Source organism: Coturnix japonica, chromosome 12 (assembly GCF_054131305.1).
Source record: "Coturnix japonica strain WE chromosome 12, WE-NBRP24, whole genome shotgun sequence".
Taxonomy (NCBI): Eukaryota; Metazoa; Chordata; class Aves; order Galliformes; family Phasianidae; genus Coturnix; species Coturnix japonica.
The window spans coordinates 19927631-20046736 of NC_140674.1; the positions used below are offsets into that span (position 1 = coordinate 19927631).

General features: G+C 37.0%; 1 long non-coding RNA gene across 2 annotated transcripts; it reads left to right on the forward strand.

The window, feature by feature from the left end:
• The first annotated feature begins 1306 nt into the window (after positions 1–1306).
• LOC146758878 (uncharacterized) lies at positions 1307–55484 on the forward strand. Of its 2 annotated transcripts, XR_014933603.1 has the most exons (8): positions 1307–1751; positions 2592–2730; positions 8250–8355; positions 24378–24450; positions 29382–29463; positions 31613–31731; positions 45453–45672; positions 54157–55484. It is a non-coding gene; the product is annotated as an uncharacterized LOC146758878 (long non-coding RNA). The 2 variants fall into 2 exon arrangements; XR_014933604.1 differs by lacking the exons at positions 1307–1751; positions 2592–2730 and adding an exon at positions 2423–2534.
• Positions 55485–119106: the final 63622 nt, after the last annotated feature.

A 119106-nucleotide genomic window follows, 5' to 3' on the forward strand; every position in this document is an offset into this window, starting at 1 on the left:
CTAATGCTGTGCTGCAAGACATTGCAAATAATGGAATTATTCTCAGAATACAAATAGTTTTGACCTCAGAGTTTAGAATACAACAAAGAGCAGTACACTGACATAATTATCTTCTTGTCCTGCATTTGCTGTTTGTTGGCTAGTTTTCTGTGGGTGGTTCAGATAAAAGGCTCCAAAACCTGAGGAAGGCAAAAGGACAAAGGATACAGCAAAGGTGAAGGTATGAGTCACTAGCTTATTGAATTTGCAGCGTTGTTGTATTGGAGAGAGCCTTAAAATTTAAGTTACATGTGGATGAATCTTAATTAATCATAGGTTCGCAAAGAGCAGGCTGGACAGAATGTGGGAAACAGTGCTGGATCCTGTTGATATGATGCAACAGATGCATTTATGTTATGAAAATTCATTTAAAAATAATTCCTATGAATAGAAAATCAGGAGTTTCTAAACTTTCATTTTGAAAATATACCAGAAGTTCTTTCAGCTGTGATAATAGCTTCATCTAGTTAAAATAGGGTAAAATACTGCTTGTGTTTAAACCAGGGCTTTGAGGAGCTATCTACAAGGCAACTAATTGAAATGCATTGTCACTGTCCTCCCATTGCATTACTTTCTTAATCTCACCAGTACTGCTTTTACTTACTTATTCCCTAGACATGAGAAGCCATCTAGTCTATGGCTGCATGTCCAGTTGTGTTTAGATTATGGTAAGTGCTTACAACATCTTACAGAAGGGATGGTTGTTAATATTCTTTCATGGCCACTACAGCTTGACATCTGCATAGAATTTATAAGCAAAAGGCAAATGTAATTAAGATAAGCACTACACCAGTTTTGTTGGTAAACAAGTAGCTCACAGCTTCCAAATAACTTGTGCAGAAATTCAGACAAAACCTTGCAGTTAGATTAAGAGGAAATAAAAGAGCAATAAATGATTACAAACTTATTTTCTCCATAGGGTGAAGGAGTGGTCAAGGAATTTAGTCTCAGTAATGGGATCATGAAATTAAAACATTTTTTCCATGGTCTAATTCTATTATCTTTTGCTTAGCTGAATGCACCTTCATTTTGGGATCAAGTTTCTTTAGGACCAAATAGTATGATAAAGCTCACGAGGAATCAATTTTTTCTTGTGCTTTTAGGTATGCTTCTAGCAAGACACAGGTTACCTTGAAATCTTTTCCACAGCGTTAGATCTGTGCCAGGCCAAATCCTAAAACAGGGATGTGTTCTCTGCTGCTGTCTTAATAGCCCGAGTCTTATGTGCTGCAATTTCTTATAATTATTTTTTTAAATTCATTTTTAGAGGAAAAGAGTCATGGCAAATAAAGTGTACTGTGACCTCAAGAAGTCAACAAGCTCTGTTTTGATGTTAGAATGGAGATGAAAATAGAATATAAATAAAAGAAGAAACAAATCCAAAGATTACTGAAATTCAACGGTGCTTCGGATGATCACTCTTCAGTGAAGAAAAGGACTTTTCACTCTCGACATAGGGCAATGCCTTTGAAATCAATGATCTAAATGAAGCATAGACTGGGGACATCTACTGTTCTCATCACAGCTGCTGCCACATCATGGAGAGTATTGCTAACACAATGAAAGAAAAATTAAGCTGCCCATCTGTGCAATGTAGGCTGTTTTGTCTGCTCACAGTTGATTAGTGAGAGAAAATGGACTTGTGCTAATGTTAGGACACAGTTCTGGAAGACAGAAGACCCACATTCGAGTCCCTCCTCTTGCTGATTAAGGTAAGAGGTGTTATTGTTTTTTCAGTATATCGCATTGTTTCATCCAAGGTCATGTTCCATAATCCTGTGAGTTAGAGAAACCTCGCTAAATCTTGAAGCAACGTATGTGAATCACTTTACTGATCTTAGTGCAAAAATGTGACTGAGTTGAGCCTCAGACATGAGAAAGACTTGTACCTGCTACCCTTCAGCCTCAAGGGATTTCTCCCTGCTCTAACTTTTCTTCAGCTGCTGCCATTGCTGGTTTGGACAGAGATTGCATTTATTACATTTGCTTCTGTTAGGAACAAGAGGTGGGACTGTTCTTCCTCAAATACAGCTTTTATCTAGTTACTACTGCTAGTTTGCTGCTTTATGCTTCTAAAACCTCAATTTTACTTGCCTTGGGACAATAAATGAAATATAGTTTTATAAAATTAGAAAAGCGTAAGTTTCTTAAAGTCCCCTTGGCAGAGTTGATTCTAGTTGTTAAAGTTTTTGGTTAAATCTCTACTGAGGTCACTTTTTCTATAATAAAAAATGGAGCAGCTGGTTAATGAGGAAAAAAAAGAAAAACAACCTGAGACTGGTAAGGAATGTGTTCTCTGAAATCAATAGCAGACAATTAGCAGCAGTTAGTGGTCAGTTTTACATTTGAAAGCATTCCTTTGGACAGAGCCAGAAGCTGTTTGCTTTTGAATGGGAAGGCCAAGTAATGTTTTCTGTCTGAAGACTTGACCTGGGAGCAAGCCTTTACAGCTTGATGCAAGAAGTTAGGAGGCGGTTTGGTTGTATCCTGCAAAGGTAAGATTCAAACTGGAGTCTCAAACTGCTTCCTCTTTGCTTGTTTAAATTTGCAAGGCCAGGAAGACAGGAACAGAAGAGTTCCTGCTGAGATCCCGAGAACATGTGCGTTCATTGTTGTCACCATCACACCTTGGGCTACCCGCCTTTACCAAGGATCAGCAGCCACGACTTCGAGACACTGCTGGACCGGGAGGTGAGCCGCTTTGCTTTGCTGTGTTTGTATCTCTGCAGGTCGGTCTGTCTGTCTCTCTTTTCCCCTTTTTGTCTTTTCTCTTTACGTTCTTTTAATCTTTCACTCTTTGCAGTAGCCATTGCTTAATATTATCGTAGAACTTTTAGCATAGTAATATCTCCTGAAATAAAGCACTCTTACCTATAACGCGTGTTAATTGTTATTAGCGAATTAGCCGATTTTACTTCCAAGCAGTGTATTAATTGTTAGAAAGCTCTCAGTAAATTGATCCGTGTTATTCCTTTGAGTCTTGGCTGACTTCATTGCAGCAGCAACCCCTGCTGAGTACGGGGGATGCGACTCAGGAGATGGAAAATGATTCACTTTCCTCGAAACCCACTGAATAGGAAAAGACAGAATTGAAGAAATTAGGATGAAAATGAATGTAATTTTTTGAATGTGAAAATGACTGTCCGAGGTAAAGGCAGGTTTTGCCAGCACAAATCAGGTTAAAGCAAGTCTTTTGCAGTTGACTGTTAATCGTTCGGAACTTGTTCTTTAAGTGGTCAAGAATCATTTTCTCTGGATTATGTGATTAAAGAGATCAAAGGGGTTCGTTAGTGCTTCGAATAAGTGCTAGCAACTTCTGTTATCCTGCAAGCGAAAAGAACCAGTCTTCAGTAATCTCGTACCCTTAAAAGAGTTACCCCAAAAGTGTCCTGTCCACCTTAATTAATCACATATTCAAGTCATTTTTTTTTTCCACTAGCAAGTATAAGGGAAAAGGGAAACACTCTGCTCTCAGCTATGCCGGTGATGACTTCTTGAAATCAGTGGGGTTATTCATCTCTAACTAAGGGCAGAATTTGGGTAGTGAAGAACATGGAACTTCTTGACACTTGGAAGTGTTTTATTTTGCTTCTGTTAATTCCTTGGGCGTAAAAGACTGGCCTTTTACCTCTTCATTTTTCTAAACCACTCCAATTGTGTTTCCTGACTTAGATTCATTTTACTGCTTTAACTGGTAGACATGGAAGGAAATGGCTGCTGCGGTAGGAAGCTGAGAATGAATGACCCCTTTTTGGCTGCAGCATCAGAGGGGTCTCCAGTAGCCATGTGCCACGTGAGCACTCATCTCAGCTTTGGGAGCACTCTAGGGATGCACTTTTTTTTCTCTCTCCAACCTCTGGCTATAGCCTCAAATGCAGCTCTACCATTGTCATGAGTGAAATGAGCATTTTTCTCTGTTGCAGTTTTGTTTACAACTGCCAGATTGCTGTTATCACCCTTTCAGCTGGGATTATTCTAATACTGGAAGAACTTCTTAGAATTATGTTCTCCGTGGTAATTCATCTTGGATCACAAAGGGTTTTTTGAAGCTTTTGCAGGAAAAAGAAATGAAAATCACTGCACAGCTTACATCACATTTTTAGAAGATCTTAGAGCTAGCATTACAATAGAAGCAAGAAGCAATTGATCTTTGATTCCCACGTTATATACAATGTTAGGAGGTGCATCAGTGTCTGGCTTACATTTAGGGAATGCAAATTCATGAACTGATTCCTTTTATGCTGGCTCTTCCCTTTCAAAGGAGTTCAGGTGATATCTCTTCACTCTTCTTTCTGTGTCCTTCAGGCAGTATTTATTTATTGGCCATTATTTTGAATACAAGCAGAAAAAAAATGACAAGTTAATCAGTTGTTTTTTCACTCTAACAAATAGGTCTGAATAGTCTTAGTGCTGTCACAGCCTGATCTTTGCATTGCTAAAATAGTCAAATGAAACAATCAGGAGAGGAAGGCAGACACCTGCAAAGCCTAAGTACAAGAAGAAATCTGACCTCTAATGGAAGTACATGACAGATATCCTAATCTGGAAGAAAAATTAGAGAAGTTGAATGTGAATAGAGTGAAGGACATTTCTTAAATGTGGTTTGAGTGTAAGACTGAATGGAAAGACTGAATAAAGAATTGAATTACAGTGGCTACAATTAGAAGTACAAGCTGTGATCTGCTTTGTTCATGGAACACCAGTCAAAATGCAGCAGCAGAGTTGTCAGTAACAAAGTTCATAGTGCAGTTTCTCAGCTGGTTTTCTAGCACAGGGTGTTACAAAGAGAACATTTTGTAAATATATCCTAAGCTTATTAATCTTATGCAAGCTTGATTACATATTTTAATTGCACTATAATCATTATATGTATCTGCTCAGCATAATTTTATTTTTTAATTAAATTCAAATTTTGGTGTTAGAGAAGAATTCTGATGTCATATTTACAGTTCATTAGATTCATAATTAAAATGTGTAGCCTGAACAGAGAATTAGTGAATATTTAATTTGGAAAAGCTTTTTATTTCATTGATTCTATGACTGTCTGAACTGGGTTTCTGCAAATGAATTGCACATTTAACATTTACAAGTCTCACCTCAACAGAAGGATTTCATTCTACTACTGCGTGTTGGTGGATTTAAGAGTAATGCATAACACATTTTAAAGCTCCCTATACAGATACGATTCTGTCTCAGTCTCACTGATTTTTAAACCAGCTCTAGGCAGAAATAGGGATAGTTGTCTTTAAGGTGGATGACAGTAAAGGCAGGGATAACCTGGCCTCTCAGGAGTGGAAGATGAAGAAGAGAAGGATGTATTTTGCACTGACAAATGATGGTTATTTTCCATTTCTGTGCCACTTAGTGCAGTTGAGAAGCAGGGAGGGCATGTCATACCATGAAGTATAAGAGGGTGATGTGTCTGCCAGGACTCACAATGGACAAAAGTCTGTGTTATATCTCTTCTTCTTTTGTCCAAAGAAATATTGTGTAGAATAGCTTGTATTTATGGTACACTTAACAGTGATATAATCTGGATGTTTAGTGGATGATTTTAAACCTATTTACTTACCATATCCTTTAAAGCCATAGCATCTTCATATCAGCTTATGTTGGCTATTGATAGTATGTACATGCATATTTAGTTTGCCTATGTATGTACACATATATAGGCATATATGTATACTTATATCCAGGTATATATTTATATATATGTATATACATGATGCAGCTGGTGAAAATATGGCCAACTCAATATTCTGTTACCTAAACTACAATCTTGTTTTATGGGAACACTCATTAACATAATGTCTATATAGCAGGAAGACATCAAAATTATTTATCTCTTCTGGAAAGGAGAGAGAATATGGATTTCAGCATTACTACGTGACATTTTCATTGATGCTTATAAAATACTGTTATTAATAACAATCCCGTTCATGAATTTTTATGCTTTCCTACATGCATGATGAATTAATAATCAATTAATAAGTTAAAATATATGATAGTTTTATTTTCAGGTAGAATTATATTCACTTGAATTAAAAGACAAGCAGTTTTCAAAACAGTGCAGCCTGGTCTGGTAGTTGGCGGCCCTGCCCATGGCAGGGGGGGGGAGGTTGAAACTAGATAATCATTATGATCCTTTTCGACCCAGGCCATTCTGTGAATCTGTGATTCTAACTTCTCTTTTATCTATTAATTCCAACTGAAGTTATGTGTTCTTTGCAGCCTCAAAGTTACAGCTCTTATATATCCTTTATTTTTAAGACAGGTGATAAGGAGAAAGTGAAATGATAACGAGGTAGCATAGCAAGCAACTGTATCACTTTCACTATATGTGTATCACTATATTACTAAATTACTTGTATCTGTCTTGCATGCCTTTTAACATTTCAGCTTGGTTTATCTACTGAGAAATTAGAATATTCTTAGTGTTATCAGTTTGTGTGTTTCAGCTTATTTCAGTTTAACTCTTAGTACTGAAGTGTTTGTATTCTCTAACATTCACAGCGCCAGTGAATTTTTCAGTATAGGTTTTGGTACAGAAAATGCAACAAACACTTACTACTTATCTCACTTGTTAAATGTTTTAGAATCATAGAATGACTTGGGTTTTAGAGACTTCAAGACCATCATGTAGCGTTGTCAGCTGCTGGACTGAGTACTGGATCAGGCTGCCCAGGGTCGCATCCAACCTGGACTTGAACACCTCCAGGGATGGATGGGGCATCCACAATCTCTCTGGGCTGCTGATCCAGCCTCTCACCACCACTAGTATGTGTTCTCTAAACTATTACAGACTAACAAATCAGTTGTACAGAATGGATGCTTAATGTGGTATAAGTTAAGTACAAGGCATCTAAGCTAGTTCTAATTACAGTTTGAGACTTGGTCCATGCAGCGCCTATGTCTTGTCTTTCTCAACTCCTTTGGTAAAATATGTCACCTGCCTCTAAGAAATAATGTTTTAGTCCTGAGAACACTGGGAAAGCCATGTTCTAAACATCATTTCTAAAATCCAGTGCAAGCAAATATCTATGACTGCTGTCTTCCAGCTTCATCCACTTCTTGTCGGAACACTGAATTTGATTAGTTTTCTTAATGTTTCCATGTACACTGTTCTCTCTGGTTCTTAATAGTCAACTGGCAACTTTGAGAAAATGATTAGCAATGAAAGACAAAGACCAGCTTACAGAAATCTGTCCTCAGACTCAGGAAATGTAATTGACGCTATAAATAGAAAATTAAAGTGTGCTGTGGAAGTGGGAAGCAATGGAATCATTTTCAGTATAGAGGCATTTGTTATTTCTGTAAGACAGGTCCTATTTTTGTTGCACTGAAATTAATGTAATAAAAATGTCACTACCAAGGACTTTAATTAGAGAAAGATTAAATCCCTAAATATTGATTGACATCTATAATGGAAATAATACTGGGACTATAACTTGAAGCACAAACACTGGTATAAGGAAAAATGTATGCTGCTGTTGCTGTCATCAGTTTAAAATCAATGATACTTCTCTGCAGAGCTCTGCCTAGCCTTTCTCATTTTTCTCTGGAAACTCATAAATATTTAATTTAGTTTCTATATTACCTGAGAATTTAAAATATATCAGATCGTATCAAAAGCATTATCTTTATATCAGCTAATGCAAGAGGACTCAGAACAGAAGATACAGTACTGGTTTGGCTCTGATTGAAATAATAAATTAAAATTTAAGGTAAGACTTCAGGGTTTCTCACCTTATTTAGTATCCATATCTAATAGAAATAAATCCAGAGTGGTCAGCCAGTTCAGTACAGAGAATTCAGTGTGTCGCAGAGAGTCTGGCAGTTGTTTTATTTGTTCTGTTGGCACATCATGGAGCTGGATGGTAAGCCAGGACCAAACCCTGTATCCACTGTGCTGACAATGTATCTGGCAACTTGAAGGCTTGTCAGCAGCCTTGCTACCAACATTGGTGGCTTCAGTGACCTCGCTCTCTGACAACTGTTCTGCAGTGCTCCGAGAGGGTGGCAGATCATACTGTCCTTTACTGGAAAATGGAACTAGACTTTTTTAAGATCCTGGTTTAATACACTGCGTGTTCTGTTTTATGAATTTGAAGTCTGCAGCAAATGCATTTTTATAAACCTAAAATCCTAAATTTAATCTAGCTACAAACAGGAGAGCGTGAGATAAAAGAGCTATTTTTCTTTTCCTGCAGGTGTTTGAGCTAGTTAGGAACCAAAACACATGCTTCCTACAGTGAGAAAAATCAAAGAGTCTATATGAAAGCAACGAGCACTACCTCTGCAAGTAAAATAAACAAGGTAACTTTTGATAGCTTTTATTTATAGTAAGAAGCTAAAGTTACTGTAGTTGCAATTATGCGGATGCAGTGGCTTTCTAAAGATGAAATAATATCTGGATTACATATTGATCTGTTTATTTTGGTTCATAATGCACTTTCAGCCTTTTTGCTTAGTTTAGTGCACTGGATAAAAAAAGGGAAAAATACTGCAAACTGTAGACTTCTAATCTGGTCAACTTTATAGCTATAACAGTTTTCTTTATAATGCAGTGTCTTCAGTTCTTGAAAACGGTTTCCTAAAATAAGTCCTATTATCCCAAACAGGACCTTTGCTGTAGTAGAATTAGCTACTCTGATCCAAAGAAATCACAAGCAGTGACATTCATGGGAACACATTAAAATTCCATTCGTCTACTAAAAGCTGAACTTTGTTCTTGGTTCAGTTGTGAGGGCTGCTTCAGCAGGTGGGCTGAGTGGTAGGGAGGAGATTAGACCTGAATGTGCAGTTACTAGAATGTTATGCTTCCTGGTTTCAGGAGAAAAACAGCATTACTCCACACTTCTGCTCTGAGTTCACAGCCCTGGGCAAACATCATAATCATGTACTTCAGTACTCCATGTTTTGCTGGCAATACCACCTCCCTCACTTGTCCATAAACCACCACCAATAATTAAGAATTGCAATTTTCTTTCTCATGTTTGTGGCTCCCCCTCAATTTGTCAGGTATGCACAGACTCAGTACTTGTTCTGTTCCATGGTAAAAGGTATTTGTTTGAAAATTCACCATTTCCAGTCACCTGTGGGTTTCCTGTATATGAAATAATGTAAGCTGGGCATTCATAAAAATGAGATCTTACGTGGGTGAAAAGAGGATGAAGCCATAGAGGAGAAATGGCTGAGCTTTTCTGGGACATTCTACCTACAGTTCCGATAATAGGCAGCTGAAGGAGCAGAAATGCTGATAATATTGACTGAGGCATGAAAAATCCATGGGATTCTGCACTTTCCATTACCTTCTCACTATGCTTGCTGGCTCCACAAAATGCTGGATCTTAATTTCAGATATGAATTTCAATAACATGAAAAACATTGTAGAAGTAAATACACTCATCTTCTAGAATGCTGGACTTGAAAAGAGAACGTTCCTTTTCCTGCTTCTTGCATAGTATTTGCTTTGAATATAATTTAGGTTTACAAAATGCCAAATCAATGTGTAATTTATATTCATTATTGATAAAACAGTGAATGTTCAAATTAAGTACTCAAATTAAGTTCTAAATTTAGTATTGCCTGTCATACATGAACATCTTGAGAAATGAGGAAAGAGTCATTAGTTTCTTTGGGAGCAAATGAAATTTAATTTTATTTTTGAAAGAAAGAATAACAGTACTTTTCAAACCTGTGTTGCTTAGCATTAGACAGACATATCACTACCAGATGTGAGTTGTTTAAGACTTGTGCTGAAGTAAAAGCAATATTCTAATTATCATCATATCACTGCAATTGTGTGGTGACACTATGCTATTGTATTCTCATCAGGCATGACCTTATGTTCTGCAAGGTCTCTCCAAATGTTGACTAAATTGGTCACTTATTGATCATACCTTCATGCTAATGCAGTGTAACATTTCACATGCAATTGAGTTGCTTATTAATTCAGAGGAAAGGTGACAGATTGATTCCCACGGAAACATATGTTAAGTAACCAGAAGCAAAGATAAAATCAAACAAACAAACAAAAAAAAACAACCAGAAAAGGTATTGAACTTTATATTTATATAAGGTTTATCTTTTATTTATATTTCTCTGAACACAAGAGCTTATTATAGCTGCATCAGTACTTAAAGATACATTAAAAAATAGTATATGACGTGGCCTTAGCTAAGTAGAAGTGGTCACAATATAAAACACAAAAAATGCATAGCTAGATGAAAACAATGTCATGTTTTTATCATCATTATTCTGTAATGACAATGGATGTGTTGAACTACGAAACACTAGGATAGCCTCAGTTCTATCCCTCTGTCAACATTAACAGAATGTGACATAGTAGGCTTCCTATTATTTGGTATAGTGAAGATTTGTCCTATGGGCAAAATATGTTGAAGATCCTGATGGTAAACAAATAGAAATGGTTTAGTATGCAGCACACAGTGTCTTAGATAAATTGTCTTCTTGTTTATTTGGAAAATGTTTTTGAGTGTTGCTTGAGTAAAATTACTTCAATATCTGTTTTTCAAACATCTAGTTTAATTGAACACTAGAGATATAGGGACCCAAGTTCTGATTTATCGTGTCATTAACTAGAAAGAGATGTATAAACTTATATACCTAGTATATGTGGTTATTTTGAAATGAATTATTTATTTTATCTTGAGACAAGGTTTTAAGTACCAGCTCGCGAGTACACACAACATAATTATACGCACTTTCAAAACAATATGCCGTAAAGTGAAGTTGTTTACACTATTGCCACACAGTTAGAAACTGTGCTTCCAAACCGATAAATATGTGTGCAGTGTTACTTCACTGGAGCTGGGATTAGGGACAAAGCAGTCTAGATAGATGGGATGAGTAACAAGTGCTGAGTTCAGAGACCTACATGGAATACTCAGTTCCTGAATGATGAGACCTGCTGTAGTTTTTCCCAGCTCTGTTGTCCTGATATTACTGGGTTCATACTAATGGGTGGCCATTTTGAAGCTTTGTTCTTCACCATCCTTGAAATGCTCTGACAGTGAGTTAGCTTCATAAGCAATTCACTGTGTCTGCTTTTTATTTTTATTTTTTTATTTTTAATTTTGGTTGAGTTTAAAGGCGTTAAATTATATTTGCTACGATTACATGTTGAACAATTATAAATGTCCAGCTTTCCCTCCTGATCATCTTTATTCTCCCTTTTTGACCAAAAATTGTTCAAGATATCACTAAAATTTGCCCCACATTAAAAAAAAAAAAAGTTTTTCTTTTTAAACTGTGAATTTAACAGGGTGAAACAGATGGACTTAATATTTCGATTTGTACTAAAATTTTGTGATATAAATTCAACAGACTACCTACCAGTAATTAGAGATATAGTTAGCTCCAACTAATTATTTTTCTCAGAATTAATCAGATTGAAAATGAACTGTGAAATCAAAAGTAAGAATGCATATGTTCATGGTTTTAAAATTAAAATTGGAATCTTACATTAGTTATTTTCTGACCGTTGAATTCACATCTCTTCACTTTGTTGGAGTCCATTTTAAATTGCTTCTACATTTGTTGTAACACGATCCCTCAGATCATGGTTATAAGATGGGCTTAAGATTATTGATGGTCTATGACTGAATCTGAAGTTGGTTGATGTTAAGGGTCTAGTCTAATTAGTGCATATAAGATTCATGTGAAATTTACAATTGGTTTCACAGTAAGTGTTCACCAGCCTCAGAGTGTATATCTTTGTCTCTTGCTCTTCACCATTTGCAAATGAAAATTCACTGTTATGTCTAATATGAACTTTTTAAACTCGAAACTGTGATTGCCTTTTAAATCTGCCTCTAGTCATAATGTGTGTATGACAGCTGTGATTTGGAGTATTTTATGCAAGCTCCATGTGGGGTACTTAAAAGGATGGAAATAGTAGATGAGCCTTTATTACTAGTGAGAAATATGGCAGTTCTCTACATTCTTCTTTATTATCAGCTTCAGCTTTACCTGGCCTTTGCCATGAAGGTGCTTTCCCTGCAACTTATCTGGGTTTGAAAATGTGACCATAAATGACCAACTTGAATAATTTACCCTAAAAACTTAAACTTGGACGTTCTTCTTTCTTAAAGATGAAAATTTGTCTTTTCTCTTAAAAAAACAGAGTAATATTTGGTAAACTGGCTATCTTGGCACATGCAACTCTTGTCCAGATAGCAGGAAGGCAAGTGGCAAGTAGCACAGAAGTTACAGAGGTGGATTACGATACCTTTTGACTACTAAGATTATTTTACTAATAAATGTATTAAAAAATGAGAGGTTAGAAGTTATTTGGTTAGAATGGAGAACCCTGGAGAAGACTATTCTTTTGACAAACAGTGTTAACATAGTTACATTTTCTGGTGGTTGGAGCCTTGTTTGGCTCCTGAAATGCAAGAAGAAAATGAAAACTTTTGATCCTGCATTTTTCATGAAAAAATACCTTTACTTAAAAGATCTTTCACTTGAAACATACCTTTACTTTTACTCATTTCCGCTGGTGTACAAATCTGCTTTTTATTGTGAGTGAAACAGCAGCCATATATCTGGCAGAAAAAAAGGAAGTGTATTGGGGATGTGTCCGTATGTGAAAAATGTTGATGAATGGAGCAATTAATGAGCAAGTGGCTCACCATTATTCAGTCCATTTTATGACAATTGAAGTTATGACGCCTCTTGAAGTGCTTTATTTTTCTTTATTTGTGAATCATTTTGCATGCCTGAATGCCCAGGAAGGATTTCTCAGATGTACGTTGCTCTGCACTGAGAGCTGTGGGTGCCATTTTGTCACAAAAGTGACATGTGGGAATGTGCTTCTCTCATTGACCTTCTTTTGGTTCAGACAGGGAACTGGAATCGAAACAGACACAGGAAATGTAGTATCTGTGGGTTCAATTCCTGAATAAAATGGCTGGGAAACTTTTTGATTCTGTAAGTATCAAACAAGGCCTTTAGCTTTTGCAAACAGGGCAGTATTCAGTCCTGCTGAGGTAAAAACAAATGATGTGGTAATGGTACACAATAAAAAAAAAGAGAAAGTTCTCATAGTTCTGAGTAAAAAGTTATATAACCTTCACATTATTTTCTTTCAACACTTGGAGCCAAATCTATAAAGTTTCTCCTCTGGTATTAGCAGGATTATATGAAATATATATATATTTTCAGATGGTTATTCTTTTATTAAACAATACATTCTGTTCTCTTTCAATTCTATCCTGTTCAGGATCTACAGAAACCAGGCTGATCAGTATGGTCTTTTTATGCTGTTGATAGCTGCCACTCCCAGTAATGGAAGGAATGTTGGAATGTTGGTGCAATCTGTTCTGCTGAAAGGCAGATGAAAGTTATTGATCTCAGATGAGTGCCAAAAATTGTCAGACTCTGGTGAACTGGGAGAGGTGATGCCCATAGGCTACACAATTGTTTCTATCTGATTTATATGAAAATTTATGCTGGATATTCATCTGCCTGGGGTAAAAAGACTTGCAGCACTTTGACGCATCCTCCTCTCAGATAACTCACTTAGTCGCTGAAGTAGCTGTCCTGGTAAATTTTAGCTGTCACCATGCTGTTATGCTTTTTGTTTGTGGACAGCACATACATTAACCTGTATATTAATGGTCATAGCATGTAGACTGAAATTGCCTTTTGATAGTTGTAGTTAAACTCCTTTATTTCCTTCATTTTATAAATATCTGTGCTGATTCATTAACTGAAAGAAAGAAGTCAGGGTTTTAAACTTAGTCAGGGCCTGATTAAGGTTTTCATTCTAAATATACATTTGCATTTGTGCTAAGACCCATAAAACTTTAGGGCTTGCAATCGAACCAACTGATGTGTATGACAAAGTATTTCTATTTGTTTATTTCCTGCAGGTGCACACACATGTACATGCACACATGTGCACACAAACATATGTACCAGGACTGCTCTAAATGTAATGCCTCCTATTTTATGATGTTGGCCCATGACAACATCATAATGGTGGTGGTATGGCTGCAGAAGTTGAACCTTCCTGATAATACTCTATTGCATTGGCAGCAGGAAGGCAATATCTATTAATTTTAAATGTATTTTCCAACACTTACAGTGGCTCTGCAGATTGAAAACTTCAAAGAAAACAAGTTTTGTTTTTATTTCTTTTCTGATTGAGATACTATTTGGAGGCCGAGTCCAAATTTAATTATGCAGTTTTACTACTAAAAAACAATTAGGGCAGATTCATGAAGCAATTACATCAGTTGCCCTGTGGCTCCTTTTAGATTTAGTAAATGCTTTCATTTTTTATCTGCTGCTTGAGCTGTAATGAAGCAGATGGATTTCAGTTGCTCTGAACCAGTGGTTAATTTTCGTTTTTTTTTTTTTCCCTCTTACTTTTACTAAACTAAGCAGTGAGGGCTATAAGTAGTTGTGTATATTGCTATATCTTTCAAAGGAAATGGATGTTTGGTTACTGCAACTTGTAATTACAAGTTTCCAGGCTATATATAAGCAGCTTCAGCTTAAGTAACATCCATTAACAAACAAATCCATTAACGGTAACAAATCTTCAGTATTTCATACAAATCTTCTATTTGTAGTTATTTTCTGCTATTGGATTGATTTGGTCAAATTATTTGTTCAGATTATGATGGTTGTCAAAATCAGTAAAATAGTAAAAGTAGGATTAGGTCTAATTGATATTTCTACACAAAAAAATTGCGTAAGGGCAATCGTGTTTTTTCTTGTCATCCATTTGACTGAGTTATTTTGAATGGAATGTAATCTTAATGACAGCAAAGAAGCCAAATTATAAACAGTGCTGTTTGCATCCCCTTGTCCTTGGCCATTGAAATAGTGATATATGCCAGTGTCCTTCCGAGGTATGTAGCAAAAGGGACTGTTTTCTTCCTTTCATTCAGTTGAATGGTTAACAATAAACAGTGTTTTGGGTGAATCTTGGTACTACACATGGAGTTTAAGGATTGTCACTGATGAAGTATTTTCAAGGTTGTTCTTGCTCTGTTAAAATTACAAAAATTTGGTTCAAATATGTTTCTATATACATGTGTATATATATATACACATGTATATATATATTTGTTTTCTGGAGTTGCTATTAATTAAAAGAGTTGTGGGATGTCATTTACTAAACACTGGATTCTCCTTTACTATTTTTTGTTTGTACACAAACAGAGATGAAAGACAGTAAAGGGACTAACATTTTCCTGCCAGCTTGTTACCAAAGTATGTGCAATTTCTATTTCCCACTGCGCTATTTGATGATCAAGCTTTCCTTGTTTGAATTTCATCTTTATGATTATAAATTATCTAGTCATAGCCAGTCATCTGCATGAGAAAATTATCTTCCATCAAGTATGATTTTATTGCATGTTTTCATACTGTAACAACCTATTATTATATGGGTAATAATAATATGGATAAATAGATACAGTAACCTCAATTTTAGCCTAGAATTTACCCAAGAAATGAACTAACTAATATATATAGTATATATATAATGTATAATTTTTTTTTTAAAGCTCCAGCTGTTATGAAAATTACCAACTTAACGTTCTCATAAGCTGAAAGGCAAAATACAAATGAAGTTAAAATATAAAAGAAGTTCATGTATGAATACACAGCCATTGCATTACTATGAACATAAGCCAAAATTTGTGATATAAATAGCAAAGCTGAAAGTGGTTTTTAAGTGGAGAGAAATGCAATGAATAAATTCATTATTCAAGCACTAAAATGACAATTTAAGTTACAGGTTTTCCAAAGAGTTTTTCCTTGAACTAAAGAGTGTTCTCACATTTCTCTCTGCCAAAAGAAACTCTGAGTAACACCATGAGCGAGAGCATCTAAACTTATTCAGATGTTGCTACAATCATTCTAATGTATTTAAGTTGATAGTACTTCTATGCACGTGTCATGTAGGGACATGGGACTATTTAAATACAGCGGGCTCTTACACTTGCTGCTTGTAAATGTGCACCAAAATGTTTTCCTCAGTCAAGCCTTAATCCCTACAATCCTGTTCCACTGAGCGTCAAGCTGAAAGTGGAAATATCAGTGTAAAAAAGTTGGAAAATGTTTGCTTTGCAGCTCCGTATATGCTTTTTTAACCTTTAAAAAACTCTTGAAGAACTAATAAAGATTACTAGCTGGGGAAAGAAGGCATTTTATTGCTTTTTCTCCTTGGTTGTTTATTTTTGTCTTGCAGGAAGGGAGGATGCCTTAATCTTATTGCTGTGGTACTTGCCTAGATATATACTTTTCCTCTCCATCCCCCCCACCCTCCCACCCTCTCACTCGCAAAACAAATAAGTAAATAAATAAGTCTTTAATCCATTCACATGTCCCACTATGTGTGAAAGGGATTTTCTGTCCGGTTAGTCAGACTCTTCAAGCATCAGTTTTTTAAAAGATGTTTAGTACAGACCGACTAGTCCTTAACTCATTGCTTTTTCTTCCTCTTATGTGTTTGTGAGCTTCTTTTGGCTGTCTTTTAAAGTGATCAGTTTGCTAATGCATTGGAGATGAATACTAGTGTTGCCTTTTCTCTCAAGTGAAGTTGTTTCTTTTTACGTTGTCCATAAGAAATGGAATCACAAGTGTATGACTGTAAAAATGCTTTCTGCTTAATGCAAAGGGACTGAGAGAAATGGGATAGCATAGGCTGTGGATTTTGCAATAATTGAACATGAATTTACACAGAAACAAACATTCTGTGAGCTAACTACTTGCTTATAAAGTGCAGCTATATCTGCATTCTCTTACTGAGTCAGGTAAAAGCAGAGTTTTCACTTTCTGTGCATTGTGATGAAGTGAATTAAGTGTTATGGACAAAGAATAAAAATGAAATAATATATGGCAAAACAGCTGACATAAAAGGGAGATGGAATATTCTATGCCTGATGCTATAGTCTTCTCTGATTTTATTCCTACTGTGAGAGTGGACTGGGGAGGTGCATACTAATAATACAATGAATACTAAATTAATGTGCTAGCTGTGTGTGATCCTTTGAGTGGTCTTTTAAAGGCATTGGAAATGCCTTGTCCTGAGTTTCCCATCCCAGTGAGCAATATGTATGGTGAGGAAAACCTAGCTTAATTGTTGTCATTTATATTTTCTGGTTTCTTTAACTAATTAGCTTTACAAATCACATCAAAATCAGGTAATGACTTTGCTTAAGGTAGCAAAAGTGTTAATTCACCAGAGTAGGAACAGGACACTATTTGTTCATTTGTTCACATTTTATGTGCTTGGATGTTTTTTACACACAGATTAATGATGATTTTTGGAGATGACAGAATTATCTTTTCCCTTATTATCTCTATTATAATAACACTAATACTAAATAAAACTGCATGAGAAAAGACCTTAACAACAAGGGAAAGAAAGAGGAATGGAAGAGAAGAGAAAGGGAAGGAAAGGGAATACCTAACAGATAACAATTACTCATGGATCAGCCATTTTGTTGTTACCCTGAAGATATTGGAGGAGCCATGAAAATACTGATATACACTGAACCTGGAAAGTTTATCACTTGATTCTTGACTAATCTCAAAATGAAAAAGGTACCTCTTGAAGCTTTTTATTTCATTAATTTATTATATATAAGTTATATAATATATATTTATTAATATTTTAATAATAATATTTTGATAATTATTTGAATTTGAACAATCATTCCTGTGTATTTTACATAATCTCCTTTCTTCTGACTTCCCTGATGAAGTAATAATATTTCAGTGGTATTGTGTCCATACTTATTGAAGTACTCCAATCAAGTATGTGAAATGATACATGAGTGCTCAAGGTTTTGTAGTGCTTCAGATTTTCATTAAAACTTTGACTGTCCAATGAACTAATGTTTAATATTCTATCTTCATTATATGTCCAACTTCTAATTACTTTTCAGATCAAAAATGTGACATTGTGCTCAATTTCTGGATTCATCTACTCCCATCAGAGGTCACTCCTTTGAATTTGCTGTCATTTTATGATGTATGCATATTGTAGGTTTCTCTCCATCATTTGAACATTGATCACTTTTTCCACTCTCTTTACAATGGGTATGCCGATATCAATTAGTCTTGAACTGCATGTTATTTTGTGACCTTTCAAAAGGCCACACTGCATGATTTATTTGCTTCTGCTGTGTGTGTCTTTGGATACTGTTTTGTTGTGGTAGGTTTGGTAATTTTTTTTCCCCAAGTGAAAACTCATCAAAAAATATTAGCCTTCTTGCTCCAGTGGAAACTGATAAATGTATTCAACAGATGTTGAGCTTGTTAATGTTTTTTTGTTTGTTTGTTTAGTGCAGAATGCACCAGATCTTGTTATTCAAACTAAAGAAAAACTTCTTTAGTTGTAATAAATAGAAGGCTTTTTCACTTACTGGGATGTGGACCAGATCAAAGTAGTCCAGCTTCAGACAGGTGCCACACTGACAGCCAAGTGTCACTGAAGTAAAATGAAATGCATCCAGGCTAATGAAATCCTTGCCTTCTGGTTATGACTGTGACAGCTGTATTTCTGAGGTTACTGACGTCAAACTATTTTGAACTGAGCTAAGACGATGAGTAATTTAATGTAGCTTTCCAGACCTCTATCAAAATAGGTAAAGATGAAAATATTGCTTCCTATTTCATTTCTGTGAACTATCCAAAACCTGAAAATTTTACATCATTGTTTATGAGTAAAATAATTAGACACTCAACCTACTTTATAACTAATTATCCACTTTTCTAATGTCCAAACAGGTAAGCTGTAGGCTCCTTTCTCTCTGGCCAGGCAATGATGAAGAGAGTCCTTCTCCATTTCTCTCACTCATCATTGCTAATAGCTAGGCCAAATTTGCAACTGAAGAGTTAGTGAATGAGCCCATGTAAATAATTGTGGAATACAGTAATGGGGGAAGATGAACAAAACTATCATTCTGTTAGTTACATTATGGAAAAGTTAGAAATGTTATCATCTTCATAGGCAATTGAAATTTATGTGCACTGTGCCCTTTTAAAATACATCAGGTTACTTCAATTAAGTAGGCCGTTATATGGCAGTTACTCTGCCATCTCTACTCACATGTGTACGGTTGAGACAAATACGAGGTAATGCAACCTAAAGTTGATGGTCTTAAACTAAAATGAATTATTTCAGGTTTTTGTGAATCATGAACACAGATGGACAAAATGAACCGATCTAACAGTGTAGGTTAGTGAGTTTTTCTTGGAATACATTTCCAAGAAAGCAAAGTTCTAATGGCAGAATCCTAGAGATTTTTCTGCAGAAAGAAATTATGAAGTTTTGGATTCAGTTCATTTTCAATAAGCCCTGCTTTCAACATTCTCTAGCACTCAAGAGTACTGGTCAGAATTTAGAGCAGTGTTGAACGTGCTGAGCAAAAGATAAGTCTTTGTATCATAAAGTGTATGCAAGAATTTTGTAGTTGAAATGATATCATCTAAGACACCCTGATTTAAAGAACTCCTGTTTATCTCAGATGTACCTGTCATTAAGTGTCAATTTCCACCTTGGAAAGAAATGACATGTATAGGTGGGTAATAGGCATTTGTAGAATGCAACAAAGTATTTTCTGAGCTTTAATTTACCTACATGCACTTATTCATTCAGTCAGACAATTCAGGGCTTTGCTAATAAGTGGAATGCAGTTTGCAAAAGAAAATGTATTACAGCTGAAATAGATTTTTCAATGTCTACTTTGTAAATTAAATGAGATTGCAAACAGAAGATTAGAGTAGATGTTTGAAAATGCAGATATTGCTTTAGACTACATAATCTAGAAAGCATTTCTATGAGGCTTTTAAGCATAAAATATGACCAACACTTGGAAAGATGAATTAACAGTTAACAACATTCAGGACTTTCTGTGACAGACTTCTTAAGCATGTAATAAAAGATACAGTATAATATTCTCATTACTGTACAAGTACTGATGGAGGATTTACTCTAAAAGTGTGGTAGGATTATAATAGCTCTTGTTCCATGCTCTTCTCCCCATGAGTGGAAGTTTTAGACCAGGGGCTTTGCAGTGTGTTTCTTTGTACTGATAACATATTGTGGGTATAGCATATATTTTCCAATTAAATTATTTTTAAGCATTTCTAAGAACTAAATTTGTGCTGTAGCTACCTGTTACTCCGTTGGCTATGCACAGCTTTCTCAAGTCACAGATTCTAGGTCTTTTTATTTAAATTTTTTACTTATTCAGAAATTTCATAAAGAAAATTTGACAATGAATTCTTTTCCTGATAAGCCCATAATGGTATCTGGGAGCATAATGAGTACCCCACCTTCCTGGGCATGCGTACTGTGGTGAAAGTCAGAACTCAGTTTTCAATTGCAGTGACTTGCCAATGGCTTAAGAGATGAGAACTGTTAAAGGAAACTTTTCATGCAGATGTATAAAGGCTGCAAATACTATAGAAAATAGAGGTTCTGAACCATCACATCTATTCCCAGAGCAAAAGCAAAACTTTTTCATCTAAAAATAAAACTGAATATGGAAATATAGAGTAACCATAAGGGCTTATCTTCTATTAATTCTCTTTGGTCTTTTTTCCTGTGTTTCCATTCCTCAGCAGTAAACTAGGCCTTTTCCCCCTTGTCCAACTTTCACCAACAGTTGGACTTCTACTGAAGTTACAGTTGTCGGGTGTCTCTGTGGGTAATTAGAGATGTCAATGGAAATAGAGGGAGATAGTGGGACAGGTAAGGGAGATCTCTGTTCTTTCTATCCATTAAAGATGAGGGCTGTTTTATTTCACCGGAATGCATGGCAAGTTTGCTCTAAATGCTCAAGTTATACAGGTCACAATTGGATTATAACTTAATCTTATATAAATGTGGTTCCTCTTAAAAGGTCATAGTTGTAAAACTGAACATTGTTATGGTCCTGGCTCAAGAGAGGCACCAGTAATCTGCAAGCTAATCTCGGTTGCCTCCTCAGAAAATAAGGGACATAAGGTCCTGATCCAAGGAAAGGAGCATGTATTAGCTGTGAGGTGTTTTTTTCTTCCTCCCAAGTTAAGAAGTCTTTTCCTCTCTCATTTCTGTTTGACAAGTACAATGTTTAGGAGTCCACAACTTACACACCTTTGCAGGAAGATCTCATCTGCTGATCAGTAACATCATTCTAATATACCACTGTAACCTCAGCCTCTAGGTTATCATGAATCACAAGTGTGAGAATATAGTCAAAGCCCTTTGTTATCTACAGGAATTTATCTTACAATTTTGGGTCATTTCTTCTTTTAGTGTTTTAGTCCATTTCATTTAACTGCAGCAAACCTTTGCACTTTTGGCAGTGTACCTGGTGTATAACAAAAGATAAGAAAGGGGAAAACAAAATAAAATAGTTTCCTGACACTTCAATATGGATAAACTTTTAAAACTTCTGAACTATTACTGTCATTTTATAACCAGAAGAGTTGTCACCTTTCTGAGACCAGTGGTACAAACAATACAGCTTTGTGCTTCTATAGTGTTTGACATTTTATGTGCAGTAAATATTGACTTCAAGACTCCCTTGACAGAACACGAAAATTCATTTTGTGAATTGTATTGGCAGTCTAAGTAGGTTCATTCTTTTTCACTTGAATCACCTGCTCTAATTTATTAACTCTATCTCCAAGGTTTTAAATATTTACCTCTAAGTTTGAGATATATTTCCAGCACAACATGTATTTTGATGTTAGAGAGACATAAGATGAAGGTTACTCTTCAATCAAATTATTCTAAAATGTCCTATAACATCTGTATGAAAAATAGGTATCCTCATAAAATTGTACCCAGACCATAAAATGGATGGATCATCTTTAAACAGGCTCCAAAGTGACATATTCCCATGGTGTTGACTTCATTTTGCCATGAATTTCAATCCCCAGAAGTCTATCTTTTGAGATTGAAGTAAATTCAGTGAATTTTAGAGATATGTTTCAATTCATTTCATTGCTGAAATAGAAACATTATTTAATAATAATAATAAAAAAACAAAACTTATTTGCCTCAGATTTTGATGACAAACAGGACAAGGCAATCTCCAGAAATATTATTTAATGACTCATGATTTGATTGAAAACACAGCGAGATACGTATACTCTTGCATATGCCAATGGATCATGAGAACTAAGGAATGCTAACTTTTTACTTATAGCCACTAGTAACGTAAATGTAATCATATAAATTGCCTCATACGGTATGCAGCATATTTCCACTTGCGTGGGAGTTTACTGTTTGCTGTACAGTTACCAGGAATCAAAACAAACAATTGTCTGAGCATCAGTGCAGAAATAAAAGCTTACTTTGCCAAAGGCAGCTTGATGTTCAAAATAGAAGTAACTGATCTTAGAGAGAATGAAAAACTTATTTATTTGTTTATTTGCATACTTAGAAGTATAGCACTGCAGTCCTGCCAAGATAAATACCTCAAACCTCAGAATTAAACAGTGTTCCAGCTCAGACCAGAAAATCAGCAAGTGCTTATAGTTTACAAATAAATGTGATGCAACTTTTGGAGTTAGATTCAAAGTATCCATCAGTAGAAGTGAAGTATCTATCAGTAGAAATGGCATCTATACCAAAGCCATTGGAATAATGTTGCTACAGGACAAGATCAGTAAGATCAAGAACAGAATTTGCTGCTTTACCTTTGAGTCCCTGATAGCTTGGCAAATATTAGAAGAGAATTTCAGTGATGCCAGGGAAATTTAATCTTTTTCTTTTATCTTACTGTGTGGCTAGGAAACATTTGCAGTATAACTAAAGAGTAATGCCATCTATTACAGAGTTATAAAATATTCCAGTGTTAACTGAGAAGCACAATAGTTTAAAAGCTATCATTAAAGCCAAGAACTGAAAACACTGCTACATTCTGAATTAATTTCAACTTTTACTGACTTTCATCCAGAATTTAATTTTTGTTGCTTTAGCAAAACAGAAAATCACTCTGACAGCTATATAATCTCACTGTAAGATCAAAGACCTAGTTTTCATAGGTAAAAAAAGGCAATCTATTTGGAGGACAGTCACAATTTTTACTCTACAGCAAAGTATAGTGTTATATGTTGATAATGTTCTCTAAATAAAGGGACTGAATGCTAATTTTCATGTTATATATCAAACTGAGAAATAATGGGCTGGCTGTGAGGAAATGAATGCTTATATAACGTTAGTTTCACTAACTTAAAAAAAAGTCACCAGTTAATTAATCCGTAGATTTGTAGTAGTGAATATAGGTTAAAGAGAAGATTGTAGGAGAGAATATATCTTACATAAAGAGATTTATCACTAATATTGGAAGTATCTTTTTGAAAGCAAAGTGGTTACTGGAGAAGTCAGATTTGTTACAAACTACTCAACAGTAATTTGAAGAGCTATGCCCTTCCCCAGATTACATGGTACTGAACTGGTTTAAGTGGGACTGTATTAAAGAAAAAGGATTTATATCTAAAATACATATATAAAAATATAAATAATAATAAAAAGTATAATATATAAAAATATATAAATTAGATAACAGATTTCCCAGAAGTATCAACTAATCCTAGAACATAACATTAACAAAAAGTACAAAAAGCACTTATTTCTTTTCTTTTTAGTAAGAATCTCTACCTTTTAACTATTCAACACTTGTGCATATCTCTGTCATTAGCCACACAGTAACTTTCCAAAGGAGATTTTTACTTGCTGAATATCCCCACAAGGAATCTGAGTTCACTTATGTTATGTCTGGCTGTATGAAGACAACAATATTCACTTACTGTCTCACTTTTAATTTGTATTATATTTTACTTATGATGTCATTTTCGATATGAAGCTTCTAATAGTTGAATTCTCTAAAGCACTTAGAGATTTTTACAGTTTTCCCTGGGGGGTTCATTGCTTTCTCCTACAAATTTGATTTTTTGCTTTGTCTTGTTTCTTCCTGGAAAAGCAAGTTCTGTAAATCCAAAGAGCTTGGAACGTTTTCTCCTGCTATGTGTCTGAATTTACTAATTCTTCAGCTCTTAGAAATATTTGGACTAGTGTGATCATGCTTAAGCCATCGCTTAAAGACATCTCAAATGTATGACTGAAGTCTGAATAATTTCTTACAGATTTAGCAGTAGTATACTATATAGTAAGTTAGATGGCATCAACAGCCATTAGAAAACCTAACAGGCAGCCAGTTTGAAATATGTAAATTTTTTCTTGTATTGATTTTTGAATGCTGCAGTTTGTATGCAGTTGGTGTTGGTTATATTGTGCTTCTATCTAATCTCCTTTAAACAGATCACTTAACTTTTCTAACTTGCCTTCACAGCACACAAATCGCCCTAGAAAAACCTGTGAAAGGGAAAGACTGCCTGTTTGTTTCTGTTTACTGCTTCACCTTGGTATGTAAGTTACATTTTGTGTGTGCTGTGTAATGTTGTAACAGTAGCTGTAGTGGGTCACGCTGAGATGAGAGTATCTGAATCTGGTTGATAAAGCAGTTTCTCTTATCACTTCAGTTTTCTTGAGTATCCCACAGGGGAATTTAAATGCACATGAATCAAATGCAAATAGCAAAAAATACAAGTGGGGCATCCTAAGCCGTTCTATTGCTATTCTACAGGAGAATTACTATTTCTCTCATTAGAATGCGAGTTATTCTAGACTCCTTATCTTCTCATTTACTAATGGTTGTGCTTTTTAGTAAGCAAGACACCATCAGCTTTCTTTCATCTTGGTAGGAAAGTGCAAAAAACCAACTTGTTAGAAATGGCGAACAGATCAAATCTTCCAGAAGCCAAATAAATGGAAGGCCTGGAAACACTTTGAAACTCTTGAAAGAATGGGAAATATAAGACCAATAAAAGAAAACAAATAATATAGAGTACGATTCACTCATGTGAAAATTGAAAAAGCAGATAGTTTGAAGCATGTCTCTATTAAAAAATTACATCCAATAACCACTAAAATATTAAAATTGTTCTGCTGTCTATATTTGGGTTGAGGGGTAATTATTATAGGAATTGTCTTGTGTGAGCATTGGCCATAAAGACTTACAAATTAGAATATGGAAGAGTTTTAAACTTAACATCTTACATTACTTTCATCACATTTAATAAAATATGATCCTCTTCCATGGTGTTTCATCAGTATGCATAACATAATTACCATCATCATCTAGGCACATCTAGTGAAATGAGAAGTTTTATAATCTGCAGTTGATGAGTGACAATTTTTGTATCTTCTCTTTTCAATGAGTTTCACAGTTCCCAAGTCCTGGGAAAAATATTTTAACACCTTAGGAATAAAAAAAAGTACATCAGAACTTCATCTGGTGAAAACTGTGGTGTGTACATTAAAGTATGCACAACTAAGCCAAATGAGAGTTAATCTACTGCAGATACATGTTTACATACTCAATTTTTTGGTTAGTGATCAGATGATTGAACTAGATTGTCTCTGAAGGTCCCTTCCAGCTATGCTATGCTGTATTATACTAATATATGCTATATTATTCACAAAAGACACAGTAGTTTAGATTACAGAATTATCTTTAAAAAATATAGAGAACTTATAATTGTATAATAAGTGAATGTACCAGGGACAATATAAGAATGATTTTAGGTTGCCAGCAATACAGCTTCACTTATTTGTGATGCTCCATGATAGCTAGCTCCACTTTATACTCCAAAGTCGCTCCTAAACAGTATAATGATCTTCTCTAGTTTGTCTGCCTTGAATAAGTTACTTGGTTAGTTATTTTAGGTTGAAAGATGACAATGGCTCTTCATTTGAATTCTGATAACCCTAATTTATTTGAATGTAGATGCCTTATGTTTTATTTGTGTTTATTTCCAACTTGATACTTGATATGCTTTTAACCTATAATATCTGCCTCTTTGCTAGCTGTTCAGCTGGCCTTTTCAAACATATGGCTATTTTTTTAGGTCATTATGATGTGTCCTGTTTCATGTCTTGAGCTGGTATCATTACAAGTGATTTTCATTGTGGCTTGTCATTGGGGTGATAACATGAATGGATAGAATTTTAACTTGCAGTGTCATTTAGAAAGCACCATTTCATTAAGTCACATTTTAGTGGGGTTGATATTTTTACTTTTTTTTTTTTGTCTGGATATCCCTAAGCAAGCTGCAAGTAAAGTGAATTTATCAGAGTGACTGAAACTTGTTGTTTACCTCTGGAAGAGGAGATGAGAAACTGAACCAATATGCAGCATCATTTGCTATGAAGAATTCAAGTTAGTAGGAGTTTTGAATAAACATGAACAGCAGGGTAGTGTCCTTAGAGGTTATTTCTGTTTCAGATGAATCTTCTTGTGCTGCATTACCACCTGCACTGTCCCTTGTTTGACAAATTAAAAAGAAACATCACAAATATTTTAATAAATATCACAGAATGCTGCCAGAGTTTTATAGAATAAGGCAGCACTACAGATATTTTAAATTTGGAATATTGGATGACTTCAAAATGTTTCAGTATCTGGGCTTGTTGAACATCATGATCCATTCTCCTAAACCAAAATCAATAAATGAAACATAAAGTGAAATAAATATCACCAACATCAAAATCTGTACTGTGTTTTCTGGAGGAAGGTTCTGAGAGCAAGCTACGTGCTAGAATGTTCATTCTTCCTTGCAGATCTACAGAGGAAGTGCTCAAGTTGAGCAAGAATAGAAAGAAAGTTTAATGAGCATAACATTGTTCAGTGCTACATGTTTTAACTTCCTGCATTTCCTTCTGTAATACTATTAGAATCTGTTTAACAGGGACGATTCAGTGTTCCATTCAGAGATAAAGACACTTGGATCTCAGTCATATTCATACTTTCTAAACATGTTATTCACAAAACAATTCTGTATAATTTACTTTTATAGCAGAAAAATAGTTCTGCACTTTTTTCTTTTCTAGCAAGGACATGCCAATTAAATTTTTGTCTTTAGGATGTATATCCATTAGTGGGCAACACATTCTCTGCTGCTGAATTATAATTGAAAGTTCAAGCCAAGCAGTAGGAAATGCATGAGAAACTCTTTTCTAACTCTGCCTTGTACATTGTCTTTTCTACAGAACATCATTCTTCGTATGGTCTCATCCTTATTTCTTGTTACACGTATGTGTTTTCGGGAACATGTATTTGTCCTTCCTGTAGAATCGTACCAAATGCTTCTCTAAATTGTTGACATTTGTTTTCTTGGAACAGCTTGCCTTTGTTTAATGTACAGTTTCCTCTGTTACCTAAACACTGTCCAAGTATTGTTGAATTTACTGTTTTTTCATGGCTCTCCTTTGTGTTGCAGTCCGTCCCCATCCCCCCCCCCACCCTTCAGAATAAGACAGCAAGATGTCTCTGTTTCACATTTTGTTGTGCTCTCAGTTGGACACCACACTGAGACTGTTCATTTATTGTTTATTTCTTTTTTTCTAATATGGAAGAAGCTTAAATAACAACATTGTTTACTTTCTGTCTATCCTCTTTGGAAAAATAGAAATCAAGTCAGTGGTACAGCAGAATCAACAGACTATCCATGGTGAGCATCATTGCGCACACCACAGGATATTGGAGTAGTTAATAAATATATGCATTATTAAAATAGCTATAATGATTGTATTTGATAGTTTGCCCTATTGACTGGGGGGAAAAAATGAGTTTCTAATTTAACAGAACTTCAGTTTCCCATCTGTTTCATTTCACTGAATGGTAGATCCCTTATTTAAGGAAGCTAAAAAACAATACCTGTGATTATTTCCATCATATGGATAGTTATCTAAGGACAATGAATTCCAGTGAGGAACTACTGTTTCATGGATTACCAAACAGCAAACAAGTGGATGATGATTCTCTGCTAAGGTATTTGAATTTTCACCACGGCCATTGAATACTGATGCATAATGTAGAGTGCTCAGAAACATTTCCCAGGGCTTGGTATTAAGTTTTCTGTGCCCTTAGGAACGTGTGTGTTTGATGTAAGCACTAGAAGTCTTTGATTATTTTCAAAATAGGAGCTGGAAATATTTTCCAATTAAGAAATGTGTCACAGTTTTGAATTCTTTGATTAGAATACATCTTTTGACAATGAACAAGGTGGTGGCTTCTGGCTTGCAGAGGAAGATGATGTTTTGCTGTAAAAAGGTAACCGTGGAGATGTCAGTAGATGTTACTTGTTGAACATGAATATGCAAATTCAGAGTTCAAAAACAAAAGAGATATTGTGCCTTGGGAATATTTCCTTTGTTGTTTTCTTTCCTCTTTTCTTTTGGGGAGACAGAGTTGTTAGGAGACTAGGAATGTTAATTACTATGATAAGCATATAAAAACATTCTGAGTAACGCCTATTGTATGAGGGGTACTTTCTTGAGTTTATTAGCTGGTGAACATTCTGCTGTTTAACAGAACTTCTATTCAAATATTGAAGAGATGAGAATTAGGGTTTTTGTTTTTTTTGTTATTATGCTGCTGTTTTAGGACTTTCTTTTCCCCTTATTCTAAAGAAGGGAATGAAGAAAAAGCAAAATAGTTTATGTAGCAAAGGGATGGAAAAGAAAACGTAATACATAACAATTAACTGTAAGCAAGAGTGGTATTTGGCTTTATGGTGAGTCATAAGGAAATCACAAAGGTATTCAGTGTAAAATAATTTTCATGAGAAAATATTAGTAGGAGCACAAATTGATTACATAGAAAATCTATTGTCATTTAGCACTTATTTTACAATTAAAGCTAAACTCTGTTCTACAGCATAGAGACTTGCTAATGTACTTGGAATGTGCTGTTTCCTAGAATAGGAAAGCCCTCTGGTTGGGAAGCCAAAGTGGAGCCTCTAGGTCAAAAACCATTTATTCTACTGCATGTCTTGTAAGGTTGCTGGTTTTTGTTTATTTGGTTGCTTTGTTGGTTTTGTTGTGTTTTATTTTCCATTGCTTCTTCTCCCTTATGTTTTCAAATTCAACTATTCATTCTCTGTAAAAAATAAAATAAAATAAAAATATATTATAATAATAATATTAAACTGCAATATAACCAAGTCTTAAAAAAATTAGGAGTTCAGGCAAAAGGTATTAGTGTGGTGACTGTACTCAATCCCAGTGGTCTGGGTCTGCCTAGAGGTAGCTAGTGAGAATTTCCCTGACATGTACACTAACTAGCAAACATTTTCCTTTCAATTTTATCTCTGTGCCCACTATACACCTCCAGCTTTATCCTATTTGTTACACAACATTTGCTAGAGATAAATACAGTGCAGGTAGGCCTTGCATTTGCTTTTGATGATACCTTTTAGAACTGACCTTCAGTTCTCCTGTAATCTCATTGCAGGGTCTTATTTGGGCAGAAGTTACCAAACTGTACTAAATTATACTGAGCTGTGGTGGTCTGGAGATAACAACAAACTAAACGAGTAAGTGCATCCTGCTTCCTGGCAGCTTTCTAACAAAATCTCTCCACCTGGACTAGAGGGATTTGAATTTGCAGTTGTGCAAATCCATTCTGCTGGACTGAGCTGTTGAACTGTAGCTGTTATTTAGTAGACCGAAGGTACTCATAGCCATGAAACATACTAAAATTTTAATTGCAGGTAAGATTAACTTATTTTTATATTCTAGGAAATGTAATATGAAGTTATAGTTTGAAGAATGCATATGTTCTTTCTAGCATCAGAAGAACAGAAGGCAAGATGGCACAGTGTAGCCCATTGAGGCTTCCAGGTCTTTATAGGTAGAAAAATGCAATTATAATAACATGGTAAAGTTTAACTTGAACAGCTATTTGATATTAAGCTGTGATCAGAGCACATTTATGGTTGAAAACATTATTCTAAAGGTGAATTTTTGCAGACTGAAAGGAACTTTAGTACTGTTCATAGCAGAATTTTCTTCAGAAATAAAAGACCTTGGGCCAATTCTGTCTGTTACATTCAAACAGATATTTCAGAGCTTATACCAGATTCAGAATCCAAAATTGTCAGTTGGGATTTTGGGTGAATTCTACTGTACAGAGGTATGGAATGAAATCATGAGGTCATTATCATTTAGATCAGAATTTAATGGATACTAATTTGGAATAAAGAGGTTTGTCCCATGCTTTTTATAGTTTAGCCAGAGCACTTCGAGTGTCATCAGAATTTTAATCTCCCACAAATCAAAAGGAAGCCTTTAAGAAGCCAGTATGTGTTGAGCTAGTAAAGCAGTCAACCTGTTTTACTCTGTGCTGGAGAACACCTTCACTACAGATTCATTTTAGATGTTCACTTTCAGCATCACTTATTGTCCTGAATTAGCACATTGTTTCTTAACAATAAATGTGTGTAAAAATATGTCATTTTTAAAACGATATTAAAAAATGAAAAGATCAGTCAGTTGTACTGAACTGCACATGAATGCTGTTCAAAGGAAAAAAAAAAATAAAGAAGAAGAAACATAGCGCTACACAAGCTCTCATTCAGCCTTGACAGAAAGATTAGGTAGGGCTGTGGTCGCAACTGAAGCTTAATAGCTAGCTGGTGGGATTTCTGCTAAGGAAGAAAAAGAGAAATTTCAGAGGAAGGGAAAGTATTTTCTCTTACCCTGATATTCATGAGGCAAAGTAGTCTATAATTAGAAGGTGACGGGTCACTTGATATGAAACTTTTGTTCAGCCTGCTGCAATCTGAAAGGAAGCAGGCTCTGGCTGAAACAGCTCTTACCATGGCGTCTGCATCTGTCTTGCACAATATTTTTCATATTTAAGCGCCTGACTTCATGATTAGTTGAACGTCAGAGAAACATAAAGAATAATATTTTCTATGAAAAGACTTTTTTGAATTAATTGAATCATTTGCAACCCCTTCATGTGTCAGAGGTAATGAGAAAGGTCTCATTTACTCTAGGCCCAGTATTACTTTATGAAACATTATTTTTCAAAGCAATTGTACCTTTGCATGCTACAATCTACTCCTTATATTGCAAAAATAATTCTCTCCTTTAGGCTGGCTTTATATTAAATTTTGAATTTGTTAGTTAATCACATCAAAGCACCCATGGCATCTATGGGTATAACTCAGTTCCATGCCATTGGTAAATCTGCCCTGCTGATGTGAGTTATGCCAAACTGCTGTGCTCTGCTCTGGAAGTAACATGCATGGCAGAGACAATCTGCAGCTGGTCTGTTTGAACTCACCTCTCCTTTGAGAATAAATAATGGCATTACTTAAGAAGCCATTCATGCATCCATCAAATTAGCATTATTGAGCAGAAGTGTTATGTCTTATAAGTCATTAATTATTAACAAGCTCTTTGCTGATTCATAGTAAAAGACAAGCCTCTCTGTGAAGCTCCCAATTACAGCAGACAGGCAGGGCAGGAGTTTGAAAAGTATAGATGGCCTAATCATATAGGTTGTCCCCGGCGGCATATTCAAAGGCATCTATGACTAAAAAGCTGAAATTGCAGAGTTTTCAAAGCAGCTAAACCTAACTTTTAGAAATCGTGACTTTGTTTTCTAATGAAAGCCTTGATGTATTTAAATTTTGGTAATAAAGTCCTCATTACATCTGTTTTTCCTTCTCATAGCAAACAAAAGGACCACCAGTGTGATGATTGAGCCTCTTGATGCATCTGCTCCATGTGAATTAACATACTAGATCATTCTTTGGATCTGATACAGGAGGCATTTTCTGAGCACCGATAAGGTAAGCACAAAAACAGTGGGGAAATTGTGCTGCCTTCTTGGTGCATGAAAACAATAATCAGGAGTTTAAACTATTTTAAATATATTTTTGTATTTGATTTCAAGGCCTGCGTTAAACATACCTTCTTTCTGCAATAGGATTTTAGTGGCTTGATCTTGAGTATTCAGCAGTAAATCTCTCTCAGTCATTCCTGTTGAAATTATGGCATTTAACATGTGTATGTATTTTAAAAAGAGTCTATTCCGTATTTCCCAAATCAATACTTTCTAATCAGAGTTATAATTATTATTCTGAATCCAGTGATACTTCCTTTTGGTTATAATGCAAAACCTGAGATAACTTCAACTGGAAAACTACAAGAGAGAGAACCTGAGAAAAAGACTTCACTACTGTGAAATCACCAAATGAAACTGGGTTTGGATTTTACATTCGTAACTGTTTGAGATTTTAAGAGAAAGGGGAACTCGTGCGTACATGAAGTTCATCAGTGAAAAATTCACCACCATGCACAATATCAGCTGATTAGCCAAACTTCCTTTAATTTCCTGGCCCTATATGTTCAGGTGAATTTATGCGATGCTAGTCAGGACTTTGGATTCTCAAGACAGTTTCTTCAAACACGAGGCATTGTGTTTACCTATCTTGTTAATGAGATTAGATTTCTTCCCTTCATTTTCACCATTAATCAGCCTTGATTTCTTCATGGCCAACTTGCAGTGTGGCGGCTTTCAGTGTTGGTAAGCAAAGTAACAAATGAAATAAATAAAATAATCCCTAGGCTGCCGCTCTGTATTATTTCAGTATCCCCTTGGATAAGCCTTCTGTCTCATTAATAGACTTTGCAGAGCTGCTAGACTCTTTAAATTCATTGCAGAGCACTCATCTCTGTTCATCTGGAAGTGCTTGTTTTAGTTATTTTGCCTGATAATGTGCATCAGTTGATGATTGTCTTTAGCTTTCAAAGATTGCATATTACTTTATACTTACATCTGATTTACAGGGACATATCAACATTCAGGAGCTTGTGGATTAAATGAAATAGTGTTTGCCTGTTTGTGACTCCAATCCCAGTGAATTAATAGCTGAGGGTGAATTATAGCAGTTGAGCCCTGGGAAGGTTGCATATTTCACAGACTTTTCCCCATGGGTCCTCAAGCTTTCCAGATAAACTGGGAGATAGATGCTGTTAATTTTTTCCAAATTCTGTAAGCAGATCTCACTGTGCTCGTACTGCAATCCAGAAAGTGGATTTCAAGTCAGCAATGTCTAAGTAAAATGCATCTATCTAGTTGTGTAACTGGCTACATGCAGCTGATAGATTGGAAATTCGGATGTATGGAAGAAAAATAACCTGACTAAATAGACAAGAAGGAAAATGGTGCATTCTTCCTACTTTCTTCTAAGAAGATAAGTTAGTTTAAAGCTAGTTTGTAGTTGTTGCTATACTTTCAAGGGAACTATTGGAAATGTATTAAACTTGTTCTTAGGTGAGGTTAGCCTATGGGTATGAATCCAACTGGAGCATCTGCCCAGAGAAATGGGCACACATGTGTTGATCCACAGCCACTGAGGACCACAGCTTAGTGATGGTAAATATTTATGCAGTGGGCTTTAATGAGTAATTAATGCCTTCTAGGAAATGTGCTACATTTGAAATGGTAGGAAATGGACCAGTATTTGCTGGAGCAGGGAACTGCATGTACTGTCTGACATTTTGGGTGTTTTTCCATTGCAAAACTGAATTCCACTGGATAATGGAGAATTCAGGAGAGTAAGAGAGAAAAAACATATTCCTAAGACTAGAGTGTTGGCATCTATACAGAGTCTGTATTTCCCCCAGACTTACAACACAGACCAAATTTCACTGGCTGCTTCACAGAGCATTACTTGCCTATGGGCTCCTTTTAATGCTAGGGAGAGATGTGTTCACATCATGCTCAATCCCGTAATGCCAGAGACTGTCTGGCCTGCAGAGCATTTGAATTCTAGGATGCACTTTGTGGTCTTAGAGCTCTGCATTTTATTATTATTTTCTTTTTTTTTTTTATGTTTTCTTCCCCAGAACTGAGCTCCTGGGCTTATTCTGACATGAGTTATCACTCAGAGGTCTGTGGGAATGCCTTAGGACCCCACAGCTCAGGTGTAGCTGGCAGCCCAGCAGATCTCTCTGGGACTGTCATCATAGTGTTCCTCTTGGCAGCCACATAATCTGTACCACACTGCACAGATTTGTGCCTTTCATGTCACGTTGTCATGTGTCCTCTGAGTGCTACTCATGCAGGAACACAAGTGGCTGGCCAGTGTACGCTGCTGCTACACATGGATCTCTCTGCCAGATTGGGTTTAAAATATTAATCTACAGCCTTGTGATAGGCTTCCTAGGTGATAGTCACAGCTTGCAAGGGCTTATTTGGGATATTTGCTTCCAAAGCTGGCATCTTTAGAGATTGGAAAGAAAAATATCTTTATTCAGACTCCCCTTTCCCCCCTTTCTCTGTCTTTCCCTCTTTTTCCTTTCTTTCTGTCTTTTTGAGACTGCTGGTAGGTATATTGGGAAACAAACTGGAGAGGAAACTTGTCTTCAGCTTGATATTTCCACTCAAGTTCCCAGAGCGCTGTGCAACTAACAGAATTTACCTCCTTTTTTTTTTTTTTTTTTTTTTTCTTTTTAAATGAAATTATTTTCAAGTAAGGTCAAAACAAATGAATATGGAAATAAATGAGCTTTTTAATTACAGAGAACACCATGACTTTGGTATGAAATACCTCGGAATGTTTGAATTCATGATGTTCAATTATAAGATAAACGGTTTTGCACTTAAAGTGTCGCTCCTAAAGTCAGCACTCACAAATTAGTAAGTTAGGGCATGAACTACCTGAGTGCACCAGACACTCTCTCCTCTGTCCCAAGAAAAAAATTACCCCTGCAAGGCAAGTTTTGACCTGCAGGGCACAATGGAGACAGAAGTATTCATTTAGACAATCGCTATAGAGTAGCTGATGAACTGTAAGTTCTAGAGACATTATAAAGCAGGCAGCTTCACAGGAAATTTTCTCATTTGCTTTCTGGAAATCTCACCGGGTTGTCTCCTACCACCACATTTCAAACATCACCGGCATATAATAACAGATTCGGTGCTTTTAAGAGCAAAGTGGCTCTCCATCACAGGAATGATGCACAAGCAGAGAGCAAAGGCAGATAGTGCAAAGGTTTCCTAGCTCTTAACATCTCCACTATGGTCCCCTTTGAAGAGAACTCCAGTATATGAGGAGGGAAGGAGCAAGGAGTAGGCTGCAAGGAGAGCTTCAGGACATGTCTGACAGTGCACCCACTGACTGGTCTCATCTGCACTTGCCATTTTCTTGCTAATACTCCAGTACTCTATGAAAAAGAATGGAGAACCCATCCAGTTTTACTTCTGTTTTCCTTTTTATCAGCAAAACTCCAAGTAGCAAAGAGGGTTCAACAGTTGCATGCAGCCAACATTACAACCAAACCAGTAGTTCTTGCAGTGCTTTTATAATTGTCCTTGTGCTTGCTTTTCACAGCACCACATGGATCCCTGAGGCTTCTGCCAAGAATCCGGGGTCTTGGTTAAGTGTAATGTGTGTTCTCAGTTGAGGTTAGCTTGCAGTGCATCTTATGTAATTATAAGCCAAATATTTTTATTTTTTTATTGTTATTAGAGATGCTTCGGGCCAAGCAGCATGTTCTTGTGAAAATTTAGCAGCTACCAAAGGAATGACTAAAATGCCAGCAGTCAAAAGCCTTAAAAAACTAAATAAGACAAAACATTAGTAGCTGCCCTTTCTCATGCGTCTCAGCTACTTTAGCAGATGTAATATTATTAGCTTTTTCTGTTCACACTAAATTAAATATGCAATCAAGTAGGGGTAAGAGGCAGATTTACAGAAGTTGAAAATAGCGTGTAAAAGCTTGTTCACAACAGCAATTAGCAACTGCTGAAACCTGAGGCAGGCGAAGTGCCTTCTAAGCAGGAAAAACTCAGTTCTAGAACTGAATTTGGAGCAGGTGGTTTCTGGCAGTGTTTGGAACAGCTCACAGTCGAATAACTGGAAAGGAGCTTTCCTGATATTTCAAGTGGTAGGAATCTGTGTTGCATAAAGGATTTATGACTGGCAGGTTTTAGAAACAGTTGAGTGCAAACTGGTTCAGCATGGCAAGGCCTTCTCAGTGCCACAGTTCCAGCTGGCTGTAAACTGCTTAAATCAGTTATGTGACTGCCTGCTCTGGCAATAGCATTTTGTTTTGTCTTTCCTCTCGGTTTGGCAGATATTTCTGATTCAACCAGACTTTCTTCTGTTGATAGGTTTACCAGCTTAGTTCCAACTAGTTAAACCTGTGCCATCAGGTTTCTTGCGACTGATAAGAATAACATTTGGTCTACAGGAGTTTGAATTAGAGGATGGTGATGAAAATCTCTCTGAACTCCAAGTTTCTGTTTAGAAATCTTAGGCTGTCGTATGGGTTATCTTTGAGTAAATCTTAAGGAATTCCCCAAACGTGGCATCTTTTCCCCGTAGACCAATTAAATAAATAAAATAGAAATAACTCTATCAAGTTAAAACAAAAATGGTAAGTTATTACACTGGACTTTTTTTTGTGCCCCTTTATTTTGGAGACAAATTGATGGAGCAGTAGACTGATGTGATAAATCAGTCCACTTACATTTGGCAGAATAAAATTAGCATTGCTGTTACTTCATAATGGGTCCTGGCTGATCCATTACAAATTTGTTAATATTGAATTTTAAACAAAATGGTGAATTGCTGATCAATGCAGTTAAAGAAGCAACTTAGATCAATGCAGTTAAAGAAGCAACTTAACCCCACCATTATTTGCTTTTTAAATGCTGTCTTAGTCTTCCATATCAAGAAGTTACTTTAAATAATATTACAGGGCTTAGGTTTGTGAACCCAAAGGAAACTTTAGCAGAGAATTTTGCTTTTTCCTTCTTCCAACCTCTCTTCTGTTAGAAAAATATCTGTGATGACAGAAGTAGAGAAAAACATCAAATTGGACTCATCCTGCCCATAGGCTGGGATGACTGAGAGGCCCCTTGTCCTCTGGATAACTTACTGAACATCCCTCTCACAAACCTGCACTATCTAGAAGAGAAATCGTATTTTAATAATACAGTGATGTTTCATTTTGGTGACCAGCATCTTTTTGTAGAATAAGAGGATAGAGGAGAGAGGATAGAGAGGATTCTCAACTGCAAGTAAATATTTGTAAAACACTGCTTTCCAAACAACTTTATTTCAGCGGTTGTTTGCACAACTCTTGTGTTAAAAGTAAAATAAATAAATAATTAAAAAGTACATTGCAGCTTGCTAAATTTACAGTGAACTGAAATCGATTCCTAAATCAAACTAAATTTATCAAGAGACAACTTCTCAGAAGTGTGCGTAATATTTCTTTTCACCTAATATATTCTCTTTAATATGGGTAGGATAATAATTATTAATCATGTCTCCAATGAATCCCTGGAATGAAGCACTTCTCCAAAGCGAACACGATGTGTTCAGTCTCTTGGAAGAAATGAGGAATAGGACTAAACAAGCTTTTAGTTCATGCTGTGCAGTTTCATTAATGTAAGTGGGAGTCTCAGAGATGTTCACTGACAACTGTTGCAGTGTGCTCTTGGGAAATACTGGCACTCCTCAGAGAAGAGATGTGAAAATCCTCTGCTTGAGCAACTTTCCACAAGCACTGGGTTATTCCACAAGCCTTCTGAAATGAGTTGAGGCATTCAACACACATGTGAAAGTAGACATGCAGCCATCCTTTGTCAAATATTCTTGAACTTAATCCAGCAAGCAGGCTTACCAGAATAAGGTATTGCTCAGTAGGAGTAGGGATGAAAAGATTTGGTTTTAGTATAATAGAAGTATTTTTGTCATTGTATCTGCAGTGACATGGAGGAAAGTCCATTGCTGCTAAGGAGCACGGCCATTTCACTGTGAAGAACCTTGGCATTTAATCAGTTTGATGTACTTCCAACCTTTTTGTATAGATATATTTTTCCCTGTAATTTCACTATAGGGTTTTTTTTTTGTTTTTTTTTTTTTTTTTGTTGTTGTTGTTTGTTTTTTTCTCTCTTCAAACATTTGTCAGTGGATTTTAATGGTTTGCTTTGTGAATTTATGGATCTTCAAAATAGCCAAGTGCTAATTTCTTCACTGTCTATATGCTCTCCTTCAGTTCATGCCTATCTGTATTTGAATAATCCATATTTGGCTCCTTTAGAATTACAGTCATTTAAGTTTTATGCTGGTGTTTCTAGTTAAAAAGATATAGATGACATATATATTTACAAAAACTTTAACAAGCTTCTTAGTAGACAGTAGAAAAACAATACTTCTGTATTGCTTTGCTATGCTTGTGTAGCTGAGATCTTGATTTATGCATTCTTGAAGGTTGTACAGAAGCATTCGCTAATTCTCATCACTGCTTTTGTAAATCTGCTGATATTTTTTAGTCTGAAGTACTGAAGGCATCCTGATCCCTACGTTTATCTTAGAGAAAAATAGAAGTATGTGTGTCCCTTTGAAAAACCAGCTCTGGTGAAACACTGCAGCTGACAGTGAGTTGATAACGGTCCCAGAATTCGGATTTGCAATTTCCACATTACTTTGACAGTCTCTCACTTCATAACTTGTCCCATAATAGGACTCTCACTTCATCTTCTCAGTAGGGCTAATGTCTGGCAACTGTTGTATAAAAAAGAGCCATCCCATCCCTTTAGTCAGACAACTTAATAAGAGAGGATTAGAATGGCCATTAAACCACAACAGATGACCACCCAGCATTTTTCAAGGGAAAACAGTTTGTTCTCTATCAGGAATGGATGAACCAGATGGAACAATATATCAAATATTAATTTCTTAATGTATACAACAAAAGGATTTACAGATTTGACAACCTTTTCCTCTAATTGCAAATAGAGAACTAAATGCTTGTTTAATTTGAATTCATTCATTTGTCATAATTTCTACCTTTTCTACAGGAGTATAAAATATCTGTATAACCAGTTAAAACAGTACCATGCTAACAAATCTATCCCTTTGGGTAGCTCCCCAGTAGAGGCTACCTCTCTATTAAATAAGCACTAAATTACTCCTGAAAAGTCAAATATATGTTTCAGTAAGATGAAAACGTGTATATAAGGAGAGATGTTTCTTTAAAATTTTAGCTCTGGCTTCAGAACTTCCCTCCCTGCTCTCAGAGCCATGCTTGGCACTTGCTGTGCTTTTTCACTACAGGAAATCCTGACTTTCAGCATCTCAAATATTGGTCAATTAAAAGGATTCTTTAGTAGAGAGACTTTGGAATTATACAGCCTGAGACTGGGTTATTAGGTAGGAGGCTTTTGCACACACCTTTGTCATCTGATTTTTGAGCAGTACCAGTTTTGTATTTATTATTTTACTCAGCATTTTTTATTCTATGCTGTCTGCTCAAGTTTTAGGTAGCATGTGCTTGGGAAAGCAGGGTGGATTTGCTTTTCCAGGAAATTGCTGGTTTGCTTTTCTTTGACTTTTTCCAACCATTGCTGTCTGCACACTGAGGTCACACAGGTCTCTAACATTGCGTCAAGGAGGAATTGGCTGACATGATCTGAGAAAAGCATATTATAATTTCACCTCTGTTATGCAACACGAGTGGGAGCCCTGCTGAGGCAGGAGGGTTTGATTGGCATTTATTCCTTCAGCCTGAAGGGTCAGATCTGCAGGATTTGCCTGTTTTATTTTTGGACTTTTGCTATTGGTTCTACGTAAGAAGTGGAAGAGGACACAGAAAATATGAATTACTGAGAGGATGATATTCTAGGTTTGCAATGTTTTTCTGAGGTTCTGAAAGCTATTTTAGGAATGCTTAAGAAGTAATGATACTGCATATAGCAAATGGGCCATTCTCTTTTGTTGAATGTGTTGGCTGAAGGCCTGTTAGATGTGGATGAGACAGGCTAAGGCTTGTAGAAAGGGACATGTATTATTCCAGATCGGGATGATAATTCTTTCAATTGCTAAGCTTTTTTTCACGTTATTAGTGATATCCAATGTTACTGAACTGCAGTGAATTTATGCTAAAAATTTTATAAATTGTCAAGTGAGAATGTGTTATACCGTATGATGATGTTTTCAAGTAGTGTTTCAGATGAGTCTCTAAAATAACATCCTATTGTTCAGAAAGTCATCAAAATCAGGGCCCTCGTGATCATTATCAGCAAATTATTTGCATTTCTTTTACTGCAGAATCAGGAAAGGGAAGAAAGGTCACAGAAGATGAAAGGGAAAAAGCAGAACTGTTGGGCAAACCTTCTAAAACAAAGACACAAGTGTATTTATGGTTATAATTTTGCACAGATCAGTAGGTGCTCTAACACCATGCTTCTTGATCACAACATAAATCACACTTTAATTTTAAACTTTGCAATTCATCAATAGTTTCCATATCAAAAATAATTCAGCACTGACACTATTGGTTTACAGGGAAGTGAAACAAGAATGGGGGAGACTTAGTAATGGATTAGTTGGCCTGTCAACAGAGACAGAAAGATTCATGTTGTCTTCTCTATGTTTCTATCACATGCATAGAGCTATAAATAACAGTAACAGCTAATCAGATGTGGGAAAGATATATGCCTATAGTGAGAACCAGTTTTTTGTACTGTCTGAGCTTTAAAAATTTAGCCAGTAAAAGCGAGGCCATTTTACTACCTTTTTTTTTTTTTTTTTTTCCCTTGGTATATCCACATCTACTTAAAGTACTTTCTATTAAGCCTTGCTTTCTTTGGTCATGGTGTAGTAGTTATATTTTTAATACGTGTCTCTGCAACTCCGGAGCAGGTTTTTTTTTAGGATAAAAATATTTTATTCAGCCAAATGAGGTGTTTTGCAGTATTTGGTTTCCACTGAGCATAGAGGTAGTATAGTTTGGTTTATATTCCTGCTGCATGTAAAAAATACATGATCGTTTGCCTAGCTGTTGTGTCCCTTCTTTCATCCTAAACCTGGCTAAGATTCCTTTAGATTACATCTATCAGGGGCACAAATGTCCTTGAATGATCTGCTTGAGATGAAAAGCCCTAAATGGGCATTTATGGGTTTTATTCTTACTTGCGCTTGTTCATTCTGTTGACTGAATACTTTCCATCACACTGAATCTCTATATGAAACTATTAAATCAATGTTGATAATAGTATTAATTTCCCATATGCTAAACTTTATAACCAGAATATTGGCATGTACATTCTATTAAGTTTACAATTTGTGGTACCATGTCAATATGCCAGAATGAAAAACACAATGACAAATCACTTCTATGTTGATACAACTGTGAGCAACTCTACTTCTGTCTCCTACTTCCTCACAGTCTTTATAATACTTACTGAGTACATGCTAAAATTGCTTAGTAGTACAATAACATGCATTTTAGATAAGAGTTAAAGGCATTTAGGAAAAATATACATGATTGGAAATGGAAACGATGGTGGATAGAATGATGCTCTGACCATAGCATTCTCCCATATTCTCAATATGCCTTACAACTGCTGGCTGACATCTGAAAGAGAGGTGAAATTATGTGTACAGATCACAGTCTTTGTGAAAAAGAAATGGCTGCTTGGGCATGTAGAGGCTGTCTTAATAGCCAACAAATATAACTGAAGAGGACTTTCAGAAAGGTCCCGAACTTTGCTTTTTCACAAATTACTGCCTTCTTGGAACTTGGCCAAAATTAGTAGTAGAGAGAGGAGGAATGTGTTTTATTCTTTCTTTGGAGAAGCGCTGCATATTCTCCTCTCCACACAGTAACTGTACATCGCTTTTCTCCAACATGTTTTAGAAAAAAAGGCATTAGAGACTAAGAGAGAGAATATGATGTTTCAAAAAGATTAGTCTCAAGCTAGCTGATTATGTTGTAGGAAGATTTCACTTTAGGCTCAGAAAAGCAGTGAGGCTGGTATATGAAATCTGGGCCATGGAAATCTAAGTTCACAGTTTCCTACAGTACTTGATATGAGCAGTATAGATTGTAGGAAGTCAAGGACAGTCTAAGCCATATCACATATCTAGGTGTCACAGTACCTAATGTGATAGATCTCGGCTAGGATCTACAGGTACAGTGCAGGCAATAATACAGCTCAGTACCAGAACTCCTACTTTACAGTACTCTTTTATGTAAAAGGAGGCCAAAAATAACCCTGTACATTTTGGGTATTAATGGATTACTATAGGTACTGCAGTGACTCCAGTGCTCACCACTTCATATTGTTCAGTAGCAAGATTACCCACTCCTACAGTTCTTGCTTTTATAAAAGCTGCTGAAATCATCTCCGCTTCAAAAGACCAGACCATAAATACCAGTGCATTAGATAAAGCCAATGCATCATTTCCTGTCATGCCCTTTAGCATTTGCAGGTTTGCCTGGATATAGTTTAGATGGCAATTTCAGGCTTGTAGTGCTAAAGCAGGAGTGTAGATCTTGCCAAGGCACTGGAAAGAAGGAAGAAGTTGCTGAAAGTACAAGATGATTTCTATTGGTCTTGTCTTGGTTCCATTATTTGTCTTCAACTTATAGTTTTTTAACTGTTTCTCTTTATTCATTGAGTCACTGTTGCTATCTGAAAGGGTAATATTTTCTTCTTGAGATCTCGAGAGCACAGCATTAACATTTTTCTTTCCTAGCCATGGGTCAGGTTTACCATTTACTTCTCTGTTGTGGTGCTTCTCTCCATAGGCACCCCTCTAAGGGAGGCTCAGTCTTGCCTTTTAGTTGGGTAATTCTTCTGCGTTTCTGATGGTCTACCCATTACCATATCCAGAAGCCCACAGGCTCTGAGCCAAATCTCTTTTGGCCCTACTGATGGCAGGTAACTGGTGTTACTAAGACAAGCCAATAATCTATCAACTTACTTTATGATGACCAGTGTAACCACAACATGGTCTCCCAGCAGCCTGGCAAGCAGCAGTAAGAAGGGGAGCAAACTATTTTACATGGATAATCTCTGTTCAGCATAACTGTGCTGTTTTGGAGGAAAGTGAGGGAGCACTGCAGTTCCTGGACCTATGTGCCAGCTATACTTAGCAGGGAGATCACTCTGAACACCAAATAGTATCCTCTAAACAATGACAGCAGATATTAACCTATGATAAGGAAAGCATCGAGGCATTATTCTTTATCATGTTTTGTTAGTGATTGTTGTAGAAAGAGTTTTGTGTTAATGCAATGGAAAAATCTGCTTCCATGTTCCTAGGTGTGTTATCAGCTATCACTGCCCTTGCTTGTAAAACATTAAATCACTTGTGAAAGGTGGGAGATTAATCAGAGGTGTTTTAGTCTCCATTTCTTGAAGCATAAGCAGCATGATGTGCAAGGGTGAACAGAAGCAAGAAATGAGCTGTTTTCTTTTGCTCGAGCTTTTTTGCTACATCTGTCACTCCCTTCAGCAGAGTCAATGATGGTTCAGACCCTGGCACATTCAAATAAGTAACAGGCCACATGTACATCAGTTTGCCTCCTAGAAATTGGCTTCCAACTTGTGCCAGCTCCAACAGTTTTAATGAGTTCACACAGGAAATCACCCCAAAGCCCATTGGCAGCAGCAATGAAGGTCCCCAACAATGTGCCAGCATCCCACACTGCCCTGCATGTGCTGGTGTGCTATGAGAGCCCACACAGAAGCATTAGTACAATCTCTTTCACTGTTTGCTCTGTGACATGCATTTTTTGGGATCTTGAATGAACACGTTTATGTTCAAAGCTCTCCTTGGGCTAAGGAAGAATAGGTTTTAACTCCTGCAAGTGGCAAGTTTCTTGTGTTCTATTTATGAGGTTTCTGGCTGTTCCAAACCTGCTGACAGAATCCTACCCATCACTCTACACTCTTGTGCTGTGAATTTTTAATTTCACTTAGAGTAGTTCTGGTGCAGATGTGCTTGCAGGTGAGGGGAGTCTGCTTTCAATCAGAACAATCAGTGCAGAGCCCCAAAGCTGAGAAGGAACTCTTAAGACCTGTTTGAAGCTATGCAGGATCCCTCAGTCCCATTAATTTGCAGGAGGTTTCAGCAATGTTGCCAGCTCTCTCGTTTCAGTACTCATCATGTGGTACTGTGTATGTCCTAGGACTGATGTTTCTACAAAGCTCTGCAGCAGCAGTGGAACTTATGTCTTATTTCAGGGGAAGGTGGATCTTTAGCAGTACTTTTATCATCAGCTGCTGTCATAGCAGGGAGCCTTTTTCAGGCTCTTTAAAGGTGGTAAGACATTTTCTCTGCCTCTCTCTGCCAGCCACCTTTAGCATTCTGTCTTCCCAGGTCCTTCCATGCCAGGCAATCACTGCCATTAAGACAAAGCAAAAAAAAAAAAAAAAAAAAAAGATTATTTCTTTGCAAAGGGCAGCTGTCTTTTACAAAGGATAAAAAATGTTGCCAGATGAGCCTAGGAACGTTATTAATCAACCTGTGGAGGCATCTTTCTTCTTCTTTCCCTTTGTGGGGAGAATCTTTAGAGGGAACCAAGCAAGGCAGAGGAAGAAATACAAATGTCTGCAATCACCAGCAGGGAGTTACTTCTCATTATGTCAGTCTTCCTGATTTTGGTGGAAGTTTTTAGAGCAAACTTATGCTTTTGGTTTAAGTTTATACCAGCTGTGGGCTTTGAGTACTTATGGTTTTGGTTGTTTAAAGAAAGTCTCCTATTTTTTTGAGGGGTTCCACTTAGCACCAGGATAACAGTATTCACATTTAAGTGCCTGTTTGCTTCTGGCCAGATCCTCCATTGAAGAGCATCTCCACCATCACAAGTATCTAGAAATGGCAGTTTTCAATGAAAAAATGAATATCAGTTTCAACAGTGTGTTCTTCACAAAGACCTACTTAGCTTTTGAGAACTATAGAGAAATGCATATCAACATACCAAAATATTTTACAAACTCTGTAAATTAAGGAGCTAACTTAGGCACAAACTCAGATTGGTCACCCATATTCCCAAGGCAAAAACTGCTTTTATTCTCCTGTGTGGTGGTTGTTTGGTCCTATGCATGTGTCCTCAGAAGGCATATCACTCTGATGCTTTTCAGTGTGAACAGAAAATGCTCTCACTAGCATGGATGGGATTTTCAATTTCTTTGTACAATGTTAATGATCACTCCCACTGCTGATAGGAAATAATGAAGGGTAGAAGAGTCTTTCTGCATCTATAAAACAGAAATGTAATTATTCAAAGAAAAAACAGAAGCATTTGTGCATAGAACAGAGTGTTAATTTCTACTAGAGCCATTATTGAATTGTCCCCGTGATGACACTAAAACAAATTAAAAATGTTATGCTTTCTGTTTTATTTTCATGTTGTTTAAAAATGTAACCAGTATCCTCGAAGATTCTGTTTCTGCATTGTAGTTTCTGTGACTGTATCACACTTGGAAGTGAAGCTGGTTGTCATTACTGCATGGGAAGGGACTCACTAACATCATTATTATTGGGGACAATGATTAATAAATGCAATATCAGAATGCATTTCACTACCTGCAGAGCTTATAAGTGTTACAGTAGTTCCTGAAACTGCTTTCCTGTATTGTGTATAGATGGTTAATGAGGGAATCATAGATTAATTTTAAGCTATGTGAGAGGAAATATCAGACACACAAATTTCCATTGAAACCTATATTTCCTTTTTGTTTTTCTTCCCTAATAAGGGTGACAGAGAATGCAAAGAGCTGGAGCATCCTTGTGCTTCCTGTGGCCCTGCTGCCCTCAGACCCTTCTGAGGGGCTGCTCCCTCTGGGCCTTGGTAACCAGAGAGCAAAGCAAAATCTAGAAGAAAAGCAAAATCTGTAAGGAATGAATCTGATTTTCAGCCAGATGGCTGCCGCTGGACACGCAATCCTTGTCTGCCCCATCCTCCCTTCTGATCAGGTAAATTAACCTCTGAGGAGCTGATCTAAACAAACAAATTGTTTTTGAACTGGGAAAGCAAACAGGAGACACGCTACTGGCATGGGATGGGAAGAGAGAGGGTTTTTGGAAAGATCTGGGGAGTTGGGAAGGTTGGATGAAGTCCACGGGTTTGTGATTGAAGGTGGATAAATGCAAGACATTCCTCTCAAGGGGCAGAGAAGAATAACAAGCAGAAATAAAATACAGGAGAGCAGGACGGAGAGCAGCAATGCAGAAAGGAATCTGAGAGAGACAGCAGGTAACAAATTGAATATAAGTGAAATGTGAGGCTATTAGGGGAAAATGCCACAGCTATTTTGGAGTGTGTTCCTCATGAGGAGAGAAAAGCGATAATTCACATTCCCAGAGCCTTTCTGTGATTATAACCAGACTATTGTGTTCATTGGGGGTGAACCACAAGGAATTAATGACGCTGATAAACTGGAGGTGTCCAAGTGAGAGGTACCGACATGCTTTCTCTGTTAACGGGGTCCTTGGAAGTTGCTGTAGTTTACTAGTGATCTATGATGGCCAGAAGAGACTGAAAGGGATTTTGCGATGCCAGGGAGACTTTTGAGAGGGAAGATTCATTTAGCATCTGGACAGGTGTATGATAAAGGCCTTTTACATTGCTGTGCTGTGGCAGTAATTGACTCTTAAATTTGAGAGGTTATAGAACAACTGTCCTCCTTGCTGATGAAGAAGTATGTGACTGGAAGAATCACCAGAAATTCAAGAAAGAGATGAATATTTGTGCAAATACGTGGCATTTTCTCTTCTGCCCCCAAATTCACACCTTCTGAAAGGTCATGGCTGTCATATTTGGTGAAGTAATGAAAACACCTTTGTGTTTTCCAGAAGTTTAAAACAAATATTTCATTTTCAACGTGCATTATATCTGGCTTTGCTCACACGTACGAAGCCATTCCAGTGAAGGAAGTGCAAGATAATTTACGTGGTTCTCTGATGTGTATCACAGATTGTTCAGACAGTAAGGTAGGTACAATCTGTAGAACCTGCACCATTTCCTGACACTTTAGATTACTTTTTTAGTGTAATTAATAATTTCAAATCTCAAGGATTTTAAAAGATTTCATGATTAGTTAATTTATGTCAACAAAGGGTTAATTGGTGCAGAGACCGAGTAATGGCTGAGGCAGGTTTAACAAGTGCCCTATAGTCTCTGGCTTAAACTTTACAAATCATGGAATCATAGAATACCCTGAGCTGGAAGGGACTCAGATGATCATTGATTCCAACTCCTGGAGCTGTAGAAGTATTTGCTATTTAGTTCAGTAAGAAATACATTAAAAACTTTCTTGCTCTCAGTTATGCAATTAGAAAAGGAATCTCAAATCCTTTAAATGATACCATAATAATTTAAAATTGAACTAGAAATGGCCAACTCTTCTTACTTTTTTGTGTTACTTCTCTGTATTTTTGAGACTGACTTCCCTGCTGTTTGCTCTTTAGTCTGCACCTCTCCTCTGAATAATATACTTCCAAAAGAAAAGAAAAAAATAGTCCTAAGAAAAAGACCAGCACAAGGTGAAGGGCTCTAAATTGAGTGGTCACATTAGAAATGACACGTTAGCCAAGCCACAATCATTTTCTGATTAAGAAATGTAATTTCTAAAAGACATTGTACTGATAAGAACAGTTAGTGACTCCACTTTGTTCAGATATCTCAATATATTTCTGGCTTCAGTTTCATAATTATACTAGAAAATGCAATAACATTCTGTTCTATGATAGATTATACTGTTATGGGTTATAAATTCAATGTTCTCAAGTGGCATTCATTTTTACATCCCTTTGAAAAGGAAGAGGTTGATGAAGTTACAATACCCAAGGTAGTTTTTTCAGTTTTTAGTCCTTGAGGCAAAATGTTTTTAGAATTACCTTTGTAGATACTTCCTAAAGTCATCTCTCAGATTTGTTTTTGATTTGAATCATACTTTTATTACAAGGAAATAAGTAAATACCTTAATATTACACTTACAACTCTACTCTTCAAAGCATTTCTTGCAGGCTTCAGGAATTTGATAGGGGATGTCTAAAGTTTTACAGATTTTCATTGAAGCTGCACTGTAATATCACATTTTTATTTCTTTTTTTTTTAGTTCGGGTTGTAGGTGAGACAGCATTTTTTACCAGAGCAGTTAACTTGTTATTCTAAAGAACTATAATAAGATTAATTATTACAAGAGATTAGGGGCATTTGTGAATTATATGCATATGGGAGAAGGAAGAAAACTTTCTGTTTTTTTCTGTTCCTTTGACTAACACTTAACAGCACAATTTGCCCATTTGCCCTTGAAGACTCAGTCCGAGAGTCCTTTGAATTATTCCCTAGTAATTGTTCCTACTCCAGGTGCCCCAGACAGTTCCCAGACGTGCAATGCAGGGCCTTTGTCCCCAGAAGGGTACAGCAGTACTCAGCTGTTCCTGCTGTTGTTGCTGTGAGAAGATAAGGACAGTAATATCCTAAACAGGGATGCTTAGATCACTCTGTAAAATCTCTGGCAAAAGTAGAATAAGTTTGCCTGAACTGAACTGCAGATTGCTTCCACCACTCTCTGGTGCTTAAAGCACGCTTGGATAGCTTGAACGTTATACAGCAAAGATCTTTCCACTGGTCTTTTGTTATCTCTTTCTCCACAGCTTCCATTGGCTTTGATAGGCATTAAATCAGCCTTTTGCTTTTCTCCTTTGTGTGCAGGTTAGGGTGAAGATGTTGAGCAGGTGCTGATGGAACACCGCAGCCACTGCCTTCAACACTATCGTTGACTTGGTGTCTTCCCAATAGCTTCTTACTCATACACTTCCTTTTAAACACCTAATGTTAAATAAAAGTAAATGATGCAGAGCACTGAGCTGTCCCTATTTTAGGAGACAGTTTTTCACCCAGAGGGTGGTGATGCACTGGAACAGGTTGCCATAAGGAAGCTGTGGGTGCCCTATCCCTGGAGGCATTCAAGGCCAGATGGGATGTGGCTCTGGTCAGCCTAGTCTGGTGGCTGACAACCCTGCACATAGCAGGGGGGTTGAAACTAAATGATCTTTGAGGTCCTTTTCAACCCAGGCCATTCTATGTTTCTTTTGAAAGAAATTTCTGGATAGTTTTTGTTCATTGTTCTTCTATTCTGCCTCTGAAAATTAGTTGATGTTTAAAAATCAGCCAGCTATAATCTTACCTCAAATCCCATATAACAGAATCAGGCACATGCAGTGCACAACTGCTAAATCATAAAACAATCAGGAATAACAACTTCTGTAGGTAAAAATAGCGTTGCTTTACATGACGCTTCACCTTAATTGTTTGACGTTTCTGATTGACCACTTAATATACCTCAGTACGTTTAACCCAAATTTTCCTTGTTAGGAATAGGTGCCAGCATGCACAAAGCAAGCAGGATATCTCATGAAATACACCCTCTATAAAAAACAGGAGGGGTGCACATTGAAACCAGGATTTATAGTTTTCCAGCCATCTACTGAGAGCAGAGAACTATGAGCAGAATGTAAAACCATTAAAGTGAATGGCTCCTGCACTTAAGGGCCTTGTAAACACACATACTTTGTAGGTGTTATGAGTTCTATAGAGACCATTACCAACTGAGAGAAGGCAGTAAGCTTTTTTATTTATTTATTTTCTGAAATTAGATTGTTTTTAATTATTTTTTTTACTGTAAATTATACAGAAAGAAAAGTATTTTTTGTCAGTAAGGTTATGCTTTCATTTTTTTCCCAAGATATCAGTAATATTTTTGTTTCCTTATTTCCTTTTATGCTGAATTACAAATTAAATGCAGTTCTTATAGGAATATTTTTCTCAGCAAGTCAGTTACCAGTTTGCTGCAGGAGTTTGTTTCTCCCCCCCTCTCCCCCCCCCTTCCCATGCAAGTTCTTTTCATTCTGTACTCCTTTCAAAGTTAATGAACTTGAATTTGAGCACAGTAACCCAGATCATTTACAGTTTTAACTCATAACATTTATGACATGATTAATTAAGGAAAAAAAGTAGCAGCAATATCCTTACTCTTCACTGCGGAGTTTGGGAGCACTGCACATATTCCATATGAAACTGCTGAGGTCTCCTGCTGCCATTTTGCATCTGTCCTGATGATGCTGGGTAAATGTCTATGTCTTGGAAATGCTTTATAACAGACTGCATTGTAATTTTGGAAGGATTGCCAGCCACAGTCACAGTCTATAATGATGTGCTGCTCTAAAGACTCCTAGTCAGTGTTCTGAGTTGTCAAACCACCTTCTAACATGGCATTACTGATGGCTGGTTTAGAAATCTGAAAGTTGAAAATTTTTTTTTAAGAGGGAAATATGTATTAAAAATGTAAAATATCTGTAAGATTAGCATTTTATTTTAACCTTTTCTCATTCTTCTTCAAAAATTTGGAATAGCTGACAGTCCTTACGTATTTTTTTTTCAGTTCTGAGGTGCCTTTTAGAAAATGCAAATCTATTTAAAATATACATATGCTTCTGAATAGTCCTTGGCCACAGAGCATGCTCCCATCCTTTTTACAAGCCTTTCCCTGTATCAAATAATATTCAGCCCCAGGCAGACACTGAAATATGTGTGAGGAATTGGACTTGTCGTGTCCAATTTGTGCTACAATTGAGAGACAAAAGCTACCTGGGCATAGCACCCATTAGGCCGGGTTGTAGATGGATTCTGCTGGAAGCAGGCTTTAACAGAGCACAAGATTCAACATTAAGTATTGTTTCCACATCTCTTTAACTTGAATTTTTACTCCAAGTAATCGACATAAAACCCACATGGCTATTTTTCTTCTATGGCTTGACTGACAGGCTAACATTAAGGTAGGATTGTTATTTATACTATAAGATGAGCTAGACATTACCGGCCATTGGAAAGCAAGGTAGACTGGAAAATGAAAAAGTAATATTATGGAAACTGAAGCACAATGTATTATGGTATCTGTTAAAAAGAAAATGTGGGAAATGACTGAAACTGTGCTTAGTATGTATTATCAAGAAACAAACTTCATGCACTTTGAGTATTGCTTGCACAAAATAGGCGGTAAAATGAAATATGAAGAACCATAGACCCATCAGCCTTCTGTCTAAGGCTCTGCTTTCATCAAAGTAAAAAGCACAGTGTATTAATGATGTTTAGTCGACCAAAGGAACTGGTGGGCTTTTATTCAGGTTCTCCCATCACTTTTATGTGATCACTGAAATACTGTTTTCAGAAGTTTGAAAGAGACATATCTTGGCAAGCCCTGGAAATAGCTTTTCTGCTAAGCTGTGCAGTGATTTATATGAATTAGTAGCACTTTGGCTTCTCTGTGAAATTAAATGCTCCTGGTCCCTAGATATCGAGGTAACTTTTATTCTTAATTTTCTTCTGATAGGTGTAGTGAGTACATTTAAAAGTGGAACAGTCATCGGAATTTTTCACAGAAATTGCAGTTACAGATTTTTCTCTGCTTCTGTTCCTGTTCTGTTTGCTCTTATAATAAATGCTGACTATTTCTCCATCAATTAAGTAGTTACATCTACTTTAAGATGAATTATGCCATTTATTTAAGCAAATGAGTAGAAAGTGACCATCTGCAGCCCTATTTCTCCACACAAGTGTTCTAAGAATCTGGTAAGAAGAGAACTTGTAACAGACACGTGTTTAATAACAACCCATAGTAAGGTTTATTATCATGTATGGATATATTTTTTAATAATTTAATCTGTATCTCTGTACTGTATTGCAGAGATGTAGGGACTTGTTGCAAGCTTTTGTTCGGGCTTGAATTAGAAGCTATATTGCTGAATCGCTTAGGAGGTGAAAGCTGAATGTTGTGTGGATGGGAGATACATCAGGGTGTTTTAACATCAGCTTATCTCTGACTCTCACTCACTGGCATATTCATACCTTTGTGACTGTACAAGAAAACCACAAGGTGCACTTTTGTCATGTCAGTTTGGCACAGACTTAATCTGAGACAAAGCAATTGGAAAGTAGCGTCCTACTTCAAATATTTCCTGGTGCTATTATTTCACTGTCAGCATCCAAAAGCAAATTGTGAATCATCATAATGAGCCAAATCTGATGTTTTGCATTATTCCTATTTTCCAAAATCATGTTAAAAAGAGAGGGCAGAAACATATACTTATTTATAGGCATGCTTCTCTATCTAGGAAGGGCACCTATGGGGGTTGAGACCAGAGCTTTCATTAACACCTTGAATAGTGGAAGCAGATTTGGAGTTCATAGATGTTTCTTGTAGGCTTCTGTGTATAATTCTAAAAGCCGGATGAATTTATACCTGCTGTTTGTTTTATTTTTAATATTCTTTTTATGTAGATTAAGTATGTATATATATACATATCTGGAAAAGAATAACCTTTACCTAAACCTAACCAAGATTTTAATCTGAAATCAAAATTAGTAATAAAAACTAGTAAAATTTGATTATAAAATGTAGGGCTTGTAGAAAGTGTATGTCAGTGGGGTTTGCCATCTGGGTTCAAGGCAAGATCAGCTTTCCTAACACATTTCTGACAAATGTTTATCAAACCTCTGTCGCTAAGTGCTACCTCTGGGATCTCTGTGCATTACAAAGGAGAGAACACTCCTCCTGTACTTGCTGTATATGCTGTGCAGCAAACAGCTGGAATGATTAGCATAGCAACAGTCTCACATCTCCACAAACCTCTTGTTAATTCACAGAGCTGATCTTTGTGAGCTATACAAGATGCTTAGAACTGTGGGATGCACTGTAATGCTCCTAAACATAAACTTCAAAATGCATTCTGTGCCAGTCAGCACTGTCTACTCAAATAAAGAAGGAAAGCAATGCTGGGTGACTGATGTGACCAGAAGCAAGCTTCGTTCCTTCTGCATCTAAAAGCAGAAACTCCTTGCACTTTTACTCAGTGAGGGTAGAGACCATCCCAGATTAGATGATTCAGTAGTTTAGAAATCATAGGTCTTAGAAGTACACAGTTAATTGGAGAACATTTTGTGGGCAAAAAATGTTGCCATCTTTATGAAGAAGAATCACTGCCTATTTCACACACCAGCAGGACTATGGCATTGATAAGTCACTGTGAAACTTCAGGGGAGTAGCTTAGAGATGGATTAAAGCTCCTCTAAATGCATCACCTTCTGTAGTGTACCTTGGTATCTTGGAATGCAGCTAGAAATGTTCTCTTTGAAGCCTTCATGAAAATGGCAGGTTTCAAATAATCTGTAATTAGCTAAAATGTCATGGGCTGACAAATGTTTATTCTACAGTTCTTGAAGCAAAGGGCAGACATCTCCACCCAATGTGAATAAACAGATTTACTCAAGAAAGGAATTCTGTCTATGATTCAGTGATCTGCAACATCGGCTTTAATTACTGTATTCTCTTATGAAAAGGTTTTAATTTTTTCTGCATGTAACAATATCCTCATCATTGAGGGAACACCTTTTTATTTTGTTTTCCTGTAGAAATGAGTGAGTGCATTAGCTGTGATGCATTAGCAATTACAAACACTTCTGCCACTGATATGAACACTCAAATGTTGTGACTGATGTGTTCTGTAAACACTACAGAAATGTATTGCTTCACAGAGAAGTTAGAAAAGCATGGTTTAATTTGTAGTAGAGCAAAGGACAGTTATAATGTGTTTTGCTGTTGTTTGGTTGGTTGTTTAACTCCATGGATACAAATATTAGAGATATGAATGGAGGGAATGGCCTTAAGTTGCACCAGGAGAGATTCAGGTTGGATATTAAGAAAAACGTCTTTTCTGAAAGACTGGTCAGGCATTGGAATGGGCTACCCAGGGACTGCTGGAGTCACCAACCTGGAGCTGTTCCAGAACCATGGAGATATGGTGCCGAGGGGATATGATGTAGTGGGGAAATATTGGTGGTAGATGGATGGTTGGAGTGGATGATGGTGGAGGTCTTTGTCAACCTTGGTGATTCTATAATTTTCCTGAAGTTGTTACATTATATGAAGAACCAATAACTCATCATCTTCACAGAGGAACAACAACAGAAAAGAAATGCTAACCTCTGAATACCACACCCAGTTATTGAAATGAGTGGAATCAGAATTGTTAGGGTTGGAAAAGACTTCCAAATGTCCATATGCTCTACTGTCTTATGTGTGCTTGCTGTCAAGGTGCCCTGTGGACTAAGCAGTGACTTTTTCACCTATTATCAATAACACAGTGAAATCTCTGGCCCTAAGCTCACAGGTTATTGGAATTCCATGAATCTGATTTCATAGGTATTAAATGCTTGTTTCCCATTTGCACACTCCTGAATTGATACAAAACCTGGGGAAATCTGTATGTTCCTAGTGACTTTGAAATCAGGTCTTTGTAATTTGTGTGTGGTGATGAGATTCCTGGTAAGAACTTGAAACAAGATTCCTTGTGTCAAATGTTACAGAAAAATAAAACTTTATGTCCATCTGTCAACAGCTCTCCATGGGAATACACTGCTGGAAGATCAGCTGAGGCCTTCCTCTCAAAAAGGCACATTTCTCCCCCCCAACAGTGAGTTACATTCATTATTCTGAACATTTTTGGACAGACTGAAGGATCAAAGCATAAATTTGCATAAGTACTCATTTATGCTTTTCATTCTGTTCATAGTTTTCTTAGATAAATTTTTGGCTTGCATGCATAGCTATGAAAATGAAAGCCAAGATGAATGTTTGAATTCAAATAGATGCAGTTTGCTTTATGTGCCATGTGACCATTGGTATATGAATATTTGCAAAATACCAGTGATAACACTCATTTTGCAGTCCTTCAAGATCTGTTTTTCTCTCTCTCTCTTTTTGTAAATTTATCATTCTTGTTTGTTTGTTTTTAATGACTGAGAGGTGCTGTTTTTCATCTATCTGAAACCCCATGGGCACTTCTAGTGCTGCAGAAGCATCGAACATCCTTCAGTGCCTTAGGTGCAGCACTAACTTGGAGGCTATACCACTATCTAGTGAGCCATTGCTAATATTTTACCCAGGCTTTGGTAGCTCTGGGAGGTTTCATTGCAGAAATTGTTCTTTTTGTGAGGTACATTGAGATCACAGCACTGAGTAACATAAATAACTCCATGTCAGGTAAGCACCCAGCACCCTCCTGACCCATGACTATTTGGACACTGAGGAAGTGTACAATTTATATAGTTTATAATAGTATATCAGCTCTGTTTCTGCAAACAAATATGTATTGAACTCACATTCTGTGTCTGCTCAATTTGCTGAATTTCAGACTAGAGTAAGGAATCTGTTATAAAATACCTGAAATAGCTGTCTGGTAAATAGCATAATTTGTTACATTGCGGATAGAGGAAAGGGAGGTTTTCGGTGAAGGGCTATATCAATAAGTGCTTTGGTTTCAATCACAAGTGTATCACTTTTTTATTTCTTCACATAAGGTGATAATGAAGAATGATGACCTCATGTCTAGACCTAAGCTTTTAACTTTGTTGCAGCTCTGGGGGCTTTAATGTTTTTCAAAAAGCAATCAATCAAGTGCCAAAACCTGTCTGGCTAATTACCTCTGAGACTTTCTAAAACTCTCCATTCTTTCCTCATAGAAATGTAGTACTTATAAATTGCTTTGTTGAAGCACAAACGAGGTTATGGCCTATTCCCCTCTCCCCACCTTTCTTTGCTTCTGCTTTACACTTATGGAAGTGCTGATATGTGAATCTAAGCGCTTGACGGTGTTTCTGACTAACTGAGATAGCCATCCCTTCTTTCCTCCTGTACATATCTGAGCAAATTAAAAAAAGAAAAAAAGTTTTGGCAGTTTCATGCCATAACAGTTTCAAAACTATTTAATTTCTGAGTATCTCAGGAAAGGAACCAAAGGAAGAGTAACTAACGAACTCCCAATCCTCGTCCAAAGGCCTTGTTTCACGGTAGGTTTTGGGAGTTGAATAGCAGCAATGATCTGAATAAATTTGAATTACATACTAGTCTGGAAGTCAGCAGTATTTCAAAGAGTACATAGAATCAAAATAATAATTTTTAAAAATATAGTCTTGAAGGGACTTCTAGAGGGTGTACCACTCAACTTGATGTTTGAAGTAAGGGGAACTTCAGTGCTACATGAAGGAACTCAGAGTATTTTCAGCTGAGATTTGAAAATCTCCAGATAAATATTTTTTACCAGTTCTTTGGGCAACCTTCTATGACATTTAATCACTGTCACATTGATGAGTTTTTCCCTTCTGTCCTTTTTTACCTACTTGATAGCCATCTGTAATTCAGCTGGTGTTGGACTTTCTGGGCTAAGATCTCAGATGTCCATCTGTTTTAATTTTTTTCTTTTTTCCTAATACCTTCAAGCACTTCTGTATATAAGAGATGAAATATTTGTAAAAGCACAACTTCATCAAAATGAAAGAATATAGTAATAAAGATCAGCTCTAGGATTTAACCCTCTTTACTGTCTAGGGTTAAGCTGCACTTAGCTCATTTTGGGAGCTTGTAGCTTTTCTGTAAATGACTGTTTTTCCATTGGAACAGACAAATGATAAAGCTATCTTTAGTGGGAAGTTTGATGGGTAGAAGGGAAGGTGATATTCCTGATGGAAAGCTGACTGTGACTGACAACCTCGAGTCCCAGACTAATAACTCATTAGGATTACATTACTTTCTTCTGTTCCATACTTAGAGACTGTGTATGAAGAATACATATTTACATATGTACATTCAGAGAGTAAGGGCATATATTTATGGAGTCACTAGTGAAACTGCTCTCTACAGCTAAGTGACATAATTACATGTGAGTTAATTATATGCACAATGTAAAATGTTTATATACCAGAAAGACTTTATATAAAAGGGGACAACATAAAATATAATCTCCATAGAAGATTTAATGTGACATGAGAGCATTAAGAATTTTGGGGGAAAGAGTGCTCTACTTAAAAAGCCATTATACTGAAGCTATTAGACTTTTGATGGTCTTGGAATCAGAAGAACACTTTGAAATGTCAGGATTTCTTATATACATTCTCTAGCAAGAAATACATTTTTAATACAGAGACTGTCCTCTTTATCCTGCTTATGAGTTTTAACTATGCAGCCATTTGTCAAATTACTGGGTTGTACAACTGTCCCTACTTTTTTTTTAAGTGTAAACTTATTTTCTCTGCTAGATTCATAAAGGTGATTTTTGTTATACTTTTTCATGGATTAAACATTAAAAGAGTTTTAGGATAATTTAGATTTGAAAGAAGCTAGAAGCCATCTTGTCCAAATGCTTTCTTCAAATAAATATCATATATTTTCACCTAAATCAAAGTAATTGGGGGAGAATTCCGAATTCTGTATTATTTTTTCCCACAACATTGCTTGACAATGAACATTTCTGAAATGTGAACAGGAAGCAGTAAGAAATAATGCTCCAGTATTTATTTTGCGTTAATACATTTAATAGATGTAATACTTTTATCACAGTGAAACAAAATGATGGAAATTTGAAGTGTGTCATTGCTTTGAATGCAATAAAGTAAGCACACAGTATGTAATCATGTGAGCTAGGGATTTTTTTTCTGGGTAAACTGAAGTATAACTCCAATATTCTTAGAACATCAACAAAATGAGGAAATGATTGCAACTGGCATTTATAATAAGCACTAGTTATGGTTGATGTATGAGATAATTATAATGCTTTGCAGGAAAATCTAATAAATCCCAGAACAGTTACTTTGTAAAATCTATTTTTATGGAAATTAGGGTATGAATATTGCATCTATTATAGTGAGAGGACTGTACAGGCAATTCTGACAGCCTCAATCAAAGGTGGTGTCCACTCTTGAGAGGTAATTGTTTCTGAAGTTTTGCATACTCAAAATAACAGGTGTTCCATATTCTGAAATGAATGCTTTAATATTCAAATATGAAAATCTTCATAATCTGGACAGTTTTATGAACTTCTAGAAGAGATGTGTGCCTACTTTGAAACAGAGGCAAAAAGACTGAATAAATTTGGGTAGGTGTGGTTTAATATTTTGGGAATCAATAATGTACCAAGAACACTGGCTTGAGTTAAACTTCTGGCATCCCAAACCTCACCAAGTCTTTGGATACATGTATTTATAATGAGCCATATCATAATTTTAATAGAACACTTAAACTGAACAATATACATAATCATTTTTAGAAAAGGTTAGTAAACTGGAATTACTTCTAATTTACATTGTCCAAAGATGGGAAGCAGAGTCTTGGTGTTTCATTTGCAGTTCTTTATAGATTTGAAAAGCAAAAGAGGGAATATCCCCATAGAGCTGACAGATGACTGTGAGAATAACCTGTCATTCCTAATCTTGGTTTTAAAGTGTTTCTTGAATGCTTCAGGTTCTTGCTATCTGGGAATGCTTGTCAAGTTTTCATATCTAAAAGATGATAGAAAGCTATTAATATGACTTTATGCTTGCCTGCATTCCCCAAGGACGAGCTTTCAGCATTAGATATCTAAGATACGCATCTATAATCCATTTTGCGTCAACTAGAACTGCATTGGACATTTGCAAGGGTTGCAACGAGTAGGTAACTTAATGCAGATGTGTAATTTTAAGTACTGTAGCAAATGGTTCTAGAAAAAATATCCCAGTTCTTATAAAGTCACATAAACATATTCTTAACCTTGAACATAAAGTTGCGCAGGAAGCAGCACAACTAACAAGCTGTAGATCTTGTGGTCAGAGTTGATTTGGAAACTATGAAACAGATCATACCAGTTGGCAAAGTCTTGGTCTCAAGAACTGTCAATAACGTGCCAGTTCTATCTCTGTCATCAGTGTTAGGGCTTTTTAAAGTAGAACAAAGATGAGTAGAAAGTACCTTTCAAGAATCAATACTGGTGAATGGATCAACTTCTTTTCCAGTCTCAAAGCTATTATGTTAGTAGATGCACCACTAAAAACAAGTTTTGCCTACACATTCAAATAATTTTTCTTTGATTCCTATTGCAATTTAAGCTAAAATTTGAGCAATTTAAGCTCAAATTGCACCATACTTTCATCTTGTTAAAAATGTTTCATTTCAGTCATCACACTCTAAACATTTTTATTCATACAATTGATTCGGGTATCCTTGTCTCTCTGACATTATAGCATTTTTTATTCTATCAGAACAAAAAAGAACATCTTAAAACATTCTGCGTAACTTTAATAAAGCTTTGCATAAGATCCTCAGTTTTTGATTCAGAAAAGTAGTATTAATTCCCCTTGAGTCAGTTCTCTAATCCTTTTGTTAGAGTTTGTCTTCTATACCTGCTTCTTTGAGGAAAGCCATTTCCCTACAGAATAAGAAGTTTCCAAAGGAGAAATGATATGAATCTTTGAGGAGCCAAGTGACTATCACATGAATAGAAGATAATGGCATATATTTTATCTGGATCGAGAAGCATCTGCCAAGTACATCTCAGAGGAGCTGTCTGTTAAGAGGAGTTTAGAATAGATTGTTTATCCCATTAAATATCAGCAGAAACTCTACTCCTGCATTGATTTCTTCCATCTATACTCTCAGCTGGAAAAGCACAAAGAGATTTTAGAGAGAAATGAGAAAATATTATGGAGTAATGCCACAACTGGAGTCAAAATTAGGTGGTTAAAGTATGAAATTGCTTGCTGTTCTGTTTCTTCTTTTTTTCCTACTTGGTGTTATTAATTAGAGAGAAGGATTAGGATTTGGATACAAAGCCTATTGCTTCTACTGGGAATTCCTTTATCAGCAGGGTTGAAATCCATCCCACAAATTCAGCTTTATCCAAGAAGGCAAACGAAGGCCTAGAGGGATCTGGGTTGTTTTTTTGTTTGTTTGGTTGGTTTATTTTGTTTTCATTTGTTTTTCAGTTAATAGCATAGATTCTAAATTCCTGGAAAACTTGAGCATCTATTAAGCCAACATGTGAAATGAATGTCTCTAATCCCCTTGGTAAACCAAGGCCGTAGTAAGGACAGGTCAGTACTCTGATAGTAGATACTCCTAAGGGCTTGTGAATAGAAATTAGAGTCGGGTCATTCCAAAGACCAATATCCTTGTACTAGCAATATGTGTATGTAGAAAATATAGATGAGAGCATGGTAAAAGAAACTAGGCTTCTTCCATTTTAATTTTTTCATTAGATTTTTAATTTATTTCAAGTCAGAGGATTTAATTTTTTTTTTTTTTTCTTCAAGCCCCTTTCAGAAAGTTCACAATGCCACTGCAGAATTAGAACAGTCTGGTGAATGCTATAGCACGCATATCTCTAAGATATTATTTTAGCCTGAACAGCTTTTAAAACTTAATCATCTAACCAGCATGCACTCCTAATTGATCTGTCCCTCTAGGACTGCTGCATTTTCTTGACCTTTTAATAACTGATGGCTTTAGAGAATAGATTTTTCAGATAGCTACTAAAAAGTCAAACGAAAAACTGAGATGTACTGCAAGCTCTGAAGAAGATGTGCAGCAAGTCATGGCCTTGTGGAGCTCTAATTTCCTTGTGCCTCACGTGTGCTGTACTAACACTTCGAAGAATAAAAGTTGGACAGAGATGGCAGCTGAATTTTGTTTAGCGTACAAAAATTGTTTGAAAGATACCGTCTACTGCTCCTTTTATATATTGGTCCAATGTCCTAAGACATCTAGATAGAAAAATTGCCACAGAATTTCTTCTGTGAATTTTACTTCACTGCCTTCAGTTTCATTGACACTGCAAAGCTTTTCTGACAGTAGATATTGTATGAAAGAGGCAGATTTATCAATTATTTGGCTTGAAAAAAAAACCGCAACAGGAACAACTTATTAAATTGATGAGGAGGCTTAAAAAGGAAGTTTCAGAACTTATTTCACAAGTTTTAAAAGGCAAATTTTTCCAAACCCATGTGTATAAAAGGCCTTAGGCATTAAAGAAATGGCAGTGGTTACACCAAAGTTGAGTTTTATTTTCTGTTAGATCAAATAGTATCACTAATTATTTCACTTGAAAACTATTTTCTTTTGATGAGGATTTTCAGAACAAAAGTTTTCTTAAGTATAATAGTTTGTATACATAATACATCTTAGAAGGAGCGGCAGATCACAAAGTGATGAAGGCAACTTAAGCTTCATCAGCTCATTATGCAGGAACAGAGAGGGAGATGCCAAGATATGAAACAGAATGAGAAATTACACCAGAAGAACACTGGCCTATATTTCACTTTTACAATACATAATTACTTTCTAGTACATCTGTGTGTTCTATGGTGTCCACTTTGATAATCTTCCCTCTTTAAAAACATGAAATCTCGTCTTCCTTCCATTGAAGTCCAGGGCAAAGCTCCTGGACTCCAAAGTTTCAGGGGGGGCAGAATGGAGCCCACCTCTTCCCCAAGATGAATGCAGTGAGAGCATTTGCCATATTGTGTGTTTTAGAAGTTCAAAAGCATTATTTGGAGGGTAGACTATTCACATTTTGTCAAGTGAACAGTTTTCAAAAGAGTTCAGGCATGAATTATGTAACAGAGGAAACTGTCTATGGAATGTTAATTTTGAATCATGAATGTGTTTTTTATTCTTTTTAAAGATGGCTTGATGTTTGTGTCTTTGTAAGAACTAATTTTTACATCTGTTTTCCCTTCTGACCTGACTGACCAAATGGCCTGCTACGGATTTGAAGCATTTTTTAGTCACCAAAAGTTAGGAATTATGCCTTTTCAAATACGCATGTTGATCATGAGGAAATACATATAGTTTTTGATTTTGATGCCAAGTTCTTGTGGGAAGCTTTATGGAAGTCTGTGCATTTATTTGCATCTTTGGAAATGAAACTTCCTGCATATGACTATTCAAATTCAATCTGTGCATACAATCTTTTTCCTCTCCAATTTCTGTACATCTGGGTGTTCTGTCTATGGACATGTTGAGAAATGGGCACCTAATACACAGCGTTAGGCATTTTGGTATTTTTAGAGCAGATTATAAATAGATGTGTAATTAAAAATGGAAATTATATAGTCAAAAAGTACACACATCTTTTTGCGTTCTTCCGTTCTATCTCTGGTCACCAATAAATATGTGACTAACCATACAGTAATAGTAGTAAATGTAAAAACTTTTTAAATGGAAAAATATTCTTCTGTTTAGACTTTTTCAGCTCCACTGAGAGGGGCTTGGGAGCAAATTAAGACAGAATATCACCTACAGTCTCTGTGGGAGATTGCTTCCCACACTGTCATGTGTGCTTGTGTAGTCAGAAGAAATTATAAGCGCTGAAAATACAAATCATTGTGTCAAAAGAACTGGGCAATTTTGAATAATAATAAACAAATCATTAAGAGTCAAGTTAAATATTAGACCACTAAGCATAGTTGCTGTTGACACCATATTCAGCCCCAGCAGTAGGAGCCTCTTGTATTGGATTTCATTGCTGTGTTTTGCTAATAACTTTTATGAAAATGGTGTTTTCAAAGAGCTGCAAATTTCACTACATGCAGTCTATCTAGGACTCTTACCAATGTATTGTATCCTACCTTTTTAAAGTCTAATTATCTCATTTGCCTTTTCAGAATATTCTAGCTGTGTGTTTTCTTTTAGATTCCTTTCTTTTCCCTGTTAAATTTTGACATAGATTGGTAGATGTGGCAAGGACTAGGAACAGTGATACTGGTCATGGTGAAGAATCTCTTCAGCACCGTATTGTTCTTTTCTTCTTTTGTCTCTTCTATAATGCATGGCATAATTTTTATCTATGGATCTTTGTCTTAGTGTTTGTACACTTCAATAAAACAAAGACTTTCAGCTTCCTGGGTTTTGGAGGCTGACTGTGCAAATCATCCTGTAAATCCCTGCTGAGTTGTTTGGAGTTGGAAGAAGCACATTGTACATAGTGTTCCTCAGTGCTTTCAATCTCCTCTTTCATGACAGCTGCAAAGGAGGGAAAAACTTTTGTGAATGTGGCAGTGAAGAGTGGAGAGTCACAGAACTGCAGAGCTGGTAAGAGATTGGAAAGGACTGGGCTTTCTCACTCAGGGCAGCTTGTACTGTGCTTTGAACTTCCAGGCAAAGGGAGTACAGATTTGTACAGGGAGAGAAGAATAAAAATGCATTTGCAAAGAAAAGGATTTCTGTGTTATTTCAGCTCACCACTGACTGGGATAATTCATGCTTCTGTAAAAAATGAGTGATACATGAAGTTGTTTATCAGTGGTGATATTGGCTCAGTCTGTAGGTGAAAGTTGTTTTCATAGTAAGAATTGCCACTAGGAGGCAAAAGTGAGGTCTGTTCTTCACATAGGTACCACCATGAACAGGTGGTTATTGTCTGATGTCATACAGTGAGAATGAATACTTTTATTGAAAACAGTGGTGTTATTAATTATGCCACCTCTGGATTACAGTATCAGAGCTTTGTGAGCTTGGCCACAGCATAAAACAGTTTAAACAAGGGCAAGTGGATTCTGATGCAGACATAAGGAGAGAAAATAGTTTCTCACATCCTCCTTCAAAACCGAAGAACTCTTTGTTTTTCCTTTACTACTAAAGGCTTATATTCCTGAATGAAATATTTATATTTTTCCAGATATCTCTCAGTTTAACAATGCAAAAATGGTTTGTGCCTCCAGAGGGCTTTTGTTCAGAAAGAAAGAGATATATATTTTTTCATTTTTAAATTGACTCTGCTGCTTTATTCACTTTATTCCTTTTCCCTGCTAAGCTTTATCTCATTAAATAAATTAAAGCTTTCTTTTGATTAGGAGAAAGCAATGGGATATCTGAATTGTCAGACTATGGGGGAAAAAAGTTTGCTGTTGAGAAGTTACATGATTCTGATCAGATGTATTCTTTAACTGACTTCCTTGATGTCAGCTATGTGGTCAAAAGTGAAATAAGGATTTTTTTATTTTTATTTTTTAATAAACAGGAATGTAAATATTAATGTTTCATTCTGTGAGAAAATCTGTGAATGAAAGATGTGCTGTGGTGAAAATATAAAAACGGTGGTGTTAGATGGGAAGATATGAAGGTCCAAGACATCCCTTGCTTCTCTGCAGCCTGGAGTGGATATTTGAATCCTAGAATCATTCAGGTAGAAAAAGACTGCTCAGATCATTTGCTCAGGTCCATGGAGCATCCAGGGAGCAAAATGCCCTTTGCCGGCATCTCTCTGAACCCTTTGTAATAGATTACTTCCAGTTGTGTTTTACTTACAGAAACATTTTGTAAGATAAATATTTGGCTTCCTAAAAAGTTGGAAGGATTTTTTTTGTTTGTTTTGTTTTGTTTTTTTCCTTGGGAATCCTTCATCTGTGGGACATATGGACTGATTTCATTGGAAGTGAAGAAAAATTGCGATGTAGTTCAGTTAACTTCAACATACTGACAGTGTGAAGAGTTATAAGCTCCAACCAGTAGGCATAAGTTTTCTAGATTATTAGTAAAAGATGTTATTTTCCTAATGTGAGCATCTGGCTCCTCCAAAGGAAAGTGTCAGATGAAGAAAATGATGGAAGGGGGTGAGTGTAGTCATTGTCACTTAACCACACAGCAGGTGCTCAGGCGCTGTCATGTTGTTCTTGGTTTTCACTCCTACGACCAGATTTTGTCGTATATATTTGGGGTGTTTCCCTTAGCCATGCCTGATGGTTAGAAGTATGTTTTTGATAGGAACAGCTTGTAAGGAAAAAAGAGCAGCCTAAGTGATCTTTGAAAATGTATGTGGGCCTTTGAGATAACAGCTGTAGTGTCAGCAATACAAACTGGGGATGGAGAACTTAATGGAAAAGAAGGGAAAAGGCCGCTGCACTCCTGTGACAGATGTCAAACATATCAATGACAGGTGAAAGCAAAAGCCTGTCTGATAACAGGAATGAGACAAGGCTGAGCAGATTACCTGCAAATCGTTATTTCCTATATCTTGATGGCAGTGTTATTTTCACAAAGAAGGATTAGATGTAACTCTGAAGGAGAGGAAAAGTCAGGCAGATTCCCCATTGGCAACTGGAAGCTAATCAACAGGCAGCCAGCAGCACACAGCATTTGTTAATAGCAATCGTGTTGGTGTGACACCGAGCTAAATTTATTGTAATTGAGTTAGAAATATTTTATTGTGAAGAATCTTAAAAATGCCTCTGTGTGACAGAAAACAAGTATAATTGAGGGAAGAGGAAGCTTGAAAACCCTTTGCAGTTTCAGAGAGAAACTAGAGAGAATGCTTTGGCAATTTGGTCTTTGTTGTGATAAAGATCTGAAACAGAACTACCATTTTGAATATTTCCTTGGTTTACCCAGCTTTTTCAAAGCCCTCAACACCTGGCTGAAATAAAAGGAGACATTACAAGGTATGCAAAGCCTTTTCTCAACCAGCTTTACCTATTTGGTTCACTACTCGAATATCTATGGAATCAGAACAAGCAAGGTGTTTTTCCTATTCCATTCTTCACAAACGTGATAACCCTGTTCACATAGGCCCAATGCAATCTTACAGACAAAGAAACCTTGAAAAAAAAGCTTCGTAAGGCTCGATGTGTATTGCAAATTCCGTGGATGCCAAACTGTAATAATAAAATATGGAATAACATTAAATCTAGAATTAATGTGGGTATTTTCATGCAAATTTTCTGCAGATTAGCTCTACTAATTTTAATAATGTTTAATAGCAACAATTTCAGGTGAAACAAAATGATGTTGTTATCTCTACTGTATGCAAAAATTCTTTTAAAATTTCTGATTGTAATTATGTATTAGCTCAGAATGCCTTCAGATTCCCCCATAGCAGAACACTTGGTTTGATCCTTTTCTTCCTAGTGTATTATTTTTTTGATATAATATCTGAGAGAATGAGATAGAAAAAGTGTAATGGGACTACTTAAATACCCACAGTGAAAAGATTGAGTATAAAACTGTATAAATGAAAGGAAAGATATTTACTACTGTCAGTATATTCTTGCTTTTCTTTTACCTTCAAGTAAAGGTTTCAAGCACAAAGATAGAAGTGCACAACTTAGATGTGTTTCTGCAAAATTCAGTATAACATTTTAAGAGACAACCGTAGTTAAGTACAACATAAAACTTCTTCAGTTTTTTTACCTTTGATCAACTGTATCGATTCTCTCATTGTGCACCAAGCATGAAAAGAATGAATTTGATTTTAAATTCTGATGCATGAAAATGATCAATGACTGACTTGACTGTCTCAATGAACTCACTGTAAAGTAAGCATCTCCTCAGATAACAATTTTATCATATTTAGGAAGGAGCTCATCTTCTTGAAGTAGCAGAAAAAAAGTGTCTGTATTTCATTATTGAGATTTGAGTAGCAAATTGTTTTAACTAGATAACCAGTAATTACAAGTCATTACATGAGCCCAAGAGTTTAACATTACTGTTAAATCACATGTAGATTGTACCCATTAAACAGCATTATGACTCAGTTTTATCATTGTTTCATCCATTATCCTTCAAGAATAGTAGTCACCAAAAAGAGGAAAGAAACACAAAATAAGTTAAAATCATTCATACTTTTTTTATATCTTCCAGTCACAATTTACATTGTACTTTTCAATAGAAAGATCCTTCAAATTGTTTGAAAAATGATAGAACTTGTCTGCTTTCAACATATATTCTGAAAATAGCCTAAGTGGGTACAGTTGGTTTGGTCCCCTACATAAGTCTATTTTATTTCAGTATTTTAAGTAAAATACATTTGGGAAAGAATTTGGTATTTTTATGATTGCAAACTTATAAAAAGTTTTAAACAATGCATATATATATACAGCAAATGAAGGAAGTAGCTTAGTTGGTCAGGCTTATGGGACATGATAGGCAGTGAAGTAACTAGAAGGTAAAGCCACTGAGAAGAAAAGCTTTATTAATTCAAATTTCTAAGTCTATAGATTACTCTGTTAAGCAGAATGGAAAATTAAATAAAAGATGAAAATACAAAGGACATTTAACTCTATTCAGACTGAAAATGAGGTGAATGAATCAGGCACTGTAGCAAATGGAAAAAAAAAATAATAGTAAAGAAATGTTCAACACTAAAAAGGCAAAAAAAGAAAAAGATGCACAGATTTTTTTTTCAGCCTGTTGAGAATTTCTAGAGTGAAACATCTCATCAGAGATGTCTTTTTTGTAGCTTGTCTTCGTGTCTGTCTAATGGCTTAATCACAGAAACACAATTTTCCTCTTTTCTTAGTTTTCTGCTTCATTTACTGATGATCTTGTACAAAGCAAAGTTCTGAAAAAAAATGCCATGCAGATGTATTTGAACATTTTGGAGGATATTTTAAGAGGGAGAATGGTATATTTATCCGTGATATTAATATTCTCCCTTCAGTAGCGTTCCACGTGCACTTCTGAGTTCTAATATGGTGGGGTTTGCTTACTTTTGCTGACTCCTATTGTGACAAAACAACCCATTAAAAAGGTTTAGAAATAAGAAGTGGAGGGGTAAATATTGAAATTCTTAATTGCTTGTTAATTAAAAATATTCTAATTTGTTTGTACTGAAGTTTGTTTTAGAACCTAAATGGGTAAAGAGAATGTGGTCAAATGCCGTCTTATTTCTTGATGAAATAGATGTGGAAGTGAAAATAATTTGGAAAAACCATAGGTCTTGTCAGAACTTGTTTATTTGTACAAATGTTCAAAGAGATGGGACTTGATACTGAAAAAATATTGCATGTGTATGTTTTGATTTCAGCCTCTTCAGATGACTTTTCTGTTTAAGATTGGTGTGGGTTTTTTTAGTATATATTTTAAAAACTAGATTTCGGACTTGATCTTGGTCCCAAGTGTTGTCTCAAAGTAATCAGAAAGCAAAAGGGCTTCTACTATAAAAGTGTCATTAGCATATTTTTCCTCTGGGCAAAGGAAAGCAACAATTCTAACCTTAGCAGGACTGGCTGATGGTTAAACAGTTTTTTGGAAAGCTCTTTCCATGGTTCCTTAAACCATGTCTGACCTCCTAAAATAAATAAAAATGCGACCTACAGGAGAAAGAGTATTTCTTCTCTGCATTCTTTGTGAACTCTCTAGTGATCCTGAATATATTCTGTAGATTAAAAACCAGAAGACATATGCAGGTTGCCTTTATACTTGTGTAGCATATTAACAAATAGAGGATGTTTACTTCAATATGCCATGAATTTTTATTGTGTTAGATACATATGAGATGATAGAAACTCTCCCAAACATCCTAGCTAAAAGAATAGCACTGCATCGGCAGTGTGGAAAGCAAGTTTGCCCCAGAATACTCCAAACAATCATCCCTGAGATTGTTCACTTAATCAGTGACTACTTCAGTCCTTGAGATTCTCTGGTAATTTTTGTTCAGAGGGATTTCTCTGAAATTAAGAACACAAAGAGATATGTTAATTTTCTGAAAACATGCATTGTTACTTTAGAGGTGCAGGGGATTTTATAAAGGGGTGCTGCTTCTACTTGGCTTAATACTGATGGATTGTTTTCTAGGAATTTAATATAAAGTTGACAGTTCAAAGTTTGAGAGGAAACAATAAGGTAAAGTAGAACTTCACTGGTCAGAGGGAAACCTTTGGGAAAGTCTGAGAAATGAAGATACATCGATCCTATTTCTCTGTGATTAATAAGGGAAAGAAGATCTGCAGTTCTGGGCTGCATTTCTGACCATCCTGGTGCTCTTATTTTCATTGAAGATATTTATTGAAGACATTTAGCTGCAGGCCAAAGTTTTACTCTATAGTTACTGATACTGACCAGTAGAAAAGCAGTTTGTTTTTAAGTCATTGTGATCAGCTGCACAATGACAACCTAATTCTGAGCTCATTTTGCCATTGCATTTGCAATTTGAATTTGAATTTGCATGGAAATACAATTGCAATTCTTTCAGTGACACGACAAGAAAAATATGTGGTTGTTGTAGCACTTGCAAACAATTCACAATGAATAATTCAGTCAATGAGCTCAGAGTTTGTTTCTCAACATGGAATCATATTGAGTAGATTATAATTTCCATGAATGCGTTCATGATTAGGCTGAACTTCTGTGAGTTGTCTTCCTCTGTGGATTAACTGTCAGCAATTAGTTGCATGTCTGATTCTTGATATTTAGCATTTGAGGTGTGTTAATTTGTAGTGATGGCCTCTCATCAAATGCTGCTTTTTCTGTATGTCTCCAAACGAGGCTGGTCAGACAGCAGCAAATAGAAAATAAACATTTATTAAACAAATATGGAAGTTGGTGAATGGGAAGGATGTTTTTCTGTGGGGAATATTTCCCTCTGAACTAGAATGAAACCAGACATATCTTCTGCAAAATAATGATTGTTTTCTATTGGAAACAAAGAAACATTTTTAAGTCCCAAACTTAATTGATTCTGTGATTCTGTTCAGGCTGGATATTAGGAAAATCTTCTCAGAAGGACTGGACAGGTGTCAGCACAGGCTGTCCTGGGAGGTGGTGGAGTCAGAGTCCCTGGTGATGGAGATATAGCACTTAGAGACATGATCTGTGGGCACAGTGGGGTGGGTTGGACCGGATGGTCTTAGTGGTCCTTTCCGACTGTAATGAGCCTGTGGTTCTGCAGACCCAGATGTGAAGAGCCAGCAGGCCAAAGGAAGTACAAGCAGCAGTATAACAAATGGGGCAAACTGATCATCTGTGGCCACAAACCTAGGTGGCACCTTCTCCTTGTGCGAAAGGTTTTGAACACCACATCAATGGCCAGATATTCCTCTATACCCAGTTTTGTCTTATTAAAGCCAGCACTGGCTCTGAGTTCAGTGAGAGTGGTGCAAATAGGCCTTGCACAATGTTTCCATTATAATTTTAAAAAGAGAGAAGTATAGTTATATTGTGACAGTGCTTACCTTATACTAGTTTATTTATTTATAAATCATACATTTTTTGTTTCTGCTGTGTTCATGCTTTCTCCAGTCCTAGCAGAAATAGTCATTTGAGTCCTAACAATATTTTATTTACAGTACTGACATTTTAAAATCATATGCCAGAAAGAATTTGATCTTATCTTTCATCTGGGATTCACTCGAATTCTCTTTAACCTATGTCCAACTGAATTCTATCTTGATAATGCGGCTTATGCTTATCAAGCCCTGTGATGCTATGAAAGAAATGCCGCCTGTTAAATGGCATACTGCTGTTGTGTACATCTATTTCTTTTCACTTACTGAAGATCGCAGTTATTTATTTTCCTTCTCTGTGAATTATTTTATCTGAATCTCCTCTGTTATTACTTTCCTTGTGTCTGAAGACTTGGTACAATTGCTGAAATGTTCCATTTGCTGCTGGGAAAAAAACACAGGCAAACAGAGGAGTGGTGCTTTCTGAATCACTGAATCCTGGCTCACAGAGTGCTTGATGAAATGTGTGGAGGGGGAACAGAAAAGAACTGGGAGCACAGTCCAGGCAGTAGGGCTCTACTCAGACTGCACTGAAGCACATTCTTCCCTAAGAAATATTTCTAAGCAAAGCAGATGGGTTAAGACCCAGAAAGACACAAAACCTATGCATATACACTGTGTATACCTCGTTCCCACTCCCCCAGAATTTTTTCAGGGTGAAGTTAAGGCACTGCATTGGCTTCATTGCAGGGTTTTTGTAAGCAGTGGCATCCAGCAATGCAGGGATTGTCCCATGTCCTCTTTTGGAAGCATTGCCTCCTCCTCAACTTAATTCCTACCTCATTTCAACAAATTTTACAGACATGGCATGGTGGACATGGTGGGGATAGACTGACAGTTGGAACTGATGATCTTAGAGGTCTTTTCCAACCCTTATGATTCTAAGTTGCTTTACTGCTTACCACGGTGGAACAATGGCATAAGGATATGGTGTTGTGCTGAAACGGATGGATGAAAACAGTCTTTAAGAATAAAGTTCTGTGATGCTGATTCAACAACAACAAAACCACCTTAAAATATTTATGTTATCCTTACAGACTTTAAATAACCCAGTTACTTTGCATGTTAAGAGAGCTAAATGGAGAAAGGGAAAATGAGGCAGAAGGCCTTAATTAAACCTACATCTGTCAAAATTCTTCCTCAAATGATAAGGGAATGACTAAGCATATTAACTGATCTGTTCTGTAACAAAAAAAATAAAATAAATAAAATAGTATTTCATGTACAATTTCAGTTCTTACAGTAATTCTTGGATTTATTTTAATTGTGAACTTATTATCAAAGGAAATCCCAAAGGTATTTGAAATAATCCATGTTTAGCAAACTAGAGATTATGATTAAAGCAATGCTAAAGCATTTCCCTCCTTCCTGGGTATGTGCAATACCCATTGAAGCAATTACAATCATGGAAGAAAATTACGGTCCATAAACTACTTTCAAATTGTATTAGCATTATACAGCAGATCTAACGCGCTCTTGAAGTAAATTCATTTGATAAGAATTACATCAAAGACAAATTCAGTTCAGAATACTTAATTTCACTGTGAATAATGAACTGGAGAAGTGTTTAAGCTCATAATTGGCACAGCAATGTATGGAAGAGAGGCAAATATGCTATTAATTAGAGTTAAATATTGACATGTAGTAAGAGTAAATCATATCAAAACATTAAATGTAACTTTCTTAATGCACTGTTAAGTATCCAAATATTGTGTATATGGAGCTGTAATTATATGGTGAATTAACAACAACAATGGATTTTTCCGAAATTTTCCAAGCACTTGGGGCTCCAACAGAAGTCAATGACAAAGTAGAACTAACAAGCAACCTGTGCTGTCCCAGCTCTACAACATGCCACAAAGATTTGATGCATTGCTGCCTACACCTGCAAACATGAACCTTCCGCTAGGACATGTGGTACTATATAGAGCTGTCACATTAAGAAAATCCTCGGTTTATTTTTCAATGCCATACTTCATTACAGGAGAAAGCAGAGTGCCACTGAGCCTCCGCTACCACTGATTTAGCATTTGTCTTTTGATTGCTTTGTGTCAGGCATGCAATATTAACTTCTTGCCAGTGAAAACACAATAAATTGGGTGAGAGTAACTTTTTGTAATACTTAAGGACGTTCTTCATAAGATAAGCATAGGAAAGGAAACCTCCTAGGAAGGCAGAAGGGCAGACTGTAATTTTTCATGCAAAATTCAGACATTTACTAGAAGTGACAGAATTTGCAGCACCATAAGGACTCAGGAATGTTCAAAGTATTGTTGGTAGCAGAGAAAATAGGAGGGAGTATGATTTATAAGAGCCTATCACCGCCTATCCTATTTCACATCACACTTCCAGAGTCGTCCCCACTTGTGCGGCATCCATTCTAAAAGATATTGATTTCCAACCCTGTCTTAATTTGTTAGTACTCATTAAAGGGTGAAAAATGAGAAGGCTGGATGCCTTAGAACCAGATGATGAAAATAAATGATTACCTGTGGGTACAACTGGGAGGAGGAATAGTACATAGATTAAAATATTTTGATATATAGAAATGCAGTACTACAGATTCTGACTCATTTGTTTGTTTGTTTGTTTGTTTTTTTCCCCCAGTTATACTACTCAGATATTTTAATGTTTTTATTTATTTATTCTGACATGAGACAAAGTATTAGTATCTCATGTACTTTCTCTTTTACTCTGCATATAGTAGCTGAAAAGTTACGCCAAGGCATAAATAAGATTAGTCTGTTAGAATAATCCCCTTAATAGCTTAAGTTCTGCCTGTGTAGCTGTAGTAACAATAAAATTACTTATTCTTTAGCTATATCTTTCAAGTTATAGTTTTAATACTGATAATCAAGGTTAATAATACTATATTAGAATATATGTACACTGTTATTGTAGTCACAGCTCGGTGTAAATACCTCACTTGAAATTCCTTTTAATTGAATAACTACTTTCAAATACTTTTGTTTATGTGTGATGATTATGTAGGTAAAAACTACAAATATATATGAGTGTATGCATATATGTAGAGGTGAAAATCAGGGTAAATGCAACAACTTAGACAAAAAGGGTAAAGAGAAGATTATGGCTAGTCCATTAAAGTCCACAAATATCTGCCCATTGACTTCAATTAGCTTTGAATTAGGCACTTAAACAGCAGGAAGCAAATGGAATATTCTGTTTGATTATTCTGGTCAATGAGCAATGAATGCATAAAAATAACTGTACAAAGACCCCAATGGAATTAGCCTCTCTAAACTAAGCTGAAGAATGGGAACTTTTCACAATGTTACTCCCGCTTAGTTTTGTACTGCCCAAAGAATGCTGCATGTTTCAAAGGGACATCTGTCATCTGTGTCTGAGATGAAGTTAGATGCAGTTTCAGCATTGCAGAAGAATGTGGGTCCACAAGAACACACACACAAACATCCCTTAAAATAAGCTTCCAGTAATGTTAGTATGATACAAAACCCAAAGGTAAGGTGTGGTAAGAGAATCTGAAGTTCAGGCAGAACTCTCTGCTGCTAGTGATGCCCACAGGACAAGAAGCTGGAGCAAGGGAAGAAAGCAGTGGAGTTAAGGTCTGTGATTAACCAGTGAAATGACACTTGAGGTCTTCCAGGTATGGAAGTTAATGGGGCTGCACTGTAGAAAAGGTGTTACCCAGAGCAACTAAGCAGAGATTCTCTAAGTAGAGAATATGCAGCTGAAAAAGTGCAATAGGCCATCAAGATAAATAGTGACATCCAGACCTGAACAAACACCTGCAATACCTGAGGAGTGGCAATCCAGTTGGAGTAAAATATTGATGTATTTCACAAGAACAATTTGCATATTGATTAAAACCTATAATTTAGATTGCCTGGGGTTTACTCTGAGCTTTTATACTGATACCTGCCAGCCTCTAACTGCAGGGGGAGGAAAATTACTTGTGCTGTCAATAGCTGTTTACCTATATTAAAATAATTAGCAATCAGAGTGTACTCCACTGCCTTCCACGCTGGGAGCCTGATTAACTTTCTTCTTTGGATTTATACATCTACCAGCACATAAATGGAAAGACGTCCCATGTCCTCCATCGTGGGAATGTGTCTGTCATTATTTTGGAAAGGCAAATAGCAGTTCAAACAAGGACACGCTTTATGTCAGAGATTTGTCACTGTATCTTTTCAGTGCATCATGCTATTATGCTGCCTTATTCAACACAGAGCATTATTCAACGTGCTACACTGACTGATGCTCTTCAGTGACAAAGTGTTAATCTCCATTAAAAATTTAAAAGACATACAGCTATTTTCATCTGGGGAAGCTGCTGCTGATTCATCTGCAGTCCTTCCCAGCTGAGGCAAAGTGGCAGCCATAACTCCCAAGCTATCACACATTACAGGAGAACCATCCTTCAGTTCAATTTCCAGCAGCTGAAGCTGGAAAGTTAAACTGCTTCATGAAAGAAAGGAGTCCAGTGTTCTTTTTCTTTCTTTCTTTTTTTTTTTTTTTTTTTTTTTTTTCCCTACTTAAAAGGATATAGCATGACTTCTGTATTATTTGCAGATGACTTAATTGAACTGGGCATCATTATAATCTTTGACACCATTTTACTATGGAAATGCATCACTGTACCTGCTTCTTTCTCTGGGTTGGAGATGATTCTAGCTAATTCTGCAGCAGTTTCAAAGAGGGTTTGGGGAAATCACTGTTCCCTGTGGAGAGCCCAGCTTGAATTGCCAGAGCAGCAGGGAAGGCTGAGAAAAAGAAAATTTTTCTTTATAGGAATTTCCCTTTGTGACGACATTCAATTCATACCCATATAGCCATGAGTAATCGTAGAATGAGAATGGCTTGGGTTGGAACGTAACTCAAGGATCATCTATTCCCAACCCCTTTGGTGCTTTTCACTGAGGAATGAATTAATCTCAAGAATGGAAACATAAGTAAAAGAAAAAGGGAAGAGGCTGATGCCAACCAGCTCAGGGAGGATGGTGTAGGTGCTTGTGGTTAGACTGATAGAGCGACATTTACATTTCCTGTTGTTTGTTTGGCTTTATAAAAGAGGTATTTTAACTTTAGGAGGGCAGATTTATCTCATGCTTTTAGTCTGGGCACAGTACATAAGAAATGGTGACAAGATCCTTGCAATGCTGGGCTATGTAGGGTAAAGCAAAAAGCAATGGCTGAACCCCAAGGAAAAACCCTAAAGGGGTGTAGGCCATGAGGAATTATGGATTCTCTGGACAAGGAAAACAAGACCATGAACAAACACAGTAAAAACATAAGATGAAAATCATCTGGCAACAAAAACCCATAGAAAATAAAGATGTAAAAGCTTTTATTGTTTTAATCAATAAAAATTATGAGAAATGTTGAAAAATATTAACAAGTACATTGTCTGAAAGCCACTTAAGCTGGCAAAATTATTTGATGTATGGCAGCATACAATTACACTGAAAATATACCATAAAAAAAAATATCAGAAATAGAAGAAACAAAGCAAAACATTGAATTTATGCTACGGATCTGAACACTCAGACATCCTCACGCAGTTATAAATAGGACGTTTAAATAGGGTAGTTTGTGGGATGTGTAATTCCAGCTGACACAAGGAATTGCTGAAAAGCGCGAGGAAACCTGCATGCTGCTCATTAGAGTAACAGCTTGTGACTGCTCTCAGAAACAATTCTCTTAAAGATCCAGTCGTCTTCTGTTACACGTAGCACGGAGGAAATTTTGACTGTTACGGAGAGTGCCAAAGGTGATGGTAAATAATGGTAGGCAAATATGAATGCATGGTTGGAAGGACTGTGAATATGATATGATGTAGAGGATCATCTTAGTTTGTTTTATGAGGACTGTTCTTTGGAATCACAGTACACTTGTATTTTAGCTTCCTCTTATGGGATGATTAAGTTCTGCATTGTGACCATGCTGACAAGGCCTGAAGTGCCTCTCCTATGAAGAAGGACTGAGGGAACAAGGCTTGTCTAGCTTGGAGAAGAGAAGGCTCTGGGGAGACTGCATTGCGGCCTTCCAGTACTTTAAGGGAGCATATAACAAGGGAGGGAATTACTGTTAACGTGGGCTGATAGTGATAAGGGGGAATGGTTTTACACTAAGACGGGAGGTTTAGGTTGTATCTTAGGCGGAAGTTTTTCACATAGAAGGTGATGATTCACTGGAACAGGTTGCCCAAGGAGGCTGTAGATGCTCCATCCCTGGAAGTATTCAGGGCCAGGCTGGATGTGGCTCTGGGCAGCCTGGTCTGCTGGGGGTTGGAACTGGATGATCATTGTGGGCCTTTTCAACCCAGGCCATTCTATGATTGAATGACCTGGGGTAGCATTCTGGGACATCACTGACACATTGACAAGTCAAACCCATCTACATTACTCTTTTTAACTCTATATAAATACCTGGCTATAAAAATAACAAGCAAATTTATTCTATTTTAGTCATAGTCTAATGACTATATGTGTAATTATGTACACATTTTTAAAATCTAAGAGTAAAAATGCAGAAGTTACTTGTATTAGCAGTACAGAAGGAGATTATCCTCAGACACCAGGAAATCTCAGCCTGTAATCAGGAATTGATGACCTCTCTGTGAGCAAGCAATCCTGGGTTTCCTCATTGGGTTCAGCTGTGGGATCAGGTGTGTACCATTTGGGAAGCAATAAAAGCCGCTTGTGGGAACCTGGTCATAAAATTTGGTTGTGCTGATCAAGCAGGTTCTCTGAGAGACAGCTGGAGGGAAAGGTAAGAAAGTTCTGTAAAGAAGCTCTTTCTTGGGGCTGAACTATTTTGCTGGTGGGTTTTTTGTGCTCTGAGTGCAAGGAGGAATGAGGTTTTCCATGGAGTTTTAGAGTAGATGCAGAGTTTTTGTTTTTAAAAATAGTTCCAGAGGACTAAAAATGTTCTTGTAAGCCTTTATTCTCAGTCTCTGTTTTGTTTATTTTCTTATTAAGAAATCATCTTTTGAATTTCTGTTTTCTTTCTTTTACTTGCAGTGTCTGTGGCTAACCTGATTCTTTACTTATATTTTATCACACTGCTAATTATCAGTAAAACCAGGGACTGATGATTTAGTTTATAATAACATTGAGTTTGACTTCATTTTGTTGCAATTTCTGGTTGAGCTATAAGTGGGCAGTTTTAGTATTGGAATAAATTAACAGACTTGAACCAAGACTTGATACATCTCTTGGAAACTTACAGAGTTGTGTAGCCTAAATTAGTACTGGGCTAAGCCATCTTCTGAAAACAAGCTAAATGACAGCTAGCTGTGTTAGATCCTGTTATGCTGGGAGATGTCCTGTAAGAGATGGCAGGCTGGAGTTTAAATCTGTGCATGCTTCCTGACTAGTTTTGGAGTAGAAGTAAATATCAGCTTGTTGAATTTCTAGCTCTGCATTCCAGTAGACAACTGCCCCTGAATAGGAACTTAATATAAGAGAGCCAGAGAGATCAGCCATACAGAAAGGAAACACAATGTTAGACTTCTTTGATAGGAACAATTTACAAAGCTCTCTAGATGGCTGGTGGAAACCTGAGGAAGAGTAGTATGCTTGTGGTGTGGTTCAGAAACATAATCTGTGCTGCAGAATGCCATAAGAAACAATCCAAATACAACCCTCAGAGCCCTTGTTTACAAAGGGTGTCAGATCTGTGAGCAGGGAGACAAATATTCTCTTCAGAGCATTGCCCTCAGCTGTGTCTTGAGATGGTTTCTAGGTGCAACAGCTTCAAGTGTGTGTCCAACCTACTACTATTGTTTAGCTTTTTCTTTGTTCCTTTGAAACATATACATATATATATATTTTAAGATGAAATTTATTATTAGTATATGTGAACTGTATTATGTATTTTGTGTGTAGCCCAAGCCTCTTCACTGGATGTGACCCAGGTAATCCAAGAGGTTGGACATCCATAGTTAAAGTATGAGCAATTCTTAAGGTTTCCAGAGAAAGCCTGAGAGGGTTTAGATGACTTCTTAAAATAGATGAAAGGAGATGTGTTGATTCTTTAGTGTCTGTTTATAGACCAGTAGTAGTCCATGGTGGTAATCCCAGTTCCTGGTATATGAACAAATGTTGCCCAGCTATGTACCACCTCTCCCTGCATGTTAAAAGACAAAAGAGGGAAGTTGCCATTTATGCTTTTCTAAACTTGTTGCCAGTTGCTCGTGGTCATGTACAGGAAGTGTCTGAAGGCCTTTATGGGTCTTCCCTAACTGCACTCATTCTCCAAGTGTGTCAGTCTGTTGCTGTTTCCTAGTAGTAAAAGAATAATTTCTGACTGTAATGATGGCATGTGAAATAGAAGCTTATAAAAAACCACTTGGAAAATTGCTTGGTGATTCATATAACAACTGATGTCTGAAATTAAGCTAATTAATATGCTCATTATGATAATCACCTTCAACATTTCCTTATGTTTTTTTTTTCAGTGTCTTTCCTTAGCTGTATATCCCTGAGATAAGAAATTTATTATCAGTGTATCAGCTCTGATACATGTCAGTTGAAGAATAGTGAGAATTAATTCTGGTCTGTCTGAGTAGAGTACAATTAGGAAGCCTTCATGATGAGATTCAGATTATTGATTCAGATATGCTCAGTTCAGGCTGTTGTGAAAACTTAATGCTCAGCTCACTTTCCAAAAGACATTAAGAGATAAATACTGTGGTTGGGAGTAAACATTCAACCTGTGAATGATCTGACTCTAGTCGTTCATTTTTGTAATTGTAAAAACTTGCTTGCAAAGTGTAAGCTAAATTATGTGGGTCTTTGAATATATGGGTGTCTTCTTTGTTGTCCCATAAATATTCATTATATGGCCTAGACAGTAGTTTATACCGTCTCAAGTCATCTTTGACCCCTAATTTTTCATTTTGCTCTTCTCTATGCTGCCTGGAACTGTGATCAATGCAATGATGGCTCTAAAAGACTAATTATAATAGATGATAATGTCTGAACTTGCTTCCCTGGAAATTCACTTGGGTAGCATTATCCAAGCTTTGACACATCTGTGGTTTGTCATACATTTTGTAATGAAATTGGGGGGAAGGGGAGTGGATAAAAATCACTTCTGATTTGATTAATGGTTTCCAGAAAATACTAGTGGAAGTTGCTTTGACTTCCAGCTTATCTTTGATTCTTTTCAGGTGAAGTTATATTGTTTTCCTTGCCTTTTGGAGACTGTAACTAGTGAACACAAGCATTACAGTGTTCCATGGCTCAAACCATGTGGACTGGAAGGAAGTAAGGGAACAGCCAGGCTTCTAACCCATGTCAGAGTGTGGAAGTGCAACGTAAGACGATATACTCATGTCTTAGCAAACTCTTCATTCTTAGTTCTTTTCAATTACCAACAGACAATTGTCTTTTGGTGTGGTGTCATTAAGTACAAGGTCTTGATTTCTGGAGCATCTCCTAATAAATTACTAAACCACCACATTTATAGTTGGCTTTAAACTAACCAGTAGAAAATCAAGCAGCAGCAGAGTGTCTGTGCATCCTTAAAGCCTGATTTCCTGTGCTGAAGACAAAGCAGTTCGGTGACATCCATTAGATGATGGTGTTGGCCAATATTAGATGTGAACAGACCTGCCTGGAAATCTGCTCCATTAGGCCCCAAAGCTGGTATCTCTTAAGAGGAAAACAAAACATCTCCCACACTTCTGATTTAATAGACTCCACTGAGAGCTTATTGCTGCATTGTGGCCTTTGTTTTCTGTAAGTGCCATCCAGCCTGCAGTTTGCATTGTTTCTTGCTTGTTTACTCTTAATCTGGAGTTCCAGATTCAGGCAATTCCCGGAACACACCACAACACATGTGAGGCCAATGAGCTCTGCAAGGTTTCTTCAGCCGATTCCCTTAAGAAGCAGAAATATTTTCCTAGTTTCAAAAAACAAAGCAGCACCATGCTCACTAGATTCTGGTGAAGTTTTCAGCTCCAAAACAAAGAGAGAAAGTGAAAATATAGCAGAAGTTATAACAATATTTTCGGATATACTCTTTGTATTTTGGGTAATTTATCCGCTGACAGGCAGAAATTATATTGCTTGGTAGTCTATTTTCTAAAGCATATCTGATCGTTATGCCTGTTTTAACTAAATGCTCTCAGAAACTTTCTCTTTCAAGGAAAACATGTCACAACATACACCCTTTACTTTTCCTTCCACCCAAGTGTGTGTGATACCCCCTGAGGGTAACTGGAATATGCTTTTATCTAGTTTTATCAGACTGCTCTACAGCTGAGTGCTCTGAGATATTGGGTTCTGGATAAAATTAGCTTTAAATAAGTTCTTGGCAACAGCACTCTTTCCCCCCCCCCCCCCCCCCCAATGTTCTTAGTAGTTGATAGTAGCTTTGGGCATGGACAGGTGAATATTATGAGACATACAGTGAATATAAGGAAAATTTTCAGAAGTAGTTTTAAGATGTGTTTTGTCCATGGGTTGGCATTTTCCTGGGTATTTCTATGACCAGCCTGTCCTCCGAGAAATATCCACTGTAAGGGTGAGTTTCTCCAAAGCAACTGGTTTTAACTGACCATTTGAGGAACTTCTATGGTGTACTATGTAAACAAGAAACGCGTTAAATACAGAAGTATTTAACCTCCTTATTTTAAGCTCTTTTAAAAATGAGGAAAAACAGCATCTTTTAATATAATGAGTATGTAGTTTACCGCAGCAAGGAAACAGATTCTGAGATCCCATGCTAGGAATCTGTATGTTTCCAATGTTCACAGTGTTCTCCGTAAGCCAAGGCACTTTCTGATAAATCTGGATGAGTGCCTGCTGCTCTTCCAGGCTGTAACATGGTGTTACACATCACTCTTGCTGTACACATGTATAAATTATGTGCTCTCTTGACTCGTGTATACTTTGCTATGGGTTTTTCTTCTCAGATTTCAAGGGAAGTTTTCTCTTGCTTCTCTTATGCAATAGGAGCTCCATGTTACCTGGTAGCTGGTAGTTCATCTGCTTGGGAGGTACTGACCTTTAAGGTGTGTGCTTCCAATGGCAAACTTCATGCTGTGACATGAAAAAAAAAATTGGAAAGGAATTATTTTAGAAAGTAATAGTTTCTATGGGACTGATATTTAGCACATTAATACAAAGGCTAAACAAAACAAAACTTGAGGGCCATGAATAGTAGTTTTCATCTCAGTTTTTCTTTATGGTGTCCTTTGATCTAGCATGAAAATCATTACAACTTATGAGACAAAGCAGCAGACAACACCCCAGGGAGTTCTTAGTTATGTAACACAACATCCAATTCATTACTCTGTGACTCTATTCCTTAAATAGCTTCCTGAAAGATCAAGTTAGTCAAAGCAACTGTATTGGTTTTTTTTAGCTTTGCCAAAATCTGCCGTATTACATGCTCAGTGAATTTCCACAGCTTTTGTTCAAGTCACTGCCAGCACCTGTCACTTGCCTTTTTATGTCCTGGGAGCTGCTGGTGGCAGCATCATCAAAGATGCTGAGTAAAAATAAATATCCCCAAGCAGTGACCCATAACAGAAAGCTCCATATATTTTTGCATAGACTGTGTGTGTCATAACCTATAACTGAATTTTTTTCTTGTATATATCAACATTTTACTACACAGTCAGGTAGGAAGGCAAGTTAGTCATAGAGTTCTAAGATAAAAGTGGAGCTACAACTATCATTTTTAATTTGGACAGGAGGGGAAAATGCTTGCTTCACATGTTGCGTATTATGGCCACAGAAATTAACCTCTCAAAATGTTAGTAGTATAATGTTGATGTTCCAGACCCTGTTATTTACTGCTTAGTTCTCAAGAGTTACAAAATGAGGGAGCCAGTGTTTCCACTACAGCAGAGAATCCCACCTCTTTCATCTAACACATTAATTCAGGAAGACAACTTTTACTCATAGAATCATAGAATGGCCTGGGTTGAAAAGGACCATAATGATCATTAGTTTCAACCCCCTGATATGTGTAGGGTTACCAATCATCAGATGAAGCTGTGCAGAGCCACATCCAGCCTGGCTTTGAATGCTACCTGAGATGGGTTATCTGCAGCCTGTTCCAGTACTTCACTACCTGCTCTGTGAGAAACTTCCTCCTAATACCTAACCTAAGTCTTCCCATCTTAGTTTAATTCCCCCTACTCTCAGCTCTGTGAAGTAATAGTGATTTTTCCACATGGAGTGGTAAAGAGACAAAAAGCATACTACAGAAAAGTAATAGTATTAAGTCTTGTGTTGCGGGTGGACTGCACCAAGAAATCTTTAGTCTTCTCTCCTTTGCATGTTCTCTCTTATGAGATGAATAAAGTAATAATAAAGTAATAGCTTTGTGTACGGCAGCCCAAAGCACGTGTTTTTCTGTACTTCAGCTGTGAATAGCAGCCATAGATCTTTGGATGGTATATTCATATTTCTGGAACCAAAGTAGATGTTGTGGTCAGGTTTTGCTAGCAGATTGATTCCTCCTGTTCAAAGAAAGTTTTCTGGACTATCAAAAAGAAATGTTGAGAAATGCACATGGTAAACCAGCTTCAGTTGGGTTGGAAATAGTTTTCTGTTCTGGGCCTTCTATAATGCAGCTGATCAAATTTTGTAGTAAGGACATCATTTTGCATTCTTTAAGACTAGAGAAGTATGGGATGTTTCTTAATAACGAGCTATCACATTTTTCCTCGGTGTTTTCATGAAGGTGTGAACAGCCTCAGTCCTCAGGACAAAGAAAAAAAAAAGTCTGTTTTCCAGCGACCATCATCTACTTTGAGTGTTTAAATACTATGTTTTCTAGTCCCAGTCTGGATTTCTGCCCACTGAGGTTCTGTATGTTTTATTTATGCGCTTATTTGCTTCGTTGTTTCCAGGGACGAGGGGAAAAAGTAGCAGCATTCAGGGGCTTCCTACGCTTCCCCCAGTGGGAGAACATAGCAATTCTGGGATGCTGTGGATCATTTTAAATGCGTATAGCAAAGTATTTTCCTATGAATTGCATGTTTTGATCTGTGGGAGTACAGGTAACTGTTCACAGGAGAGTCAGAATTTGCATTTTTTTTTCTGTGGGTTTTGAAAGGCGCACACGTAAAAAATCCTTTTAAAGCCTTTCCCATCAAAGTGCAGCCCACTGGGAAGGGAAGGAAAAGTCTTCAGTGCATCTAAATGATATTCTTGGAGATGTAAATTTTTGGCATTGGATGCAAAAGCTAGAGAGGCTTTTGCACAATCATAAGGGACTGTAGAGTTTTTATAGGAGAAAAAAGTAGGTTTGTCTTTAAGTTGTATGATATCCACAAAGGCTCTGGAAGTTGCAAGGACCTGCACTTCGCTAATTGGGCAGAAAATACAAAGTTTTGTCCCATTTCTCAGAAACACTTGGAACTTTGCTATACTTTTTATTTAGATTTAGTAGAAGAGTAAAAACCCTTGAAGCAAACAAAGTAATGACAGAAGGCAAACCTATAGCAGCAATTAGCTGTATTTTTTCTAAATATGAAGTCAACGTTCTCATTTATGCCTCTTTGTATCTTTATTCTTACCAAACTCTCAGTTACTGTTAGTTTTTAGTGATTGTATATCTTGAGCAAAAGTATGTGGAGAAATCATTTCAACAGGACAAGGTATGCTTATAATTACCAATTAATTTCATGTTGTTGCTCTTGAGCTTGAGTTGAGCTAAACTCTATTTTGATGTAGTGAAATGTTTATCAGTGTTGATGGCAGAGGGAAAAATATTGAAGAAATGCTGACAGATTTTTGAGAATCATGACTCATGGCATGTTTGTTCATGAGTATGTTTCTTGTGTTAGGTTCAAGTAGCTTGTCTTATCCTGAGACAACAGACTTGAATTCTCAGACTATTTTGTCTTTGAATTATTTCATTGTCTTTGATTCTAGCAATCCCAATCGAAATAATGCTGGGGAAAAGGAGAAACAAGTGAATTACAAAAATTAAAATAAAACGAAAAGGAAGATCTATCTGAGCTTTATGAAGATAATTGGCTTAAGGGTGTAAATCTTAGTTTAAAACACTGGCCATATAAATATGGAAAGACAGAAATAACAAGAAGTTGCTGAGCTTCTCATCAAGAGAAGTTCTTCCTACTGGAAGCAGTTTGAGAGGGAGAAAATAAACCTTTATCCCTAGAACTGCCAGTATGAGGGTTGCAGCTCAAGGGAAGGGGTACTTGAATTTCTAGGAGTAATTGAGAGTCTGTAGGGGGTACTTTTTTCACAAGCAGCATAAAAGAGGCAAATTGTGTCTGCTGGCAGTGGGAGATTACAGTTACTTGCACTGTTTGTTGAAGCTCTTATTCACTGAGCAGCAGTGCCACGTGGCTGCTCCAAGCAGCTAGTGCTCTCCTTGTCTGTAATCCTTCCCACGTTCCAGCCATCAGGAAAATCTTTTTAAACATGATACATTCTACCATATCCACCCTCCCTCATGGAGGTGGGGAGGGGAAAGAATTAAAACATAATGTTTAAAAAAATCTGAAATTCCCATGGCTTGATTTGGCAGTTTACGAAATATGGCATTTGTGTGGAGCTGGCATGGGAACTGGAGCATCTCTATTGATACAAGAAGCAAAACAACCTCCCTGGCAGCAGCACACAGAGCTGTGTGTGCCTGCCCATTCCCTCCTGCTGCTTCCTACTATGCAGTGCTTTCTTGGTCTGCTGGCATGATTTGAGGGGGAGGGGATGTAAGATTGTAAGACCTTTAAAATGCAGTTAATGCTTTTAACTCAGCATTTGCTTTAAAAAGAGTTGAACATCTTGCCATCTGGAAATGTGATACTGAGATACAGGCGGAACAGCTAATAGCAATTAAAGCGTCTCTTCCATGCTTTGTATCAGGCTCTGCTCTTCTGCAGCCTGGACACTGAGAGGAGCTTGGAGGGCATTTCCATTGTGGTCAGCCTACCCGAAAGCATAACATGTGATCTTTGTGACATGTACCCCCTACTCTGATAGGTAACACTATTTATTTTTTTTTAAAGGCCCTATTCAGGAGGCTCAAACCTTACAAACTGTAGTTAGTTTTCTTCAGAGGGTCTCAACTACTGAAGTATGTAGATCTTGTTCAGATTAAGAGTTTTTTGGCATAGTGGGCCCACCTGGGCTTCAGAGAATACCATTGCACTCTTTAAAGTGATGAGTAATATGAAAGAAATGGCAAAAATAAGATAGGTTGCTTATGCCTCCACAAGCAGCTTACGTGCATGCCAATGCAAGCTGTAATGTTTCTTTGAACACCATTTAATTGCTTATCTTTTGGTGTGTTGTATAGCTTGGAAATTCTTAGCAGGCATCTGAAAACTATTATACAGTCTTACTTCCTTCGAGTCATACAGTTAAATCAGGTCACCCAGCTGTTGAGCATCTGATAACAAGATTAAAGGGATTGATTGTGCTCTGTAAGACTGCAAGTGCTTATTAATTTGGGAGACTTTGGAGTTAATCAAAATGATATTTCTCTTCTGAAAATGATATAAACAGTTGAAGATACATTCATAATTTGCAACGGGTATTTTAGGCTCTGAGATGTATTATTCTTTTTGAATGCTGATCTTTTTAGCACTTACTGTAATTATTACAACTTTGCAGAGTAGATAGTTAATATTCCAGGTTTCTTCAATTTAGTATATTGGAGCTGTCCACATTTTCATTAATTCCATCAATCAAACTTAGCTCTCCTTCACCTCTAAGAAGTAATTACAGGCTTTTTTTGTGACCAGATATATGCTAATAAAATAACTATTCCATGACATTTTAATTAATTCTCAAAATGCTTATGGACTCAGCGCCGACATTGTCTTGGAATGAATAGTAGAAAGAAAAGAAGCTAAATTATAGTTATGGCTAGTGGGAATTATGTGTTTAAAACATTGCCAAATGCACTCAGGGCCATCTTATTTTTGTCATTTCGTTAGCTTCAAATTCTCCTTTTTGTAATTATGGAATTAATTGCTTTCAAGGCAGTTTATATCTACATCTTTTGCAAAAATTTTAGTATTTAGTTAATTGTTTACTTTCCTTTATCTGTTCTTTCCCTGTTCACTTTTGTTGTCTGTCAGTAGACAGGCTCCAGTGCTCTGTCTTTGCTGTAAGAAAACAACTGAATCTCTGAAAATGGACAGATGCTTTATGTGAATACAGTGGTTTGTGTTTTCTACAGCTGTGATTTTCAACCCCCATGCCGCTGGACCAGGCTTCTTAGAGTCGCATCCAGCCTGGCCTTCAGTGTCTTCAGAGATGGGGCATGTACAACCTCTCAGGGCAATTGCCACTGTAATGTGGGAGCATGTTCTCGAAAATCAAATGGAGATTATTTTAAGAACAAAATGCATGGGAGGAAACCTTTCACTTATTTGTTCTGTTTAAAACATTTTCTTGTTTAATTCCTGAAAATCCCAGCCATAAGCATGTGTTAAATGTTGCTTGTTTTAGAATCTTAACTGACCATTTGGTCATGTGGAAGTCATTTGTGGTGTTGTTGTGTGAGGTGATACACTGAGGAAAGGCTTTGGGATATCTACAGGGGGATGTTGAGGGGAAATGTGTTCCAAGTGTCTGGGTCTGTGGCTTTACAGAAAAGACCACACAGACACTAATGATCACGGAATCATTAAGGGTGGAAATGACCATTAAGATCCCCAGCCCACACTCACTGACTGTGTCCCTCAGTGTCACTTCTCCATGGTTTCTGAATGCCTCCAGGGATGGTGGCTCTGCCACCTGATGATGCTGCAGTGCAGGAGGTCCCTTCTGTCCTTTTGGAACCAACTTTCCCAACTCTGAGCTGGCCATCCAGGGGTTTATCCCTAACCTCCAGTCTCTCCCTGTGATCTCTGTGTTGTGGCAGCAGAGCTGCTGCCTCCACCCATTCCCTTGCCTTAGGTTAGACTCAATGTCTTCATGTTTTGTTTCCAATCTAGGCCTGAGCTTCTATCTTCTCTGAATTCCTACCTGCTCTCTCTGGCCCATCAGTGTCTAAGACACCAGAGAATTTTCATTCTTAAGCTCAGCAAAACTGCAGGCAGTACAGTGATTTGACAAATATTTACTTTCTAATGGCAAACAAGGTTGAACATTAAAGATGTGAAATATGTGCCTGTATTTGTGCAGGCAGTTTTTAAGTGAAAAGATCTTGCAGAGCTAACAATGTCACTTCCTCTTCTGTTCATCGTTATCAGTTCCTTTGTCAGCATATGTTGTGTTCATTGGCACTCTCCTGTCAAAAACAGCATTGAGGGCAAATGCATGGAGTTCAACTGTTTCTGGTGCTCGCATAAAAACAACCCTAAAAAATATTGTAAATTATTATTGTCTGGAGGAGGCTAGGAATACATACCAAATGCATGCAAAGCTTTGCAGATAATTACTCCTATGGGGAATTCCCCAGGGGCTGGGTTCTGATGTCAGAGCGGTGGCAGACCCCACTGGGAACACACTCTGAATACGCTGGGCTGGGTCTCAACTATACAAATCTCATTCCTTCCCATGTGGATGTCTGCATATTCAGGCATCCTTGTTTCCTTGCCCTTTCCAGCACTGATGACCCCTTCTGCCGTTTCTTTGACAGAAACAAAATTTTGCTGTTGCAGCTGTCACTGAGTTGGTGATTGCCAGACCAAAGGAGATGCAACAGCCACTTTATGGAATGAAACGTCTTTATATCTCTGGGAGACTCAGATTCAATGTGCTTGTTTACTTTCTTCATCTTTCTTCATGTTGGGAGGTTTACATGAGCTATTTTTGGTGTCACCTTGATATGAGAAATATCAAGAGCTAGCCGTGTTTTCATCTGAGGATGACAGGCAGAAGTCATGCAGGTTGGAGCACATCTTGATTGCATATGTCTTCTCCTTCTTTTCTGCTTAAATGCATTTCTACTTCCCTCTTCTTCCTTCCAAACTTTTTAGCTGAAAGCAGTCTCTGAACTTTTTTTTTATGCGCCTTTCTAGATCACTGAAAGAATATGAACATCTCATGGAAAACTGAGCCATGACTATAGCATTTCTCCTAACCTCAGTACCTTATACCTCCTCCATGTTCCATGTTTCCTCTCCAGGTCAGCGATAGGATGACTCTGGGCATCAGGCAAATTTAAGTCCAGTGGCCTAAAAACTACATTCTTTTTGATACTACAGATCTAAAATAGATTTAAAATTCATGCATTTTGTGAAAAGTATTTTTGTTTTAAAAGCGTAAGTGAATACTTTAATGGAAGGATATAAATTACTTCTACTGAACAGTATGAGAACTTGCTTCCTAAAAACAGAATTGCATTTTGGTGTGACTGAGACCTTGGGAGGGGAGTAAAGTAATAGCAGTGATGTAAGGGTAGGTTTAATGGGTTTAAGTAGAAGGTAATTTTACATCTGGGATAATTATGTAAATTTACATTTCACACTGCTATGTAGTATACAGAGCAACACATGCAAAAGCATTCAAAATCTATTAGGAAATGCAAAAGTTAAGCACATACAATAAGTAATATTAACATGATGGAATAACTGATGCTGAAACAGTAGGGATATGTGCAGGGTATTATAATTCAGTTTCTGAGGTGGCAAATGCTGTCAATTGACTCAGCATGCTGCAGAAAGCTGCTTAAATTCATAAATATACAAGTATTTGTAATTAGAAAATTCTGCCCATCTAAATCTAATAGCATGTTCAAAAATTGGGGCAGTAACTGTAGAATTTAATTGGTATTTCTGTCGGAGTTTGATTTCTCTGACTGTTAAATAGTAGAATTGGAGTGTTGCCCTGTGAGATGTCTCCAGAGCTGGATATCCTTGGGGCCAGCCCTCACTGTGCTGCATTAGAAGTGTGGTTTTAAATTGGAGTCGAATGTTCAAGTGAAAACACTGCTAAGTATACATGTCTGTGTTTGGGTTTGCTCTCTTCCATCCATCCCATCCCACACTGTTAAAACTGCAATTCCATGCAATAGATTAAGTCAAATCAACAGTTGTTTCCAGAGCTGAATTTCAGGTAGGATGAGATTACTCTGTTTTATTCCTGTGCACTGATCCTGCAGACCCAATGCAAGAAGGAACACTTACATTTTCAGTTCTGGCAAAGCTTCCTACTGAAATGCTTTTCTTTCTGCCTACCTCCTACTTTCATCTGTAATATTAGAGAAGAGAGAATACATTTCTTTCCCCTTAGCAACATGTGGTTTTCCCTCTTTTAATAAAAGAAAGTTGCTTAAATCATTTCAAAATGAAAGAACTATTTTTATTCAGGAGGGTGTTGTTTTTTTCTTCTTGACTGCTTTAAATCTTTATCATCACCAATTTCCAACACAAATAAGAACAGTTCAAACAGTTCAGCAGGGAGGGGGGGAATGGTTCTCCAGCAACCTCAGTAGCTGTAGTGATCTGCTAAGAGACCAAATGAACAGATATAATTATCATAACAACCCTATTGCATAGCTCACCCCTTCTGATTTGTTTATATGGTTAAAATTGAAGTGCTTAAAACCATCAGCATTTTTCTCTGCCTTCAGATGCTGTGCTTCCAAGTCTTTCCCTGGGAAGGCCTTGAATAATGATGTCCATGTTTCTCTCCTACTGGAGCAAGGAGGTCTGGTTTGCTGATGTACTGTCAAGTTTGGTGTACAGCAACCCCAGGATGTGAGCTTGCACATCTGCATTGCAGTGTACCTCTGACTCTCACTGTTCCTTATCATATTAGAGTCATCTTCTCTAAGTCTGTAGTGATAAAATAGTGTGAACTTTGGTTGGGATCAACAGTCTCTGGTACTTTCCTTTTTCCAATGTAAACGATGTTCATAGATGAAAGAGCAGCTTAGGAGTTAATGGTAAAGAGATGGTGTTCTATTTGAGGTTCATCTGTTTCAGAATACCAGATCAGACCTGGGTTTGTTATTCAGATGGGCATGACAACCTGTGTTATGGGAGGCATCATGGATACCAAGGGTTGTTTCTTTCACTTCTGTGGTCTGGTTTTCAAAGTAAGGCTTTGTTTTCACATCCCATACTGCAATGTGTAGCATAGTAAAGGCTTTTCCACTAACTGGGGCCTTTAAGCATTTCCTTACTATAGAAAAGAAGTCTTTAGATTATGTTATCGATTACTCATAGGAGTCTTCATTTAACTTTCCTTTCTCAAGTATTTATATGTTAAGAATGTTTACTTATGGCAGAGGTGACTTATGACTAGACATTTATTTTTCTCTTAGTGATTTTTGGCAACTGCCTTGATAGCTGTTCCCATTCCTTTGTGCCTCTCAAGTCCAAATAAGTGGTGTTCTTTTCTCCTCTTCTACTTTGCTTCCTCAGTTTAAATGAAGAAAGAGTAATTTAGGGGGAAGCAGGTCTACATGAGGACAAGAGTGCTGGTTTATTATTAGCAAAACTGTAATAGAGGACAATAAATGGAATTATGAACAAGACTTTGTGTCTCAAACCTATAGAAGGTTGAGAGCTATTAATCACAAGGCTATTTCCATCCCACAAGAGTGTTGCCTGCTCTCTCGCACCCAAAGTTGGATTTCCTTTTCTTTTTTTTTTTTTTAAGCTGTGCCAAAAGGCTGTCTGGGAGCACTGGGAGCAGGTTTCCACTTGCACTATCCACTGTACAAATGCATCATCTCTTTGCTGAAGATTGTAAGTTAAAAATAGAGAAGATTCTATCTGATGTTTTCCAGATCACAAGTGGCAGAAGATATTACTGCTATGGTTTGAGGTCTCACAGTTTCTTTGAGTGAAGTGAGCAGAGTTTTATCTAGATAGAAATTTTAAAAAAAGGCAAAAAAGGGTGCTGATGGTGTGACAATGAGAGAAAAGGGAGGAGAAGGTGTTAAATAAGGTGAGGATGGACTTTCTTGCTTTTGGTAGATTGGTTTTTAGAGGAAGTGTGCAGGGAAATGGAGCTGAGATATCATGTAATGTATCACCATCACAGCAATGTGAAACTGGGTTGGTGGCAGCAGTCATAGCTGCCTGGGGGAAGAGATGTATTTGACTGAAACTGAATGAAAACAGAAGAGAAACAAACAGTAACATTGGAAAAATAACATCTTGCTGACTTTGATATTTGTGAATCTACCCACATTAACACATTTTATCATTACATCCTATATCCTATCATGTTAGACAAACTGAAAACAATTCATTCTCTTTTTTTTCCTCCTTTGTTTTTAAAAGAGGAAACCTTTTGCTGGAAAGGTTTCATTTTGTGGTCTGCTCCCTTAATCCTACAAATTGTTCTGTAAGATGTGAAACTGTTTGGGCACACGTTGAGAGTTGGCATTTAGTGATGGTCATATTATAGAGATGAGAATTTTATGTTAACTGAGGTTTATAGGCATTTGTATTTAATTTTGGGTTTGTTTCTAACTTATGTCAGAAAGATCTAAAGTGCCAGGTCAGCAATCTTCTAATTGTTTCAGTGAAGCAAAGGATTAGGTTATAACAATAAATGTTTAAGTATGAGTGGAAAAAATAGGAGGAAAAAAAACAAACATGGACTTAAGTGATTTGAACTAGTGGTATTTAATCAAATTAAAGGGAAAAATTCCCTTCAGGAACTTGGACACTGGGCAAAAATTTAAGAATTTGAGACCAATATGAGTTACTCCTTGAGTTACATTCATGTCCTTGTTAAGCATCTGGCCTGTACTGTTTCCTACCACTGAAAACATTATTTTCTTTGAAATCAAGGGAGTTTTGCAATCAGTTCCTGGGAGGGGGTCAGTATTCCATCTTTTCACCTCAAAGGCATTCATTAGTTTTCATATTGTCTGATAGAAACTTTCTTCAAGAGGTGAAGAAAGAAAGAGGGTTAGTGATCGTGGAAGATAAATATGGACAGTAACGATTACTGAAAGTGATTGATAAATGGGGTTGTGAATGGGAACCAATTTGAGACAGTAAAAGGCAGAAACAAACATTTAAATTTAGGTTTCTGTCCTCAAAAAGTCCCTGCCTGTCAAATATGCGGAAATAAATTATGAAAATCTTGGCATTTGATATTTCACAGCGACAGCTATGACATTCATGAGATGTATGCTGCTAAGTCATTGCCCACGGCAGGTTTATGCAGCATGCACAGCTTCCCCAGAAGACAGGCAATGCACTTGAATATATTTTGGGGACTGCAGAATACACTGATAGTCTGAAATCTTGCAGGTCACCTCACGTAACACAGAGGTACACTTTCTGTAATGCACAAAGTCTGAATGCCAGTTGTGTCACTCCAATACGTTTGGACAGAATAATATTGGGTATTTGAATATTTACCTTGAAACAGTTAAGAATCATAGGATCATATTATGCTCTGTGATAGAAAGGACCTTAAAGCCCACCCAGTTCTACCTCTGTCATGGGCTGGCTGCCCTCATCAGCTTAGGTTGCCCACGGCCCATCCATGACCTTGAGCACCTTGAGGGGGTGGGGCACCCACAGTTCTGAGCCGCAGTGCCAGGGTCTTGCTGCCCTCTTAGTACAGATACTAAAAAATCAAAATCAGGTCAGATTTTCCCTCCTTGAAGTTTAAAACCATTCCCACTTGTCCTTTTGCCATCAGACCATGTAAAAGGTCAGGGTTAGGGTCCTACTCTAAGGTAGGTCACTCCTCAGGTCACTCCTACCTATAAGCTCTCCAAAAATACTGGAAGGCTGCAATGGAGTCTCCCCAGGAACTTCTCCAGACTGAACACCCCCAGCTCCATCCACAGGAGAGCATTTTCATGGCCTCCTCTGGACCACAGCACACCCTTAGAAACTGCATCTTGACATCAGTGGCAAAACTATTGATTTCAGTGGGGCTTCATTTTGGCCATGAGCTCCTGGTACCTCATGGGTTCCTTCTGTGCTTTTGTCAAAAAATACGTAAAATATTGCTCTTTTCCTTGAAGCCTTTCCCTAATTATTATAAAGCAGTAAGTGGAGAAGTTGGCTACTGATTAACTGACATCCCAGCTCATTGGGATAGTGACTACTATTGCTTATTTCCTTCCTGTTATTTTTGATGTAAGCCTAAGTCTTTCTTCTGTTTGTACAGCACCTGGCACAACCAATTCCTATGTTTAGGGAAGAGCACCAAGATGATGTGGTGGTTTAATAAAAAATAATAAAATAAAGTTGAGTCACGTTTTGAAGGCAAGATGTTCATTTAACGGGGATGGACTCTTATATGTATATGTATGATTTTTCATTAAGGCTTTTGAATTTGGAAATAAAAAATGAGCTTAAAAAAAAACCACAAACTACCATCTTCTGTTACAAAGATTTTTCTTTGATAATTTTTATGGGAGAAAATAACTAAAGTACTAAAATGTCCTAGGATGATATTACATAGACCTTGAATTTATTTATTTTTTTTAGTTCCAATATTTAAATATTAAGCATTCCCAAGAGTAATAAATTATTCATTACACTTTGGAAACATAAGTTTGTTTTTTAAAAGCATTTATTGGTGACCATAAAGTGTATGCACTGAGAATGTTTCTTTTCTGTGTGCTTTGAGATAATGCTCTAATTAACCTAATTGCAGCCATTGTATTGAACTGCAGGTTGAGATTCCAAGTGTCATGGCAACTAGCAGAAAAGCTCTGCAAGTCTGTGCTGTCTCAGTATAGTCTCAAAAATAGTGCTTTATTATGGGAAATCAGGAGGTAAATCCTCTTAACAAGATAAAGCTTGAACCATGAAAGAATTTTCCCCTTTCCATTTTATGGTAAAGCATAAATTAAGCATTTCTGCTTCAATTTATTAGCATAAGCCATCATAATAATGTAACCCATAAGTGTTTGCTTTTCCCATCTAGACCAAACCACCAGTGCTCAAGAGATTTACTGTAAATCATTGAATATTAATTTCTTGGGTTTTATTGAAGAGCATTTTACACAGTCAGCTCAGGAGAGAGAGAACAATCATTTTCTTTCCCTTGCAGGAAAGATCTTGTTTAATACTGTGATATTAAGTAAAAGGAACACCATGAAATGCTGCTCCAGTTTTACAGTGTTGCTAAACTCCGGAGACAGAAGGAAGTGGAAAAATTGACAAATAGGAAGTGTTTCCCTTAAGCACGTCTGACTCAAATGCCTGATGGCATTATGTCTCTGTGCACTGCAACTCATGTAATCTTTCATTTCATTAACAATTGTAATGTTAATTAGAATATTGGTTCTCATTTTAATTCAGCAGTATATGATTCCATATGAGCTGAATAATGAAAGCAGAGCTGCTATAAATTCAGGAGAGAGCTTTGCATGAATAAGGATCCCAGAACAAGCCAAGTTAATTATATGGATGTGAAGCATAATGGATTGGGTTCTACTTACATGCTGGCACTTGGTAATGTGATCAAAGTTGAGATCTTTACTGTATGTTCTGTTTCCCATTAATCAGTAACCTTGTCTAATACACAATGTTTCCTCCACATCTGCTTTTTCTTTCCTAAGAAGTAGACTTCAAGTGTACATGGTTTTATTTCAACCAACTACTTAAGTCTGTGTTTTCAAGCCCTCCCTAAATCATGTTCTGTGACGCTATAATGTCATGAGATATTTTTACGTTCTGGCATTAACTATCTGTTTTTTGGAAGCAAATATTTTCAACTTCCATTTGTTTTTCATAGGTTTTAATGGGCAATAGGGCTTCTGGGGGCAGTCTTCTGCCAGCCCTGCTCACACAAACAGCTCCTTTCTGCTCCCCACTGCAGCCCTGACAGGACAAAGGGCTTTGACCTCAACTAATTACTGGAATTTTCTGCTTCTGAGCATCCATTTCATAAATCTGGCATTCTTCCTTTTACTGAGAAAAGCCTTCATAGAAATATGTCCTTAGCAGCTGGCTCATGTACTTGGAGTAACTGGATGATGTAGGACTGGAAAAAAAAGTCCAAAATATAAAGGCTATTCTTCCCTTGCCCAAAATCCAGTCCAAACAGTGATTTATGTAAAATAGTAATACTAATCTGCAATTAACATTAAGTCTGATTTCCTAATTAGCACTGTGAAGGACTGTCTCATATCTCCCAGAATATGACTACATGGCTTCATAGCAAGGATGATGATCTTGTAGGTCCTTTCCTGTTTCTTTGACTCTGTGAATGGGGGAGCATCTGTTCTTATGGTAGATTTTTGGTACGAAGGGCCCAATATTTATCCAGGTGTTCCAGTAGTTGCATGCAAAACTCATCTTGGTATTTCTGGTCTAACCATATGATCTGTGGGAAGAGGTCATTGTGTAAATGAATTAGACTTGAATTTCCGACTCAACCATCTGTAGAGAAATGTAACTTGTCTGCATGATTTTGTAGTTATAAACATTCATATTTGCAAATTAAGCTGGTCAGGAGGTAAACTCAGCTAAAACACTTAAACAAATGCGGAAGTAGTGACCTGTGCAGTGCACTACCAGGTTGACTGTACTTAATTTTCTTTGTGAGACTTCAGGCAGTTAAAGCAAATCCCAAACTGGAGATTCATTCCAGCTTTCTGAATTCTGGAAAGCTGGGACCAGTGGTCAAGCTTCTATGATGACTGATAAAAATCTGCAGTTCATCTTGTCCTTCCTGCACAAGTTGTTTTCACAACTTTGTGTGTCCAGTCCTGGGGATGTTAAGAGCTTAAGTAGAAGTCTCAGATTCCAGAGCAGCAGCGGAGATGATCAGATCACTGGACTTCTTATTCTCCATAACTGTAGTGTTCAGAAGCAAACATAGGTTCAGAGAGATGGGTCCAAAGAAACAGGATTTTATATTGAGCTGAAGGTGGCAGTTCTTGGAAGGTGTCACACTGCGGAGCTGATTCTGTAATTTGTCAAATTCCTTTTCTTTAACCTATATTCCTCTTCTAGTATGCAGCTGGAGTTTTCTTTGTTTTCTTTAACACAGATATAAGCAATAACAAGTTATACAGTGCAACTGAGTGAGAAGTGATTTCTTTCAAGCAACAAATTAAAACTTCATTTAAACAAAAGTAATCCCCTCCTCCTTTGTCGGTGGGGGGCTTGATGGCTCCCTTGCTTCTGTGGCATTCCTATGTGTGCTGAAGTATTGCATTATTGCAGTACTTCTGGGAGCTCTTTTCCTTGTAACAGACGTCAAGAATAGTTTTGTTAATTCTTCTCCTACATGTCAACCTTCCTCGTTTATTTTCCCAATGACAATGCTGTGTTCTCCAAAGATACTTCCCCCCCAAGCTATCACTTTTATTTATTTCTTCCTCTGTCTTCCCTGGAGGAACATGCTTATCATGAGGACAGTGCAGAGGGTTTCTCACATTTGTGCACTCTCCTTGGAACAGTTGCATGGATCTGGACTGTATTAATTTTACTTTCCTTTTGATAAAGGCTTTGCTCTTAAGTATATATGTAATATTTATGATTGAATGGGAGATACTTTGTGTTGACAGGGTTCTATGTGACTTTCTGGTCTGAAATCTAAATAGCGCAGCCAAAATGTTTCAGGGGTCCATCTCCATATTACGCATGATCATATGTGAATGATGGACATACCTCTATTTCAGTTATCTCTGTTCAGCAAGATGATTCACACAAACTTATGGTTGTGCTTCTGTTTCAATTTTTTATCTATTTACCAGTATTTTACAGTTGACGTCTTTGTGAGAATAAGACTGGAATAGTATGGGTGCTTTAGAGAGCTCTTAAGAGTTCTGGAAAACTGAAGCAATTTCCTGTTATTTCTCTATTTGAGTGAAATTCCTGCTCAGATGAAGACACTCTTCAATCCATGTGTAAATTATTGTGTTCCTTAGATTCAGGAGAAAGGTTTGCATTGTGTAGATCTGTCAACTTGCAAATTTGGTGAGTGTAAATCGAACCTACAAAATCAAGTCAATACAATCTTCCCATTTTGGGACAAGGTGAGATATTTTACTGCCTTTAAACAACTGGGGAAGGCAAAGAAATCTGCAGCAATCTTAGGAATATGAAATGCTGAAGTATATAATTAGAAGAGGTGTCTAAAAACTTAATTGAACAATGACATGCTGTCACCAGAAGCATAAATGCAATTCTGTAATGACATTTGCTATAAACCATGTCAAAATGAAAAATAGGTGTAAGCTGACGTTTGGACTGTCTGAGATTTCTGGGCGGCTGATGAATATTCTTGCAGAAGCAAAACAACTGACAGGAACATAAACCTCAGCAGTGATTACCCTGTAATTAAATAGAAACCATAAAGGCTCGAAATAACAAAATGTGGAACGGGACCAATGAAATACGAACGAACTGTGACTCAGTAACTCTCCTGGAAGATTTGAGCACAACCATAATAGCTGGTTGTCCCTGGTGCCAGATTTCTGTACTTCCCGTCAAACAAATTAGTCAGCTTCTACTTGCTCTAATTTTTTTGCTTTACTATGTCATGTTACACACAGGTTTGTAGCTCTGTTGTATTTGTGATGGATCTTGGCAATGCTTTTCTTCCTTCTCTGTAAATGTTCTTGCAATCCCTACTGCATATTCTCCTTTAGGAGTGCTGTCCTGGACTTCCTTTAATTGTCATTGGGAATAGATTTAGGCTTTTCCCTTGGCTGTCAGACTCCAGTCTGATTTTCATTTTAATAGACCCTGTATATTAGAGCAGTGCCCTCTCTCATTTGTCTTAGTGTTAACTGATGCAGTTAAGCAACTATTGAGTTCTCAGCTCAGAAACTCAGGAAGGAGGAATATTGTCTTTTCCTTCCCTTTTATCTTGCATGATTTCTATTTCAATAGAATTGAATAGACATGTTAAAAAAAATTGAATGTTTAAACCCAAAACACACCCGAGTTGCTTCAAATGCTTCATCAATGTTTGAATGTGTTCTATTAGCTACTGAATATTTCCTATTTCTTAAATAATTTCAATTGATGTTGTTAGAAAAAAAAAATGTATTTCTTCCATCAAATAATTTTCTATTACTTACTGGTCTGTAGAGTTGATTTTTAATAAGCTGAAAGGAAGTAATACTAACAGCAAATAATTCCCCCTATGGTTCTATATTGAGTGCAGCAGACCCTTACTAATCCATACTTTGCTAATCCTCACACTTTATAACTCACACAAAAGAGTCTCTCCCTTCACCTCCTGTCTCTTTGCAAATAATAATAATAATAATGTATCGGACTACTGGAAACTCATGATTTATACAGCATAAATAATTAAACTAGACTCTCTTTTTAAAATTAAACGAACTGTGCATTTCTGAACTAGTTACCTTTCGTTATCGTGCCAGAAGCCGATCATTTCTCACATGCTATTAAAGCATTCGCTGACCTCTTTGTCTGGGGCTTCAACATCTGGTAAGTCATTTAGGCAAGGATAGATTGTAAGAGGTGCCATGTGGATAGCTTGTCTGCCAACAACACTGAGCTTGTACAACCTTTTTCAGTTTCTTGTAAGCCACAAATCAGTGCCAGTTTGAACCACAACTTGTTATAATTGCATTGCTTATTCCCAGTGGTACTCATGGATATCTTGAATTTATTTGCAAGTTAATACTTTTCTCCTTGCTCTTACATCTCAACTCCTCAGTCCTCCACTGAACAAGGTGTTGAACCAAAGCTGATCAAGAGATCAGCTCCAAGGGCTACAGTAGCCCAGGAGACACTGAAACCTTTTCCAAAGGCTGCCTGCTAGAAGGCACCTCAGAAAAAAGGGTCTCCCTGTGATTACTGGTGTTTCAGGTAATTTGCTAAAATACTATTTTTTTTCATTATTATTTCTATCAGTAACATGATTTCTGTGAGCAAGTTTTTTAAGAATTAAAAATAACACAATATAATGAAGGCCTTTGGCCAGAAGGACTATCTGTACAGCAGTATATGAGAAGGTTGTTTTGTTATGCAGGGGAAGTCTGATAATTTAGATGCATGACTTGTTTTAAAACCCACAGAGTTGTATTTATTCTGAGTTACCTGAATAAATCTGTGTTTAATCCCTTGGTGATGACAGTCAGAATTTCTCAACTCTAAGCTTTATGTGTTAACACTTAGCATTTGGAAATCCTGATTAGCAGAACAGACAGAGGGTAGAACCAAACAATAGATGAGGTTTGTATGGAAAGCTGCTTCTAGCAGGCAGCTAAATAAATAAAACATGTTTCTTTCACACTTGATGCAGCAAGTTGGGTTGGGCATTTGGTACTGAAAAATGTCTATAAAATGAAAATATCTGTCCAAAAGGTGTTTAACATCTCGTGGCACTTGCATCAGTCTACAGAATTGGCTATTAGCTGTGAATATTGCAGGTACCAATGTGCTTTACTTGTGCAGACAAAACTCCAAATGAAATGAGTTTGTGTTACGTGCGTGTAATTACAACAACTTGGACTCTATGTATGTGCAAGCTGAAAACAAATGAGATTTGCTTGGTGTTTCTCATTGCACTGTGGATAAAAGATCTGTAGCAAATAGGAAGCCTATTACTTTGATCCTGTGTTGAAACACAGGAATGTAGACAAAGGTCTCAATCCAATTCATAGACAGAAGAAAACACTTCTGATCATAGTACTGCCTAGAAAAACTGAAGGGGAGTTATAGAACATTTTATTAATTAGAAAAGAAAAAAACACCCTAAGAATTCTTTTATTTTCTTCCATAAATGATTACTTCCTTGTCTCCTGATCAGCAGTGTACTTTCATAGAGGTTTTGTTACATGTTTGAGTATAAATCTTGGTCTTTGCAGTAACAGTCACTTACCTTAGTAAACAGAACAAATAGTGGTTTATAAAAATTGTAGAAACTAGTAAATGGAAAGGTCCTGTTTCTTTTGCTCTGAAATGGGATTAAGCTTGAAAGTCACCTATTGAGAAGTGGGTGGGGGGGAGGGGAGGGGGGAAATGCTCTTAATGGACAAGGGGGAAAAAAACAGTGTCTAAATGCAAGATGTAGTTTGAAATAACATCTGAGTTAAATGCTTAAAAAAAAAAAAAGCAGTAGAGACTGAATGCTCTCATTGCCTTCAGTTTGTTTCTATGCTCATATATGATACCAAAATGCACAGAAGATGGAACAATGTGCCACGTTTTGCCTTTCATAGGTAATGTGATTCTTATGGCAGACGTTACTCTGCTACTCCAATGGTCATTTGAAAGGCAGGTTGTTGTTGCTGTTTTTCAGTTAATTGGTTAGCAGCTGTTTTCTCTCTGCAGTGGTATCTCAGTCGCTGTTTATTCATTCTGATGTTCTTTTTCCAAAAAACCTGAAAATCCTTAATTAAAAAATTCAAAATACATGATTAATTACTAATCAAGAGTATTTTGAAAGCAGGAAAGAAAATAAATAGCTCTGGTAAAGAAACAGATGGAATTACAAACTAAATTGCCATCATTAGCATTGTGATTCCTGTAATTACTTATTAGAATAACAATACATATCTAATATTAATTTGAAATAACACAACTGTTATTATAAGGACTCAGAAAGGTTGTAGTTAGGGGTAATTGAAGCCTGACTTTGAGCTAATATTTGGGTTTGACTTTCTGAGACAAATGATGGTTTCTTTGGACACAATTACCATTTAGCAGTTTTAAAATCAGAAACTAGCCTTAAGGATATCTCCTTATTACAGTGCTTTTTGTTCTGAGGAGTACATGTTGCTTCTATAAGTTGCTTTTTGTATAGGTAAGACATGGAAGCAAAAGGTATTGCTGGTATTCAAGCAGTCTGCTTCATCTAAACTTCCACTGAAAGCAGTAGAGGAGTTATGAGGCTTACTTCAACTGTAATTAATGAGGATGAATATTTTGTATATTGTTATGTACAATGACTGGTAGGTTCTGTATGCAACTGATAGCTGTTGTGCTGGCAATCCCATAGGGATCCACCTGTGTCCAATCTCTGAACAGGATCTGCAACCAAACAACTGTTGTAATGGACCAGTGTATTGCCATTAAATAGGTGCACAACAATTCCCCTCTGGACTTCTGCATGAACTGAAGCTGGCTTGTGATGAGTAATTAGGTTGCACAAATGGAAATCTAAGCCTGAACAGTAACCATTGGTATTACTGTCTTTAACTTTTTGTCAATTATAAGATATTAAATGCTTTTCTTTGGTCTTTTGCTTGAACTAGAGAAATAGAAAATCTAATTGAAACCACTGTATGTTTAGTTCTGTTTAATGGCTTCTCTACATTCAAGAGAAGAAGAAAACCGTTAATTGTTGATGTACCAAAAATACTCTCTGGATAGCATTAATTGCAAAAAGATTTTTTGAGTAGCTGCTATTGTTTATACCCTCCTAAATGAATATATCAACAAATCAATACACAGAGTAAGCAAAACTGAAGTTCAAAGGTCTAATTTGTAATTCAGGGAAGCATTTAAGCATATGTTTAGTTTTAACTAAATGTGCAAAGCTATTAACTCCTAGGGCCATAAAGAAGTGCTTAAAGTTAAATGGGTCCTTATGTTCTCACTCACATAGGGTTGGCTTCTTGAATTGTACTCCCCTACCAGTAGTAGTCCTCTCTTTAGAAACGAAATCCATTAAAATCAGTGGTACTAATTGGAATATATATTAAAAAAAAAAAAGTGTGCTATTGAACGTGATGAGGAGACACAATCTTGTAACTGTGAGCACAGAAGATCTGGAGTTAGCAATCTATTTACTGTAGTACAGGTCAGGGTAATAATTAGTTGCTTGATATCATTTGTGTCTGTGGTTGATTGCCTGATTTTTATAAGCAGCCTCTTATTTGAATTCACGGAGTCAATGCAAGATAGTGCAAAACAGCCTGTAGTAAAACCACTTGATTTATTTATATATATATATTATTTTTTTTCAGAAGAGGGGATATAAAACAAATCTTAGCCTTAAGGGAATAATTTTTAGCCTTGAAAACTTTTCTACTAATATGGATCAGAAGAAACACTATCGAATCTCAATTTCGTGTGGAACAGATGCATCACAGCTACCCACTGTAGTAAAGTTAAGAAATGTGTTTCTAAAGTGGCCCTCAAAGAGTACGTGAGCAAACATGTTTCCTATTTTTACCCAATTTAACTAATTGAAGGAGATAGAAAATGCATAATTTGCTCAAATAAACTAAGAATTCCAAAATCAAGACTTGAATGTTACTTTTGGTTATACTCTGATCTCTCCTACACCATAGTGAAAGTCTTCCTATTGATATTCAGTTGTTTTGGACAAGTCCAGAATGAACTCCAAACAATCAGAATCTGACAAACCATATCTCATCATATGAACTACACAGAAAGATGAAGGTAAAATGTGGTATTTTGAATGAGTTTTGAGACACTGTAGATTGTTTTAACATTAATTTATTCTTTAGAACTTAGAAATCCGACATTAAAATTCCCATAGCAATATTGGTTATGCAGAGCCTACCTTCTTTATTTTCCAAACTAAACTATACTGCACGTACATAATTTCCTAAAGCAAAATCTTCCTCTGCAGAAATATTTGTGCCTCCCTCCCAAAGCCCAGATATCGCATTCTCCTCAATCGTTTCTATGATTCCTTCCATCCATGCCTTGAGAATGGGGAAACAATTCAAAAGATGAAATGAAAGAGCATAAATGTAAAATGTTAGCTTCACTTTTGCATTATATGCATCACCATACTTGGATTTATTGTGAAGTACTTAAATATATAACCACAAAATCTCCAACCCACCATAAACATACAGTAGAAACGTGATTGCCCTGGTTCTTTCTCTCAATCTCAGTTCCATTTGCCGGCTGGCCAGCCCTCCCTTCCTCGTTTTTCCACTGAGCAAAATGTTTAATAAACCCAACCCAAACAAACTGAATAGATGCAGACATAAAAATGACAAATACAAAATTTCATAGCAAGAGTGATATGAAGCAAGAGCTGTCCTGTTCAGTATTACTCACTAGCTCAAACCTCAGCTATCTGTACATGAAAAAGGAATTGCAAAAAAGTAAAGCTGCAGGAGCTCAGACCATGCTGATATTTCAAAGGAGAGAATTCCTGATTTCACAGCACAAACAGATGTTTTGAGCATCATCATCTACAGAGAAATTTTCTTTCAGACTACTTAAGTGCCGTGGGGTATTTTAGGTTCTAGCAAGGACTGCTCCTTCTCATCACCACTGCACTCCGTGCACCACTCTAACCCAAAGTTCATCCAAATCAGCTATGAGATTCTATAGAAGTCCTTTAAAACAAGTTCTTGTAAATTAACACAATCTGAAACCCTGAGCAATTAGTTCTGACATTGCTAGGCATTGCTAGGCATTGCATTGTTAGGCAATGGTGTGCAAATAATACTCCACTGCCCCTTATATTCCCCCAGTTATGTATCTGGCCAAGGCTGAAAGCTGTCATAATATGCAGTTGTTTTGAAAGAATGAGGATTTGTTTGGAATCCAGAAAAATATTCATAATGGAGATCAGGATGATTTGTTTGGATATCTGGGAAAGCAGCCTGAAGTCAAGTGTTTTGCCCATTTTGGAGAAAGCTTTTGGAAAGATTAGAGAAACTGAATTTTTCTCAAGTAGATGTTGGTATGGACTGCCTTGTTATCTAGAAACAGACCTACCACTTCAGTCCTTGAGAATTTGGTATTGTTCGTTTTCACTGCGGTCTTTACTATAGCAAACATTCAAGCTTTTAACAGAATTGATTTTAATTGGAATTTATTGGCCATTCTTCCCCAACAAAAACATGTTTTAATTTAAAAGAACATGTTTCTCACTGTTAAGTTTCAGCCTGACTGCTTTTACTCAGTGAACCCCTTTGAAATACGGTTGTGCTGCCCATTTACAGAGAAGTTATTCATGTGCGTAATGGCTGTAAGTCTAAGTCCATAATCCTAAAAGAAAAAAGATTAACTCTTGCAACAAATTACAGAGAGGTTGTTTGGCTAGTGTTGCTTTTCTAAAGCAATTTCCAGAGATATGTTTACTTTGAATATGCATAACTTTCCCTTTATTGGAAATTTGATTTATATAAGAGTGAGATGCGAATATTTGGAAGAAGGCACATGTTTCTTAGACATTCCTCTTGCAGGTTGCAGATGATTCAGAGAAAGGAGATGTTTTGATGTCTTGCCAAAAGGCAAAACACTATGTCCTTACGTGATGCCGATGAAAGGAGCTCCATTTTCTTCAGTACACATTTATAGCAGCTGTCTGGCTCGCATTTGCATTGGTAGGTAGCTTTCTCTTAACTTTGATCTACTCAAAGAGACTATAATACTTGATGCTGGACAGGGGAAAGTTAGGAATGACTAAAATGTTGGATAGAAAAAAGTCTGATGGTGTTTTTGATTATGTGAATGTTTCAGAGGTGGCCTCAGCTGGTAATCTGTTTTTTTTCAGTGCAGTTCACTTTTCAACACAGCTTTTGGGAAATAAACTATTTTGCTTGCTTGCACCAAACCACTTTTGTAATAAACATTTTATGAGATCCAGGTGCTATGAGCATGATTTGAATATTGTGACGTTTATTATGAAAATACACTGTCATTTGCTACTTAACAAAATGGCGCTAATTCACAAATTAAGTACTCCACCTAGCAATGGAAATGCAATACCACCTAAATGATAACTAATTCCTAGGTAATAAGAGCTGATAAACAGTGTTAAACATGTTACTTAGTGTTATTAAACTTTTTTTTTATTCCTTGAAGATCACATTAAATGTTTATTTCTCATCAAAATGTAAGTCAGGTATTGAAGTTACAGATGAAAGAGCAGGCATGCATCCCTTTGGATCGCACCACAGCCCTGCAGCAACAAGTTTGCCATTGCTTATTGAAGACAGGAGGCTTTTATCTGAGGAATTGTAGATTAAATCTGATATATAACTGTGAAATAAATTATAAGCATTTTGTGACTGCTTACAGGATCTTATCTGTTGTGTGGATAAGATTAATAGCATGGATCTGTATAGACTATTAGATTGATGAATAAGAAGTTATATATTCAAACTGGAAAACTAATTTAGTATTATATTTTTTTCAGTCTTGCATTTGTCACAAAACTTAAGCACTTACAAAGGTGTTTATCTGTATTTTCATTTCCTTCTTAAGATTTGTTGAAATGAATGAGTGCCTATCTCCTACATTATCTGTGGTGGCGAGAAGTATATGGTGTATTCAGCATGTATTTCTTCCAGAAATCATTCTGTTGAGGTGCGATTTCCCCATGTTTATCTTATAAGGCATTTCCTTGATTTTTCTTTTTTGACTTTTCATCAAAATGTAATTACTAAATTTTCTCACCAGAAACATTCATAATCCTCTACATGAGAATAGAGGCCTTTCTACAGTACATCCATGCCCTTACCAGTAGTTCTTTGTCGCTTTATCTTGTTTTATATTCTGATGTTTTCCCTTTAAATACAATGTCAGATCCAGATGGCATACAAGATCCTCTGTTGCAGACAGCAAAAGAATGTCAAAATTTTTTTCCATTGTGGGAACAAATAATTCAATTAGAACATGCTTGTAACTTTTTAACTTCAATGTAGAAAGTGGGACATATTTATCCCAATTCTGGGGGGGTGGGCAGATGCCATGCTTCTTTATGGCAGCTTATTAGATTGGTTAGACTTGCTATTTAACTTTCACAGAACAGAACACCCTTCATTTCAGTAACTTTGATTTTTAAAATTAGCTCAGCACTCTGAGTGAGGTGCGACAACGCGTCAGGAGTGCACAAGAGAATAATTTCCATTCATTTGCAGATATTTTTATGCCTCGTGATTTCTGTAAATACAGTATGAAATTTATTCCTTTTGCGATGAGAAAAACAATCGTGTTTCTATAATTAATGCAGAAAGGGATTAAAGAGAAAAGAAATATATATGTAACAGCGGTGAGCGGAGTGGGCTGTTTCACTCCAACTAAATGGTTATTTTCCAGGAATGAAGAATTTAGGAGATGTTTCATAATTTCTGACAAGTGTGATTTTAGCACTGGCAAAGGAACTCACCTTCCACTTTCTTCAGAATGCCTCAAAGAAGCACTACTGTTGGCTTATTGAAAGCATAACCTGAGAAGGGCAACAAAGCTGGTGACTGCAGAAGGGGTCTGGCATACAAGTCTTGTAAGGAGCAGCTGAGGGAACTGTGATTGTTCAGCCTGGAGGAGGCTCAGGGGAGACCTTATTGCTTTCTGACTCCTTGAAAGGAAGTTATAGCAATGTGGGGGTCAGCTTCTTCTTCCAGGCAACTAGAGGCAGGATGATAGGAAATAGCCTCAAGTTGCATTGGGGAGGTTTTAGTTGGGAATTAGGTAACATTTCTTATCTAAAAGAGTGGTCAGGCACTAGAACAGGCTGCCCTGGGAGGCAGCGGAGTCACCGTCCCTGGAGGTATTCAACAAATGTTTAGATATTGTACTGAGGAATGTGGTTTAGTAGGGAAATATTGGTGGTTGGTGGACGGCTGGACTTGGATGATCTTGGAGGTCTTCTGAACCATGACGATTCTGTGATTCAAACTCAAACACAAGTTTACCTTTATCTTTATGCTGTGTTTACTGTATATGTCCTCTTACTAGAACTAGTGTTAGGTTATTGGTGCTTATAGGCATATAAGATTAGGTAATATATACCTGGAGATGAATTTGGCTGTGCACTGTAAGAACTGCAATATGAAGGCTGAGGAATAAATGTAGACAAAATCTCCAGCAGTGGAACACCTTATGATTCTGCAGGTGCATGGAGGATAATAATGTGGTTTGGAGATGAATTTACAGTATGGGAAATTAGATGCCACCTGAATTTTGACTGCATACCTGTGCATAGTAAATAATCATAAATGCTGAAGTATTGAGTATGCTCTATGAATATATAAATATGTGTCTGCATTTGGTATGCAGGAGGGTGTGTGTCAATGGAAGAAGGCTTTCTCAGGGATGGGCTGTGAATATGCAGCAGCTGAACTTTACTCATTAGCTCAAGTTTGTAGTTCAGCATTTTTAGTTTTATTTTCTACAGTTTCTATTGTGTAAAAGCAGCTGGCCACAGCTGTACATCCAAGCCTCCTGCCCCAGATTTCATAGCAGGGCACAGATGAGGCTGCTTGCTGACTCTCTTCCATTTGTATCCTTCAGGTTCTCTATATACCAGAATTTACTTTATGTGAGACATATCAGAGTCCCTTCTTCTAACATTCCTGGTGCTGTTTCTTTCTGTGTCCCTACCCCCTCCGTTATGCAGCAGAGGCCTTAAATATTTTTATTCTACACCAAACAACTGTTTGTTTCTACCTTCTGCATGAAAGGGATAGTTATATTAAACGACCATACAAAGATGAATAAAAGTAAAGCACACTGGGATATGAAAATTAAAAAACTTGCTGCTTAAAGCTCTTTAATTTTCATGTCAAATTGCTATAAATTATACTGGTCATAAACTAAATCCATTGTAGGCATGTGAAGGATTGTATAAATTTTTAAGCTCTCCTTCTATGCAACAAATTAAAATTAATGCTTTTGTCTTTTGAATAAGTGATTATAAAAACAAAAACCTATATGATATAGCCATATAAATTAATAATTTTAGGAAAGAAAATGAAGTTCTCAGCCTTGCTCTTTTTCACGAGGAAAAATGATGAATTCTACTACATTCAGTTTTATAATTAGATACTTATTTTAATATAAGCACATTAATATCAACAAAGCCTTACAGAATCAACACAATTTTTCTATTTCTTACATAGTCCCACAGCATATTTGAGATGTTGATGTTTAGCAGTGCTTCAAAAATAGTGTTTTTAAAAGTTGCTTTCATTTCAGACTGTAAATACTGCTTCTAATAAAATCTTCCTTACGCTGGAGAGATTTGGGGCTGGCACAGACAGCTGGAGGTGTACCACTGCTGGAGTTGATATAAATGGTGAACAGTGAATATCCAAAAGAGACTGACCTGAAAGAGTTAGGTCATTAATATTGTAATTAGGTTATTAGGCTGAATCAATTGGACAAGGCCACTTTATCTAAAACTTTTAAATGTAAGTGTGCGTTCCATTGCATAAGTAAATGGTCTCATTTCCAAACCTGTTCCAAGGGTATTCAGCATTTCTAACAATTTGGTCTATCCACAGAGAGATTTGGATTACTCAATATACTTGCATTTGAATAGAGTTTGAAGTTAGCCTTTCATTTTAATGTAAACTTGTGTTCTGAGTGTTAATTTAATAGTGCGAACATTCTTCTCCTGTAATGCTCTCAAGAAGACTGGTTTCCGGGATTTTCATGGCACAGATTCTGAGGGATAGCTCTGATTTGAACACTACTCCATTGCTGAGCCACACTACCCTGAAGATGGTTTCATTAGGTGATCTTTGGAGGTCATTTCCAGCCTTAATGACTCTATGAAACTAATAAGCATGAAGATCACAAAAAACAAAAAAAAACCAAACATAAGTGTTCATATTTAATAAATAAAAATATAATAAGAAGATATAAAATAAATGATCACTTTTGCGATGTTGAATTTATGCAAAATTGTGACTTAAAGTTAGCTAAAAGGCCCAAGAGTTAGGAAAAGTTATCGTAATTTTAATTTAGCTCTTTCATGTGTTTTTATTCAGTCATGTTTCCCCCCTTTAAAAAAGTATTTCAATGCATGCCAAAAAAAGTCTACTAATCATCAAATGGGGCCAGGTTGGATGGGGCCCGGGGCAATCTGATCTAGTACTTGATCTAGCAGTTGGCAACCCTGTCTATGGCATGAGGGTTGGAACTTGATGATCTTTGAGGTCCCTTCCAACCCAAGTCACTCTGTGATCCTTTTATATTTGATTTCCTGGAAGAATAAAATAAGGCTACATATGACAATTAAATATCTCTATTATTGAAACTGCCTCCAAAAACACCTATTGCACTTACCAACAATTAGTGGTAATTATAATGCTGTTTAAATGTTATCATTTATTTCTCTTTTCTTCTTTCTTGCTGAATAGCCTTCATGCAAATTAGTCGTCTGTTTTAGTTGCTGGCTATTTTTTACATAAGGAATTACAGGTGGTAGCTCAAAATTAAGCGTTGGAATTAATTATACTGAGAGTTTATTTGTTGGTTTGTTCTAAAGCAGTCATTTACCACATTTGAGTACAATATATTGATAAATCTCCAAGCACCGACAGACCAGCTTTCTGAGGTGTATTTCTGATGGCTTAAACAGACCAATTTATATTTCTTGTGCATTCTGGGGTTCAGAGAAATATGCCTTGGCTGATGCAGAGAGGCAGACACAGAAGTGTGAAAAGCTTGCAGCATAATTAAGTGATAATAGTACTATCGCGCTGTTTTATGAGGCAGTAACACAGTCCCCTAGTGAATAAACTACGAAGCCGAAGGCTGCCTGGTTTATTCCGATGAAGGAGCTGGATCATTGCCAACAACACTGCTACAATGGTACCATTAAATTAGCATGCTATAAATGTTTAATTAAATAACATTTGGTGTGCATGCTTGCACATGTTATGGAAAATAATGTCATAGTTTGAGAATTAAGAGAAAGTGACAACATTTCTGGGGTCAGTGCTTTTGAGGAACACTCTGTGAGGTAGCTACAGTGAAATGGTGTCTATTCAGTGCACCAGTCTGTGAAGCCAAGGCAGAGCTAGGGGACTGGGGCACAGCAAGGCAAGGTGCTGGCATTTGGTCTTTGATCAAGTTAGGACTCTGATCACTATCACACTTTTCAAACAGCAACAACACAGAAGAAACAAATTTTGGAATATATACAGCCCTGAAAGATTTGGAAATATCTGGAAGGCCAGCAAGGCCCAAGTATGTGCTAGCAAGACACTGGTGGGGTACCTGAGATAGATAAGTCGCCAAGGCATCTCCAAGAGGGAATGGCATTTAGCTGCTCTAGGTGAGGTTTGGGTTGGATATTAGGAAATGTTTCTTCTGATAGAGTGGTGGTATGTTGGCACAGGATGCTCAGGGAGTGGTGGAGTCACCATGGTCCCTGGAGGCGTTCCAGAACTGTAGTGATTTGACACTGAGGGACATGGTAGTGTGAGCTGAGGTTAGATGTGGGGATCTTAGAGGTCTTTTCCAACCTTAATGATTCTGTGGTTCTGTGACATTGAGTCCTGACTGCACTGCTGAGAGTTCCATATACAGATACTAATTCAATCTGAACATTTGAAGGCGGAATCCTATTTGCACTAGTACCTGGATGGAAGCCACCAATTCAGCCTGTATAAGTGACCAAGGAGCTGTCAGTCTGTCATGATTTTGGTCAAAAGCCAGCCTTCAAACAATGATCAAGAGATGAAAGGCTGTGGGTGTGTGGTTATCGATTCCCTGGACCTCGCTGAAATGTGCTCAGGGAATAAGGGTGGCAGAGTGGCAGCAAACACAGTGCACTTCCTTCTTTAGCAGATTAAATAAACTAATAAAAATGCTACCACTGACACAGAAACCACTCAGGACTTTGATTCTCGGCGCAAGTGCCAATAAATACTTGCAAGCTAGTTGCATTAAACATCTTGCATTACATCAGCCAGAAAAGCTGAAGAAATGAAAGATTATGCTCTGAAACAAAACTTGCAATAATAAAGTTTGGAAAATTGGGATTTCAGAAAACATAGAAACAGAAATAAAACAAGGGTGAGGTTTCACTTCTGTCTATTTCTTTGCCTTTGAAGACCAAAGTAAGCATCCTGTTTCAAACTCCTGTGGTAGCAATATATTTGCAAGGGTCACATAAAATAAGCAACTAGCACAGGTGCTTAAGATGATCCTTTGGAATGGTTTAGTGTAAAGCCCAGTAATTTTTTACTGGAATGTCAACGCAAGGCTACAATTGATAAATGTTAGTTGAAAGCTGAACAAAATTTTTCATAACTAGTGCAATTAACAGCTTTTCTCATTGGACTCTTTTAAAGTCAACAACAAGAAAAAGCCCTTAAGTGCACTTAAATTCTTTTATGCAGTAGTTTTCCAGTAAAGCTGCTCAGAGTTTGGTACTTGTCAAGATTCTGAGCAATAACTCATATTCCCAAAAATGTCAATCCAAGAAAAAGTTCAATACAAAAAGTTCAGAAATATGGGCAAGTGGAAGGAGAGATCAGTCCTTTCAATGGCAGACTTTGTTCTGCTCCTTATACTTACAGTGTATTTGCATTAAATCCAATTTATAGGGAAAGATGTGTGTATTGTTAATGGAGACTGGATGAGGATCAACTTGAAATATTATTAGCAAATTGTCAACGAAACTTTGGGGTCATTTTAGCTGTGCAATGGAGATACTGATAGAAAGATCCAGCTAGATATTTCTTCATTTATCTATCCCTTGTGCCTTCCAAAGGTCAACTGAGACCAAAGGGGCGCTTTCTGAGTCAAATCAGCTCCTCCCTGATGCTATTTTCCATTAGGCAAAAACTGTATCAATGAACAGAAAAGCATATAGGAGAGATATTCACTGCTGGAACAGATTAATCAGCCCTAAAATGCCAGAGTATCTTGGGTGTCTATTACCAGGCTGCTACAGTGACATATTCAAAGGGATTCGAGATATGGACCAATTTCTACATTTGCACTGTGTTTCACCTTGCACTTCCATTGCTCTCTTGGCACAGTGGATCAGCTGCTATAATGACAGAATAAAAAACAGTTGCTTGATTTGAAAAAATGATTATATTGTTTCTCAAGAGATAAAATGAGGGGTTGAAGGCCAAGGATTCTTGTTTGTGATTGAGTTGCTTGGTTTGTTTTTAGTTTTTTCCTAAAAGGGAGCTAGTTGACAAGTAAAATGTAACTTTTTCCCAGTAATTTTCTGTAGACTTTCCACACATTTTAAGACAGAAAAGTGAGGAACAAAATAGAGAAAACTCTATCTTATTTTATTCTATAGTTCTTGTCGTTTCTAAACAGAGGTTCAGCCTTCTCATCTGGCCGTCTCTATTTGAGCTTTTTCATCCTGGCCTTTATAGTGGATTTAATCAGTATTTTTCATCAGTGTTTTTCTCACCAGTTTTCTGCATTTTCTGTTTTGCTTAATTGGAATTAGCACTGTTTGGGTTGCCAGTCTGAATGAAAATCATCTTTATCAATTCAGCATTACCTAATGCCATATTTCCACACTGACTGAGACATGTTAAAGTATCCCATCTTTCCAGTCTTTTTCCTGTGGCCACAAAAAACAATAAAAAATCATTTTGTATCTTCCATGAGGATTTTTTTGCATAATTGCTGTTTTGCGATGTCATGTGCAATCCAGAAGCTGATAGAACAAGTGAAGATGTAAATATTTTCCCATTGGCAAGGGCTGATCCACTGGAATGGGGATTATTTATTTATGCAAGAGCAGTGCATTTTGACCATTGTTTCTGTCAGAAATGAGGTGCAAAAGTAATTTAAAAGCAGGTGCCGCATGTTTGCTTTACAATGACTTTTTATCATTAGGTTTATTGATATTCTCCTTCACATTTCTGATGAGCAAAATGTAAGATTACAACAAAGCAGGTAACTACTGCTTCAGCTTCAAGTGTGTCAGCTTTATAGCCCATGAATAATCCCCCTGTGTGGAAAGGAAGGTGATGGAGAGAAGATTTTTTGGGGGGTGGAGTGGATAATCTTAGCTTTTTCCTATTTAGTTACAGCTTAGAAATTTCAAGTGGAGACTGAAAAAGCAGCTGTGAAAAAAATGGGCTGCTGTGCTCTCACTGAGTCACGGCACTGGAGAGCTTTGTGCTCTCAAGTGGTCCTTTTGCAGAAGAGCAATCAAACCGCTACTGCATGGTGCTCTGCTGAGAGCCTCCCTCCGTCCTGCAGTGCAATGTGGCAGAGATGCGTTCAGCTGAACTCGTTCCAAAGCACTCGAGTGGCTTTTCCAGCAAAGACGTGTGAGGTGCAGCAGAGAGCAAGTGCTCTACAAGGTAGCGTGGTTGTAAACAACAAATTCATTCCAGGCAGAATCAGAGCCAAGGCAGTATTGCTCCAGAGCCAGGCATATTTCATTTTGTGGGTTGTGTCATGTGGAATTTGGACCCGAGTAATAATTTGTGAAGATATGTAGATGGAAGGGGGTGGAAAGGACTTCTGTTAAGATGTCCTGGTGCTATTGTTTGTTGGGGATCTGCACCTTGGAATGAGTACTTTCAGTTCATAAGGGTCAAGCTTTAATTCAGTCATTTTTTTTGTGTCATGAAAGCAATTCATTTTGATACTTTTTTTTTTTTTTCCCTTCTATTACAAGGAAGCATGACATATATATTATAATTTAGAAGCTTCAGTACCACTGTAGCGCCGTTACCAAAACCAGTCATATGATTCCTTTTATTTTAGAGCAAATATACCTTAAAAGTGTAGTTACTCATCCAGAGTTTTGGTTTCAAATAGGAGAGATATGTGTTCTTTTACATTGCAGTGATAAGATTAATTGAAGCTACTTCCTGTCTAGCAGAATTCAGAGTGATGCTGTGAAGTTATGCTTCTTCCCCAAAATATTCATAGATTCTACATTTGTAATTCCCAGAGCATATCCCTGGATGTTACCATGGCTATGTAGCGATGTATGTACAAGAATATCTAACTAGAAGAGGTGCTGTGTTTGAATTGATTTGGGAGAGAATGTGATGGATGGTGGAAATTAAAAGCCGGAATGTCGTTCTGGCATTACCATATGAGAGGCTCAGAACTACATGCAGGGCAGGTGTCAGTTCCGAAATGGCAGATGGCATTTGTGGTGCATCAGCTTCATTAGTTACTAGACATACATGAGTAACAATCTGGGAGGGACACTGCAGAATCAGCTTTCCTTCAAAATACTCGTGCTGAAAACTCACTTCTGTGACCAAAGAACACACAGGACAGAACTGATACAAGCAGATATGCTTGTTACCTCCTGCAGATGCTGCTTTGCAGGAATCCTTTCTGAACTCCTATGACAGGTCACCTTGGCTTGAATATCTGCTGAGTCTAATTGGTATGGAGCAAGAGCCACCGTGCCCCAGAAGGTCTGTCAGTACTGAGCTGCAGAAAGAGGAGGGAACTCTGCACCCTCTGTGCTCCTGCCTAAGCAACAAAGCAGGGACAACTGCTTAGGCATATTCAGAAGGATATGCAAGCAGTGCCTCGAAAGCGAAGACTATTATTAGTGATTGTTTTTGAAGTAGAGACACATACTTCAGTAAATTCAGAGAAGCCGGTTAAGGAGGTGGAAGGGTTAATCTTGATGTTTCGTATTATTTTTCTCTTAGAGAAATGGAATAGCTGTGCTCCAGGTATGTGTTTGGTCTCAGTCTCTCAGGTCTCAGTTATAAATATGATTTCTTCAGAGCAGAGAGGATAAGATTCAGCTTAAGATGAAAACTCAGGTAGCAGTGTGCTGCAGCTTACCCTTTCCTCAGTCTCTCCGTACCCCCCAAAGAAACACAGTGAAGAGAGATCTTAAAAATTGGAAGGATCTGATTTTGTTTATGTTAAAATTCATGAACACATGAATTTTGTCCCAGAAAGTCAAATTTGCATGGAAGAATGGCTCCACGCACTGAAGGAATTCAGCAATTTCAAAGGCAACAATGCCCTTTTGGGAGGCAGTAGGGAGGTATGTGCAGTTCTGAGTCTCTCTTCTGCCTTCAATTTTCCTTGGCCTCTCTTTCCCTCTCCCCAGCAATATGAACTACTTTTCAGAACCATAGTGTTAACAGGAACATATATGGCAAAGATGCTTGTGGCATTTTCATGTTCATCTTTGTGCATTACTGTTATAGTACAGTGTATTCTCAACTTTGTCTGCAGGTTCATTTATTTCCTATTTTATCTTGGAGAACAGAAAACCTACAAATAGTGAAGCTGGAAAAAAGCCAAAAGAGTTCTCATAGACATTATGTTTGAGCTGATGGTTCTAAGAAACAGATGAGATAAAATGTCAGCTAAAAAATTCCACGCTTTGAAGGACAGCAAATTATTTGCAGGGGTTAGGAAGAATCACCCAGTTTTTTCTCATGGGAAAAGCTTCGGATTTACTGGGAGCTGGTGCAGAGTTTTGTCCCATGTTGTGGCAAATGCAGACACAGGCAGAGAGGGAAGAGCAAGTGTCTCATTGGCACTGTTTTGTGTAGCTGTGGGTATGGTTTCAAAGGGAGGAAACATCCCTGTTAGGTGTTATGGAATGAAAAGTGTGATTGCAGCAAGCAGCAGCTGCTCAGCACCTCTCAAAGTAGCGTTGTCTTAGCATCAAGTTTTACATCCCAATCAGCTGGTGTGCTGTGCTAATAAATGGATAAATGGTGTGATTACACTGGCTACATCCTCAGGATGCATTTAGCATGTGGCCAAGGCCTTATTTTTTCATCACGGCAACATGGCACTTTAGATACTAGACCTACAGGGGAATGACTGGCAGCATTAATGATAAAACAATATTCCAAGCTGAGCTCATGACTTACAAAAAATACATTCACAGGATAGCTCTGGTAATCCTTGGTGTGAACCAAAGAAGTCATGCAGTTTTCTCATTTAATTAAATTTAAATCTATGGGGACTGACAGTGCGTGTCTTGGGCTTATGTTTTTTTGACTTGTTCTTTGCAGCTCAATGTAAAGTAGTTTTTAATTAACAGGGAATCTTAACTGGAAATGAAGCTGACACCCAGTTACATTTATATAAGGATTTTTCTCGTTGCCACACTTAGGGCACAAAACATATCTCAGAAGACAGGCAGGAGCAAACCACCAGGCTATAGGACAGGGTTTGTGTGCACCTTGCTGTGCTCCTGTGTGGCTCACCTGCCATTGCTATGGCTTGGAATCTCTTACTGGAAGGGGTCACTGGTTGTCATGATGAAAGCAAATAATGAGGAGGGGGCTTTCTTTGCCCTCCATGTCTGGTTGATATCTGGCTTGCAAAATATCTCAGATATTTGTGAGTTAAAGTGGAAATCTTTTCAGGGCAGTTTTATGATGAAACATCTCTTCAGTGTGTTGGAATTCAGAGGTCAGCTTAGAGTTAGTTGTAAATATAGATATGGATATAAATATATAGACAATCAAATGCTTACACCATGTGATTCAGTACCACTTAGAGCCCTTTTCAGCTGAACTATTTTCCCACCAGAAGTTGTGCAGCACTATGATGCAGGGAATGAAATCAGTTACATTTCATTTGGATAACATTAGTCAGAAATGGCAGTAATTGGTACTTCCAGGACCTTTTAAGGCAGCATTTCTAGTCATGGTAAAGTAGCATAGGATTTTATTTTTCTTTTAGTGTGATGCAGATCTATTTAATGTAGGGAAATCCTTGAAAAATAGGTCCCAAATCCAAATTTGGTTCTTTAACTAGTTTCTGAAGTCCTGGTGTGCTCAAAGACACCTGTTTTACTTAGTTTCTCTAATGTTAAACTATCAGCAAAGCACACATCCTCCCCTCTTTCCAGCTTCCTCTCAAGTCATGCATTACTTTGTTCTTTTTTTCCCCTCTTACAAGTTGCATGCTGGTAGTTTCAGTATTAAATGCACTCTCAGTAGTGCATTCTAGGAGGCAGTGGAGCTCTCCTCTGGACAAAGGACCAGGGCAGCACCTGGATGTAGCTCATGTAAAAGCAGTTTTTTCCCCATCTACTTAGAAACAACCCCTTTGTTTTGAAAAATATGCAGTAAATAATGTCAATTAATACACTAAAATACATTACCCTCAGTATCCAAAGACTCTGCATTACAGTACTGGGAAATGTGTGCATTGAAGGGGTTAGGATGTGGTGGGAAGAAAAAGTAGAACATAATGTTGTAATGGAAGATAATTCTGAAGAACAAAACAAAGAACAACAACAAAACAAACTGAAAATACATTATAAAAAACAAAACCCGCATGAGGAAATTTAAAGCTCTAAAGGTAACCTCACAAATCAAGTAATGCTAGAACAGAAGGCTTTTGAATTCAGTGTTCCTGTTCTTTTTTATGTGGGATTTCTACTTTTGGCTTAACACATAAATCAATACTGCAACAGAAAGAGAAAAAAAATGATGCACACTTAAAATTATCTGTTTCTCTATGGGATCTGAGATTCTTTGTAGGAAAGTATCAGTAAAACTGCCTGGGAGGTATAAAGCAAGGAGAACTTCATAGGGATTCACCACCTCTCTGCAGGGCTGACTGATGAACACCTGGAAGTAGTCTGAGGCTGATCCCAGTGCCTTCTGTTATCATGGAAACACTGGATTCATCTGGAGGCCAGATCTACTTCAGTATTTGGTTCCTGTTCTGCAGAGAACTCAAGAAAACCTTTCCCTCCACTGAAGTCCAGGAAGGGACGCTCTAGATCAGTGGGGTAATCTCTCTGTTCTGCATGTTATTATTATTTTTATTTATTTCTTTATTGCCATGCATCTATTAGGGAGAAATCTTTATAACAAAAGTCAAAGGAAGGAAGGAAGGGAGAGAGATAGAGAAAGAAAGAAGGAAAGGAAGAAATAAATAAGAGATAGAAAGAAGGATGGAAGGAAGAAAGGAAGGAGAGAAGGAATGAGTGCAGGTAATCATCTATGTGTTATTTTGGACCAAACACAGTGAAAGCATCAGGTATCTGTGTCTGCAGTTTCATTCTGACTCTTGTAGGAAAAGATTAATGTACTGATGGTGCTGCCTGGAATTCATATATTTTTGATAGCATTTGAAACAAATGAAATGGCTGGAGATGGGTTGGAAAGCAAGAAAAATGATGCATAATGCTATGAGCAGTGCACATACCTAAATCCATCTACTGGGCTGAAATTGCAGTTGACTACAAGGCATTCAACAATTACTGTAGCTTAAAATCCAGGCAGTAATCTGAACATTTTTCTGTAACATTTACTTTTATACTGAGTACTGATCTGGAGCTGTGAAAACTGTATTGCTTACCTCAAAAAATATAATGAGTTTCCACTGTACCCAGATTTCCCTGTCTCTTCTGAACAGAAGAGGATGATAGACAAGTTTGTCAGTATTTTCTAAGGCAGGAAAATAGCAATAATGAAAACTGTCATTTTTCCCATTACAACAAATTCAAGGTTTCATAACATCAGTTCACAATAAAAAATAGATCTAGTAGCCAAGCGTTAAAGCAAATAAGAACATTACAGTACTCTCAAAATTCTTCTCCCTATAAACTATTGCCAATTAAAACTTAACAAATATACTTATTAATTTCAGAAACTGGAGAAAATTGTTTCAAAATGCTTGTTTGTGCACGTATGCAATTCTTCTCTTAAAACCTGGGTTTTAATTATTCCAAGTGCTATCATAATTTGGAGGTAAGATTGAGATGCAGCTCTGTACATCTTTGTAAGTACCTTTTCTGAGACACGACATCTGTTGCTGAAGCAATGCAGGTAATTCTTTCTCATCCATTGCAAGGCTTAATTTGTTTTCATGTTTCAAATCTCTCTCTCTATTTAAAATATCAGACGATCACATTGTTCATCTTGCAGCTAACAACTGGCCTTTCCACCTTTTGAGAGTGCAAAACTTCATTTATGTTCTGGCAAACAGCAATTAATCTCACCCAAACTTCTCAAAGATACTTCTGAACAAGTCGTGCTGTTCATTGCATATAGAGAGTACCTAAAAAAAAAAAAAAAAAAAAAAAAAGTAATAGGACCTTAGGACCTTACAATCTGATCATTAACACTTAATAGCTTTAAAATGTATTTTGCTTCCTACAGAGAATGTAAAAGTCTGTTCCATAATGAACAACAAAGGAAGTGTAATGAAGGGACAAAAAGGGAAGGAGTTTTCGAAGACAGTTGGTATCTACTTTAGAGATCTACTCGATTCAATATCTAATTGCTAATTCAGCATTTAATTGCTCAGCATCGCATTATGTACTTGTCTGCGAGATACAGCAGTCAGTTCAAATGGCTTTCACAAGGGCTTCTTAATGGCTCAGCTCCCTTCCTCGCCTTCTCGCTAAATGTAATTATTACTGATGCCATCTGGAATATTGAACAGAGAGGAGCAGCCTTCTACCACCTGCAAAACGTTCAGCTGCTCTCTGAGCAGTCCTTGGACCTTCTTTCAGCTGCTGACACTGCTCTGGTGGGGGGTTGGTGAGGTCATCAGCTCCTTATTACCTGCCTAAGCCCATCTGGGCCAGAGTCACCATTTAGTCCCTGATGTGGAAAGTCCATCACCTCCATGACACGTTGCATGACCCACTGCTGCTCTTGAATGAAAGTTTAATAAGTACTATTTTGTCTCCATGATTGTGGGCAGAACATTACGTCCTCGTGAAAAATTGCAGTGTAAGATCCAGGTTCGCACTGGTCAGCCAATTTATATTATAAATTAGTTATGCTAAAAGACTTTAAAACTTTAGGACAGCTCAGAGAGTTCTGGGTCTGTTTCAAGGAGAGTTATGCAACCCTCTACAAGCATAAAACATTTTCAAGGCCTGCACTATATCTTCCAAACATTAGAGAGCATTTAAAAGGAGCACAAGCTATAAGTGCTGCAGGTAAAGCGAGGCCAAAAAAAAAAACACTTTACAACTTGCTGAGCATCACTATGTTTAGACATATCTGCTAGTCTCTGTGTAGCAATTTATGCTACAGCAGCCACAGCATAGAAACTGCTTTTGTATCCAATTTAAAAACATGAATGTTCCATCCTTACCCTAGAG